General features: G+C 38.6%; 1 protein-coding gene across 1 annotated transcript; it reads right to left on the reverse strand.

The window, feature by feature from the left end:
* Window positions 1–13,899: 13,899 nt before the first annotated feature.
* PROS1 (protein S) lies at window positions 13,900–107,582 on the reverse strand. The gene is made up of 15 exons (XM_049857930.1): window positions 107,293–107,582; window positions 68,056–68,216; window positions 64,244–64,268; window positions 51,812–51,901; window positions 49,084–49,206; window positions 48,855–48,986; window positions 44,655–44,780; window positions 42,559–42,680; window positions 40,230–40,345; window positions 32,022–32,211; window positions 28,304–28,471; window positions 26,855–27,023; window positions 22,139–22,287; window positions 19,040–19,265; window positions 13,900–15,171 (listed from the first exon to the last, which is right to left on the reverse strand). Exons 1-15 carry the CDS (start codon window positions 107,366–107,368, stop codon window positions 15,011–15,013), a joined length of 2,034 nt encoding a protein of 677 aa, XP_049713887.1. The 5' UTR covers window positions 107,369–107,582; the 3' UTR covers window positions 13,900–15,010.
* Between the last annotated feature and the right edge of the window lie 14,314 nt (window positions 107,583–121,896).

A 121,896-nucleotide genomic window follows, 5' to 3' on the forward strand; every position in this document is an offset into this window, starting at 1 on the left:
TTCCCTTGCTTAATGTCTCCTTATTTTGAAGAGTCTGACCTAAGATGAGCCCTGGTGGTTCAGTGGTTAAAAGATCAGCTGCTAACCAAAAGGTTGGCAGTTGGAATCCACCAGCCAGTCCTTGGAAACCCTACGAGGCAGTTCTACTCTGTTTTATAGGGTCTCTATGAGTCCAAGTGGGTTTTGTTTTTGGCTGGACCTAATACAAAGTTTATCTCACAGATAATTGTATAACGTTCTCTTACATTGGGGAACCCAACCTAAGGCAAAGGGTATCTCCACGTATCCAAAGGGAAACATGAGTAGTAAAACCTCATTTAAAAACTGGAACCAGGTCATCCAGCTCTTTCTCTGGTTGTCTGAAACCTCACGAACTACTATCTCTGCTTCTCCCTGCATGTCTATTTTATTATTGTCTCTGCACAATTCAGTAAGGAGCCCTGGTGAAACAGTGCCTAAGAGCTCAGACTGCTAACCAAAAGGTTGACAGTTTGAATCTACCAGCTGCTCCTTGGAAACCCTATGGGGCAGTTCTACTTTGTCCTATAGGGTCACTATGAGTCAAAATCGACTTGACGGCAACACGTTTTGTTGCACAAATTCAATCTCTGCTTTGCAGACCTTACTTTAAACCTAACTTTTGGTCTTAATTTTTTGCTAATTCTATTATTTCCTTCCGTTTAATACAGTAACTTTCTACAATCTGTTCATGGGTTTTATAATACAGTATTTTTACACAAATAACGTACACCTTCTACATTTGTTTGCCAACTGCCCCCTCCTCCCGGGAGGTACTTTCATAAGTGCTGTTATGCCCTTTTTTTTTTTTAACATGTTGCTGTAAAAAAAATTAGCATAGTGCATTTACAAAAATACCTCGCAGGAGGTGGAGGGAGTGGTTGGCAAACAAACATGGAAGGTGCAAATTATTTGCATAAGTTATGGTAGTTTATATAAAAGAAGTTAATTGTAATAAACTTCAAAAGAGGGTCACGCCACAACTCTAGAGATTACAAAACTCTTTAACATGATAAACCAAATTAATTATTTCTTAGATGTTAATCACGTGTGGAATAAAAGAGGATCTGATTGACCCAGATTATATTGGAGGAAAGTGGTAAAAACATTGAGCAGAATCAGTAGGATTCGGTACACAGCATGACTGCCAACTCCCACCCCTTAAAGAAGGGTTTTCACTTTTAAGAAAAGAGGTCAATGGTATGGGCCGAAATAACATAAGTTTGTGATACAGGGGATATCTGGAGGAAGGCATAGGGAAACTTGTTCTTGGGCCTTGGGGAACAACTTGCAGGGAACCCAGATGAACAGGGAAGTATATCCTAGACCTACAATGTATTTTCTTTGAGTACAGACAGGCTTAAACTGAATGTGACATAAGGAAAGATCATTAATAATTTTATCATTTACTGAACAGCAATATCTTAATTTAGCCATAGGGATTTTTATTAGTTATAACAATTTATGAAAACTTTTGTGTTAATTATGATTAAACACATTATCATCATTATTTAAAAGTTAGCTATCATTTACTGATTATCTGTTATATTCCAGGCAGTGTATTTAAATCTCTACATTATTTCAATTTCTTGTCACATTGATCCTTTGATACATATGGTGTCCTCATTTTAAAGATTCCAAAACTGAGAATCAAAGCGTAGTAACTCACTCAAGGTCACACAGCTAGTAATCTGGATGAGGATTCCAAATATTTGCTACCAAACCCAAGTCATTCCCACCATGCCATGCCACTGGCTCAGCAACTCCCCAGTGTGTCAAACAATGACCCTATTTCTTAGCCATTGTTCATTCCGCCACATCAACTGTCTCAGCTTCAGTTCCCCGTCTCTCAAAGCCCAAGAGTCCATGGTGCTAATGGAGGAGACTCATGAAGAGTAAAGAACGTGTTACCTGTGCACATTGTTGCATCTCACACATTTTCTGTGAGGGTTATATGAAACTCATCCAGTTCCACATGAGAACTTCCAAGTAAGTTTAAGTGTTCCTGTCTCTGGAATGAATTAAACGCAATTTGACAGGAAACAACAAAACATATCCGATGACCTCTCTCTCCATTGTGGTTATTTAATCTAAAAAAAATTTTAACTGGATGTAACTTAAGCCACTGAATAAGGTTAGAGGTAGGAAACAGTTTTTTATTGTCCTTGGTGAAAACAGGAAAGTAAATACAACGTTGTTCTACTGAAGCTTTGTACTGGGGATTATTGCATGGTGTTGTTGTTAGGTGCCATCGAGTCTGTTCCAACTCACAGCAACCCTACGTACAAAAGAATGAAACACTGCCTGATCCTGCACCATCCTCATAATCATTCTTATGCTGGAGCTCATTGTTGCAGTCACTGTGTTAATCCAGCTCCTTAAGGATCTTTCTCTTTTTCACTGATCCTCTACTTTACCAAGCACAATGTCCTTCTCCATAGAGTGATCCCTCCTGATAGCATGTCCAAAGTATGTGAGACAAAGTCTCACGTTCCTTGCTTCCACGATGCATTTCTGACTGTACTTCTTCCAAGACAGATTTGGTATATGCCATATTCTTCGATTCTATGTTCTTCACCAACACTAAGGTATCAATTCTTCTTTGGTCTTCCTTATTCATTGTCCAGCTTTCACATGCATATGAGGCAATTGAAAATACCATGGTTTGGGTGAAGTGCACCTTAGTCCTCAAAGTGACGTCTTTGCTTTTTAACACTTTAAAGAGTTCTTTTGCAATAGATTTATTTGCCCAATGCGATACATTGTTTGATTTCTTGACTGCTGCTTCCATGGGTGTTGACTGTGGATCCAAGTAAAATGAAGCCTTTGACAACTTCAATGTTTTCTCTGTTTATCATGTTGTTTATAGGTTCAGTTGCGAGGATTTTTCTTTCTTTATGTTGAGTAGCAATCCATACAGAAAGCTGTAGTCTTTGATCTTTATCGGTAAGAGCTTCAAGCCTTCTTCACTTTCAGTGAGCAAGGTTGTGTCATCTGCATATCCTCTCACATACTTTGGACATGTTATCAGGAGGGATTATCTCCTGGAGAACATCATGCTTGGCACGGGACCTAGTAGTGTTTTGTTCTGTTGTACATGGGGTAGCTATGAGTCAGAACCAACTCAATGGCACCTAAAAACAACAAGGTCCTGAGAACAGACATTTAAGAAACTAAATAAAATCGACAGTGGCTTGAGAGCAGTGAATGGATGAATTAAAAATAGTGAGATAAGGCTGGTAATATAGGCCATACCATGTGGAGAGAAGGATGTCAAGAATGTTGATCTTCATCCCAAAAGCCATAGTCACTGAAGAAATTTTAACTAAAGGGTGGTGACTAGTTCACTCTGGCAGCAATGAGGGGAATGGGTGAAGAAGACCAAATGTGGATAAATGTCCATCAAATAGGAGTCTATTGTAGCAGTACAAGTGGAAGATGATGGTGGCTTTACCAGGAGGAGTGGTTTGGAAATGCATAACAATAGAACTCAAGAAATATTTATAAGCCCTTGTGGCACAGTGAGAAAGCACTTGGCTGCTAAGTGAAAAGTTGGTGAGCAGGAGAAAGACGTGGCAGTCTGCTTCTGCAAAGATTACAGCCTTGGGAACCCTATGGGGCAGTTCTACTCTAACCTATAGGGTCTCTATGAGTCGGAACTGATTCCACAGCAATTTTTTTTTTTTTTAATGTCAACAAAAGTATACAGGAGTATAAATAAATTTTGGCCACTGTCTTAGTTTCTTTGTGCTGCTATAACAGAAATACCACAAGTGGGTGGCTTTAAAGACAGAAATTTATTTTCTCACAGTTTAGGAGGCTAGAAGTCCTAATTCACGGGGCTGGCTCTAGAGGACGACTCTTTCTATCTGTTCTGGGGAAAAATTCTTGTCTCTTTCAGCTTCTCTTCCTCAATTCCTTGGTGATCTCTACATGACATTTGTCTTTCCCCATTTGTTCTTGCTTTCTTCTGTGCTTAATCTGCTCTTTTATAACTCAGAAGTGATTGGCTTAAGACTTACTGTTCACTGATATTGCCTCATTAACATAAAAAAGGAAACTATTCCCAAATGAATTAGGATTTACAACACATATTTTGGGGCATACAATTCAATCAATAACAGACACAATACAGATGAAATGATTTTTCTTCCCAGAGTAAAAGAGAAAAGCTTCACAGAAATAGCATTTAATATGGACTTTATTTTTTTTTTTTAACAATGAATTGGTGACATGAAGGAATGACAGTTTATGCAGAGAAAACAGCATGACCAAGCCAGTGGAGGCATAAAAGTGTAGCTCCTTGAGGGCCAAAACTATCTTTGGTGCATTTTTCCCCCTATACTAAGCACTTATGATAGTGTTTGACATATAATAGCTGCCCAGTAAATGAATGTGTTCAAAATGTGTCATCCAGCATAGCTGTACTATAGAATAAAAAACAAAAAAACAAACCCAGGGCCGTCGGGGCGATTCCGACTCATAGCAACCCTATAGGACAGAGTAGAACCGCCCCATAGAGTTTCCGAGGAGCACATAGAGGAAAATGGATGTAGAGAATAAGAAGGGAAACACAAGCAAAAATAAGTTTGAACTTCCTCCCCTAGGCAGTGGGCATCAAAGAAAGTCTTAAGACACAAAATTAACTTGAGGGATCTTTGTTTTCTAAACAGCAGCAAACAAGAAGCTGAATGCAAGGAAATTAGATTTTGGCACAAATACATTTAAGAAGCAAATGCAACAGCCCAGGCACTGCAGTGGTAACTTAGAAGGTAACAGATTGCAAAAATATTTCATTGGTAGAATTGACATGACAAGAGGTGGCAATGTTGAAGAAAATGCCCCTCACCCCCATTTAAACTTAATTCTTACCCCTTCCCAGAAACTAAAAGCCCACGTGATAAAGATGGTTCTGGGAAAAGTTTAAATAACTAGATAAGACATAATAGCCTATAGAACGCAGACATTCAAACTTAATAAACCAATCCAAGCCACCTCTTGATGACAACAAACACTTTATACACTACCCTAACAGTTTGTACTGCATATAAAAGCTCATCAAAATTGCAATGTGAAGCACTCATCTCTTCAGAGGGGTACTCCCTGTTCAAGAAGAGTTTTATTATTATTACTATTTTTTCTGCCCAATAAAACCTTTTAACCCTAATTGACTTATTGATCAGATTTTTCTTTGGACAGCGACCAAAAAAATGTATATGAAGGAAGCAAGGTGAGAAATAAGTGTGAGGTCAGGGATGAATGAGCTGTTTAGAGGAAGTGCCCAAGTGGGCGGTGATTCTTTTATTTAAGATAAAGAACACAACAGGAAAAAAAAAAAAAAGGCTTATAGGAATTAATAATAAATGCAATTTTGGGCTCTGTTAATTTTGAAATGCCAGGAATGCATTAGAGATATTCTAGATACACAGATGAAAAGCTCAACAGAAGACACGGCCAGCGATAAATCTTCAGAAGTCATCTCCAAAGACTTCGAGCAATCAAACTGGAATACGCATAAACAACTCTCATACTGCAATATGCATAATTCAAAACCAGTGAGTCAGTTTCGTTGAGTCAGTTTCGACTCATAGGGACCCTGTAGGATAGAGTAGAACTACCCTATAGAGTTTCCAAGGCTACTTTCAGAAGCAGACTGCCACATCTTTCTTCCACAGAGCAGTTGGTGGATTTGAACCACCAACCTTTCAGTTAGCAGCCAAGTGCTTAATCACTGTGCCACCAGAGCTCCTTGAAATATGCGTAATGTGAGAAAACTCAGCAGTGCACCAAGTTCACGCTAAGTCACAGGAGATACAAGATGTGTTCTCTCGAAGCTTCCATTTTAGTCTATGGCAAGAAATTTCAAGTATTTGCAATTGAAAATAAAATTAAAAACTAAACTCACAGTAGCTACTAGGTGCTGAAAGAATTCTCTTTCCCATAGAAGGTTAAGGGAATGATTCTCAGAAAATGGAGACACAGAAAACATTTGGGGAGAGAGGAAGCTGAGCTAAAAGGAAAACAATCATATGATGGTTATTTGAGAAATTTTATGAACAGGAATAGCTGATATGAATTTGGGGTTTCTGTTTTGTATGAGGAAACCCTGGTGGTGTAGTGGTTAAGTGCTATGGCTGCTAACCAAGAGGTCGGCAGTTCAAATCTGCCAGGTGCTCCTTGGAAACTCTACGGGGCAGTTCTTCTCTGTTCTATAGGGTCAGTATGAGTTGGAATCAACTCGACGGCAGTGTGTTTGGTTTGGTTTTTTTGGTTTTGTGTGATACCATCAGTTGCCATCTACTACATCAAAACTTTAGAAGGTCTGCTACACGATAAAGTTATGCTCAGGGGAAACTTGGAAAAAAGAGCTCCTCTTCCACATCTGGGGTGACATTTTTCTGAACAGGTATGGATGGTACTGAAAGGATAGTGAAATAATATGCAAAGCAGACTACATCAGGAGAAGCAGGAACTCAAAGCCAAAGGTGAATAGGGAAAGCTCTCACCCTTCCCCGCAAAACAAAACCCCAGTTCCCGGAGAGATGGGGAAGGACCCATAGTGTACTGAATGAGGCTTAAGCAAAACGAAAATAAACCAAAAACCACAAAAGACAGACTACCTCATCTGACATCTTAGATTTCAGTTTACACATACTTTTAAAAAAATTAAACAATGATGAATATATTGAATATAAAAACTACTGGAATTAAGATAAAACCCAGAACCTCAAAGTAATTTTGTGCTTAGGGTAAACAACTTCAGGTTATTCTCCCAGAACCCCCCAAAACATAAGTTCACTCCTCTGTGCTGTCGAAGCAGCATTTTCAATTTGAAAAGCAACTGAAAAAGGAGACAAGAGATGTGATGAGAAGTTGTGAAATCAATCATGAAATTCTGTAATGTGAATAGAAAGTCAAAGAGGAAATCCAGCAAATTTCACATTTAAAGGATAACTTTCCAGAGGTGCCTAAACGAAATAAAATATTCACAGAATGCTGAGAGAGACATGATACAAAACCTAAGACTTGAGAGAATATTTCAGATAGGAGGCCCTGGTCAACAGTGTCAAATTTGCTGAAAAGGTCAAGAAAATGATAAATATAGCCTTTAGTTTGGCAAATGGAGTTCAATAGCGATTTTTACATGAACAATTTCAGTGGAATAGCTGAATTGTTTGGTAGATTAATTTGTAAATAAAAGATTTGTTTATTTTTTTGAATGAGGCAGAGAATATAAATTATTCTTTTGGAGGTTTAGTAGAGATGAAGAGAAGAAAAAAGTAGGTAACAACTGAGAGAGAAACAAGATTGAATAAAGAGCTCTTTTTGAGAATGGAGAAATCTTGGATGTATTTGAGGAACAGGGAAAAACTGGGAGAAGAAGGAATTGATTAAGAATTCAAGGAATAGAAGGTATTTGATGGCACAGGATACAAACAAAATGGTGGGCACAGAACAGGCACACAAGTGAAGGGTTGTCATGGACAGGAGAAGCACTGCTTTTGTTCTACATTAGTAAAGTGGGGTGAGGGAAGGCGGAAAGCTAGGTAGACACAGAGAGACTGTGAAGCCTCTGTCTTCTCTGGGAATCCTGAGGTTAGGCTATCTGCTGAGAGCTGGAGGCACAGGGTTGGGCTTATGTATAAAGAAGTAATAAAAGTTTAAAAAATTTTATGGGAAAAGGGATCAATTAGAGAGAAGTAAAAGAATCAGTGAGCACAACATGAATGTACTAAATGCCACTGAATTGTACACTTTAAAATGTATTTTACCTTGATAAAAATAATAATAATATTAGTGATCAAAGTGAGAGAATGGAAAGCATGTAATCAAGGTTAAAACAAAAACCAAACCCACTGTCGAGTTCATTCCGACTCATAGAGACCCTATAGGACACAGTAGAACTGCTCCATAGAGTTTCCAAGGAGCACCTGGTGGATTTGAACTGCCGACCTTTTGGTTAGAAGCCATAGCACTTAACCACTATGCCACCAGGGTTTCCTAATCAAGGTTAGTGGGAGGCAATAGAAAAATAAAACCAAAAAAAACCCAAACGTGTTGCCGTCAAGTCTATTCCAACACCTTATAGGACAGGGTAGAACTACCTCATAAAGTTTCCAAGGACCACCTGGTTGATTTGAACTGCCGATCTTTTGGTTAGCAGCCACAGCTCTTAACCACTATGCCACCAGGGTTTCCTCAATCAAAAAATAGGAAAGAAAAAGTAGAATGTTCAAAGGCCATGACCTGTTCTGCCAAATGTGTTGTGGCTCTGTTTTAACTTTACTGGCCTGAAACAAAATGAAGACCAAAATGTGAGTTTATCTTCAAAGGCAGATGGAGAGAAAAAGCAGCATTGCAGGCAAAATTATAAAATGTGCAAGAAGGAAAACATACAGTTGGGTATTATGCTTTAATCAGAGGAGGAAAAGACAGGTCCGTTAAATGAAAATAATTAGTTTTGTTCCTTTGAGAATGAGAAGAATCCATTTGACTTATTCCCAGTGTGTCAAAATAATGATGAAACACTCCTTTTGTATGATTATTTGAAAAATAATGACATGTCCAGGTTGATAGAAAAGTGGGGGATTTCCTCTGAGACAGCTCTGGCAAGATTTGTGGATGTGGGATATTCCACAGTAATATGAGTCATCTGTTTTGCCTGGGACATGAAATTCCAAGAATGAGGAGGAAAATAGGATGCATCTTTGCATGTCAGTATCTTCCTTACATGGTAATATCATTTAAGGGTGAGCTAACTTTTATCTTAAATCAGCCTGTTGTGGTCTTGAATAGAGACAGCCCATTCTTGCTTCCTTATAGACAGAATAGAAAGAAGTCTTCAAAGCTTCCCTTGCTCTCTGGCTAATGCTCTGCTATAAACACTCAGCTCTGAAATTGTTCATTGTTCAGAGTCTCTGTTCTAGAGGAGATAATAAACCCAAACTAAATCAAGCCCTTTGCCCTAAAGTCGATTCCGACTCATAGTGACCTTACAGGACAGAGTAGAACTGCCCCATAGAGTTTCCAAGGAGCAGCTGGTAGGCACAAACTGCTGGCCTTTTGGTTAGCAGCTGAGCTCTTAACCACTACACCACCAACGCTCCTCAGAGGAGGTGATAGTGAAGTATATTATAGTTCATCTTAGCATGCAAAAAAAAAAAAAAAATTATTTATTGAAGCTCAAATGTCTCCTTTTTTATACTTTATTCCTTGTTCTCCCTTGGACCTTCTCTCATGCCTCTTGATTTTAGGGAAACCAAGATTTTTCGAGTACCCATGAAGTCACTGATATTGTAGAAAACAAAGGGGTTGTCCAGAGCAGCTGTAGATTCATAAAGAGTAATAGGTTTTTTCCCTCTCCTTAAATGTTTGCAACCCAGTTGGAGAGGAAATAAAGCAAGTTTAATATTTGAATTATCTATTATTTCCCTTTCTGTATACCCCAATAAGTCTTGTATCTATTTTTAATAAAAGAAATTACTTTTTTTTTTTTTTTTTAAGAAAGCGTGAAATAACTGCCTGTAATTGATTAGGTTATAGAGTAGAATTTTCTTTTTCTTTTTTTTTTTTGATTGACTCCATGATATACAGATGAAGGCCAAGCTGATATGAACTTCTAGAATCTTTTTTCTATTTTCTAAACTACACAATCAGCTATCTGGAAATTATATAAAAGATCACAATATATCAGTGCTTTACAGTAATTCCTTTCAGGAAGCAACAATGACATTTTAATGCTTTCAAAGGAAATACATGTAAATGAATTATGCTAGTTAGCTGTTTCCTAGGTTTTTCACCTTCCTCTTTACATAATTTACAAGACAGCTAGAATTTATGTCTTTTGTTAAATGAACACTAATATGAGTGTTTAATAGGTTAGCATTTCTGTTCTTGCACCGTAATGGGTCTGAATGTATCTTTTGAGTCTCTTGGTGAAAATTGTGATGATGAAAACCTATAGCATAAATCCATATTCGAAACTTTTCCAATATTACTCATTTTCTCCAAGTCTGGCACTGATAATCAAAGGGACAGATTTGAGACACTTTTGATCAAATCGTATGTATTGTCTCTTTACTTAAGCATAAAAATGGAATCAAGTAAACAAAGCAGGTTCTTGCCATTTCCAAGGCAAGCGTGAGAAAAAAATTGGGAACTACCAATGAAGGTACCTGGACGGAAAGGCCTGGGATCTACTTCAGAAAAATCAGCCATTGAAAACTGTATGGAGCACAGTTCTACTTTGACACAGATGGGGTTGCTATGAACCTTAATGTCAACTCAATATAACCCAATAAGGTAGGCACTATTATTATCCCATATTTCAGATGAAAAAAGTGGAGGAACAGAGACATTAAAACTTGCCCAAGTTGACAAGCTAGTTAGTTGATGGAACCAGCATTTAAACCAAGCCATCTGGCTCCAGAATCCCTACTCATTATGACATCATATTCTTCTCACTCCTTAATCTTTTCTCTCAACTTTTAACATCCATCTAATATGTAATATGAAATTGAGACATGTAGTAAATATGGGTGGCGTAGTGGTTAAGTGCTACAGCTGCTAACCAAAAGGTCGGCAGTTCGAATCCGCCAGGCGCTCCTTGGAAACTCTATGGGGCAATTCTACTCTGTCCTATAGGGTCACTATGAGTCAGAATCAACTCGGTGGCACTGGGTTTTTGTTTCTTAGTAAATATGGTGGGTTGAATGGTGGCCTCCAGAAACCTATGCTAAAGCTCTATTTCCCCGCACCTATAAATGTGACCTTATTTAGAAATTGGGTCTTTGTAGACGTAATTAATTAAGGATCTCAAGATGAAATCACTCTGGACTTAGGGTAGGCCCTAAATCCAATAACTAGTGTCCTTATAAGAAGAGGAAAGGACACACACAGCAGAAAAGGCCTTGTGAAGATGAAGGCAGAGACTGAGTTACGCAGCTACAAGCTAAAAAATGCCTGGGCCCATGAAAAGCTAGAGCCTTCAGAAGTAGCATAGCTGGGCTAACACCTGGGTTTTGGACTTTTAGCCTCCAGAACTGTGAGAGAATAAATTTTAGTTGTTTTAAGTCATTCACTTTATGAGATTTTGCTTCAGCAGCCCCAAGAAACTACAACACTAGGTTTCTAACCCGAGGGAATTGGTGAGTTCTGAACTATTATGCTGTCTACTTTACGAGTCATTTGGCTGAGGCTCAGGGATCTGTTTGTCTGAAATCATAGGAATTGTAAGATACGCAAAAATTCAAGCTATCGTGTTATAATGCTATATGGTACAGGATGTACCCATACATTGTATTTGCCATAAAAAATTGGAAAGACAAGTACAGAGGTTTGGATTTTTTCCCTCAATTTTAAAGCACTAATGTTTAGTAAGATTAAATAAAACTATTTCTCAACAACCGCAGGTTTGTCGATAGCAGATTTGAGGTACTCGTTCATATCTGCATAAGAAAAATCTTTAAAATCTGATTGTTCTTACTTCTTTTTTAAATCACAACTTCAACAATTGTCCATCTAGAAATCCAAGTAGGTATGGAGAAACATACAGAGACAGAGTGCTTCTTTATACTCCAAAGTTCTAATATGCTAAATCAAATAATAAATTCAGAGAGCATATGATAATTTATAAAAAGAAATGATCATGTAAACAAATTTGCCAAGAATTTCTAAACCGATCCAAAGACAAACTCAATAGAAAAAAATTGATACATCTCAAGCCAGCAAGGGGTTCTTAAAACATTTTTAAAGAGCCATAATAGACACAGTATAAAACTTGTACAAGAATTTGTCTCAGCAGATCCCAGTGCCAAGCAATGTTTCCTAAACAATGGAAAAAGAAGACTCAGAAAAAGCTTTACTTGGCAGAATAACTCTTAACCACTGTGCCACCAGGTCTCCTTAGAAACAACAGAAAGTTTTAATTCAAAGTTGGCATCTGTGTGCAGTTGCCAGCCCGTCTTCTTTGGAGTTGCTCCCATCCCAAACCCATTCATCTACGCGGGTTTATGGGAGATGCATGTTTATTAGAATCACCTGTCGAGTGAAAACTGCCAATGCTCAGGCTGCACACCAAGCCAATTAAATTAGAACCCTGGAGGGAAGAGGTGGATCAGTATTTTTAAAGCTCTACACTAGCTTTATTGCCAGTCTAGTTTGAGAACTACAGGTCCAATGTTAGTCACATCATTGTTGACTGGTTCAATATTGAACACCCGACCCAAGTAGTGCCAATCAGGTCTCTCCTTTGGAATTGGACTGAAAGATAAAAATGATCATTACTCTGCTATGTCTGGCCTATAAGTGTCATGAATGTGTAAGTTCAGGGTTGATTGGCAGCCATGTTCTACAATGTGAACAAGAACTGAGGAAACCAGTCTGTATGAAGAGTGTAAAATATAGTTGCATAGAAACAGGTATGAGAACCACAGGCAGGGAGTTTTCTTAGTTCACTGCAGAAATCTCCAGAAATATTCTTTCAGCCCTTGAATTTCAAAAGTGAGCCAAACATTCTTTCCAAAAATTATGCCTTTCCCTTAGCTACTTCCAAATGAGTTTCTGCTATTTGCAACCAATGGAGTCTTAGCTCATTTGTGTTTGCTGTCAGTAGCAGCATTCAGTGTGAGTAAAGAAGCTTTTTTTTGGCTTATTATAAAAAAGAGCTTTCTAATAGAGCCGAGTTTGGTAGGTAGAGAAGTGTACTGCTCAGGTCTCTTTCAAGAAAACCTGCTCCAAGGAGCATAGCTGACTGAGAGCCCAGTGGTTACCCCTCTGGATTCACCTGGGCTGCCTCCCAAACAATGACCGAGCACCCGAAAACCAAATCCGTTGCCATCGAGTAGATTCTAACTCATAGAAACCCTATAGGACAGAGTAGAACTGCCCCATAGTTTCCAAGGAGCACCTGGTGGATTCGAACTGCTGACCTTTTGGTTAGCAGCTGTAGCACTTAACCACTATGCCATCAGGGTTTCCTGACCAAGTGCAGTGGGGTACTAATGCCAGTGGCCCTCTTCTCATATTTAGCTGCTGTTTTTACAGAGCCATTACCTATCTCTGCAAATAGTAAGTTCTAGGGGATTCTGTAATGACCCTGTCACTTGGACCTTTTCCATTACATAAAGCTAAGGGTAAAGCTAAATAGCACTAAATATCCCACTTGCTCTTCATAAAACTACTGCTCTCTACCAATTCTTTAAAAGTAGGAATCTATATTTCTTGGGAAAGATTAAAACTCTAAGATCAAATCTAAGATTGTGAGTTGAGGTCTGGACCTCTCCCCCTCTAGGCCGTATGTGAGCATATCTCAAAGGCAGTTAGATGAAATTTATCAATGGGTCTCTGGAGCGTCTAGGAACATCGCTTCCTGCTTGTAGATTTCTGCTTCCAATGGGAAATGTGGAATCAATCCACAGAGCTGTCCTTGTATCTGAGCATAATTAGGTGAGAATCAGTTTTCCTCTCCAGAGGAAATTCACTGTTCCTTTTCTCCCCCCCGCCTTTTTTTTTACTTTTCTTATACTTTCAGTTTTTCTCCTTCCTTGCCCTTTTACACCAACATAATTACCAGTAGTTGTTCAGTGAAAGCCATCACTCATAGCCATGGTAATAATTGGGAGACAAATCACATTCAGAAAGATGATTGAGCACGATTTCTGGCATGCGTCAAGCACTCAATACATGTTACTTTTGCTTTCTTTCCTACCTGAGCTCCAGTCTACAACTCAGCCACAAGTATCCACCAAATGTTTGAGCTTTATCAGTCTTTCAACTGAAGAGCTATTGTGCTGCTTGAAGGATTACATGTATTTTATGTTCTGTTCAAAGAGTTGATAGAATAAAGATATTATCTGAATACATTTTTAGAATATATACCAATTTATTAAATTTTACATGATACAAAATATCTATACTGAAAAAAAAAGTTTATTTTCTAAAACTGTCAGTGAAACACCTGATGTGAACGGTAGGTTTGACAGTGATAACTATTACTTAAAATGTCTTACCAACAAGTATGTGACCATCTTACCTCCTTACTTCTTTGATCACAAAGACCCACTATTAACTCTGTCGTTCTGTGATCAGCCTTTTATTAAAATCAGTTTTAGTTTTCATAGTTCTTTTTGTCCCACCACAGCCACATTATGGTATCCCACTCTGACAATCGAGGTTGGGTGTAAGGAGAACTATGAATTTTGTCTTCCACGTTGTTCATTTTCCTTTCCATTGGTAAATTCTACCTTTGCTAATCCATAGCTCACACAGCCAAGTTTAAGGGATGTATCCATTCCAGCTTTGCACACCCATTCCAACACAATCCATTTCTCATCACCATAGAATCAAATTGTGCTGCTGTCAAAAAACCGTCCCACTTATTTCCTAATCCAGTAAAAATATTGTTTCAACTTTGAAATCAGGTAAGAAGAGGACGAAACCAAAGCTAATCTCCCTGAGGAACTGTTTTAGAATAAAGCTTTAAGACCTTCTATTCAATTTAGACTTAATAGGCTCTTCTGCCTCCACTGGGGAAAACAAAACAAACAAACAAAAATACTATCTGCTACGATCAATAATATTTAGTCACATGCACTTTTGTTTGGGCTTACATCCTTGCCTTCTGAGAAAAATTGGTATTTAAACACTAGCTCATGATTGCAAAATTAAATTTTCTTTCACAAATAGAAAAATGAAGCAATATCATTTGTAGGAAAACATTTAAGCTTAAAAGTTTTATGTGTTTCATTATTTAATTTCTAGATAGCAACAAGGTAAGACTTTTCAAACATGATTTGTATCACAGCATACATATATATATATATACATATTTGTTTTGTTTTTGAAAAAGGACCTTTTTAAAATTCCAAGAAGGTCAAAATACTGCAAAATAATCAAGGTCCGCACATCACAGGTAAAATCCTTCAGCTGTTATTGAAACATAAGTATAATTACACACAGAAAAAAGATAATATCAAAAGAGAGAAAAGATGCCTTAAGAACTGTTTGTGTTTTTCAAAACTGTCGGACATGAGTGAGCTCTAATATCATTGTGTTTAGAATTGGCTTCATCCAGATCCAGTTGAACACCATTAATATTCACTTCCAAACAGCCATTATAAAAGGCATTCACAGGTGTCGCATTGAAGGGAATATCTGTAGAAACAGAATATTAGATTATTAACCCAAGACTTTTGGCAGCTTATTCGTTTACAGTTAGGAGAATCATTCAGACTTCCCATTTCCAACCAAATTTTAATCCTAAAGGAAAAGTTAATAATGCAATTCTATACAGTAAATGTATATTAAATGACCCCTACATATAAAATTGCCACCTCGTTGATTCCAACTCATGACGACCCCTTGTGTGTCAAAATAGAACTGTGCTCCATAGGGTTTTCCATGGTTGATTTTTCGGAAGTAGATCATCAGGCCTTTCTTCTCAGGCACGTCTAAGTGGACTACAACTTCCAACCTTAGAGTTTATAGCACAGCGCGTTAATTGAATGGAGGCAATGGTGGTTTGGTAGTAGAATCCTCATCTTCCTTATGGAGGTTAGGGTTTGATCCCCAGGCAGTACACCTCATATATAGCTGCCATCACTGTGTCAGTGGACGTTTGCATGTTGCTATGAGGCTGACACGTTCCAGGAGAGCTTCTGGACTAAGAAGGACTAGAAGAAGGCCTGAGGATCCACCTCCAAAAATCAGCCAATGGAAGCCCTACGGATCACAACAGTCTGATCCACAGGCGATCAAGCGACTGGGCAGCGTTTTGTTGAGTTGTGCATGGGGTTTCCATGAGAGGGAGCCAACTCAACTGAAGTTAACAACAATGTATAAAATATTGTGCTTGGCACTGAATTCAGCCTATTATGAGTTCCTCTGTGTCTTAGCTATCCAGTGCTGCTGTAACAGAAATACCACGGGTGGTTGGCTTTAATGAGCAAAAAATTATTTTCTCACAGTTTATAGGGTCACTGTGAGTCAGAATCAACTTGATGCCAACAGGTACAGGTAGGTTAGGAGGCTAGAAGTTTGAATTCAGGGGATTGGCTCTAGCGGCTAACGGAAAGCTGTCTGCTCTGGGGGAAAGTCCTTGGCAATTCTGTGGCGTGTATCTTCCCCTCTGTGCTTGCTTGCTTGCTTGCTGATTTAACTGCTCTTTTACATATCAAAAGAGACTTTTAAGACACACCCTACACTAACAGGATCTCATTAACATACAAAGAAAACCTATTCCCAAAAGGGATTTTAGTTTTTTTTTTAATAGGTTAGCATTTACAACGCATATTTTTGGAGAACCCAATTCAATCCATAACACTCTGATTTCATAAACACAACAATTTCTATTCAAAGTTAAGATACATGAACATACTTGAATAGAAGACAGCCTATTCTTATTTGTGATATTCTATTATTTCCTCTTTATATTTGAGCAATAGTTTAATCATTGTTAAGTCATTTTACCAACTCCAAATTAGAGTTACTTGATTATCTTTTTTAAATGCCATAGTAAATATATATCTTTTATTATTCCTGGAATAAAAACTGATTACTATACTTTCCAAAGAAATATTTTCTTCTTGAGCACACAATGGCAGTTCATGATAGGGAATTCACTTTTATGTAATATTTGGTACTCTAAAAAAGAGTAACTTCAGTCACTCCTCAGTGAATAGTTTAGGGTCATTTTAGGGCCTTTTGGCTTTTCTATACATTTACTCTTTTTACAAACTATTAATATATAAGTGATGCCCTTGGATTCCTAAGGACTATGGTTCAACTTAAAAACATCTGTGTCTCTAATTGCTGATTCTTTTTTTGACATCTCCTTTCCATGTATTTTAATGCACAATTGATATCCTTCAGTCCTTATTCTTCTTTCTCGGTACCTTACGCAAAAATTTATGATGCAAATTTTTCACCTCTAACTTACCAATACAATAAATAAAGTTCATACTGTTGTATGGGCTCACTTAACATTTTTTAAGAAACGCTTTCAATGTCCGGCTGACCATCATAGAATTTGCCCCTATTATAGAAATCCTCAGAACCATCAATTTCCCCTGTTAATTCTCACCGGGCAATTTTGTATGCCTACTTTTTGTATCAATTAATATCTAATAGTTTACACCCTAAATATCTCACTTTTCAGTTCTTTTCAATTTTTCCTCACTGTTTCTAAACACATCTTGTCTGAAATTAGTCTTCAGTGCTGTTGCCACTAGAATTTTGATATTTTTACTTCTTTTGAACTCTTTTATTCTTTGATTGATATCCTAAAATTACATTCAACTAATTTATAAATGAGGTAGTATAGGTGCTCAATAGAGAATTCATTCATTTGAACTGTAATTATACTTCCTAATATATATATATATAGTATATTGCCATCAGTTTAGTCTAGCCACCTCAGTTTTCTCATCTGTAAAATGTGGGTAATAATAGTACCTATCTCACAGAATTACTCTGAAAATTAATGAGCCGAACAATGCTAAGACAGTTTTGTAATTGCTGTCACTGCTGGTATTATCACCGCTTCTTCATGTGGACTACCTTAATAGCCTCCACGTTCATCTCAGTTGCATTCAGTTTCACCTCCCACTGATCCAACTCCACCCAGTATGCAGAATTGATTTTTTTAAGTTGCAATATTGATGCATCACATTCTTGTCTTAAATAATTCAATGACTCTCATGGCTCTTGTACTAAAACTGAGGGCCCTGACCTAATCCACACAATCCCTACCCACCTAGCTTACATTCTCATCCTACACTACCATCCCCCTTGCTCCAGTGTGTCAACCCCTTCCCACTTTGTTCACACATGGACCATTTTACCAGCATACTGTGATCATTAAGGTTGTGTCTCAACTTTGCTGGGCTATCATTCTCGGTGTTTGGCAGTGAAGATGTAGTTTGGCAGTCATGTAACTATGTGATCACTTCCATGATGAGATTTGATATACTGTGATCCCCTCCATGATGGGATCTGCTATAAGTAGCCAATCAGTCAAAAGGGAGTTTCCTTGGGGATGTGGCCTGCATCCAATATAGGTGGACTTTCTGGCAAGGCTTGTGGGCTTTGCTCACACTGGACCCTGCAACTGGCTCCTCTTCATCTGACCTCTGGTTCTTAGGACTTGAGCTAGCAGCTTATCTGCTGTCTTGCCTGCCAAATCTTGGGATTCAACAATCTTCACAGCCTGGGAGTGAAAGCCCTACTGTCTGGCTTGTCAATATTAGGTTCACCAGCCCCTGTGGCTATGTGAATCAGGAGAAGCCTCCAGCCTGACCCACGTTCCAGCCTTTACAACCATGTGAGCTATTTACTTAATATAAATTTCTCTCTCTGTATGCATATATATTTATATGCTTTACTGGTTTTGCTTCTCTAGAGAACCCAGCCTAAGACACATACTAATTCCAATCACTACTCCCATTACCTGGCTAGTTCTTCAGATATCAGAATTATATCTTACTTATTTCTTCTTCAGAGTCTTTCCTGAACCTTAACAAGCAGGTCAAGTCCCCATTTTCAGGCTCTCAAAGCAACTCACAGTTCTTCATAGCAGTGATCACAATTTTAATAATTTGGATTTTTTTAATCAGTTGTTTAATGTCTGCCTCTCCTACTGGATTGCAAGGGCCTTAACATCAGGGACAATATCTGTTTATTACTGTGTCCAGGGTGCCTGGCACATAGGTTCTTAAGAAATATTGGGCAAATGACGAAGAATTAATATTGGACTCACAAGGCTATTGTGAAGGTGAAATAAAATAATAAGTCTTTTCTGGATAGACTAGCCAAATGCAGCAAAATTTGGTGAGTTTAAGTTCACGCTTTAAAAAAAAAAAAATTAATAGAAATGTACCAATAAAATGTTGATACAAGCTCTCAGAAAAATGTATGCTGAAATTTTGTCTTTCTGGATGATGATGTTTTAGTAAAATTACACAATGTAAATACTATAAATCAGATTACATATACATTTGAGAACTGAAGAAAAAGTAAACAGTACCTGGAATGCCACCCAGATAAGTGACCACTGTTCCCTTCATTGCTTTGTCCAAGATGGCAAGTTGACTCTGAAAGTCTTCAGAGTAGATGGTATCTTTTTCAAATGGATTCCACAGATGCAGATTGTTTCTGCTGACTTGGAATTGCAGATGAGATTGTTGACTGGAACACAAATTTAGGGCCTTTATCCGAGATATTACGGTATTTTCAATAGACACCACGAAATCCTGAAGAGCAGAGCAAAGAGCCAATACATGCAAGTACTAATAGTAATAACACTTAAGATTGACTTTAGACGGGGGTTAAAACACTGAATTTCAATAAGAAAAAAAAAAGTATGCTAGAGCCTCTAATTTTAAATAGAAATTTAGTAATTATTAAAGTAACCACCATTTTAAATTATAGATTAGTTTTACAAATCCATGTTTAGCTAAGATGTAAATGTATATACTGGCTTCTGAAAAACCAATAAACCAGCAGGGCTGTTTGACCAACACAGATACAAGGTCGCATCTTAAGGAAGATTTTTCTGTTTGTGAACCTTTTAAACTTTATACTCATAATCCTTCCTAACTTCGTGACTGGTGAAAAATGAAGAAGTTGAATCGTCCTGTGTCGGGGAAAAGGCTCAGAAAATTTAAAGTCCTTTAGGAAGCATACATCAGAAATGACTGAAAGGTTTATTTGTGCCATGGAGGCAATCCTGTAGACTTGGGATAAACTCAGTGAAAAAGCCTTCAGCAAAAAAAAATTACAGATTTCCAGCAGTAAGTTACAAAGTATTTACCAGAAGTTTCTCAAGAAAAGAAAATCTGTTCATTTCGCTTTACCTTTCAAACTGCTGATACAGCTAAGTTACTCAACTTGTTGAAGATGACCTATACAAATAACTTATATTTGCAGAAAATGAAAAAAGGAAGGGAGAGAAGCAAAATTGAAACTAGGGAGACCGGCTGCAGTGCAATGAATTACTTAATGTGGCCTTTCTCACCATGGTCTTGTAACTCCCACCCAGGTGACTGAGTGGGACTGTGCAGATAGGGTAATTGTAGCCACCAAAGGAATTGGTCAGTTTTGTCATCCCACTGGGCTTGGAATAAGCCATCCTAGAGATGGGCAAGAAAAGAACCCACCACTACCATGGAAGAACAACCAGGAACCAGCAAGTTTTTGGACCTGGGATCCCTGCTCTGAGAAGCTCCTGGAAGCAGGAGACCTAGAGAGAGTAAGCTGTAACCCTGAAGACAGTGAGAAGCAGTGGCAGGAGAGACCCAGCAGGAGAAACCCACAGGAGACAGCGTGTTGGGCTTCCCAGCCCTTAGAGGGAGAAAGATGAGTGCTTTTGGGCAGAGTATGAGGTCCAGGGAGAGGCGTGCCAGTGAGCACCGCTGGGAAGAGGCTGTCCTGATGGGAGAAGTGTATTCTGAGTGCTCCTGAGCCTAAATTGTAACTGTTACTTCCCTAATAAACCCCTCAAACCAAAAACCCACTGCCGTCGAGTCGATTCGGACTCATAGTGACCCTATAGGACAGAGCAGAACTGCCCCATAGAGTTTCCAAGGAGCGCCTGGTGGATGTGAACTGCTGACCTTTTGGTTAGCAGCCATAGCACTTAACCATTACACCACCAGGGTTTCCTAATAAACCCCATAATCATGAATACAGTCTGTGAGTTCTATGTGGTCATTGCAATGAATTATCAAACCCAATAGAGAGTGTTGTGGGAGGAACAGGTGGTGGCACAGCTAGTAAAGATGGCAGAGAGAGGAGGCTTGTCTGACCACCTCACAGGAGTTAGCCTTGCACTGCTGGATCTCCTTCTGCCCCATGGAGCTGGAGGAGGTCAGACATCACCCTCACAGCATTTTTACACCAGCTTCGCTAGCTCCCTCCTTGTGGTGCTTCCTAGATGGTAGGAGGATTATCTGAAGTACTTATTTAGGAATCCAGTATACCAGTGTTCACTAAAAAGTCTGTATTTCACAAACACAGGTTTATTTGAGGAAACCTGTTACCGTTATACATGTCCATATCCTTGAGGTCATTAAAAGTCTGCAAATATGTTCAGCTGAGACAATGTCAATGTGTGTGGATTAATGTCATAAAACATTATACACAGATCTTGACATATTAAAAAAAAAAGTCACAGAGACAAACACAGAAACGTTAAATATCAAAAACATAGCATGTGCTAGCCTCCTCCACTGCAAAAAGACAATGTTAAAGATAGGAATTCCGTATTGTTAAAAAAAAAAACAGCCGAATCCAAAGGTAGTGGTAGATTGGAGATAAAAACCTCAGCAGGATCTTCGTACATTGCTTATGGTTAACCACCAGAAACTCCCTCAATTATCTTTTAAGCTGCAAACAACTCCCCTTTATTATTACTACAGGCATTATTCAATTACATGCCTCTTTCTGAAAACTGTGGAGAGCATCCAAGCCAACACTGGCGCAAGCACAAGCTTCTTGCTGTAACTTGCTGGAATTCACCGTGGATGACACACGGACAGAACTATTAGGCCCTAATAGGGGTCTGAATAAAACAGAACCTCTAATAATGCTCATACTTCCTCTTATCCAAGAGCTTCACCCGTTTGTCCTCCTAATTCAAATCAGAGTTGCCAGCGAGAAGCTCATGTTTCCTCATCTACTCATGGGAAAAAAGACTAAGAGTGCAAAAAAGCACAAAACATTTTAATTAGACATTGAATATATGAGTTACTATAAACATATTCATTTCTATTTTGCTAAAATTTTGCTAGTACGGATTAATTCCCATGATGCTTCAAGAAGTCCAGATAAGGGTGGATCTCTATGTACTCTTTCCCAGGAGTCTGTGTGTGAGTCTGCCTAATCTTAGCCGCATGCAACAGATACAATTCTCCCCTCCCCTTACTTCTCAGTTCAGGCCTTGGAAATAAATTTATAATCCTGAACATGATTATGTTTGCTTCATGATACATTAGAGATTGTGCCAAATACTTTATATGAGCTATCTCATTTAATCTTTAAAATAGCTCTTTGAGTATACACTGCTATTATATACATTTTGAAGATGAAAAAAAAATTTTTTTTAAAGGCTTAGAGTAAAAGTTACCTGAAATTTTCCAGAGATGGAGTCTACCAAGGACAAGGCAAAAGGTACTGTTTGACCAGAAACCAAGGCAAATAAAACACCAGTGCCTGTGGATGCACGGATATTCAAGGACCCATTTATATGCCAGCCTTCAACACTGGATATGGTATCTGTTCAAAGCAATGAAAACAGGAGCAGATCAACATACTCCCAAGGTGCACCAGAAGAAATTTTTGCAATCTGATTGATACTCAAAGCCATCTTTGTATAATGCTAAAGATTTTAGTTCTCCTTTCTCAGTGATCTATATAACCTGGGCAAAACAAAACAAAAAGTTTCTTAAAATATAGACAAGAAACATACAAATGGAGTCCCATGCTTCTGTCGTTCATCCTAGAATAGAATTGTTTATGAGCTTTTCCTGTTTGCTCTTTAACAGCTTTTCCTCGGGCTTGAGTACTCGCCAATGTTCAAATCTCAAAGTGGTCACATTTTAAAGTACCCAATTAGAAGGAACTTGCTCAGCATGTTTATTGTAATATGCTGAGGTAAAATTTGGGTACATATACCACCACTACTTATACTGCACAAAGGGATCAGCTTGAACAATGGGAAGTACAATGATAATATATATATATATACATACATATATATATATCCCCCCCCCCAAAAAAAAACCAAACCTATTACCGTCAAGTCAATTCCAACTCATAGCAACCCTATAGGACAGAGTAGAACTTCCCCAAAGGGTTTCCAAGGAGCGCCTGGTGGATTCGAACTGCTGACCTTTTGGTTAGCAGCCGAACTCTTAACCACTACACCACCAAGGTTTCCATACATATATCTCTCAGGAAGTTGGATAGTTTGATACTAGAGAAATACTCTGAAGCCAGCAGCTAACCTTGTAATTAGAATTTTGTTCCATGATTCTCTTAATAATCAATATTCTTCATCTCAATTACTAGGTTAATGTCTGCCCTAATAGAGTGCAAGCTCTGGGAGGTACATGTCTCTCTCATTACTTTGTTTTCCACAGTAGTCACTCAATAAATATTTGTTGAATTAATGTCTTTCCAAAGTAGTTGGAGTCCTAAAAATATTAGTTCACCATCTTAATGAAGTATTCCTTGTTTAATATGAAGAAACGTAACAGTAGCCCAAAGACCACTTGGGGCCACTGAAAGGGTGAATGTGAATGGTGAAAATAATTTTCCTTTGACAAGATGTTTTTCCACTTAGCTACATGTAATACTATTTCATTTTTCACTATAATCTTTTAACTTCTACCCAGAAAAAAAAATCATTTTGAAATAAGTAAATTTAATATAAGGTATTAACAAACTCAAACTAAAATGAACATGCAAATGTACGGAAATAATCTAACATCAAAACATTATAAAGCAGTTTACTTTCAAGTTATTCATGAAATAACTAATTTCTTATGGAAGTCTTTTTTTGAGGTACAAGAAACTCTTAGATTCTTTCCTTTTTTTAGGAACTTTTTTCCTTTGAATAAATCATGATGAGTTTAAAATTTTTTTCCCTGCATTTACTCAAACCCATTTAAGACTTTTTTTTTTTAAAAAGTCCCTCCTATGTAGAACAGAGCTAAAGTTAAAGGCACTGAATTAATTATGTCAGGAAAACAAATCATCAGTGTAGTACTCTTCCTGAAAACTGTACTTAAATACATTTTTTGGGCTACAAATAAACATATCCAAATATAATTTTATTTTAAAAAATAGGTTTCCAAATTAACAGTACATTTTATTTTTAATGCAAAAGGTTAGTAGCTCAAATAGTCAATTCCTAAAACAGAAAAAGACAAAGAACCCAATAAAATAATTAAGATGTACAAATAGCTAATAAACATATAAAAAGATATTCAACATCAATAGAAATTAGGAAAATAATATTTAAAAATACAATATTTTATTTTTAACTAACAGATTAGAAACAAATTTCAAGCATAAACTCCCTCACTCGATTGGTACAAATATAAATTGATTAAACATCTTCAGAAGAGAATCTGATCAAACCTATACGAATTATATATTCGCATAACCTTTGAAGGAGATAATGTCATTCTAAGATTGTATTCTACAGAATTAATCATATCAGGGTACAAGGATGTATATCAAAGGATGGTCACTGAAGTAGTATTTATACAGGTAAAAACCTGAGGTCAGTCTGGCAAGACTTCCTTCTCTGTTTAGAAAACTAGAAGGAGCACTATTCCCCCCCTTATGACAACAACAAAAGTGAAATTATCTACATAATCACAACTTCCCTTGAACTATCAAAGAGCTGGAGTTCCAGAACAACCAACTAAAGAAAATCTGAAGAAAGACAGGCACTTCCAAGGAGTGCTAGGATGGGAGAACTTGCTTACCTGGGGCAAACACAAGGCAGCAGACATTCTGGTAAAAAGAATTTAGGTAAAAATTGTAACAAATTGCTACAATTTGAGTGTGGCCTGAAGTGAAAGTGTAGAGCCCCTGGGAACTGCAGACACAAGAGAAATTGACTCCCATTCACAAGCTCTTCTCCACAGACCTCACTGAGTGCACAAGACAAAAACTGGGGGCAGGGAAAGAAACAGAGAAAGCCTCTCTCCTAGCACAAGCCTAGGAGAGAGGAGTAGAACCAGTTCCAGGAAAGGCACAGAGCCCCACCCAGATCCTCTCTATCTCCTTTACAGAACAAAAGCCTAAGGCACTGGGAAAAAAGCAGCAAACACTGTTGCCATTAGGTTACTTTGAAAAGCCACTGAATCTACAGGATAGGAGAAGAAAACAGGGGAGGGGGACCTCTACCTTGTAGGAGGAACAGAAAAACATCCTAAATTCTGACCATTAAAAATCTTTCTTCCCTGGCTTCTGAGACAGATGCTTCCCTGGAGTGTGCATCATAGTTTACAGTGTTATATTAACACATATGTATTAACACTTATGCATTTATGGTATTTTCAATCGCATCATATGCATGTGAAAGCTGGACAATGAATAGGGAAGACCGAAGAAGAATTGACACCTTTGAATTGTGGCGTTGGCGAAGAATATTGAATATACCATGGACTGCCAAAAGAACGAACAAATCTGTCTTAGAAGAAGTACAACCAGAATGCTCTTTAAAGCAAGGATGGTGAGACTGTGTCTTACATACTTTGGACATGTTGTCAGGAGGGATCAGTCCCTGGAGAAGGACATCGTGCTTGGCAGAGTACAGGATCAGTGGAAAAGAGGAAGACCCTCAACGAGGTGGATTGACACAGTGGCTGCAACAATGAGCTAAAGCATAACGATTGTAAGGATGGCTCAGGACCAGGCAGTGTTTCGTTCTGTTGTGCATAGTGTCACTATGAGTCAGAACTGACTCGATGGAACCTAACAACAATAACAACATGTTGTGCGAGTTACCCTTTCATCCTATTTGATGATAGCAAGATAAATGCTTTGATAATGAAAAAAAAAAAAATCTTTCTTACTCCTAGGGGTTGGAGAGGGGAAGAAGGAACACCAAAGAGTCCAAAACCCCTGAGACCCATGGATACAACATCTAAGACTGAATCTGGACCGGAACAGACCAGAATAGGAAGAATGCTTCCCCAATCCCAAACCCCCTCTGTCAGGCTAACAAATGTCAAGTAACAAATAACAGCACTTAGGTGGGGGAGAGTGAAGGCAAGAGGATGGAAAGTCACCTTCTTAAGGCATAGTCAGAAAGGGAATACCTAAAGCTGAGGATGAAACGGCTGTTAAGAAAAACTTTCTGGCACACCAGCACCTACCCTAAGCACAAACCAAAAAAAAAAAAAAAAAAAATTCATTGCCGTTAAATCAATTTTGACTCATAGCAACCCTAAAGAACAGAGTAGAACTGCTGCACAGAGTTTCTAAGGAGCGCCTGGTGGATTGGAACTGCCGGCCTTTTGGTTAGCAGCCATAGCTCTTAACCACTATGCCACCAGGGTTTCCTCCCTAAGCATAAGGCAATGTTAAAGTTCTGATACCCATGATGCATTGATGGTAATCACGGCAACAACAAAACCCAAGCAGCTCACACTAATTTAAATTCCCACAATAAATGTCTAGCAAAAGAAGAGGTGTCTTCATTTTCAGACATAAATATTTATTTCAGTCCTCTTCTGTCCTACATAAACCAAAAATTATAAGATACACAAAGAAGTAAGAAAAACAGAAGTACAAACACAGTCAAGAGACATAATAATCAACAGGATTGACTCAGATATGACATGGATGTTGGTATTATGAGACAGGGAATTAAAATAATTATGATTAATATATTGAAGGTTCTGGTGGAAAAGGTAGACAAGGTTGATGAACAGGCAGAGAATTTAAGCAGAGAAGTGGAAACTAAGAAAGGATCAAATGAAAATGCTAGAAATTAAGATGAATATCTTTGACGGACTTATCAATAGACTCCATACAGCAGAGAAATCTGTGAACTTTAAAACAGGTCAATGGAAATTACTCCAAATTAGTCAGGTTATGTTTCAGTAAACTTTAAATAATAACATAACATAAGTATATTCAACTGCCCTTATATATTTTTTTCAATTTCCCGAGAAATTTTTAGGGAAAGTATATAACAGTAAGGACAAGCCTGGCAAACAGAAAGTACTCACTAATGTTTACTGATGGAATCACTGCTATCTGCCAATGAAAAACTTTTGTCATTAATGAGAAAAAAGAAATAAAATGGGAAATCACTTACGGTAATTTATGCTAAATTCAGCAACTCCAGAACCCGGATAGTAGGAACCCTTTTCCACAGAGACGAGGCAATGCTTATTTTGTTTTTCTTGAATAATTTCCTTTACTCCTGAAGCTCCTTGATTCATCAAGTTCCAGCCTCGTATACATCCATCTAGACGAGGGTTAATCTAACAAGTTAAAGTATAGGTCGAGGAGTGCATTTTAAACTTAAACAAATCAGACTGATAGTTGGCTTAATTGATTATAGGCATAGGTTTTCAGTTTAGAGGGAATGTCTCTTCTTTGAAGACGTTAAAAAATATTTTATACAATATAAATTTTTTTTGGAGATATCCTTCAGATGGACAGTCTTTTTCAGTAAAAGTATATTTATGCCAACACAGTTTTCCACTGGAATCCATCTGCCTCTCCTATGCCATCCAATGGCAACTTTTCTGCATTCAAGCTCTATAAATTCTTCCAGCTGTGGCCCTGGCTACTAAACTGATTTTGGCTTTTCCTTACCGCATTTACAGCATAGCTTTTGCTTTGCCAATCAGACACTAAACCTCTTCAGGAACGAAAAAGTGTTCGCATTCTTTAGCCTCAACCAAAGTTTCCAGCCAGACTCAAGACAAGTAGTTGATTTTTTTTTTTTTTTGATTAATTTAATATACCTTTTAAGTGTCTTGATTTATCAATTTCAAAGAACAGGTACATTCACTTTGACATGGGTTGACTAATGCAGGTTTTATATCATATCACAAAAATCTTTTTTAAAGTTAAAGCAACTGTGAATACCCATGAGTGAAAGATGGATATATAACTGTAAATATTTAAGTTAAATCAGCAAGTATATTCAGCAGGCCTGTGACTTCAAATACAATTTTCAAAACTTTCAAAAGACAGTGATTTGTCTCTTTCAGGACACCTATTCCACAGTTATTAGACAAACATCATATTCAGAAAATCATCCATTATATGTAACCTCAATTTATTACAGGCTTTTTTTTTTTTTTATGGTTATACCCTCAGTTAAGATTTAAAAAAAAAAAATTTTTCCACCTTATATGCAATCTTCCACCTCCCAAACTTAGGTCTGCAAATAAACCTCTCAAAGTTCTTTGATTGGCTTCTATAAAATAATATTTTTTTGGACTCAAATATGTGCATTTATATGTTTAATGGCTGAGTGTGGACTACCACGATGTTGACACTGAAATGACATCTGAGAAATCCACTTCTCCCTAAGTAATGCTGGGTAAAGATTTAAATAGGTTCAGTAACACTACATTCATTTTCTTATTTCCTTAAAATAATTTCAAAGGTCAGTCATGTTGTTTTTCCATGTTCAAGTTGTCACACTTGGCATGTTTAATAAAATAACTTCTATTAGCTCTTAGAAAAACACATCTTCAAACCTATTACAGATAAGAGGATTTCCATCCATGATGAATGATATCATTACCGGTCTAATGAGTGCATTTTCCACGTTCCGAGGTAATCCTGCAAAGTATACTTTGGTGTCCAGAAATCCATTTGTAGGCTTAAAAAGGCTTCCAGGTTTATTTATATTCATCACCGCTTCTTTAGCTATCTTAACATTAATACTATGTTCTAATTCTTCCACAGAGATCTACAATTAAAAACATAAACATTACCAAACAACAACCAAATACCATATCTGCCATTTGAAACACTGAAATTAAAAAAATCCTGTTATTATTCCAATAAATAATTTTCCAAATGAATCATTTTAATGTAATTTTTAATTTTTCCCAACCTATCTAAAATGTCAAATTTTTATAAAAGAGATAAAAATTTCTTTAAGGTGACAGTTCTTGATCAAAAATTAAATGCTCACCACATTTTAAGGTTAAAAAAGTAAATATTACTCTGTTAGATTTAAATATTCAATTATATATATCTTTCAACCCCAGTATGCCAAAAAATTAACAATTAAAAAAAAAAAATGAGCCACTTGACTAGTATCTCAGGAAGCTTAAGTTTTCTTATTTTGCAATTGTCTGGTACTAAATATATGGAATCATACTTTCAATGTTTTCTAAATATACGCAAGTCCTTATGACAATTTGTTTTAAAAATCAGTACCTCCAGTATTCTGTTCATTTTCACAAATTATATTTTATTTCAAAATCCAGGAATGACTGAGGTCAAAAGAAGGCACAATACATAAAATTAAAATTGTTTTCTGATTTTGAAGGTAGTTTCCATTAAAAAAAAAAGGTTGGAAGCGATGGTAAACAATAATAAAAAATGCTTGTCTTCAGCTCATTTGGGGGAAAAGCTCCATGCCCTAAATATTCTAGATAGAGCTCTCAATCTGGAAACCAAACTACTCTAATGAAAGCATCGGGAGAAGCCAGAGAATTTCAGTGACTTCTAGGAAGAGTTTCACATGATCCCGTGAAGACATTTTTCTTTCAGAGTGAAGAGCCTAGCATATATGGCTGACAAAGAACAGAGAGCCCCCTTTTTGGTGCACTGCATCCGTGCCCAATTACACTTTGTTTATACTTCGGCCTTAACGTATTTCGTGTTACATTGCATTAGTTCATTAGGATGTATCAGGTACTAAATTGTGGGGTACTTAACTCAAGAGCAACGAAAACTTCTTGCTATAGTTAGTGTCTCGAACTCAGGAACTTAGCATTTTAAAGCATCAGCTTATTGAAGAGATGAATGCATGAGTGTGTAAATGAAGAAATGAAATAAATTAGTGATGACTTCACATAGCTTCTCAAAGACTTTCAGCAGCTTCTGCAGGCCTAAAAAACGTCTCTTTTGAGCACCAAAGAGCAGTAGCTTCACATTGTAAGGTGCAGCTGATCTTCTCTCAGCAATCCCCTGCTGAAAGTATCAGTGAATCTACTGACAAAAAGACTTCTCACTATACTAAAACCAAAAAACCCATTGCCAACAAGTTGTTTTCAACTTATTGCGACCAGGTAGGACAGAGTGGAACTGCCCCATAGACTTTCAAAGGGTGTAATTTTGACGCAAGCAGGCTGCCACCCAGAAGCAGACTAGCAGTAAATACAGCGTGCACCGGCTGCATTTAGCAAGGTACCCACCCAGTGAACCCAGTGCCCGTGAGTAGATTCGGACTCACAGCAACCCGTATGCTGGGGCTTAATTGTATTTACTTGCTAATCTGCGGTGACCAATTTCACATGGGTTTTACCACATTTTTGATGTGATGGGGACAGGTGAAATTGTGCATTGCAGGTTGGTGAGAAGGCACAATTGGGCCCATGGGTACCTTGCTTATTGGGAAATCTGGCCCTGCTGCAACGTTTGGAGGAGGCTGGTGGGTTCAAACTGCTGACCTTTCCACTAGCAGCGAGCATTTAAGTGCTGCGCTACCAGGGCTCCTTCTCCTCACTATGAACTAGCAATAATCCCTTCTCCAAGAAAAGTTTCATTTTCATCCAGTTAACTAAAGTGTTGTTTCTGATCATTAAAACAAAGGTTTATTATGGGCGTTATCTAAAAATGCTAGTCTCTAATACATACCTGTTAGTGGTTAGTGAGTTGGGACCCACTGGATGGCACCTAACAACTACAACAAGTGGTTAAGAGCTCAGGCTGCTAATCAAAAGTCTGCAGTTCAAATCCACCAGCCACTCCTTGGAAACCCTATGGGGTAGTTCTACTCTGTCTTATAGGGTTTCTATAAACCGAAATCAAGTTGGCAGCAATGGTTTAGGTTTGGTTTTAGTGTTCAGCAGGAACCCTGATGGCATAGTGGTTAAGAGTTTGGCTATTAACCAAGAGGTTGGCAGTTCAAATCTACCAGCTGCTCCTTGGAAAACCTATTGGGTAGTTCTACTCTATCCCAGGAAACCCTGATGGTATAGTGGTCAAGAACTATGGCTGCTAACCAAAAGGGTCAGCATTTCGAATCCACCATGCACTCCTTGGAAACCCTATGGGGCAGTTCTACTCTATCCTATAGGATCACTAAGAGTCAGAATTGATTGGACGGCAGCAGATTTTCAGGTTTTACTCTATCCTCTAGGGTCACTATGAGTTGGAACTGACTCAACAGCAATGGGTGTAGTGTTCAATGGTGAGAAGCCCTGGTGATATAATGGTTAAATGCTAGGCTGCAAACCAAAAAGTCTACGGTTCTAACTCACCAGCCACTCCGAGGGAGAAAGATATGGCAGCCTGCTGCCGTAAAGATTACACTTTGGAAACGCTATGGGGGAGTTCCACTCTATTGTATAGGGTCACTATGAGTTGGAATCAAATTGACAGTAATGGGTTTGAGGGTTTTTTTTAGTGTGCTGTGCTTATGCAAAATTATTTACCTTTAAATAACTTAAAGTTAAATAAATTAACACTTCAGTTTTGTTACTATGTATATTTCTCTTTCATTTTATAAATACTGGTGGCTATCCAGTGTAATTTTCCTTGGTCAATGCTGTCTTTGCATAAACTATTATGCCTGCTAATAATAATCCCTGACCTATAGAAGAGATACCACTGTTCAACCAATAGCAGCCACTAAAAAAGGGGATGACTAAGTAGTTGAAGCAAATAACTGAAAACAACTTCAGATACTTATGGGAAACCCCAAATATATTCAATGAGGGTATCATCTCTCTGGCTTTTTTCAGGGATATACAGTGTATATATTTCATAGAACATCAGATAAAACCAAACCCACTTTGGTTTCGGTATCACTATAAAAACAAACTTTAATGATTTTGTACAAATTGCAATAAAGTGGGAAGGTTCTTTATGAAACCTGGTCTGCCAGAAGAATGAACAAATCCATCTTGGAAGAAGTACATTCAGAATGCTCCTTGGAATCAAGGATGGAGAGATTATGTCTTATGTATTTTGGACATGTAATCAGCAGGGATCAGTCCCTGAAGAAGGACATCATGCTTGGTAAATTATAGGATCAGTGAAAAAAAGGAAGACCCTCAACGAGTTGGATTGGACACAGTGGCTGCAGCAATGGGCTGAAGCGTAACGATTGTGAGGATGGAGCAGGACGGGGCAGTCTTTTGGTCTGTTGTACCTAGGGTCACTGTGAGTTGGAACCAACTCGACAACACCTAACAGCAACAACACCATAAAAATAAATTTTAATGATTTTATACAAATTACAACAAGGTGGGAAGATTCTTTATGAAACCTGGATAACATACCATATTCCATAGACCATCATTAATAATTTTGCCTCCAGTGGTGATTTTGGTTGTTTCCTCATTTTTAAATTGAATTTCAATTCTTCCATCACGAAGTGCAAGCAGTAACCAAGCTGAGTGATCAAGAGATTCTGCATACAGTATGATGCCTTCTGAATCATATGTTCGGAAATCAAATTCAGCTGAAAATCTAAACAATGAACAGTCATCCTTAATACTGAGAAATATAGAACATTCAATGTATTATTGCTTTTTTTCTTGTACTGGCAAGCCATATATGTTGAGTCAATTATTTATATTGTTCCCTGGAATTAATAAAAGAGAAGGGTAGAGTCAAACTGTTGATGTATTTATCTCTCACTCCATGTGTGTTTAAAATCAAATTGTTATATATGTTTCCTTATCCTTGGAGTCTTTTCTCCCAGTAAACAGATGGCTTGGCAATTTTTCATCTTTTTTGGCATACATTTTGAAGGTATTCTTTCATATGCTGGAATCAATAAATATGTACAAATCATAGGCATACTATATCCTTCCTGGAGCCTTTTATGCACAATCCAGTCTGACATTAAGATTTTTTTTTTTTTGCTCTATTCATAGGTGATTAGTAAAAGATGTTACAACTTCATGATTGGTTTATTCACCGAAAAGCATATTTTCCCTATGATTTCACGTATGGCAGGAAGGAATCATTCACAGAGATCTACAAAAGAGCCTCTGGGTGATAGCAAACGTAATTAAGCCTTCATATGTGGTGAGGAAGGAACAAGTCAAAAACTTTAAAATGTATTTGCTAGCTTGATTTCAAAATCTCCCCCAAAACTCTAACTGCATAATCACTGTAGTAGAACACATAGGAGAAGAGCTTAAGGGATACAGTCTAGCCCTGTGTTGGAGGGTATCCGAGCTCTGGCAATGCCTATTGCTGTTAAGATTCTGGACATATGTGTAGCTATTATAGAGGAAAAATCTTAGGAATGCTGGATTAAAGGTAACACGTGTTGATTCACTGCCCTTAGGACACATTAATGAGAATCAGCATTGGTGTTTCCAAGGGACCAGGAAATCAAAATGGTTCAAAAAAGACAAACAGGGAAAAAGAAAAGTAGTTGTATAACTACTAGTCATCTGGATTAAGTTAAAATAAAGGTAATTTAAGTTAAAGCTTCAAAACTTAAGATAATTGCTAAATAAAGCAAGAAGGAGTCCCACATCCTTATCCCCACAGATATACCACTATACTGTGTATTACTATAGAAAGAAATCATCAAAATACTATTCTATCATCTCAGACTTCTTACTCTTAAGTTCATCACTGTGTTTTTAAACATCCTAAAGTAAATATTCTCTAGGATTCAGTAGACTTGTCCTTTATCAAAATTACTGCAAGAGCCTCAGGGTAAAAACAAAGACATGTTTCACAGAAGATGCTTAAGTAAAAAACAAAAAAGAAGAAGTTTGGTTTTTAAACAACAATGGGGCTGGGAAAGTATTCTAAACTTCAAATCAAATGAGAGAAATACAGCAGGATATGATTTTCTGGTCAGCATAACCAAAGAATAGATTCCTATCAGATTACACTGGCAAATTAAATATTACAGAAAACATAAAGATGAGCAGTTGTCAAAAAGAAAATAGCCATTGTTGTACCCTCTGATGCAGCCTGCCTAACTCAAAAAACAAGGCAAAACAAAAGCCCCTTTATCAGGGTTGTGGTTGATGGAGGAGTTATGCCAAACCTTAACTTTTAATGGCAGCCCTGGAAGACTTCCGAATATGAGCAGTAGAGCCCATAATAAGAAGTTTGCCCCAGCAGTTTAGGATTTCCCCAAACTTAAGAGGGAGAATCTCCAGAAAACACAACATACACATCCTAGAAGACTGGGCAGACAGTGAGTATGAGCTTTCTATTTCTATGTAACCAATTACCACAAACTTACTGGCTTAAAATAACACCACTTATCACCTTACGGTTCCATGATTGGAAGTCTGAGCATGACACAACAGGATTCTCTGGTCAGGGTCTCAAAAGTCTGAAATCATGGGATCAGCCACCTGAATCTAGGAAGCCTCTCTGAGACTCACTGTTCTGGGGGACACAATTCAATTCCTTGCAGTTGTAGGACTGAGGTACCTGTTTTCTTGCTAGCTGTTGCCTGGGGACTGCTCTCAGCAACCAGAGCCTTCTTTCAGGTTCTTGCCACATGACCTCTTCCACTGGTAGTTCACAGCATGGCTGTTCTTCAGAAGAATCTATCTCACTTTAAATCTCCCTCTAGGACAGTCCAGTCCCACTTTTAATAGCTTTTCAGATCCATCCAGATAATATCCCTTTTAATTACCTCAAAATCAACTAATTTGGGACCTTAATTGGTGGTGTTAGCCGTGGTGTGCAATCCATTCGATTCTGACTCATAGTGACCTCATGTGACAGAGCTGAACTGCCCCATAGGGTTTCCTAGGCTGTATGTAATCTTTCGGTGGGCAGATATATAGGTCTTTTCTCCTGCGGAGCTGCTGGTGGGTTTGAACTACTGAACTTTCAGTTAGCAGGTGAGTGCTTAACCATTGTGCTACCAAGGCTCCTTGGGACCTTAATTATGACTGCAAAATCCCTTCTGCCATGTTTATTGTTGTTAGGTGCCATTCAGTCAGTTCCAAATCATAGCGACCCTATATACCAAAAGAACGAAACCCTGCCCAGTCCGCTATCCTCATGATCGTTGTTATGCTTGACCCCTTTGTTGCAGTTACCGTGTCAGTCCACCTCATTGAGGGTCTTCCTCTTTCGCGCTTGCTCTCTGCTTTCCAAGCGTGTTGTCCTTCTCCAGGTACTGGTCCCTCCTGACAACAGGTCCAAGGCATGTGAGATGAAGTCTCCTCATCCTTTCTTCTAAGGAACGTTCTGGCAGTACTTCCTCCAAAACAGATTTGTTTGTTCTTTTGACAGTCCATGGTATATTCCACATTCTTCACCAACACCATAACTCAAAGGAGTCAATTTTTCGGTCTTCTTTATTCATCATCCAGCTTTCACATACTTATGAGGCAACTGAAAACACCCTGGCTTGGGTAGGGTGCACCTTACTCCTTAAAGTGACATCTTTGATTTTTAACACTTTAAAGAGGTATTTTGCAGCAGATTTGCCCAATGCAATGCATCTTTTGATTTCTTGACTGCTGTTTCCATGGTTGTTGATTGTGGATCCAAGTAAAATGAAATCCTTGACAACATCAATCTTTTCTCCATTTATCATGATGCTGCTCATTGGTCCAGTTGTGAGGATCTTTGTTGTATGCTGAGGTGTAATCCACACTGAAGGCTGTAGTCTTTGATCTTCATCAGTAAGTGCTTCAAGTCCTCTTCACTTTCAGCAAGCCACACTGCATCATCTGCATATCTCAGGTTGTTCATGAATCATCCTCTAATCCTCATGCCCCCATTCTTCTTCATATAGTCCAGGTTCTTGGATTATTTGCTCTGCATAGAGATTGAGTATGGTGAAAGGATACAACCCTGATGCACACTTTTCCTGACTTTAAACCACACAGGCTCTCCTTGTTCTGTTCGAACGACCGTCTCTTGGTCTATGTACAAGTTCCTCATGAGCACAATTAAGTGCTCCGGAATTCCCATTCTTCCCAATATTATCCATATTTTGTTATGATCTACATAGTTGAATGCCTTTGCATAATCAATAAAACACAAGTAAACATCTTTTTGGTATTCTCTGCTTCAGCAGGATCCATCTGACATCAGCAATGATACCCCCAGTTCCAAGTCGTCTTCTGAATCCAGCTTGAATTTCTGGCAGCTTCCTGTCGATGTACTGCTGCAACTGCTTCTGAACGATCTTCAGCAAAATTTTACTTGCATGTGATATTAATGATATTGTTGGATAATTTCCACATTTGGTTGTATCACCTCATATGTTCTGTCATATAATCACAGGACTGATAGATCATTACCATCTCAAATCTTAATCGACTCAAGAAGAAGGGATTAAACAGGATGTGTACAACACGGGGCAAGAATCTTGGTATCTGTCTTAGAATTCTGCCTACCTTTCTAGGCCCTCTCTAGGAGCTCTGGTGATGTGGTGGTTAAGCACTTGGCTTCAAACTGAAAGACTGGTGGTTTGACCTGACCAGCACTCCATGGGAGAAAGATGTGGCAGTCTGCTTCCATAAAGACTTACAGCCTTGGAAACCCTAGGGGTTCTACTGTCCTGTAGGGTTGCTATGAATTGGAATCTACTCAACCACAACAGGTTTTTCGTTTTTCACTAGCGCTTTCATGAAAGAATTATTTTTTGTTGGTAAGTTTTTGATGATACGTTTTTTTCAGTAATAGAATGCATGCTAAATCATTGAGTGTTTTTAAAGTTTTATTAGGTAAGATGGACTTTGAGAAAAATTATGTGGGACACATAAGTCCCACTGGACTCTGCTGGTAGGATAGGTGGACAAGGCATGAAAAAAAATTGTGTTATCTTCAGAATTTTATTTTATTGCATGAAACTTTCAAAAGCACGGTGTAACACATAAAGGCACCCTGCAATGGCTGCACATAACTGTGGTTAGAGTCTCCTTCTTAGTGCTGCATCGTCTATCTTGCCTTCTAGATCTCTTAACAGGTAAATCCTTTCCAACCTATCGGAGCCATATGGCATGTGGCACCCTGCTACTCCTGGCTTGTTCTTCACAAGAAAGGAGGGTCTTCCTCTTCTTTAGATTTCCAAGTTCAATGCGAGCAAACCTGAAGGAAGGTTGGTGGCATCTGCCCCTGTTGTTATAGTTCCACATTGTAAAACTATTTACAGTGTCAAGGTCAACAAGGAAATACAGCAATGGATGCCACCACTTGAGACAGCACCTTCTGAATGCATACCTTTCATGTTTCTGGTCAAAGCCTTGCACTCCACCCATAATTGGGTTGTATTCTCCAACTGCTCTTGGGCACAAAATTACTGAGAAGGAACAGTCTCTGTTCTTTTTGTTGACACTAGTAATGTCCTTTGGATTGTGGAACATGGACAAAACTGTCACAGGTTTGTTGTCCTGCCACTTTACTGCCAACACACATCCTTTAGTATGAAACAAAAATTCCTCCTGCTGTAATTTATCTTTCCTCTTCACCATTGGTAGCCCCATTCTATTTGCTCACACTGTGCCTACAGTATACAGTCCTCTTTCATTCATGCTTTTCATCAAGCGATAGAAGGAAAAGAAATTGTCAAAAGCATGAGAATGGTTGCAAAGTCAGTTTGTGAGTCAGACAAGCACCGAACGGTGCCCGCACTTGATGGGCTTCACTGGCATGCACTGTTTTACTGCAGAACAGCCATTCAACAGCACCATGCTTTCGTCAACCACCATAACACCTGGTGGCACATACACTACTTTTTTTAGTGGCTCTTGAGAGCATGGATAATTGGGTGCAATTTGTGAAGCCGGTCACAGCCAGGTTCTCCTCTGTGCATAGCTTTTGAATTGTCATTGCAGTGTATGTGCTATACAAATGTTTTTACCACAGCAACAGGTCAAAAAACATCTGGCATAGCGGTGCTTACAAAAATACCTTGTGGGGACAGGATGCAATTGCCAAACAAACGTAGAAGGCATGCATTCTTTCTGTAAAAATACGGTATGTCGTATTGTGGCTGAAAATAGGTTACTCACTTGAAAGTTATATCATTGCAAAAACCGCAACTTGGAAATAACACACAGAAAACTATAAATACACTTAAAAGGCTTCTCTCTCTGTACAAAAGCCAAAGGATACAAAAGTCTTACACAATCATACCTCCAGGATACACCACCTCATACAATAACCTACACACAGTGATCTGGTGTCAACTAAAGTTTCTTCAGTTTCAAAAGCAGTTACACATATCCCCGCCAGACGGCTGCACATACTGTAAGTGGGACACCTGCACCCCAAGAAACCAGAAAGGCAAAACATGTAACTGGAACTTATATGTCCCAGGGTTCGCACAAGGGCTATGGTATAAGGTCCCTAGTGGTACAAAAAAAAAAAAAAAAAAAGTGGTACAAGTAGTTAGCAATTGGAATCTATCTATGGCTCTGTGGAAGAAAGCCTGGCAAACTTCTTCCGTAAAGATTATAGCCAAGAGAACCCGATGGAGCAGTTTCACTCTGTAACACATGGGGTCCCCACGAGACGGAACTGACTCCACCACAGCAGGCTTGTTTCCCACCCCACCCCAGCCCCATTAGGGTACGCCACAGAACATGTCTCCCATAATTTGAGGCAGGGGGTAAAGCATGATGACATTTGTTATGCAGAACAGCTCCCCCTCAACTGTGACAAAGAAAAGGGTACAGAATAAAATGTTTATCTTTAGGATTCCAAGGAAATATTCTAAAAAGGGTAAAATGTTGGACGGATAACAGTATAGTAGCAATTTACAGAACTCAGGTTCTATTAAAAAAAGAACTGGTTTGCTTAAAAGACTTCAATTCTCTTTCATAAGCATCTGAGCATTTTGCTATCTGAAGCATGCATTATCTTGCCAAAACCCAAATCTGTGTATGCTCAGGGTCTTCCAGAAGTTGATCCTATTATGGAGATCATTTCCTTCTCTTTGGAAATTCATACTAAACCAATAATTCAAAGAGCTGTGTTCTGCATATTGTCTTTCTGGAACACATTAACATACTGATTCATTACACTGGGGAACAGTTAATCATTTTTTTAAAGTCTTGTAGAACGAGAGAGTGAATTTGTTAACTTTTGGGTAGGGGGAGGTGAAGTAATTTGCAAAAAAAAAGAAAAAAGCACTAGCTGTTCTTTGTGCCCGTTACATGGGTGGCGATTTATAAAAATTTACCATTGAGTACACTGATGATATGCAGCATTTCTGTATATATATTTCAATAAAAGCTGAAGCTAAGTAGATAATAAAAATAAATACCAGAAAAAATAACTATTTGGCCAACTGTGATCCAAAGTTAGGGGTCAAGCTATTATGAAGTGTCAGTGAGAATGAATATCCCTGAAAGTGCCTGAAGGTATAACAGAACTAATTTTTTCTCTCTCATTCTCACTATTCTCATGGCAAGGAAGAGTTGTGTGCACTCTACGGCACTAAATGTACTAAAAGGAAAAACCAGATCTTGGGGGAAAAGGGAGTGTTGAAGGAGCACAATTACATCTGTGAACCTCGGAATAAATGTCAGTGTTCCTTAACGATAAGGCTTTCATGAATTTAGGTGAATTATTTAATGAATAATTCATATATCTGGTGAATTAAGTTCTAAATATGCATGCTTGTTTAATTAAAATATTTTAAAATTCGTGACTCCATAATCAGTTTCCAACATGTTTCCTTTCCTTCATTCCATCCATGTTACAATTTCTTTCTTCAGGATCTGGCAACGTACAGCTCTGAGGAAATTTGATAATTAAAGTATAATCATGTCTCAAAAATGTAAGCTGCTATTCCCTTCTTAAAGTCAACCTACCTATAAGAATAAATGACATCTTATATAAACTATCTAAAAAACTGATATTTTAATAAAATTTTTATTTTTATAAAAGTAAAAAATAGATAAAATAAAATATATAATTTTTTTATTATTGGAAATATATATTACCTATATACAAATACAAAAATATTTTTTAATTTAAAAGAAGACCTATTTTATTTTCATAAAAATAAAATATCTTTAGAAACATACTTTAATTAAAAAAAATAAAGTACTCAGATGGTCAACCACAATTACGTGAGGTCTCTCTTTAAAATGTGATTTAATCAATCCTATGAATCTTCCTTCATAATTTTGAATATAACTACGTTCTAAAAATAATACTTTGAGTATTTCCCATTTATTTAGTTTTCATAGCATGTATAAAAAGTATGAAAATTTCACGAATACATTAAATCTGTTTTTCCAGCTTCTTAATAAATGTATACTCATTAGAAAAGAAAGATGGGTGGAATTAAGTAAAATGATCATTGAGGAAGGCCAGGCCAGAATGACTCAAACAAGATTCTAGCATAAAAATTAAATGTACCAAGGAGAGAATTAACTTTACAGTTCCCTACATCATCTGATTGATAATACACCTACCTTGTCTGAGTGACAATACAAGTACATACATTTCAAACTTTTTCAGTCATTTCTTTTTTCTGCCTTTACCTGCTTAACCTCTAGAAAGTATTATTGACGTTGGTTCCTCACCTGGTGATTTCTGGCAAGCGAAATCTTAAATATAAAACGACCCCTATAAACTGCTCTGCCAAATAAAGTAATTCATAATTTTTGTCAACGTTCAAGGGAAGGCACACTGGAACAGCCTAGAAAGAAGAAAACAAAACAAAAGGTTATTGCCGATGTTTGTGTCAGGTTACAGGTCCTTTCTCTGGTTCCTAGTGTTCTTGCCAAATGTGTCCTCTGTGGTACGCTAAAATTAAAATTTATTCTAATTCTTAAAATAAACTAAGAATACCCTCAGTAGTAATGTAGCAATATTTTTCATTTAGTTGTATATTCCATCAGTATAGCCTCCAAGAATATGTGTGTATTTAAGGTACTGTTCAATGTTTGTGGCTTTAGATTTGTGTCTTAAATATTTCTTTTGCAAATATCAGTTCTAAACGCTTCTTCCTTCTAGAAACAACATAAATGTATCCCCTTAATTAATTGCCACGTCTGGTGCCTTCTATGAATTGTATCTAAAAATTGCTTTTATTTGGACTCAGAAATAGGTGGAAGAATTAATGTACCAATAAATAGCACCTCACTCACTCACTCCTTCATTTATTCAGAAAAATATTCTGATTAATGACGCTATCTAGATAATATTAGAAAACATGGAGGGAATAAAGAAATGTTTAGATATCATCTTAGTTTCTAAGGAACTTACAAGAAGGTGATTTAGAGTCATTAATTCTCGTATCAAGTTTTGTTTTGTTTTGTTTTTTTCCTAACAGCAAAATTTAAGTAAAAGAAAACAAATTTTAAAATGGAAAGCCTTCCAGGAATAAGTTCTTGGGCACATGTGAGGACATTTGGGGGGAATTGTATACATAGTACATATTTATATCTGGCTCTGTAAATAACATCTCATTTCCTCTTAGACCTTCCATAAAATCTATTCAAAGGCACCTATGGGGATGTGTAACCACAACAAATACTGAAGTAATAAGGGATTAAATTGCACAATGGACATTCACGCTGCATGGCATTTCAATAGTTGTACCAAAGTTACTACATATGCCAATTAGCTTATCTAATTTTCCTTTATCAAGTAGATAGTATAATATCAAATATTACATTTTGGGGAACATATATAGCTTTGTCTTGGTAAAATTTAGAGGTATGGGTACTTGCATAGTTAAATCACTGTTCAGAAATTTTTACCTTTATTGCCTGCCTTATTATTATATAAAATTTCACTTTGACTTGTAAAAATAACAAAATGCAAGGACTAGACTCAGGATCACAAACACGTGATCCTTACTTATGAAAAAAAAGCAAAAAGAGCTTCTGATGTTGACCTGTTTATTTCCGTGAATGAAAAACTAGGACGTAAACCCAACATTGAATTCCTGGGTCAGTTATGTATTGAATCTGAGAAACTAAAAGCAAGTTTCAGAAACACAGACTAATATAATCGACCTCTCTGAATTTTGGTATACTTAAACCCTAAAAAAAATTTTTAAACCCTGTAGTGACAAAGTTGTTTCCACCTGAATTTTTCTGAGCCTTCTTTTACAAGTACTGACCTGTGTATGGCATGATCAAACTTGTCAAAATAGGATTAAGGAGGCACTGGAAAATATGTTCACTAATGTTTCTACGGCAAGATAGTTTTTCTCACAAACAGAAGTAGTATAAACCTCAGCTTTTCTTAGTTTCTTAAATAAACTCATATTTGCATTTTGTAAATGTACATATTATACAGATGAGTGTGTCCTAAACTGTGACCCTGCAGTCTTTCTTTTTTTTAAACCAAGTCATGAATTATCTCCAATGTTTTCGCCTTATATGACCAACCAAAAACAAACCCGTTGCCCATCGAATCTGACTCATAGCAACCCTGTAGGACAGAGTAGAACAGCCCCATAGGGTTTCCCAGGAGCAGCTGGTGGATTCGAACGGATGACCTTTATTTAGCAGCTGTAGCTCTCAACTACAGCCAGGGCTTCCTTATGTGGCTATAATTAGTACACAGATGAGGACTTATAGCCTCCTTAAAAGCATAGCAATTAGCGCAGAATATCCACATTTTCTTGATTTATCTCAGCTATTTGGAAACCCTGGTGGCATAGTGGTTAAGAGCTGCAGCTTCTAACCAAAAGGTTGGTAGTTCAAATCCACCAGGCGCTCCTTGGAAACTCCATGGGGCAGTTCTACTCTGTCCTTTTTTAGGGTCACTATTTTTTTTTTTTATGAGTCAGAATCAACTCGATGGAAACTTTTTTTTTTTTCTTTTTATGTGGAGATAAGTACCTGAATCTGTCCTTTTAGGAAAAAGACGAGAACCTTAGCATTGTAAGATGTTTACCTCACAACTCTTCTGATCTTGGGCAAGTTTAAATCCTTTCTTCCCATCACAGTAACATGAGTAACCGCCTGGGTAATTGACACAAAGTTGGGTACACATGTTCTCAGAACATTCATCCACATCTGGGATAAAAGAGAACATAAACTTTGATACCTCCTAAGGGTTCAACCCAAAAGAAGAGGGAGTATTCTGATTTCAGTATGAGATAAGCCAATGATAATAGGTCCTTAGTGAAACAAATCCCCATAACAGCAAATCACATCTAAAGACTTGACATAGAAATGTAAATGATTTACAAATTTAATTTCTATGTATTTACACAGCTGAAACACTAATTTAATTTGTAAGTTTGGTAATTAATTAAAGTATAATGATTACTCTAATACTCTGGTTTTGAATTTGAAGAAAATTTTTAAAAAGACTGAGTGTTAAGGTAACTTTCATTTCTGGTTACCTGAATTCCATTGAAGCGATCTTCTAATTCTTTGCTTTGAAGATAATAAAAGATAAAACCAAAAAATCCTTTGCCAATTCCAACTCACATTAACCTTTAGTTAAAAGAGGTATTTTCTTTTCCTCCTTCCCTATCTTTCTCATGAAAGACAGAAAGATAGAAAAGATAGGGAAGGAGGAAAAGAAAATACCTCTTTTAACTAAAGGTTAATGTGATTGGAGATTAAATGACAATAACAAGAACGTTTGGTTTCTCAAAGGCAATGATTAATGGTGGAGATAAATATAAGGACATATCTTTATTACTTATCTTTTTAAAAAATCTCACTGTGATATTACCTATGTGAAATCTTCTATGTGATCACTGTCCCCTTTATGTATTTTAAGGAAATCATTCTAGAAAGTTTGTGATAATATGCTTAAGCTAAAGTCCTCTTCCTTGATATTTTCAATGGACGCAATGCACACTGTGGTCTTTGAGAATTCCCAAATTCATAAATGCCATTACAGCATATAATTTCCCTAATATACTGCCTTAAAATAGAACTCCCAAATGAATGATCCTTCAAAATTACTAAGAATTGCAGGGCACATAAATTCATATAAGTACATAAATACATATAACATCATACATAAGTATTTAAATAAAAATTATTGTCACTCATTAAAGAAAACTACAATATAGGTGATGAAATTGGATAATGATAAATCTGCAAATGCTTAAGGTTTACCACAGTAATTTCTGTGAGAAATGGGGTATGAAAACGGTGTGTGTGGTGGGGGGAGAGCATTTTTGGTGAGAGCAGATGAGGGTAAGAGATCAAAATCTCAACAGGAGCATATATGGCTGGGAAAAAAAGATTCTGAAATTATTTTTGATTCAATTAGTTTTAGTCATGCAACTACATTTATTTTTAAATTTGGAAAAGTTTAAAGGAGGGTGTGAGATAATTTGTCTATATTTGATGAATCCCACTAATATGTTTAAGCAACCTGGGGGCACCACTGCAGGCCAAATGAAGTGATAACAAACTCCAAGGGGCTATTTATCCCAAATCCACTGGGGTACTGACATTATTTATCAATATTTCTCAAGTTTCTAGAGCTCAGGAGTCATTTGGTTATGTTGAGTTTTTCTTGTATAGGTAATGATAACAGAACTATACCATTTCCCATTTTAGACTAAATGATTTACTTATGTATACACAGAAGATCTTTGAAAACCTTAAGAATCAAATCTAAGGTTTCTAACCATGCTTTTTCCACCCTACCCACACAATTTTTAAACTTGCGTCTTTCTTTCGCCTGTGTTTTTCCTTTTAGACTGAAATTCTCTTTACTTTTGAATATTATTTAAATGATGTCAAAACGTGTATAGCTTGCTTTCATCATACATGGAGGACTGACAGGCAGCTTAGAGAGTCAATCAGAGTATATAACACTGAATCAAAAGACCATATGTCTTACACATTTTTACTCTGGAAAGAAGTCAATGATTACTCATATCACCAAGCTATATCATAGATTTTACCATATTAGAAAATCTGATTATCGATTCTTAATAAAACCAATGCTTTTAAATCTCAACTCAGGGCTCAAGCCCACCACCTCCACCATCAGCAATGATACCACCGCAACCCTACCTTCGCAAGACTTTAAATTGGGACTGTATTTGTAGCCTATAGGACATTCGCATTCAAAGTCTCCGGGGATGTTCTTGCACACAGCTGTGCCACAAATATTTGGTTTTATAGAGCATTCATCCACATCTATAAATGAAACCAAAATGTTAAAAAAAAAAAAAAAAGAAAACAAAACCTTTTTTTCTATAACAAAGCAATGCTAATAAAGAACCCTTGATTTGTGTTTTCTGGATCTAGTTTAATGTACGTAATGAGACACTAGGGTGGCCTGGCAATAACAAAATATTAAACCTATCATTATATTTTAGTTCATTAAATGTAATACATTGATACAAAGGCATACAGATTTTGATTAATGTTTACCATATTCCTTTGTATTTATGTAAAAGAAGGGCAAGGCTTTAATTATTTTCTTATCTACTATATAATAGTATGAAATGACATGGGAGAAGTGATTCAACCATATTTTTAAAATTTTAATCTGTGTTCCTAAATAGATATTTCTGGAATATCTATATATTTACATCTATATATTTCTGGAATATCTTCAAAGTAAATTTACTCCATATTATCACAAACACCAAAAACAAAAAACAGTGAAGACAGCTCATCTCTCTTACATTGTTCCTTTGGAAATGGACAACTAACTGATCTGCACACTATTATTACTGTCTAAAGTATTCAAGGGGAGCCCTGGTGGCATAGTGGTTAAGAGTTCAGCTGCTAACCAAAGAGTCAGCAGTTCAAATTCACTAGCTGCTCTTTGGAAACCCTATGGGGCAATTCTACACTGTCCTATGGGGTCGCTATGAGTTGGAACCAACTCCATGGCACATAACAACAACAAAGTATTCAAGAGTAATTCAAATGTAAAATAGTACCGAATAAGAGTTTCAGAGAATCTATAAAGCTGCAGTTAATCCAATACCAATTTTAGTGCTAAATTCATATTCCAGAAACCTCAAATGTATTCATTATGTTGTACAGTGGAGTAAGAGACAAAGTATTAGTTGTAACTAGTTATTAGATAAATACCTGTGAGAAAAGCAAATGAGAAAGAGTTAAATGGACAAAGTCAGAATGAAAAACATCTTTTCTATTCTAAATAGGTTGTTTAATTTTTCCCACAGGTGAACAGACAGGCAAAATTTCATACATTACTCTATTTAAAATAACACACACAAAATAATGGAATCAACCTAAATATTTTGTTTTCTTACACTTATCTGAAGATGATCTGATGGTAATTCCAAGTTACGGGAACCAGTAAATTAAAAAAGAGCAATCACACCTTACTACATTTTTGTATTGACAGTAGCCAAAAACTAGAAACAACCTAGATGTCCTTCAATCGGTTAATGTTTGAACCCACACTGGTACATCCATTCCAGGGAATACTACTAACCCAGATGTCCTTTAATCGGTTAATGTTTGAACCCACACTGGTACATCCATTCCAGGGAATACTACTCAGCAATAAAAAAGGAACATCTTCATACACACACAGTTTGGATGAATCTCTAGGCATTTATGCTGAGTGAAATAAAAGCCAATCCCAAAAGGTTACATACTGTATCATCCCATTTATACAATGTTCTTAAAATGATAAAATTATAGAAATGGAAAACAGATTGAAGGTTATCAGGGTTGAGGGACGGAAGCTAGCAGAACGGAGGGGAATAGCTATAAAAGGGCAACAGAAGGGATCCTTGTAGTAATGTCATTGTTCCGTATCTTGACTATATCAATGTCAATATTCTGGGTGTAATATTGTATATGATTCAGTTTTTCAAAATGTCATCAGGGGAAACTGGGTAAAAGGTACATGGGATCTCTCTACTATTTCTTACAACTGCATGTGAATCTAAATTAACTCAAAATAAATTTTTTAAGTTTTTAAAAAGAGCTATAAATTCATACGTTTCAAATAAAGTAAAAACACATGACTAAAGTTATTTGGTTTGAGGCCTATTGCAAGGAATCATTTAGATCACATGAGTTCAAGTTATAGACATTGATTTCACGGCTCTATAGTGACATCTAATGTCTAGTGAAAAGTTTTATTCTTTCATTTTTAGACATTTACTGGCAACCCAATCCTAAGTGTATCTGCATTGTGGCTAAGGTCCCACTGTGATACTTTCATATATATTTTTCTGACAGTTCTGTACTCTATCCTTTAGATATCATGGATAAAACTCAAAACCAAATCCACTGCAGTCGAGTCGATTCCAACTCATAGCAACCCTTATAGGACAGAGTAGAACTGCCTGCCCCACAGGGTTTCCAAGACTGTAATCTTTATGGAAACAGACTTCCACCTCTTTGTCCTGTGGAGTGGCTGGTGGGTTCAAACCACTGACCTTTTGATTAGCAGCCAACTAACCACTGAGGCACCTGGGCTCCTTATCATGGATAAAGGAGTATGTAAAGGAAGTACCTAAGAACATGAGTTCTGGTCATTACAAGAGGACTTTTTGTAATCGTTTATATACATGCATATTAACTCAATGAATAAGGATTAGATACTTTTTACTTTAAAAACAAGTCACAGATTCTTTAGAGGACAGACTATTTGAGTATTTAAATGTAGCCTATAAATGGTTATTATTTATTATATGCATACAATATCCAGAATTATGTTGGTTTTTTATACCTCGTGTTCCAACAATACTACTATTCTAAATTTGTAACCTCAAGCAGATCTTCAAATAGGCAGAGAAGAAACACATACGGTCACAAATTGCACAATAATAAAAGGGATTGTTAGTTAAGGCAATTCATTTTAGAGTCATTTAACAGCACACTAAATAATGTGGAAACCCTGGTGTCATAGTGGTTAAGAGTTATGGTTGCTAACCAAAAGGTCAGCAGTTCGAATCCACCAGGCACTTCCTAGAAATAGAAACTCTATGGGGCAGTCCTACTCTGTCCTATAGGGTCACTATGAGTTGGAATCAACTTGACAGCAACGGGTTTCAACAGGTTCTAAATAATACAGTAAATTATACCATACTAAACACACAGCAATGCAATGAGGGACAACCCATTCCTTGACTATGAATCCAATGTGGAGATTTACCTAAAGAGAAATGAATAAAGAGCTACCAAGAAAATGTAAAAATTTTTACTTACTACATTTTTTACTTCTTAATAAGTAAAAGGAGCCCTGGAGGTGCAGTGGTTGAGTGATATGGCTGCTAACCAAAAGGTTGGCAGTTCAAATCTACCAGCTGCCCCTTGGAAACCCTACAGGGCAGTTCTACTCTGTCCTTTTGGGTTGTTATGGGTTAGAATCGACTTGACAGCAATGAGTTTAGTAAGTTAAAATATTAAGCTTTCTCTCTCTCTCTTTTTTTTTTTTTTTTTTCACTTACTATACATTTCGACCACCTCAAAACAGAAAAGAAAAACTTTGTTTGTTGCTCCCAATTTCTAAAGGCAAAGTTTAAAACCAGGCTGGGAATTTTCTTTTTTAAGCATCCACACACGAAGCATGATTTGAAGCACTCAAATGAAAAGGGCATTATGCAGAGAGAAAAGAAGTCAAAATCTTGGAGAGAGGGAAGCATAAAGAAACACAAAAGAAATACAGTAGTAAAAATGACTTTTGAAGTGCTAAGTTGAAAGGCATTATTTAGGTCTGGAGAAGAAAAAGAGAGAGAGTTATGATCAGTGATGTGGTCTTAAATATATACAGAGAAAGAAAACCAGATCTTCTTCATCTTTCCCAAAACCACCACAGGAAATGAGGTGCAAGATTCAGGGTTTATACTAGAAATTAAAAAAAGGTGCTTCTGACAAAGACAGAAAAAATACAACGGAAGAGGTTATGAAGGATTGTGCTGGGTTTTTTTGTGAAGGAAATAATACTACAGTGTCTGAAAAAAAAGATACATTTAATGATTTTGCAAAGCTCTGTAGCATGCAAGGACTTGCAACTAAAATCAGCATATAATGAAAATCTTTATTAAAACACACACACAATAAGAAAACGGCGACAACAAATACTCTTGTTACCAGTATTGTAAACTAAAAGCCAGTACCATAGTATCACCAAGACTTGAAGGTCCATAATGTTTGTTTGCTGTGGTCACTTACAACCAAAGAGTTTTCCAAGAAATTCCTTGAGAAATTTCTCTAGCTGAATTTTTAAACTCACACAGCAAATACCTCTTGATTCTATGGTCTTGTCCTCACCTTTACAGTCCTTTTTATTTGAAAGCAAAACAAAACCATTTTTGCAGGAACAGTGGTAACTTCCAGGTGTATTATCACAAATCTGGCTGCACCCTCCATTATTATTTGTAGGATCTTTGCATTCATTTATATCTAAAAAGAGGAAAATAATTATTTTAAAGTAATATAAGCTTAGAGAACTTTTCAGAAAGCCAGTCCCAGTGAACCACGTGGGTTTTATTATACGTACCAAATTCACACTTCTCTCCATGCCAACCTGATTGACAAACGCAAGTGAATGTAGCTTGGCCATCACTGCAACTCATGTATCCTTCTTCATTGCATGGTAAAGGATCACACTGATCTGAAATGGCTGAAGGAAACAAACTTTTACTTAATTTTTACAATATGACACAATAAAATAAAATTAAGTTCTCTTTAATAGAATGTCTGTTCATGAAATTATAACTTCTTTCATGAAATAATACTTTTTCATCACAAAATGAGTCCATTAGGCCAATCTTTAAAAAAATTGTTTTCCAAAATGAAAATACTTTTATATTTGCAAATATATACAGTGTTTTATAACTGCAGCTTACCTATTTTTCCACATAAATTATTTGATCCCTAAGACAATTCCATGAGAATTCAGACTTTCTGGAGCCATGGTAGCTGGAAGAACCTCTGAAACTATTGCTCTGAGATAATCTTTAAATCTTAAACCAAAAATATCACCTGAAGTCTTCTTAAAACCAAACACTACCTGTTGCCAATAAGTCGGTCCCGACTCATAAGAGTCTCCAAGGAGCACCTGGTAGATTCAAACTGCCAACCTTTTGTTTAGCAGACATAGCTCTTAACCACTAGGCGGCCAGGGAGCTTAGCTTAACTAGTAAAGAATGTCTGCCTTGGGCATTGTGCTCTTTTAAGATCTATCTGTATGGGATCAAATTGACAACAGCAGCTTGAAAGATCACATAGGAAATTTGGGGGCAGTGAGTTTATGTTAATGGGGGAAGAACAACTCAGAAAAGGAGGGTGAGAATGGGTACACAACTTGAAGAATGTAGTCAATGTCACTGAACTGTACATGTAGAAAATTTTGAATTGGAATATGTTCTGCTATGTACACTCTCAACAACAGCAAAAATTAAAGAATTTTTTTAAAAATCCATCAGGTAGGCACGACAAATAATACTATTTTCAGTATTAGTGGAAATAAGAAATTGAAACTTCCAGTTTGGACTAACATGGAGTGACAGCCTTAAATAAATAGAACTCTGGTCAAATATACAAACCAATTTTTAGACATTGGACAAGAGGCAGCAGAGTACTATGATCCCTAAGGGAAAGGAAATAAGCAAGGTGAGCCCATCTTGCTACCTGGAGACAGTTTCCATTCCACAGTGCAGAGAACCCAAACACAGCCCAGTAGTCTCCCAGGGGTGAGAAGAAAGTTGGAGTTTGGTAAGGTCAAACTAGAATTTTGCAGGTCATAGCGCTGTAGAGGAGAGCACTTAACAGAGAGAAAGAGATACTCATAGATCTGTAGGGAAAGGTCCTCTCGAGTCTTAGTATAAGACAAAAGGAATATTACCAGTGGAAAAAAGGGAATAAAACAAATAAATAAAGCTCAATTTGTTTAAAAAAAAAAAAAAAACACACACACACACAGTTGCCACCAAGTTGATTCTAACTCATGGTGACCTCATTGTGTGTCAGAGTAAAACTGTACTCCACAGGGCTTTCAATGGCTAAATTTTCAGAAGTAGATTACCAGGTCTTTCTTCTAAGGTGCCTCTGGAAGGACTAGAATTTCTAATCTTAGCAGCCGAGTTCTTAACTATTTGTGCCACCCAGGGACTCCTAAAGCTCAGTTATAATACCCTTTGTATTTTCTTCGTAAAACAACACAACACTTTATCACTACCTGAAATATGTCCATTTCTTTCTGTGTGATCTTTCTACCCTCACTAGATACTGCAATGGTACCTTGGTTCCTGCACATTCCCTCACCTGCTTCACAGGCCTTCCTAGTCAACTTTGCAAATTTCTTCCACCCTTCCATTACGTTCCCCTTTGTGTAAGGTACACACAGGAAACTTCTCTTGTTTGCAAAAAAAAAAGAAACCATAGCTGATACCCAATTAATTCCATAAATTTTCATAACATGTCCTCATAAAATCATCAAGCTTTTTGGAAAATGATAGTATAGTAGGTATTAGTAAGAATGATAAAACAGGATAATGGGGAAATTATTAATTTTTTTTCTGTCTTTAGGCAAATAAATAAAGTATGAATTAAATATACTTACTCAGGAAAATTACTTTTACTTGGGTAATTACAGAAAACTCAAAATTAGAGGAAGTTAGATAAATAAGTATCTATGTAATGCCAGTGTCACATGTTTAAAACATCCCCTGGACAGACATCCCCATTTATATATTGCAATATCACCTTTTTTTCTCTTTGGCTATCAGTTAAGAAAATGGCAAAATAGAGGATGTAAATAGTCTACCAGAATTATCACTAGGCCCTAGGTGAACTTCTGAGGCTGATTTGATATCACATAACATTTTTCACATCTATATTGTTGATGCCAAAAAGTCAGAGGGATAAACACGGTCCAACTTTGACCTATCCATCAGCTGTAACATTTAGTCATGCTACATGATCATGCAACAACAGCCAGAAGAAAGCTGTTGGGAATAAAAATTCTGAATTCAATGACCTTAGTAAAGAAAGGACACTTTAGCTTACACGTTAGGGGGAAACGCCTTTTGAGTAAAGCCACAGCATTACGGAACTGAAAAACATCCTTCCAAATGCATTCTGAGGAAACTTCCCTGCTGGGCATACAACCCTGCAAGGGTTCGTTTGTTGATTTATAGGTATTAGTTTAGTTACATTAACATTGGTGTGCTTTACTTGCAGGCTGTTTTTGTTTTGTTTTTAAAACTGATGGTAGAGGTGCTTACCTTTGACACAGCTCCTTAGGTCAGGATAAGCATTGGTTGACTGACGTGAAGAAACAGTGAATAACCCAGCTCGGAAAGAGCCGAGACAACCTGCAAACAGCAACAAATGGAACCTTCTCAGAACACACTTACTGGATCTGAAATCATGGTAAAGATTATCCCAAGGGGTAGGACATTTATTTCCCGTGGAACCTCCCAGCATTGAAAATATCAACTAAATATTTCCATCCACCTTTTTTAAAAAATTAAAAATCTAAAAGCAAGATTGCAGTAAACATAGAATGATAGCAAATAGGCTTATGACAATTTGTTCTCTCTGGGGAAGAACCTTAATGCCAGAAGTGAAAAAGACCTTGGATTAGGAGGGAAATTTATTGTCACATAAATCTATTGTTCTTAATTCTGTAGCAGAGACCTAAAGTTACCCTCAAATCTGTAGACCAGAGCCTGGCTTAGAAGGTGTGTAAAATTAAGTCAACAGAACGAGTTAGCATTTCTTGTTGGTGTGGGCAAGTTCCAACTCTTCTAATGTTGCGTAGAGACTGATATAATAACATTTATTTAATGCTGCGATATTTACGGAACGGGTTTACTTCATTTATATAGTTCCTCATCACACCTGGTAAGACAGATAAGAAAACTATCAGATGTTGCTAGTAAACTGAAAAATTACAGCTGAAGCAATAGAGGTAACAGATTTAGGGCTTTCAAGTAACAGGAGGTCACTTAGTGCCAAAATATAACTCTTCTTCATCCTGGAGGAGACAATATTATGTGCATCAGTTCATTGCACAGATACTCAACAACTTACTAAAATGATGGTATTTCAGTTATTTTTTGGTGAATAACAAGTGACTCCAAAACATAATGGCTAAAATAGCCATTCTATTTTGCTTGCTATTGGTGTACCAAATATTTGGAAAGAACAGGGCTGGGCCATTTGTCTCTGCTGTTTGTGGAGTCAGCCTGGGTGACTGGGGCTGAAAAATACACTTTCTAAGACAGCCTTTCACCCAACAGCCATAATTCATGCTCCTTGGCAAACTTCTCTCCATTCAGCATCTCATCTTTCACGGCCTCTCCATGTGGTTGAGCTTCTCTTAGCATGTTGGTCTCAAAGTGGTACCTCTTCCACGGTGGCTAACTTCCAAGACAGAGAAAGCACAGGTTGCTAGCCCAATTAAGAAGCACTGGCACAGTGGTTAAGAGCTATAGTGAGCTACAACTGCTAACCAAAAGGTTGGCAGTTCGAAACCACCAGCTACTCCTTGGAAACCTTATGGGGCAGTTCCATCCTGACCCATAGGGTCAGAATCGACTCAACGGCAACAGCTTTGGTTTGGTTTTTTGCTGTCACTTTCAAGACTCCCTGGGTAGTACAAATGGTTAAGCACTAGGCTATTAACCAAAAGGCTGGTGGTTTGAATCCACCCATAGGCACCCTCGGAAGAAAGCTGTCATAATCTACTTCCAAAAGATCACAGCCACGGAAAACCCTATGAGCAATTCTACTCTGGGAAATACAGGGTCGCCATGAGTTGGAATCAACTTGAGAGCAACTAGTTTTTTTTTTTTTTCTTTTTTTGGGGGGGGGTGGCGGTGCAGGGGGAGGACATCACTTTCACCAAAGTGTATTGATCAAAGCAGTTCCAGGATCCACCCAGATTCAGGTGAGGGGAGGCTGGAACAGATTCCACCATTTAATGGGGCATGTCAAGACAGTATTGCAGAAGGTTAAGCGGTAGAGGAGAGACTTTTTCAAACATCTTTGGAAAAAGCAGTTCATGTAGATGGATTTGAAACCCCATTTGAAAGCAGCAGCAGTTGTGTTAGTTTCCAGTGAACATGAAGATGGTGTACGACCAGACGACATTCTGCTCTGTTAAACATCAAGTCACCATGAGATGGAGTCGATTTGAACAAATGACACTAATATTAGTTTCCTATAATTTTTTTTTATTGCTACTGTAAAAAGTTATCACAAATTTAGTGACTTAAAACAAAACAAATTTACTGTCTTACAGTTCTCAAGATCAGAAGTCTAAAATCAAGCGGTAGGTGTCATCAGGGCTGCACCTCTAGAAGCTTCAAAGGAGAATCCACTTCCTTGCCCTTTCAGCTTCTAGAGACTGCCTGCATTCCTCTCGGCTCATGACCTCTTCCTTGCATCACTCCAATCTCTTGCTTCGCCATCACATTTTACTGCTGACTCTCATATCCTGCTTCCCTCTTATAAGGGCCCTTGTGATTATATCAGGTCCTTGAGACACAGCAGGACAATCCCCCCATCTCAAGATCCTTAATGTAATCACATTTGCAAAGTCCCTCCTGCATTATAAGGTAACATTCACGTGTCCTGAGGATTAGGATGTGGACATCTTGGGGCAGGAAACCAAAAAACCCACTCCCATGGAGCTGATTCCAACTCATAGCAGTCCTACAGGACAGAGTAGAACCGCCCCATTGGGTTTCCTAGGCTGTTTTTTAATCTTTACAGAAGCAGACTGCCAGTTCTTTCTACCTTGGAGTGGCTGCTGGGTTCAAAGCACTGACCTTTTGGTTACTTGAGGGATAGAAGCAGGGTATTATTCAGCATACCACAATGGGTTAGATATATTTTTCCATCGACACAACATATTGCATCATGATAGTCTTTCTGGAGCCTGAATGAGATCTAAGCATTTAGGTCCTGAGTTTTCTTACCCTTGGTTCATTCATCCTTTCACCTGAACAACCCACTGCCAGACTTGGCCTGTCCTGGTGTAGAGATTTCATCAGGATCAACATTGAGAAAGCATCGTTTTGCCCCTGTGGACAAATTCTGACAGTGAACAAGAGCCAAAAACAGAAAGCCCTTAGGCTGGGGGCCCAGACAAAATGTTTCACACAGCAATGAGGTCGCATACCAGACTACCAAGTGGATTTTAACCCATAATGCACCTGAAATACACATCTATACTAATATGTGTAAAAGTATGTTTTAATGGAAAAGTACATTTTCCAGTTACAGTATGGGGAGCCAGGGACATGGTTACATCAAATCAGCGCAATTTAGAATTTTTCTTTTCTTCAAGAAACTTCTTTATCCTGCTCTGACTTTAAGTCACAAAAGAAGTCATCACATAAAAGTGTGATTGTCTGTTTGTTTTGACTTCTGGAGCAGAAGACTGAGTAATTCCCCCAGTTATTGTACTTTATTATTATTAGTCTTTAAAAAGCCTATAGCTTTTTCTTTTTTGTAAAATACGTATTCCTTTTTGTCCCCACTCCACTCCCCATCACCCTGTCACCCTTTTTATATATCAAAATATATTTTTATATGTATTTATAATTTTGTATCCATGCATTTTTGTATTTCCATAAATGGCTTTCTGTTATATACCACAGCCTAAATTTTTTCTTTCATTCAACTTTATTTTTATGATCCATCCATTCTGCTACACATAATTTGTTGTTTGTAACAAATAAACACTACTCCAAGGCATGCAACCAACATTTTTACAAAGCTGTCTACATGATAATCAAATTGCCAACCACTTCCCACCTCTACAAGTAGTACTGCAATGGATATTGCAGGGTCATCAAATATGAATGTACCTAATGACACTCCAAAGGTGCATTCCCACCTGTAGACCACAAGGATTTCTATGTTTTCTAACTTTTGCCAGACTAAAAAGTGATAAATATCTAATGTTATAATTCTGACTTCTAATGAGATGTACATATCTTCATGTCATTTAAAAATTTTGGGGGTTTCCTCCTCTGAAATTTTTCCTTAATCATCTTTTTAACTGTTTTTTCTATTACCATTTGTTGTTGTGGTTAGATGCCAGTGAGTTGATTCCAACTCATACCGACCCTATGTACAACAGAACAAAGCACTGCCCTGTCCTGCGCCATCCTGAAAATGGCTGTTTCAGCCCATCGTTGCAGATGCTGTGTCAATCCGTCTTCTTGAGGGTCTTCCTCTTTTTCCCTGACCCTCTAATTTACCAAGTATGATGTCCTTCTCCAGGGACTGATCCCTCCTGATAATATGTCCAAAGTATGTGAAACAAAGTCTCGCCATTCTTGCTTCTAAGGAGCATTCTGGCTGTATTTCTTCCAAGACAGATTTGTTCCTTCTTCTGGCAGTCCATGGTATATTAAATATTCTTCACCAACACCATAACTCAAAGGCATCAATTCTTCTTCAGTCGTCCTTATACATTGTCCAGCTCTCGCATGCATATGAGGCAATTGAAAACACCATGGCTTGGGTCAGGTGCACCTTAGTCCTTAAAGTGTTACCTCACTTTAAAGAGATATTTTGTAGCAGATTTGCTCAATGCAACGCTGCTTCCATGGGTGTTGATTGTGGATCCAAGTAAAATGTAATCCTTGACAACCTCCATCTTTTCCCCGTTTATCATGATGTGGCTTTTTGGTCCACTTGTGAAGACTTTTGTTTTATGCTGAGGTGTAATCCATACTAAAGGCTCTGGTCTTTAATCTTCACCAATAAGTCCTTTAAGTCCTCTTCACTTTCAGCAAGCAACGTTGTATCATCTGCATTACACAGGTTGTTAATGAGTCTTTCTCCAATCCACATGCCCCGTTCTTCTTCATATAGTCCAGCTTCTCGGAATTATACTCAGCATACAGATTGAATAGGTATGGTGAAAGGATGCAACCCTGCCGCACACGTTTCCTGACTTTAAACCAGTTGTTCTGTCCAAACAACTGCCTCTTGATCTATGTACAGGTTCTCATGAGCACAATTAAGCATTCTGGAATTCCCATTCTTCGAAATTTTCTCCATAATTTGTTATGATCCACAGTCGAATGGCTTTGCATAGTCAATAAAACACAGGTAAACATCTGTCTGGTATTCTCTGCTTTCAGCCAGGATCCATCTGACATCAGCAATGATATCCCTTGTTTCATTTCCTCTTCTGAGTCCGGCTTGAATTTCTGTCAGTTCCCTGTTGATGTACTGCTGCAACCAGTTTTGAATGATCTTCAGCAAAATTTTACTTGTGTGTGGCATTAATGATATTGTTCGATGGTTTCCACATTCAGTTGGACCTCCTTTCTTTTGAATGGATACAAATATGGATCTCTTCCAGTTGGTTGGCCAGGGAGCTGTCTTCCAAATTTTTTGGCATAGACAAGTGAGTGCTTCCAGCACTGCATCCATTTGTTCAAACATCTCAATTGGTATGCCATCAATTCCTAGAGCCTTATTTTTTGCCAGTGCCTCAGTGGACCTCTTCCTTCAGTACCATTAGTTCTTGATCATATACTACTTCCTGAAATGTTTGAACATCTACCAGTTCTGTCTGGTACAGTGACTGTGTACTCCTGCCATCTTCGTTTGATGCTTCCTGTGTCGTTCAACATTTTCCCGGTAGAATCCCTCAACATTGCAACACAAGGCTTGAATTTTTTCTTCATTTCTTTCAACCTGAGAAATGCTAAGCATGTTTGTTTTTTGGTTTTCAATCTCCAGGTCCTTGCACATTTTATTACAATACTTTACTCTGTCTTCTTGAAATCCTCTGTTCAGCTCTTTTAGTTCATCATTTCTTCCTTTCACTTTAGCTACTCAACATTAAGCAGCAACTTTCAGAGTCTCTGCTGACATCCACTTTGGTCTTTTCCTTCTTTCCTGTCTTTTTAATGACCTCTTGTCATTCCACAACTCGTCTGGTCTTCAGTCATTAGTGTTCAATGGGTCAAATTTATTCTTGAGATGGTCTCTAAATTCAGCTGCAATATACTCAAGGTCATACTTTGGCTCTCATGGACTTGTTCTAATTTTTTTCAACTTCAACTTGAACTTACATATGAGTAATTGATGATCTGTTCCACAATCAGCCCCTGGCCTTGTTCTGACTGATAATTTTGAGCTTTTCCATAGTCTCGTTCCACAGATATAGTTGATTTCATTCCTGTGTATGCCATCTGGCAAGGTCTTCATGTATAGTTGCCATTTATGTTGTTGAAAAAAGGTATTTGAAATGAAGAAGTTGTTGGTCTTGCAAAATTTTGTCATGTGATCTCCACTGTTGTTTCTATCACCAAAGCCATGTTTGCCAACTACCAATCCTTCTTCTTTGTTTCCAACGCTTGCATTCCAATTGCCAGTAATTATCAATGCATCTCGACTGCATGTTTGATCAATTTCTGACTGCGCAAGTTGGTAAAAATCTTCAATTTTCATCTTTGGCCTTAGTAGTTGGTGCATAAGTTTGAATAACAGTCGTATTAACTGGTTTTCCTTGTAGGCGTTGGATATTATCCTATAATTGATAGCATTGTACTTAAGGATAGATATTTAAGCATTCTTTTTGACGATGAAGGTGACACCATACCTCTTTTCAATTTGTCATTCCCAGCATAGTAGGCCATATGATTGTCTGATTCAAAATGGCCAATACCAGTCCAGTTTAGCTCACTAATGCCTAGGATATCGATCTTTATGCGTTCTGTTTCATTTTTGATGACTTCCAATTTTCCTAGATTCATACTTTGTACATTCCACATTCCAGTTATTAATGGGTATTTGCAGCTGTTTCTTCTCATTTTGAGTCATGCCACATCAGCAAATTAAGGTCCTGAAAGCTCTACTCCACCCATGTCATTAAGGTCAACTCTACTTTGAAGAAGCAGCTTTTCCCCAGTTGTATTTTGAGTGCCTTCCAGCGTGAGTGGCTTATCTTCCAGCACTATATCAGACAATGTTCCACTGCTATTCATAAGGTTTTCACTAGCCAGTTTTTCAGAAGTAGACTACCAAATTCTTCTTCCTAGTCTGTTTTAGTCTAGAAGTTCGGCTGAAACCTTTCCACCAAGGGTGACCCTGCTGGTGGCAAAGCTTAGAGTATCACAGCAACACACAAGCCACCACAGTATGACAAACTGACAGACATACTGTGGTTGCAGAAGTTTACACATTTATAAATGTCATGGCTCCTGTTAACCCTATCTGTGGCATCTGTCCTCTGTTTAAGAGAAATTGGTAACTTTTATATAATTAAATTTTTTCCCATTTTTTATATTGTAATCAAAATGATCCATTATTTTGCTCTATGGTTTGTGCATTTAAAGCTTTCTCTATAGCATTAATCATATTCTCTCATATTTTCCTTTAATTTTATAGTTTTACCTTGGCATTTCTGTCTTTACACTACATAGAATCCACCTTTACATTTGGTGGTAATTAGTAAGCCAGATTTATTTTTCTACTTATGGTTAGCCAATTTCCCCACACCATCTTCTAAATAATCCACAGTGATTTGTGGTGTCATCTTTATCAAATATATGCCATATGTACATAGGTCTGCCTCTGAGCTCTCTCACTGTTAAGTTGCATCAGTTTATGTGCTCTTCTGCCAAGGCCAGATGATTTGATTTCTATAGCTTTGTTATTAATATTTTAGGAGGTATGGTTTTCTTTCTACAGCTTTGTATTATTAATATTTAATGACGTATTTCCCCCTTTTGCACTTTAAGGTTGATTTAGTCACATGTGGAATTTTATCTTTCGAATTAAATTTTAAAGTGAATTTACTGAATTCGTACTCAAAAAAAATCTACCTGGAATTTTAATTGGGATTGTTTCAAGTATATAAATTTGGGACAGAGTTGGCCTGTTCATAACATCCACTCAATTGAGATCATGACACACCTTTCCAGATTTCAGTTCGCCTTGTACACCCTTAATTTGAGTTTTAAAATGTTCTTCCTATAAGTTTTATCTATTCTTAAGCTATTTCTATATATTTTATGTGTTGCTATTGTGAATGGTATCTTCCTTTCGTTGTCTACTGAGTTACCGCTTGTACAGAGAACTACTGTACTACAAATTTTTACAGTGTAGCTTTAGACTAAAATGTCTTATGAGTTCTTGTTCCTCAGAGTTTGCTCTACTGTAGTTTATTTTCTTGAGTTGACTGCTTTGGATATTTTTTTTAAACCCTCCATTCTGTCCTCTTACTGCTGCCTCAGCAGTCAGCACCCCAGTTCCCACGCACACATATCAGATCAAGCCAGCCTTCAGTCTACCCAGGGGTTTCTCAGGCTTCCTGTTGTTTTTGTTCTGTCTGTTATTATTAGTGTCTGGAATCCTATTGTTTCTCCAGAGATGGTTTGAATGGAGAAAGCCAGCAGCCTGGGATAATTCACCAACTTGGCAAGAACTGGAAAGGAAAAATGTATTTCTAAGATTTGTGCTTAGGCTCAAAGTTTAGAATTCTTCAGAGAATACTTTTCTCCCATTAATAGAATCATCCACCCAATCAAGTGATATTTTCAAAGATCTATGTAGATAGTAGAGCTGTTTATCCTGTTTTCTAAGGAAGACAATAACAATTTAATAATTCATGTTTGTATGATAAAATCCAGTGGGTCATTTCTACTCCAAAATATGTATTTTCAATGCAGTACAAAGGATATGTGGATAGGCTGAAGTACTTTCTGAACCCTTAAAACTAAATCTAAACACTGCCCAAAAAGTAGGGGCTACAGTGGCCTAATTTCTTGGGTGACCGTATCTAATTAATTATAAGCAGCTCCCTGCATAAATGTAGTAGGATTCTAGTTTTTATATTTTTCTAATTGAAGACTGACTCGATGGCAAGGGATAAAGTATAGACATCAAGAAAAATTTAACTTAGGTAGGGCATTTTTTTTTTCCTCTGTTTCAACAGTAGAATTCATCTCATATGCCTGTGTACAAATAAAAACCTAAATGCAAAATTTAGATAAGAAAATAAGTCACAACAAAGAGCAAATATTTGTTTCATGCTATGGGTCAATCAAGTAAACTTAACAATTGAAGAAAATTTGATATAATAATTTTTAAAAATCTATCTACATAAAACACACATTGTATACTTATTTGAGTACTTCAAGCAGCAACGAAGTTAGAAAACACATAGTGTACATTTGAAAATACAGAACCTAAAAGTTACATAACTTCCTTAACCTGACACAGATAGAAATTTTTAGACCTGGGACAAGAGCCCTTCACATCTTGTGACTTTTTTAGCACTTTGGTTTTCTACATGCTGCCAAATAAGATAGGCAAAAAGAAGGGAAAGTGGGTGAGCCAGGAAAGGAGGAAGTTGAGAGGGATAAAGGAGAAAAATGAAAATATTTTATCTAAGAAGCTTTCCCAAAGCATGCAATTCTGTATTAAAATGCTAAATATTTTTACCTAATATTTACCTGTACCCTATAATCAAAAGTATATACCTTTTAGAATGCTGATACTGGTAGAAAAACAGCCTCATTACATGGCCCTGAGAAGCAAGGATTAATACTATGATTTTTTTTTTCATGCAAACATATTTCAATAGCCAAATATTATTTATATTTATTATAAGATGTTTAATTTTTACTTAACATTGAGAAGCTGAAACACTCCTGACTGTTTCCACTTTAACAGTTCAAACCCTTATTTTCTGTTTTAGAAAGTGAGGAGTCATATGGAATTTTACAACGAAAAACAACTTTTTAATGTATGTATATCTATATCCCATTGCCCTTTTAGGATATGGCAGCTAATTGCTGCTGTGAGGTGCCTTCGAGTCAGTTCCAACTCAGAGTGACCCTATATAAAACAGAACAAAACAATGCCCAGTCCTGTGCCATTCTCACAATTGTTGCTATGCTTGAGCCCATTGCTGCAGACACTGTGTCAATCCATCTCGTTGAGGGTCTTCCTCTTTTTCACTGACCCTCTACTTTACCAAGCGTGATGTCCTTCTCCAGAGACTGGTCCCTCCTGATAATACATCCAAAGTACATGACAGGAAGTCTCACCATCCTTGCTTCTAAGGAACATTCTGGCTATACTTCTTCCAAGACAGATTTGTTCATTCTTCTGGCAGCCCATGGTATATTCTATATTCTCTGCCAACACCATAATTCAAATGCATCAATTCTTCTTTGATGTTCCTTACTCATTGTCCAGCTCTTGCGTGCATGTGAGGAACCGAAAATACCATGGGTTTGGTCCGGTGAACCTAAGTTCTCAAAGTGGCATCTTTCCTTTCTAACACTTAAAGCAATCTTTTGCAGCAGAGTTGCCCAATGCAATGGGTTTGATTTCTTGACCCTGCTATGGCAGCTAAAGGGTTTAGAAAATCTTGTTGCATTTTCATGTCCAGAGACATAAATAATATCACTTCTCAATTAATTGTTAAAATATTCCCTTTCCAATTTTGAAAGAAATTTCTTAAGTCTGATATTAGTAGCTAGAGAAGGGAAGGGAAGGAAAGAAAACAGAATGGGGAAGAAGAGAAGTCAGGGAAGAAAAATGAAGAGGACTAGCATGACAAATATTTTACTAAGTGCTTTGAAAAGACCATCTCATTTTATTTCTCACTACAAACTTATTGGGTAAATTGTTACTATTTGACAAGTGAGAAAAGTATGGCTATAAAGGTTAAATAATTTTAACATCTTGCAAAAGGGATTGGTGATTATAAAAAGAAATCGTAATAAACCAACCAGAAAACACCCAGCATCTCGCAGAACAGAAATGAATCATGGCATGGAATTCTAAGGGAAGATATCATTGAACTGATGTCCTGATTTTGGTGAAAAGGTGAACCAAGAGGCAGAATATTAAAGCTAAATCTTCTTGGTTCAGGATGTACCACACAAGTAAGATTCTGAACACTTTAGAAAACAGAAGAATAGCCACTCCAGGAGCTATGAAAAAAGGCACCTGGATCTAAAAGGTCTTCTATCCAGTGGTCATGGACTTTTATCCTGTTAATTGCCCTGAAGGATGAATTAAGTACATAGCATCGTTTCAACGTAAGCCTCCCTAGGTAAAGGGGAAAAGTATGTACAGAAATTCCACCAAGCAGTTTCCAGATGGTCCTGGGAACCTCTGCATGCATATTCAGAAACAAAACAACATAAAAATTAACAAAAAACCATATCAAATTTCTAGGGTGAGATAGGATCTAGAACTATCAGAGCCTAAGGAAGAGCTACTTTTCATTTCCCTGGGACCTGGAGCCTCAATCTGGCTGAGATGAGAGTGGTGGGGTGGAGAAATGTGTAGATGGAGAATATTCTGAGCCTAATAAGAGTGAATCCATCAGAGAGAGGTACATATTAAACTTCACCTTTATGGCTTGGAAATCTTGACAACGTTCCCAGGTAATATTAACATAAAATTATTTCTATGCAGTTGATTCTTGGTACTCATGGTTGTCATGTTCTATAAAGCATTGTGAACACTGAATTAATGAATACTGAACTACTTGGTCTATGGGAAATAAAGGGTTAGGTTCCTGCAAGCCTCTGGTCACAACATTTTCATCAACTGATCAATACATAACCTTGTTTTATATGTGTTTCTGTTCAAAGAAACTTTCTTTAATACATACTGTTAATTCATTAACATTAAACTCATGGCCGACAACATTGTAACTCATGCCTGAACAGAGCTTATCTAACACACACATTTTCTCTGAAAGGCACATCACAGTCTTCTTGAGTTTAGGAAGACTAAACAGCACTTCAGTACTACACTTGGGGGCCAATTTAATCAGCAAAATCACCAAAAAAAAAAGTGTGAAAAATGTGGCACTAACTAAAAAGTGAAAATGGCAGTTTTTACAGGGTGGGAGCTGAAACAAGAAAGCAAAGCGTCGCTTTGTTAAATCTCAGTTGGGAATGTGTGCATCAAATGATACAAATTTTTTACCCATCTGCACATGTCTACAAATAACCATCAAAGCACCATGAGTATTGATTTCATGGTCACTAATAAATTTTAGGAGGTAAATGAATTCACAGATATGGAATCTGCAAATAATAAGGATCGACTGTATTTGCTTAAAGCAAACTGAAGCATTGTGACCTTTAGTATTGAAATCATCTAATCTGTTTGGATCTGGTAATGCTACCTCACTCCTTGAGAACTTAGAATAGTATCTAAAACCAGAACCTGGGTGGAATACTGTAGAAGATGATGAAATGGTGTGCCAAAAAGAGAAGCTTATTAATGAGTTTTATAAACACTTAACTGATAATTGTTTACGTCTAAGCTATAAAAGCTATGTAGAGGTGAGAAATGCACAACTTTCCTTTCATTAAGAGTTAACCCATGAAAACTCATAGACTTCTAGAGAATGTACTGGTACAAAGACCTAAATATAACTGTGCATTAGTCTAGTGGCTCTTGAAAAAACCATGAGAAGGAAAAAGATTAAAAGTCAAAATGCTACATGGAATTAAAGAAACATTCAAATTTGCATGCATATCTTTAAAGAAAAAGACAACAAAATTCAATACAGAATGAGATCTCACTTCCACGGCTAATGAAAATATACTGGATGGAATGTAGGGGTGGAGGTTGGACTCAATGATCTCTGAGGCCCCTTCTATTTCTAAGATTATACAATTGAGATCCTTCGAACTTACCTAAGTATTTTGGATAAAAATATGTCTAGAAAGAAAGAAAAGAAAAAAACATATTTTAGCAAACTTAAATTTCACTGTAAATTTGAAACTTAATTTTATAATGTGTCTTTATATTAAAATGCTTTAAATTGTATATAACTGTAATTTCTACATTATAATGTAACTTTTTTCTATAAAACACACTAGGAGTGGATGAACAATAACAGTGAACCAATAAGATGCTTAGGCTTGAAATAATACTGATCAATGCAGTCATGTTTCAAGAGCTCCTAATCTGAAAACAGATTCTATATAAGATGAATGTAATAATATATGCCGCCCACTTTTCAAAAATTCTTTAATTCTGCCACAGTTAATGATTAGCAACCTGCTTTAGATACGTTTTATATCATGATGACTGGTGGCACAGAGATTAAGTGCTTGGCTTAACCCAATGGAAAATGGCAGTCTGCTTCTGTAAAGATTTACAGCCTTGGAAATCCTATGTGAAAGTTCTACTCTGTCCAATAGGGTCACTAAGAGTCAGAATCAACTCAATGGCAATGGGTTTGGTTTGGTTGGTTTTTTTTAAAAAACATATATTTTATATCATGATGATTACATAAATAAAATTCAGTGTTGAATAATAATGACATAATTTGAAGTAAATAAAAGTGGGGACTTTTTTTTTTTTTAGCATTTTATGTACATGTAATACCTTACTTATAAATCGGTTCTGTACCAAAAGTTTGTCTGTAAATAAGTAATTTGGAATGAGGAATGTGCTATACTGAAGGGAGAAAAATGTAAAAATTTGCCGACAGTAAGTTTCCCAGGCTGATTTCACAAAAGCCTTCTTAAGCCATAATATATCAAATGTGTAGCATTAAAGTCATAAGAACACCTCATGAGAAACAGTGTTTCTGTGGAAAAATGTACTCAACATTGCAACTTAGCAAATAGAGAACATATCTTTATCCAGGACAAAGCCAAAGTCCCACTCTTTCCTCTTCTCACATATAAACCTACATAGCAATGATCTTTTGGTTTGTAAAGATGAGATCTACCACCAAGTACCTCAGACAGTAGTGTTGTCTTTTATAGAATGAAAGCCAGAGGGTAAGCAAAAACTAATGAGCTATAAAGGTGATGACGTGATGATGGAAAGGAATATATTAGGGACAGTGGAGAGGTAAGCAAAGGGTGGGGGTTTTGAGAGGTCATGATGATTGGGGATATGGACAAAGATAGTAGGAATGTGGATGGGGGTAGTTGCAGTAAGGTAGAAAATCAGCAGCAGTAACAAATGTTTTTCCTTTCCTTTCATTTCTCCCGTTTCTTCCTTACTCTCTGTGATGGTTAAGGTTAGGTGTCACCTAGGCTAGGCCATGATTATCAGTGGTTTGGCATCCTTCATTTTGTTATCTGATGTGAACAGCAAATCAGTTGAAAGCTAATCAGTTTCCTTGGGTGTGTGACCTGCATCCAATATATATGGGTGCTCTGGCAAAGTGCTCTCTGGATCCTGCATCTGACTGGTCATCCTCTGACCTCCAGATCTTGGGAAGTGAGTCAGCAGCCTACTGGATGACCTGCTGATTTTGGGTTAGTCAACTCCTGCAACCACGTGTGGCCTCAAGCCTGATGCCTGACTCATTGATTTGGGATTTGCCAGCTTCCACAACTGTATAAGCCATTTCTTTTAGATAAATCTCTCTAATTCTATTTCTATATATACATTTCACTGCTTTTGCTCCTCTAGAGAACACAGCCTAAGACACTCTCTGCCATCTCTTTCTCTTCTGTCAGTCAGAGTAGTATTAGAATTTGGGGGTGGGGTGGTGGGGAGGGAAACCCATAAATGAGTCTTCTTTCTCCACAGTCTTTTATCTTCTCCATTTTGGCCTTCTACTTCACTCCTCTGTTGATACTTAGAGGAAAAGCCCTAAGAATGTATGTGTGGTGTTAGAAACACATAACAAAACAAAACAATCAAACACATTGCCATCAAGTCAATTCTGACTCATAGCAACCCTATAGAAATACATGAAGTATTTATGAGTGCTGTAATAAAGGACAGCAACTGGAAGCCCCCAGCCACTCCAGAGAAGAAAGATGTGGCAGTTTGTGTCTGTAAAGATTTACAGCCTTAGAAACTCTACAGAGCAGTTCTACTCCATCCTATAGGGTCACTGTGAGTAGGAATCGACTCAACTGCAATGGGTTTGCTTTGGTAATATAATATCTGCAACATACAGTTTTGCCTTAAAATAGACCAGCAAGAACAAACAAACAACAAAAAAAAAAAAAATTGGAATGGGTGAGGTAGAGAATAGACAAAACAAGAATGGCAGTTTGTTAGGCTGTGGCTATTGTGGGTATATTGGAGTCTATTGTATTGTTTTCTCTACTTTGTATACGTCCTAAATCTCCGTAATAAGAAGAAATATGCATGTGTATTCATGTATGTGTGTGTATATATTCATATACATACATACACATTTCTACACAATAGATAGATATAGGTAGATGTACATCTATGGAGATAGATGATTAATATATAGACATACACATATATTTCTATGCTATATATATTTTCCTATACAGTCAGAATACTGTGCTATACTGTATCAAATAAAATATTTTTGCCTTCTCAATTACTTACCCATAAAAGCAACAGAACTGAGAAAGAAACATTTTTGATTCAATTCTAGAGACTATTAAGAATAAATCTTCAGGAAACTTGAGGGAAATTGCCTCCTAACCTTTTAGAATAAGGAAGCAATAAAAAGGATTAAAGAACAGTCCCATAGAACTCAAATTGTTACTGTCTCAGACAAGTTCTCTGATTATGGAAAAATGATTCCTAATTCTTATCTCCTGTCTATTCTCTTGTTTCAGGAGCTGGGGCAGAAGTATAGGAGGGGCTTTGTTTATTTCTACCCCCCATCTCCACTTGGTAATATAGTCCATCTCAGGAAAAATATTTGAAGTAACCCTGAATGTTGTCAGGTTTGATGAATTCTCAAGGTCACCACACCTAAATTCTTAGAGGTACTTTATATACTCCTTCAAATCATAGGCCACACTACAGAATATCCTCCTCTAATAATTACTGTATATTTAGCCTTTATGATTAAATTTTTCTAGACTAAATTGGAAAGTTTTGTTCTAGCATTCCACGGTCCCAAAGGTTCTAGCATTAGGGATTACTGATGATAAGAATTGGACTCAAGAATCTTCCCAAGGGCTTATATATACCTGTTGCTGTCGAGTCAATTCTGACTCAGGATATTTTAAAATATACTCAGGCTACACAATACTTTATTGACTTCTTCACTAAGCATTCACTGAATACTATGAACCAAGCTTGGGATTAAAGAGCTGTGTTCTCTAAAGCTTAATTAAAAATAACAATAGAAAAATTTAATAAATCATAGTGAAAACCATACAATCTCTCTCTCTCTCTCACATGCACACACTCACTCACTCATTCACTCACATAAATACATATGCATTATATCTGAGTTGGAGATATGCCCCAATACTACCAAATTCATGTGGGAGAAAGTATTTCCAAATTATGAAGTCAATACTAGCTGCTGACAACGAGGCAATGTGGAACGTTAGTTTGTCAGAGCATATTGCCGTTGGCCCGCTTTCCTTTGAGGGCATTTTCCCCTGTAATGCCGCAGTGGTTACGTATGCGATGTGACACAAAAAATTATTAACTTAAAAAGAGAAAACAAAGGAACACAGACTCAAGCTAGAAACGTCCTCTCTGTAATCATATGTCTAGGTGTGCGAATTTGATCATTTTTATTAGTTCTTACCGTTTCAGGATCATTTTCAAAGATCTCCCTGGCTTCTTCTTTATTGCACAGCTCTTCAATGCATTCCCTTTCGAGATTACCCTCAAGTCTTTCTTCCCATACATAATAATTTGCACGTCGTCTCCTAATCAGGACTTGTGAAGCATATTCCTTTGACAAAACTGAATGAAGAAAAAAAAATGTTAATATGCATAAATATTTTATTTTCCCGACTAAAAGATATTTTATGAAACAATGAGAGTGAAAAGCATTTCCTGCCTATGACTTGTATAACTTTTAAAACCGGCATGGCTGAAGGAAGAACAACGCAGATACATCACTGCTTTAGTTACAACTCACTCAGAGAGCAAGCTTGGTGTGCAGCTAAAGCACTTCTACAATGATCTACACAAAATATTAAGGTTCACGCTTGCGGCCAGACTTTCCAAATGCTATTCAATGCTCACCTCCATTTTGACTACACTGGAAAAAGCATCCTGCTAAAATGACTATGTCAAAATCATCCTTATACTATTTCTAAAGCTGGAGTAATAAACTTTCCCAATTTTAGTAGGAAGCTCGTGTATTTCTATGAAGACTGAAAAAAGCAGGCATACAGTTCAGTGGGGGCCCTGGTGGTGCAGTGGTTAAAGACCTCAGTGGTTAACAAAAAGGTCGGCAGTTAGCATCCACCAGTCGCTCCTTGGAAACCCCGTGGGGCAGTTCTACTGTCCTATAGAAAAAAACAAAAGAGTCGCTATGAATCTGAGTTGACTAGACAGCAATTTTTTTTGGGGGGGGTGGAGGTTGTTTACAGTTCAATCAGCTATTTGAGAGATACTTAATGGGGTAGAACAATCATTCGTATAAACAGAAAAATTAAAATGCATTAAAAAAGATAGATCTTACATAAGGCAAACAATTCAGAAGGCAAAGAAAAATATAGATAACTTTGACTACCTAAAAATTTTAAACAGTTGAACGAACAAAACTAATGCAAAAACTTCAACATCAAGCAATAGATTGAAAAAGTATATTTGCATCATATAGAATAAAAAAATAATAAAAACCTACAGCCAGAATTTACGAGTGACTTTTGCAAATGAAGAGAAAAAACAACAAAACAATAAACGAAGAATACAGGAACTCCATGCTATGGCTGCTTAGTATAACAAAACCTGCTCCTAAATGGGATTATAACCACAGGCGTAGGGGTTAGGATTTATAATACACATTTTGGGGGGACACAATTCAATCCATAACATTCCAGCCTTTAGACCCCCAAAATTCATGTCCTTCCCACATGCAAAACTCATTCACCCCATCATGTCATCCCAAAAGTTTAAATCAACTCCAAATCCCAAATCTCATCTTCTGAATTATCTAAATCAAATATGGGTGAGACTTTAGGTGTATTCCATCCTGGGCAAAATTTCTCTGCATCTATGAACCCAGGAAATCTAGAATACAAATTACCTACTTCCAAAGTACAATGGTGGAACAGGCATGAGGTGGACATTTCCACGAAAAATAGGAGAAACTGGAGGGAAAAAAGGGATAATGGGCACCAAGCAAGTCCAAAACCCAGCAGAACAATTTACTTTAGCTCTCAAGGCTTGAAAATAATCCTCTGTTCTTTGGAACCATCTGGGCAATGACCCTGCCCTCCAGACTCTGAGTGTTCGCCACACTCTCTGGATTCTGGGTGTAGGCCCTTCTACCCTGGCTTCAGCCCCACTTACAGGCACACTGGGATGGCAACTCTGCTCCTTCAGTTTTGGGAGGCCCCATTCTCCTAGTCCATCTGAGTGATAACCCTACCCCCTCAGACCTGGTAGGCTCCATTCTCTTGCCCCCTGGTCATGGCAGCCCCCACCTCTTAGCTTTGGGTAGCAGCTCCATACTCTTGGCCTTTGAGTATGGCAGCCCCACACTCCAGAACCAAGTAGGTTCTGACTCTTTGAAACCTAGGAGGCTGTGACTCCTCCCTTTGAAACCTAAGATGCCATGGCGCCACACTTTGAAGCCCAGGAAGCCGTGGCTCCACCCTTTGAGACCCAGGCAGGCCTGCTTCCTGTGCTCCTTCCAAAAGTTCTGCTGATCTCCAAGCTACTTCAGGGATAATCTTTTTTGTTTCTTGGGAGACAACAGAGGTAGCTCCTCTGGTCTGTTTCTTGCCTATAGAATTCGAAGAAGCAGACAGCTTTCCTTTCTTTTGCCCTGTCTGTGTCTCCTTCAGTCTAAGCTGATGGGTTTTCTGCTGCAGTAGTAGGATAGATCCATCAATCAGAGCAGAGGCTTAGTCTCTTTAACAAAAGACTGTGTAGCCATGTCCTTGGTGAAAATTCTTGAACACGTGTCCTGAGTTTGTACAAATGAATTTTCCCAATCTTTAAGTTTCACTTTCATTTCATATAGTTTATTTCTAAGTCCATCTCTTCCCTCTTACATTTTAGTATAAGCAGCAAAGAGAAGCCATGCAGCCCCTTTAAGACCTTGCTTAGGACAAAGCAGAATTCTTCCATAGAGCTTCCGAGGAGCGGCTGGCAGATTTGAACTGCTGACCTTTGGTTAGCAGCCAAATACTTAACCACTAGGCAACTTAAACTCTTCAAGCTTCCACCCACTACCCAATTCCAAAAGCATTTCCACATTTTAGGTGTTTGTTAGAGCAGCAACCCACACTTCAGTACCGTATTCTGTCTTAGTTATACCGTGTTGCTATAACAGTTGGGTGTCTTTAAAAAACAGAAATTTGTTTTCTCACAGTTTAGGAGGCCAGAAGCTTGAATTCTAAGTGCCAGCTCTAGGGAAGGCTATCTTTCTCTGTCAGCTCTGATGAAGGTCCTTGTTCTGTGGTTCCTTGGTGATCCTTCATGTGGTGTGACATCTATCTTCACCCATCTCTGCTTGATTCTCTATCTCTGATCTGCTCTTTTGGTATCTCAAATGTGATTGGCTTAAAATACGCCCTATATTGATATGGTTTCCTAACAAAGTAAATCCATTCCCAAATAGGATTATAACTATAGGTATAGTGGTTAGGATTTACAACACATATTTCTGGGGGACACAATTCAGTCCATAACAATGTGCTTTTACCTGATGGCTCAAAGTCCATCTGCCCAAAACCAAGCCCTCTGCTGGCCTTCAAGAATGTTTGAAAGTTTATTATTTAATCATAATAATAACCATGGTACCTTAAGTACATAAATGCTATTTTTGCATTATTTCTCTTAATCCTGCACAGTTGTTCTATGCAGATCCTAATTTTCCCATTTTATACATGAATAAAGTACAACTCAGGGAAGTTGAACTAACTTTACCAAGTTCACGCAGCTGAGAATAGAGCCAAGGCAGCCTCCAAAGACTGTTCTCCTTTTGTGTTACCATGTTCTCACTAATTATTTGTCTCACTTCTTTGGATTAAGGAGTATCTCAAGAAAATCCTTGTTAGTTTCCCTTCTTGGATTAAGGAGTAGCTCAAGAAAGTCCTTGTTAAAACTCAACTATGTTGCTTAAAAAGTGTGCCATTCAGAATTAAAATTTTAGGTTACAATGTTTAGTTATGACCCTTTTCAGATTAGAAGTATGGCTGAGTCCGCTTGATTTTTAACTTATTATCTGAGTCATTCCTTCTTCCAAACAGTGACTTCAGCAGGCTGTATAATTACGTCAACAACGTTGTCACTCTTCAAACATTAACTGGAATCTTCTTTTGAAATTGCCTTCATGGCCTGGAGTATATTCCCTTTAATATCCTCTGTGACGGTAAATACTTATTACTTGAGGATAAATTTGAATATCTTATGTCAAAACAAGTAGTTAACATTTAAGTCCTGGGAATAAGGTGGCTGACCTATGTTAGAAATAAGGTTTTTAGTAAAGAAAGCAATGCTACTCTGAGATGTTTTATGCCTCTTAAAAATACCTCTGAGAAGGCAATAAATGACTAATCAAACATAACTTTCTTGGTATAAAAATGCCATAAATGCCAAGAGAAACTGAATTCCAGAGAAATGAAATAATTCTCCCAGAGCCAGTGAGTTACTGGAGAAGTAAATGGTAAATTAACAATTGTTTATTAATAGTTCTGCAGCTAGTTGACTTTGTAATCTTGAGTACTGTCTTGCCTCTCAGATTTAACTGAAACAAACACTTTAAACTTTCTTTAGGAGAAACTAAGAGATAAATATACATAAAAGTATGCCTTATTGTGTTCTATGTTCAATTGTTTTTAATCAGCTTTATTAGGTAAAATTTACAAACATTGCATACTTAAGATTCACCCATTAAGTATACAGTTTGATGAGTTTTGATAAATGTATACAGTATATAGCCACCACCACAATTATGCTTTATAGAACATTTCCATCACTCCCAAGAGTTCCCTCATGCCCGTTTGCTATCCAGTTGCTATAGGGTAAAGAGAAATATCCTATTCTACTTAGTAGAATCTCTTCTCCTAGGTATATCAAACAAATTTATATGAAAAATACTGAATTGTGTACACAAGATGAAAGTTCAGCATTTTATTCTATAAAAAAAAAAATAAATTTTTTTCTTTTCTTTTTTTTTTTATTCTATAGGTACCTCATAAAAGTATCTAAAATAAGGATGATTGGGTTAGCATTGCCTCTACTCACAGGAAATTCCCACACCGTTCAATTCAGTTCAAAAGATTAGGATAAAGTTCTTTCCTCAAGCCTCACGCCCAGTCGGGAGATCCTAGCTTGCTCTGCTCTGTTAGGGCTTGGGGGGCAGGCCAGGGGAACTGCAGTCAGCTGGTGAGTCAGCTGAGGGTGCGGTGGCAGATGACAGAGGGTCCAAGCTCTAGGACAGCTCATCCTCTGAACCTCTTCCAATTTATTGCTGGTCCTTTACAAAGATGATTCTTACATTCCTCCCTCCAAGGGCTCCCCTCTTTTTTAGTTCTGCTTTCTGTCTCTCCTTTCTCAGGCCCTTATCTGGCATCCCAAGAATGAAAAACTGTGCCCATAAGAATGTGTTTGAGAAGACAGTCTTCCACTAGCATTTGGGTAGGCAGTGTTTGAATCTTTGTTTCTGCTTCAGTGTGGGATGGAGTAAGGGAAAATAGTTCTTAGCCTGTAACTAAGAGAGGACAGGGCAGGGTGGGGAGGAATACACAGAGAAAAACCAGATTAATACTTTCAGAGATAAAATCATGCCTCACGTCTCACCTGTCGATGTGTCAGATTTGTCTTAACAGAATTCCATGTAATATAGAAAAACCTATCATTAATAATGGTAGGAAAATGTATGGCCCCAGATATTTAAAATAATCATATATCGATTAACTGAAAACTCTTATTTTTTTAAATAAAGATTTCTTCAGAAGATTTCCAATTGAAAGGTGAGTGTTAAAAAATGTGAAGGTTCCAAGTAGGCATTCATCAGCCTATGTAATTATTATGACTTTCAAGAAAACTCGTGTTAGCTTTCGGGAAGAACTGCTATAGCTGTATTTTGGTTATGCTTCAATTAAAAAAAAAAAAGTCTATTAAAAAAACAGAAAGAACTACTATACTAGCCTTATTTTAAATTTGACATTACGTTCCATATTGAGAATTATGCTGCTGAGCAGCTTTTCCTTCCCATATTATTATATTAAGGGTTAGAAAGGGGTTAGAAAGGTATTCTATAGATGAAATATGCTTCTGTCCTTCAAGAGGGCTGAGCAATAGACTAATGGGAGATACTTTAAGAGAGTCAAAAATCTAAAGAGATAGGTCTGAATAAGGATTTAAACCCAGGAGAGAAAGGAAGTATGAAACGGAGAAATAATTTGTGAATTTCATTTAGCATATATAAAAAGTGGATTCTGAAACATTTATTTTGGAAGGGGTGAGGGCTAGCATTTATTGAAAAGTTTGAAAGCTACTGGTAACATTTAAGAAAATGTGACCAATGACTCTCATTCTGGGATGGATCAGTAAATGAGCAGGGTAGCAATGTCTGGGCTGGGTAGCCATACAGAAGGGAAAGGGGATGCTTCTTACACCAAAAATTAACTATATTTTCATTTATACCCCAACCTGGAAAAAAAAAAATAATAAAACTTCTCCAATTCTCTCCATAAGATTAAAACTTTTAATTTTACAGAAAGCAGTACATTTTATTTACTGCCTCCAAAATTACAAAGACTTCTACTAAAAGACGAACCATAAGTCCCGGTGGTACAGTGGTTATGTGCTTGGCTGTTAACTGAAATGTTCAGATCCACCAGCTGCTCAACATAAGACCTGGTGATCTGCTCTGGTAAAGATTACAGCCTAAAAAACTGTACGCGGCAGTTCTACTCTGTCCTGTAGGGTTGCTGTGAGTCAGGATCAACTGGCCGGCATTCAGTAACAAAAGACTGGACAGGCAGCTTATTACCAAGGACAAAATTACATTGATGATTTCTTTTATTTGGCTTGTTTGCTCTTGGTGAATGATAAATGAAGGTCCCTGAGGGCTCATAGTTCAGGTTTTGGCAAATTATGAAGAAGGTATTTTCCACAGCCCTCTCCTGTCTTCCCTTGACTACTAAACTGGCTACACTTCTTGATGCTACAATGGGAGATCTCTTTCACGACGTGCTACAAGAAATTTATGCAGTCAGTTTTCCTTGTCTTTTTTATCTCCTACCCACTAGGACACCAAAACACCATCTGATTTTGACGTCATGTACCAAGAGGAGATGTTTTGTTCTAGTTCTATTTGACCTATTTTTTTAGGATGGCATCAATTAATATTATTAGTTCACTGACCTGTGTCTGTATTTCTGTTGGGAAAAGCATCAGCCAAACAGTTCCTGGAGATTTTGAAAGGCAACAGTGAAAGAGTTGGCCTAATTCTGTACTATCTCACTTTCCCCAGATCACCCGAATAAGCAAGTCTGAAGTGTGTTGAAAGGCTTAGAAGGACTCCAGATCTCAATGGCTTCCTTTTTGACTCTTAAGATACTATTCATTTTTTTTAAAGTGCATATGTGGAAGTGAGATGGTTTGGAATACTGGTGTATCATCAAGTAGATTTTTATAATTCAAAACAGTCTTTGTCAATCTCTCAGAATGCCCTGTTGACTTCCCAAAAAGCTTTAAGACACAGAATAAATAACAGTGGAAGAAAATCATAACTCATTAAAGACCTGAGGAAAAATGACTGGGATAAGGAGTGGAGGAAAAGAATAAAAATAAAATAAGCAACAAGGAAAGGTTCATGTAACATATAGACACTCAGACCTATTAAAAAAAAAAAAAAAAAAGATCATAGACAAAGGGAAAAGGCTTCCTAGTAATCAAATAATAAAATAAACACGCATGTGCTCCTTGACAAGGCAAAGAGGTTAGTGACTGTTACCATCTGCTTTTTAAAAAGACATGGCAAATGGTGTTTATGGTTCTTGATGGCAAAGAGCATTTATCTGTTCTCACTCCAAGATGACATTGAAATTATAGTAAGAGAAAAAAATAAAAAAGGAATAATCCACAGGAGCTTGAGAATGAGAAGGGTTATTGTTAGATAAGTGATGAAACCTGTTAGATAAGCTGATGAAAACCTGTTGATGAATAAAACAAGGACAGGAAGCCTTGATTCAAAACACACACAGAGGGATAACAGTGGAAGGAAGAACCATTTGCCTATTAAGCCTCAGAAACTCTCCAATGTAGCATCAGCGGGACAGTGGGAGAGAGAAAGGCACTAGAAAGAAAAAAAAAAGAGGGAGATTAATTTGAAAGTCCATCAACAACTGGTTTCCCCATCCCAATGGCCATGAAGCTGAATACTCAAAGTGGACCTAATAAACATTAATTGAATAAACAAATCAAGTAATGAATATACACAGAGCAACCTGTTAATTTCCCATTAAGAAGAAAAACTAGCAGGGAACCAGGCAGATATAAATAACAGTAGAGAAAGCCAACACACCAGTCGCCTAAAAGCAACCCATTACGGTTGTTTAAGTATGAAGAGGACAACCAAGAAACATCAGAAATGTGGGGGGAAAAAATTAACAGCTACTAGCAGCATCCAAGTAAAATTTTACTGAAGATAATTTCAAAAAAAGTTGCAGCAGTACATCCACAGGAAAGTGCCAGAAATTCAAACCAGATTCAGAAGAGGACGTGGAATGAGGGATATCATTGCTGATATCAGATGGATTCTGGCTGAAAGCAGAGAATACCAGAGAGATCTTTTCCTCTGTTCTATTGACTATGGAAAGGCATTCGATTACAGATCATACCAAATTATGGGTAACATTGCAAATAATGGGAATTCCAGAACACTTAATTGTGCTCATGGGGAACCTGTACATAGAACAAGAGGTAGTCCTACCTCTTGCAGTCCTACTGCAAGGTTTAAAATCAGGAAACATGTGTGCCAGGGTTGTATCCTCTCACCATATTTATCCAATTTGTATGCTGAGCAACTAATCTGAGAAACTAGACTATATGAAGAAGAATATGGCATCAGGATTGGAGGAAGGCTCATTAACAACCTGTGATATGCAGATGACACAACCTTGCTTTTGAAAAGTGAAGAGGATTTGAAGCACTTACTGATGAAGATCAAAGACTACAGCCTTCAGAATGGATTACACCTCAACAAAAAGAAAACAGAAATTCTCATAACTGGACCAATATGCAACATAATGATAAATAGAGAAAAGACTGAAGTTGTGAAGGATTTCATTTTACTTGCATCCACAATCAATGCCCACACAAGCAGCAGTCAAGAAATCAAATGATACATTGCATTGGGAAAACCTGCTGCAAGACCTCTCTAAAGTGTTAAAAAAAAAACAACGATGTCACTTTGAAGAATAAGGTGTTCTTGACCTATGCCATATTTTCAATCGCTTCATACACATGTGAAAGCTGGACAATAAATAAGGAAGACTGAAGAATTGATGCATTTGAATTATGGTGTTGGCAAAGAATATTGAATATACCATGACTGCCAAAAGAACCAACAAATATGTCTTGGAAGAAGTACAGCCAGAGTGCTCCTTGGAAGCCTGAATGGTGAGACTTCATACCACGTACTTTGGACATGTTACCAGGAGGAACCATTCCCTGGAGAAGGACATCATGCTTGGTAAGGTAAAGGGTTAGTGAAAGAGAGGAAGACCCTCAATGAGACGAGTTGGCACAGTGTCTGCAACAATGGGCTCAAGCACAGCAATGATTGTGAGAATGGTGCAGGACTGATCAGTATCTCATTCTGTTGTACATAGGGTTGCTATGTGTCAGAAATGACTCGATGGCACCTAACATTACAACACTACCAACAGCACAAAAAGACTAACAACAACTGAAATGATAGAAAACGGGTCATTTAGAGAAGAGAACCTTAAAACGCTTTAAAAAATACAATGAATACCGTCATAGTGACTTAAGGAGATAATGCATTCACGAAACAAGAAGAGGTGAAAGTAAAAATCAAAGAACCAAAAATACGCCCCAAGAAATTTAATTTTTTTTACATATTCTTAGCAAAGGCAAAAAGACAAAAACATGAAGACAGATTTGACTCATAAATAGGAAAAACGTCTTTTCATCCAAAGCACCATTAACACCAGTAAAAATCAGAGCAAAGTAGAAAAAAAAAAATACAACTTACATATGTAAGCAGGTTAATACTTTTATATGAAGAACTTACAGATCCATAAGAAAAAAAAATCTCTACTAGAAAAATGGATTAAACGCATCAATAGCTAATAAAATGACTAATAAGTATATGCAAAAAAGTTGAAAGAAATACAAACGTTATTGGAATTCCTTCAGGCCTCGCCAGACTGGAGACACATAAGGTTACGCTAACGTCTGTGGCTACATTTCTGGCTGTATTTCACTGTCCCCGACCCCCACTTTATGACTCAGGAATTCCAGTCTTTAGCCAAGCTTTACGTAAGCATTTTGAGCAGTCCCCTCTCTAGCTAAGATCCCTCCCCACAAAAAGAAGTCACTCTCTTCATTTCTACCGCACTGACAAAGTTTTTAAAAGAATTTAATGTCCAATGTCAACAAAGATCATAGGAACTAGACACTTTTATAATCTACTTTTAAAAGCATATTTCCAGGGAGAAACCTAGCAACGTGTATCCAAAAGCTGCAAAACAGGGGCACTATTGAGCCATGCAATTAACAGTTAACAATTGTATTTCTAGGAAATTAACCTGAAGAAATCAACATGACGTATGCAAAGAAATACATATGAATATGTTCATAACAACAGTACGGTTATAAGCAAGACACTGCAGATAATCTAAACGTCCAGAAATACGGTTTCGGTTAAATATACTATGATGAACACGTGCAATATAAAATTATGAGCCTATTTAAAAGTTTGGTGAAGATTTTATTTTATTGATGTGAAACTCATATTTTTAGATGAAATATCAGGTTACAAATGGGTATGGAGCACAATTCCATTCTTGTATTTCACTTTTATTAAAATTTGTATTGTCCTAATGAATGTATATATGAAGAAAAGAAGCTTACAAGAAATATAGAGCAAAGTGTTACATCAGTCTCTAGCTAGAACGACTATGCATGCATTTTTTTAGTGCATTTTTTTAATGCATATCTGTATTTTCAAATTAGATTGCATTAACCATGGATTACATCAGTAGCTTAAAAATGTCAGGGAGTCAGTAGAATATACAAAGTAGTTTAAACTGGGGGGAAAGTGTCCAATGAGGCTAGAAGGTCAAAATGGAAACACAGGAAACTCACATTTAAAGGAGAACAAAGATCATCAAAACAATAGGACATATTAGTAACATACATGTGGAGAAAGTAAGAAAATTCTGAAGATAATGCTTGTAGACGTAAAGGGAGGGGAATGTCAAAAAGATAAGAAAATTTCAATAGTGTCGAATGTTGAAAAGTAGTTATGAATAATAACTGGTATACGGTGGCGTGGCGGTTAGGAGTTTGCTGGGGGAGGACCGGGGAGCTCAAAGGCCAGTACACCTAATTAACTAGTACTCCCTCAGACTATCAGCCCTTGGCCCAGTCACCTCTCTTATTACTTCACTCACTTCCTTAAAGTTGTTTTTCAGACCCTCTGGAAAGCCCCAGCCAAAGCCAGCTCAAACCATCCCAAAGCGGTTAAGCACTCATAAAACAGATCAAAGGGACCTGCAAGTTATCCAAGGAAATCCCCAGCCACTGCGCATGCCCAGTGGGAAAAATCCAGCGGAACCGTCAAAGCTCCACACAAATCTTCCGGTTTCACGGACCTCTAGTCCTCAAGCGCTTCCGTTGTGCTTGCTTAGTATAATAAAAATTGCCTGGACCTTTAATTCAAGCATCAGCCAATCAGCAACAACTTATCCGCCCTTATATGAATATGTAAAGCTCTGCAAGATCGAGAAACCCATAAAATGTAAATATTCTTTCAAATCGGGAACTCAATGTGAGTTTCATACCTGTGAGTTCCCACTTGCTAGCATGGGAAATAAACTTTCTTCCTCTCAAAATGGTGCCTGAGAGTTTGCCTTCTTGCGTGCCTGGCAGAGACCCATAGGTCCCATTTCATTTGGCTACTAACCAAAAGGTCACCAGTTCAAACCCACCAGGTGCTCACTGAAAACCATATGGCGCAGTTCTACTCTGTCCAATAGGGTTGCTATGAGTCAGAATCGACATGATGGCAATGTGTTTGGTTGTTTGGTTTTATTATGTATGGCAAGGGTTAAAGTGTATACAATTGCTTTACAAATAAGACAGGCATTGACAGCCTCAGTCACCAATACCAGCGGGGGGGGGGGTAAGAAGGGAGGAAACTGAGGTCCCCAGAATAAACCCTTTTTCAAGAAGTTCAAATGATCCCTATCTCACACCATACACAAAAACTAATTCAAAATGGATCAAAGACCTAAATATAAAACCAAAAACTATAAAGATTATAAAAGAAAAAACAGGATAAATGCTAGAGTCCCTAATACAGAGCATAAATAGGATACGATCCGTAACTAACAACACACGTACACTAGAAGATAAGCTAGATAACTGGGATCTTCTAAAAATTAAACAATTATGCTCATCAAAAGACTTCACCAAAGAGTAAAAAGAGAACCTACAGATTTGGAAAAAAAATTTTGGCTATGACTTATCCATATCTGACAAAGGTCTAATCTCTAAAACCTATAGGAAAATCCAACACCTCTACAACAAAAAAACAAATAATTCAATTAAAATATGGGCAAAGGATATGAACAGACACTTCATCAAAGAAAACATTCCAGACACTTGACCAAAGAAGACATTCAGGTGACTAACAGACACAAGAGGAAATGCTCACGATTATGAGCCATTAGAGAAATGCAAATCAAAACTACAATGAGATACCATCTCATCCCAAAATTACTGGCACGAATAAAAAAAAAAAAACAGAAAATAACAAATGTTGGAGAGGCTGCAGGGAGACTGGAACACTTGGGCACTGCTGGTGGGAATGCAAAATGGGGCAAACATTTTGGAAAACGATATGGAACTTCCCTTAAAAGCTAGAAATAAAAATACCGTATGATTCAGCAATCCCACTCCTAGGAAAATATCCTAGAGAAATAAGAACCATCACACAAACGGACATATACACACCCATGTTCACTGCAGCATTATTCACAATAGCAAAAAGATGGAAATGACATTAATGCCCATAAACAGATAAATGGGAAAACCAATTTATGGTACTGTCTTAGGCTAGGTTCTCTAGAGAAGCAAAGCCAGTAAATCGTATAAATATATAGAGAGAGAGAGAGACAGACGTTTTTATCAAGGAAACGGCTCACACGGTTGCAGATGCTGTCCCAGGTTCATGGGTCAGGAAAGAGGCTTCTCCTGATTCATGTAGCCGCAGGGGCTGGCAAGCCCAAGATAGGCAGGCTGGAGAGCACGGCTGTTGCTCACAAAGTGTAAAGGTTGGCAAATTCCAAAATCGGCTGGCAAGACCGCAGGTAAGCTGATAGCTCAAGTCCCAAGAACCGGGGGTTCTGCAAGATCCAGAACAAGCAAAAGCTCCCGAGCCCTAGGTGAACATCTGCCCACACTAAATGCAGGCCACACACCCAAGGAAACCCCCTTTCGACTGGCTGGCTATTCACAGCAGATCCCATCATGAGGGTGATCACCTATCAAATCTCAACAGGGAAGTGATCACACCATCATATGACTGCCGAAACAATGAAAATCATGGCCCAGCCAAGTTGACGCACAATCTTAACCATCACAGGTACATATACACAATGGAATATTACATAATAACAAGGAACAATGATGAATCTGCAAAACATCTCACAACATGGATGAATCTGGAGGGCAATATGCTGAGTGAAATAAATCAACTGCAAAGGGACAAATACTGTATGAGACCATTACTATAAAAACTCATGAAAAGGTTTACACACAGAGAGAAACAATCTTTGATGGTTACCAGGGAAGGAAGGGGTGGGAAGGGAAAAGTACTAACTATACAATAGATAAGTGGTAACTTTGGGGAAAGGTAAGAGAATACACAATACTGTGGAAGATGACACAACTTGACCAAGGCAAAGTCATATAAGCTTCATAGACACATCCAAACTCCCTGAGGAACTGACTTACTGGGCTGAGGGCTGGGGACCACAGCCCCAGGGGACGTCTAGCTCAGGTGGCATAAAATACCTTATAAAGACCCCCACACATCTGCCAGTTTGTCATGCTATGAGGGCTAGCACTCTGCTGTGATGCTTGATCATAAGAAATTATGGATAACATTGTGAAGAACGGGAATTCCAGAACACTTAATTGTGCTCATGAAGAGCCTGTACGTAGATCAAGAGGCAGTCATTCGAACAGTTTAAAGTGGTTTAAAGTCAGGAAGGTCCATGTGTATAGCCACGGTTTATGTTGGTGAAAAAAGGTATTTGCAATGAAGAAGTCGTTGGTCTTGCAAAATTCTATCATGCAATCTCTGGCATTGTTTCTATCACCAAGGCCATATTTTCCAACTACCGATCCTTCTTTGTTTCCAGTTTTCACAATCCAATCACAAGTAATTATCAATGCATCCTGATTGCTTATTCGATCAATTTCAGACTGGAGAAATTTTTTCACCAACATAAATGGCAGCTATATTTTTTTTTATACACATGGACCTCACCAAATGGAATACACAGGAATCAAATCAACTACATCTGTGGAAAGAGACAATGGAAAAGCTCAATATCATCAGTCAGAACAAGGCCAGGGGCCGACTGTGGAATAGATATTCAATTGCTTATATGCAAGTTCAAGTTGAAACTGAAGAAAATTAGAACAAGTCCATGAGAGCCAAAGTACGACCTTGAGTATATCCCACCTGAATTTAGAGACCATCCGAAGAATAGATTTGATGTGTTGAACACTAATGACTGAAGACCAGATGAGTTGTGGAATGACATCAAGGACATCGTACGTGTGTCTTGGAAGAAGTACAACCAGAATGCTCCTTAGAAGCAAGGATGGAGAGATTGCATCTTACATACTTTGGACATGTTTTCAGGAAGGATCAGTTCTTGGAGAAGGACATCATGTTTGGTAAAGTACAGGGTCAGTGGAAAAGAGCAAGACCTTCAATGAGATGGACTGATACAGTGGCTGCAACAATGGGCTCAAGCATAACAACGATTGTGAGCACAGTGCAGGACGGGGCAGTGTTTCATTCTGTGGTACATAGGGGTGCTATGAGTCGGAACTGACTCAAAGCCACCTAACAACAACAACAACAAAGTCAGGAAAGATGTGCATCAGGGTTGTATCTTTTTACCATATTTATTCAATCTGTACTCTGAGCAAATAATTTGAGAAACTGGTCTATATGAAGAACAATGTGGCATCAGTGTTGGAGGAAGACTCATTAACAACCTGCATTTTGCAGATGACACAGCCTTGCTTGCTGAAAGTGAAGAGGACTTAAAGCACTTACTGATGAAAATCAAAGACCACAGTCTTCAGTATGGATTACACCTCAACATAAAGAAAACAAAAATCCTCACAACTGGACCAATAAGCAACATCATGATAAACAGAGAAAAGATTGCAGTCATCAAGGATTCATTTTACTTGGATCTACAATCAACTCCCATGGAAACAGCAGTCAAGAAATCAAAAGATGGAACTAGATGGTGCCCAGCTACTACCAATGACTGCCCTGACAGGGAACACAACAGAGAATGCCCAATGACGCAGGAGAGAAGTGGGACGCAGACTTCAAATTCTAGTAAAAAGACCAGACTTAATGGTCTGACTGAGACTGGAGGCACCCCAGAGATCATGGTCCCCTGACTTTCTGTTCGCACAAAACTAAAACCATTCCTGAAGCCAACTCTTCAGACAAAGATCAGACTATAAGACATAAAACGATACTGGTAAGGAGTGTGCTTTTTAGCTCACGTAGACACATGAGAGTATGTGGGCAGCTCTGGAGGTGAGATGAGAAGGCAGAGGGGGATGGGAGCAGGTTGAATGGTCACGGGAAATACAGAGTGGAGAAAAGGAGTGTGCTATCATGTTGTAGGGAGAGCAACTAGGGTCATATAACAATGTGTGTAAAAGTTTTTGTATGAGAGATTGACTTGAATTGTAAACTTTCACTTAAGGCACAATAAAAAAAAATCAAAAGATGCATTGCATTGGGCAAATCTGCTGTAAAAGGCCTCTTTGAAGTTTTAAAAAGCAAGATGTTACTTTGAGGAGTAAGGTATGCCTGACCGAAGCCATGGTGTTTTCAATCACCTCACATGCACACGGAATCTGGAAAATGAATAAGGAAGACCAAAGAAGGATTGACGCCTTTGAGTTGTGGTGCTGATGAGCAATACTGAATATACCATGGACTGCCAAAAGAACTAATAAATCTGTCTTGAAGGAAGTACAGCCAGAAAGTGCCTTAGAAACGAGGATGATGAGACTTCGTCTCACATACTTTGAACATGTTATCAGGAGGGACCAGTCCCTGAAGAAGGACATCATGCTTGGTAAAGTGGAGGGTCAGCAAAAAAAGAAGACCCTCAATAAGATGGATTGACATAGTGGCTGCAACAATGGGCTCAAGCATAACATGGATCATGAGGATGGAGCAGGACCAGGCAGTGTTTTGTTCTATTGTACATATATGGTCATTTTAAGCTGGAACTGGCTCGACAGCACCTAATGACAACAGTTTATAAAGAAAATTTTCTACATCCTACTTTCATGAGTAGCATCTGGGGTCTTAAAAGCTTGTGAGCGGTCCCATCCAATCCAAAGCAAGGGAGAATGAAGAAAACCAAAGGCACAAGGGAAAGATTAGTCCAAAGGACTAATGGACCACAACTAGCTCATCCTCCACCAGTCTGAGTCCAGCATAACTATATGCTGCCCAGCTACCATCGCCAACTGCTCTGACAGGGATCACAACAGAGAGTCCCAGACAGAGCTGGAGAAAAATGCTGAAGAAAATTCACACTCACAAAAAAAGACCAGACAATGGAGAAACCCCAAGAGTATGCCCCTGGAACACCGTTTTAACTCAGTATTTAGGTCACTCCTGAGGTTCACCCTTCAGCCAAAGACTAGAGGGCCCATAAAACAAACAATAATACACATAGTTCAACCATGTATATGAGACAAAATGGGCACACCAGCCCAGGAGCAAGGACGAGAAGGCAGGAGGGGGCAGAAAAGCTGGATGACAGGAAATGGGGGACTTGGCATCAAGAAGGGGAGAGTATTGACACCTTGTGGGGTTGGCGACTGTCACGGATTGAATTGTGTCCCCCCAAAAACATGTATCAACTTGGTTAGGCCATGATTCCCAGTATTCTGTGGTTGTCCTCCATGTTGTGATTGTAATTTTATGTTAAAAGGATTAGGGCAGGATTGTAAAACCACCCACCGTTACCCAGGTCACCTCCCTGATCCAAGGTAAGGGGAGTTTCCCTGGGGTGTGGCCTGAACCATCTTTTATCTCTCAAGAGATGAAAGACAAAGGAAGCAAGCTGAGAGCTGAGGACCTCATACCACCCAGAAAGCAGCACCAGGAGCAGACCTTTGGACCCGGGGTCCCTGCGTCTGAGAAGCTTCTTGACCATGAGAAGACTGAGGACAAGGACCTTCTTCCAGAGCTGACAGAGAAAGAAAGCCTTCCCCTGGAGCTGATGCCTTGAATTTGGACTTTTAGCCTACTTTACTGTGAGGAAATACATTTCACTTTGTTAAAGCCACACACTTGTGTATTTCTTTTATGACCCAAACCCCACCGCCGTCAAGTCGATTCCGACTCATAGCAACCCTATAGGACAGAGTAGAACTGCCCCATAGAGTTTCCAAGGAGCACCTGGCAGATTTGAACTGCCAACCTCTTGGTTAACAGTCGCAGCATTTAACCACTACGCCACCAGGGTTTCCTCTTTTATGACAGCACTAGATAACTAAGACAGCAACTGATGTCACGCAACGATATATGTGTTAATTGTTTAATAAGAAACTAGTCTGCTCTGTAAAGCTTCATCTAAGGCACAGTAAAAAAACACATACATTTTAATCTGCATTTTTTAAAAAATTTTTTTAAAAGCTCAAATGAGAATGAGAAGAGAAAGAGGGGTTGATAACTTCAGGCAGAGGCAGGGTAAAGGTCATATTCACTTAACGTTTGAAAAGTGAATCACAGATAGCTGTGAATCTTCATTGAGAAAATGGCAACTGTCCCATTTTGAAAGATGGAAAATATCACATAATTACAAGAAGTTACAATTTTGCCACTTTTATAAAGCTTTGAAAGCCACTGGTCTTAAATGGCTTTTAAACACAGAAACACCCAGAACCTTGAATGTGTCTTTTTAATGTCCTTTCCAAAAAGTCGGGCAAGAAAACTAAGTAGAAGAATTATACTGATGGCCTAGAACCAGAGACAGGTAGTTTCTATGCCATCACACTCAGGATCTTTTTAGATAAATATCCTTCTTTCACCACCCCTCAAGCCTGGAGAATCAAATCTCTACATTTAGGACATTATAATATAAATAAACCTTTTAAATAAGGCTTTTCCCCCCATCATAAAGTTAACAATCCTTAATTTATTAAATTTGGAAAAAAAGGATGCTGGATGCACAGGTGTGCTATATTCTAATTGCCCTCTCAGTGTCTCCATAGCTGCTAGTGGACATAATACCTAAGCTACTAATAGCCATAAAGTACATGATTTTGGGGGAGATGATTTCCCTCTCAAGAAACCAAGGAGTCTGTTAAGCTATCTTAGTTGGATAAAGGAGGAAGGGATGTTCTCCGGTGCCAACAAGTCTAACCCACTCTGAACAGGGGCAATAAATGATACCCATTGTATGCAGGGGGCTTACCACTTTTATTATCACCTTTTACCTTTTATTAGCCACCCCCCCACCCCCTTTTACTGTTACTTTCCCTGGCTATCTGGCACAAAGACATGGCTATCCCATTAGTATTTAATCCCAGGAGAGGAACTGAGGTGTTCTCCTCCCAAGATGTGAACTGGGGTATGCTTGGATGCAATCTAAACATGTGCGCAGGGGCCTAACTTTGGGGAACCTAGGCTGATTATGATGTGTGCTGCTCTATTCATCACTGTCCTGTTTACTCGGTAAGTAATAAGTGCCTGTCATCACACCATTAGAGGTGTCTGGTCTGTGCTCTGCTCCAAATGGTCCCTCACTAAGAACTTGTGAAAGCACTGACATTGCAAGGGATGAGACCATTACAGTCCTACTTTCCAAAGACACCCACTTTTTAAATGTCATACGTTTCCTGCCAATCTTTTTATTGTTCTTGTTATGCTGAGTATTTTTTGTTTAAGTGTGCTGAATTCTTACCCAAGCCTCCCCAAAATTATTATAATTGTTTACTTAGACATTTTCTTGGTTATCTAGCACTGCTATAACAGAAATAGCAATGGGTGTGTCTTGGTCATCCAGTGCTGCTACAACAGAAATACTGCAAGTGGATGGCTTTAACAATGAGAAATTTATTCTCTCACTGTCTAGTAGACTACGAGTCCAAAATCAGGGCGTCACCTCCAGAAGAAGTCTTTCTCTCTGTCGGCTCTGGAGAAAGGTCCTTGTCTTCAGTCTTTCCTTGGTCTGGGAGCATCTCAACATACGAACCTCAGGTCCAAAGGATGCGCTCTGCTCCAGGCACAGCTTTCTTGGTGGTATGAGGTTCCCCTGTCTTTCTGATCACTTCTCTCTTTTATATCTCAAAAGAGATTGGCTTAAGACATTATCTAATCTTGTAGATCTCATCAATATAATTTACACTAATTCATCTTATTACATCATATTGATAGGATTTACAACATACTTAAATCACATCATCATATGATAAAATGGTAGACAATCATACAAGGGAATCATAAAACTTGACCTAGCCAAGTTGACAGATATTTTGGAAGGAAACATTTCAATCCATGACGAGGCAGCCTTAACAAACAGAAACTTATTTTCTCACAGTTTGGGAGGCTAGAAGTCTGAATTCAGGGTGCCAGCTCCAGGGGAAAGCTTTCTTTGTCTGTCAGCTCTGGGCAAAAGTCTTCATCTTTTTCCAGCTTCCATTCCTACGTTCCTTCACAATCATGTAAAATGTATCTTCCCCTCCATTTGTCTTTGCTTGTTTAATCTGCTCTTTTATATCTCAAAAGAGATTGATGTAAGACAGACCCTACACTAATACTGCCTATTAATATAACAAAGAAAACCGATATCCAAATAGGTTTGTAACCACAGTGTGAAAATAGCATGGTGGGGGCATCTGACCTCCTCTAATTTCATAAGAGGGAAAATCACCTTCATCATCAGCCCAAGGCTGATTTCAATGAGGTGGAGGTCAGACATGCCTTTCTCCAGTTTTTCCTTCAATTCTAACCTCAGCAGGCCCTCCCACGGCACTCTCTGTTTCTCTGCTGAGTTCAATAATTCATTGCAATGGCCACACACAGCTCAAAGACAATACTCACTATTATGTGGCTTATTAGGGAAGTAACAGGTTACAATTCAGGATCGGGAACAACTCAGGATACAGTTCTTTGGTCAGGACAGCTTTTCCACAGTGCTCAAAGGCAGGCCTCTCCCTTGGTCTCTGGGCCCTTAGGCCTGGCCTTTGCACTGTTAGGTCAAGTGTTAGAAAACTCTTTACCTCTGCTGATGAGTGCTCAGAGGCACCCACTCCTCCAGGAAGCCTCCTGTCCAAAGGCATTCATCTCTCTGATTCCATGAGTTGGCATGCCCACTGTAACCTCCTTGCTCTGTGGGCCAGGAAGCACACCACACCATCTAGAGCCAATCTCCTGGTTCTGCTGCCACCATTTCCCTGCTTCTTGCCATCTCCAATGTTACAGCTGTCTATGTCTCCTGGCTCTAGGAGATTCCCATTGCAGGGACCCCAGGTCCAAAGGATGTGCTCTACTCTTGACTCTTCTCTCTTGGTGGTAGTGAGGTATTCTCTCTGCTCTGCGATTGGCTTTCTCTTTAAGCTGAGCTGGATGGCAAAACTGACCTATCCCTTCATTAGGGTTCCATACACCTTATTTGTACAGTCCCACCCCAAAAGGGGTTCCATGAACTTTACTTGCTTTCTCTATAGGCCATCCAATCTCCTTGGTGGGCCACGAACATAGTCCCACCCAAACACTGTGGGAGTTACAAGACCATGCATGGCTAAATGAGCCATTTTAAGTAATTCACTGCACCACACACAGGTTAGGGGTTAGGATTTACAACACATATTTTCAGGGAACACAATTCAATTCATAACAGACATTATTTGGCTTTAAATTACACATACTTTCAAGGAATGTGTAAATTGAAACCTAATACAACAGGGATATTTAGGTAAAAAGATTTGTATCGCCTGATGATGCAGTGGTTAAGAGCTTGGCTGCCAATCAAAATGCTGGCAGTTGGAATCCACCAGCTACTCCTTGGAAACTCTATGGATCAGTTCTATTCTGTCCTGTAGAGTCACTGTGAGTCAGAAATGACTGACAGCAACAAGTTTTTTTTTTTTGGAATAGTACAACAAGAGTCAAGGCAGATCATTTTTTTTTTAACACCAAGGTGAATTTTTTTTTTTTTTTTTTTTTAGCTTTAACAGAAGGTTACCCTCAAACAAAGCTGAACAATTTGAGTTTTGTTAATGTCATGGTCAATCTGCCCTTTTTGATTCACTGATATTAGCCCCCAGTTCTACATCTGGTGTCATCGTTGCATTCTTTTGGGGGTTAGGTTTCTATGGTCACTATTGGTTTTGTAAAGGAGACCCAGTGGCAGAGTGGTTAAATGCTTGGCTGCTAACCAAAAGGTCTGTGGTTCAAACCCAATGAGCCGCTCCGCAGGACAAAGATGTAGCAATCTGCTTCTGTAAACATTTACAGCCTTGGAAACACTATGTGGCAATTCTACCCTCTCCTATAGGGTCACTATGAGCCAGAATCGACTCAACAGCAACAGGTTTTTTGTTTTTTGGTTTTTTTTGGTTTATTGGCTTTGTATAGCTCTACTGAAAACTTGATCACATTTGCATCTTACTCAACTCTTCTTCTCTTTGTTCTTAACTAATCTAGGTGTTATCAGGAAGGACTAGTCCCTGGAGAAGGACGTCATGCTTGGTAAAGTAGAGGGTCATATCGGAAAAAAATGAAGACCTTCAACAAGATAGACTGACACAGTGGCTACAACAATGGGCTCAAGTATAACAACAATTGTGAGGATGACACAGGACCAAACAGTGTTTCGTTCTGTTGTACACAGGGTTATTATGTGTTGGAACTGACTTGAAGGCATCTAACAACAACAATCAAATGTGGAAATCAACCCCTTCTTTCTAATGTTTTCCAAAACCACTGCCATAAGTGTATGTCTTTCAGGTTTACTGTCAGTTTGAAGAAGCATTGGGGAAGGCGGGGGCTGGAGACTGAAGTTTACATCAAAACAGTGAATCTTAGAAAGGCCAGCTCCTAAGTCCTTCACCCTCCTCACCTCAAAGAATTTCTCACTGGAGAACTTCTCTACAGGCTTCACTCTCCTGCCATGCTACTCAGCCTCCTTTCTTCCTTCTCTGACATCCCCTCCTCTTTCTCTCTCCCCATTTGTCTCTGCAAATTAATGTTTGGTTCTTATACAGAACAATTTATCTTTCTTTCCTTCTCCTTTCTTATAGACCAGAAAGTCTGCAACTTCGAATCTGAATAGGTATTACCTGGAGATTCTGTTAAAATGATTATTATGGTTCAGTAGGTCTGGAGTGAGATCTGAGATCCTCCATTTCTAATAAGCTTCCAAGTGATACTGACGTTGCTGGTCCATGAATCACATTTTGAGTAGCCAAGTTATAGACCATGTTTTCAGGATTTCACTCTCCAAACCTAAAGCAGTTTTTCAAGGTATTTTTCTGAAAAAATGACAGTTCTCATCATAGGGATGACTTCAATACAAGCTGTTACGATATCTTCTTCACACTGCTCTCTTAGGAGCCAAGTCAGTGTAATAATACAGTCTCAAAATAGTCTGCTAATAAGCATAGTTAATCATGCCCTCTCTCTATCACAGATTTTATTCAGATAGTTTAAACAATCAATAAACCCAAACCAAACCCAGTGCTGTCGAGTTGATTCCAGCTCATAGAGACCCTATAGGATAGAGTTTCCAAGGAGCACCTGGAGGATTCGAACTGCCGACCCTTTGGTTAGCAGCCGTAGCACTTAAATACTACACCACCAGGGTTTCCAAACAATCAATAGGCAATAGTTATTTAGAGAAAGAAATGTTAATTTTAACCTTAGAGGAAAAAAATTTGTAGCAGAAACCATGTTCACCAAATATTTCATGTGCTTCCTTGGGTTGGAGCCGTTTGAACCATGAGCAGAAGTGAGTTTAGTCACTTCCACGCTAAAAAGGTCAAGATCAAGTATGCCTCCTCCATATCCCTCCCTTTTCTTGTAGGGGCATTGGAGGACATGTGCACAACAGGGCATAATTAAAAATGGAAGAGAGGTATGTAAACCATCTTGGACTTTACATAATCGAGAAATGAAATCTTCCTATGCTAAAGCATTATGATTTGGAGATTTAGGAATTAATGCGTTATCACTCCATAATTTATTTTATCCTAATTAACATAAGATTAGGAATAATTGAAACTAATTCCTACTGTACAGGGCATTCAATAATGTGCTAATCTATTTCTTTCTTAACTGTAAAAATCCAAGGGCTCCAATGAAAGCAAAAACCCACATTAAAAAAATATATGTATTTCTTGTTTATCCCTTGAATAAAAAAAAATAAAGCAAAAGGCTAAAAGCAAAAAAAAAAAAAAAAAAAGAGACACCCCAAATGGACTTAAAATATTAGAAAATTGCGATAAAGAATATAAGTTAATTTACTGAACTATCTTTTAATATAAATGGGTAAATACAGACACTAGAAAGCTTTATTACACTTCAATCCATGACTCTAAAAAGGGGAACAAATCTTATGAAGTATACTAAGTTTGAGTAGACTTTGGTCAGATTAACTGAGATGACCGGGGAAGACAATAAAGAGGAAGAGTGTTCCAAACAGAGGATTAAACAACAACAAAAAATCAAACTCATTGCTGTTGAGTCCATTCTGCCTCATAGTGACCCTACAGGACAAAGTAGAACTGCCCCATAAGGTTTCCAAGGCTGTAATCTTTTTTTTTTTTTTAATTTTTATTGTGCTTTCAGTGAAAGTTTACTAAATCAAGTCAGTCTCTCACACAAAAACTTATATACACATTGCTACCCATAAAAAAAAAAACCCATTGCCCTCGAGTTGATAGGGTCACTATGAGTCGGAACACATTGCTACATACTCCCAATTGCTCTCCCCTTAATGAGGCAGCCCGCTCCCTCCCTCCACGCTCTCTTTTTGTGTCCATTTCTCCAACTTCTAACCCTCTCATCTCCCCTCCAGGTAGGAGATGTCAACAAAGTCTCAAGTGTCCACCTGATTCAAGAAGCTCACTCCTCACCAGCATCCCTCTCCAATCCATTGTCCAGTCCAATCCATGTCTGAAGAGTTGGCTTCGGGAATGGTTCCTGTCCTGGGCCAACAGAAGGTCTGGGGGCCATGACCACTAGGGTCCTTCCAGTCTCAGTCAGATCATTAAGTCTGGTCTTATGAGAATTTGGGGTCTGCATCCCACTGCTCTCCTGGCTCCCTCAGGGGTTCTCTGTTGTGTTCCCTGTCAGTGCAGTTATCAGTTGTAGCCGGGCACCATCTAGCTCTTCTGGTCTCACACTGATGTAGTCTCTGGTTTATGTGGCCCTTCCTGTCTCTTGGGCTCATGATTACCTTGTGCCCTTGGTGTTCTTCATTCTTCTTTGGTCCAGGTGGGTTGAGACCAATTGATGCATCTTAGATGGCTGCTTGCTAGTGTTTAAGACCCCAGACGCCACTCTCCAAAGTGGGATGCAGAATGTTTTCTTAATAGATTTTATTATGCCAATTGACTTAGATATTCCCTGAAACCATGGTCCCCAAACCCCTGCCACGCTGGCCTTCAAAGCATTCGGTTTATTCAGGAAACTTCTTTGCTTTTGGTTTTGTCCAGTTGTGGTGACCTCTCCTGTATTGTGTGTTGTCTTTCCCATCACCTAAAGTAGTTCTTATCTACTATCTAATTAGTGAATACCCCTCTCCCACCCTCCCTCCCTCCCTCCCTTGTAACCATCAAGGAATATTTCCTTCTCTGTTTAAACTACTTCTCAAGTTCTTCTAATAGTGGTCTTATACAATATTTGTCCTTTTGCAACTGACTAATTTCACTCAGCATAATGCCTTCCAGATTCCCCCATGTTATGAAGTGTTTCACAGATTCATCACTGTTCTTTATCAATGCGTAGTATTCCACTGTGTGAATATACCTTAATTTATTTATCCATTCATCCATTGATGGGCACCTTGGTTGCTTCCATCTTTTTGCTATTGTAAACAGTGCTGCAGTGAACATGGGTGTGCACATATCTGTTCGTGTAAAGGCTCTTATTTTTCTAGGATATATTCCAAGGAGTGGGATTGCTGAATCGTATGGTAGTTCTATTTCTAGCTTTTTAAGGAAGCACCAAATCAATTTCCAAAGTGGTTGTACCATTTGACATTCCCACCAGCAGTGTATAAGTGTTCCAATCTCTCCACAACCTCTCCAACATTTATTATTTTGTGTTTTTTGGATTAATGCCAGCCTTGCTGGAGTGAGGAAACCCTAGCGACATAGTGGTTAAGTGCTACACCTCCTAACCAAGAGGTTAGCAGTTCAAATCCACCAGGCGCTCCTTGGAAACTATGTGGCAGTTCTACTCTGTCCTATAGGGTCACTATGAGTCAGAATCGACTCAAGTGCAGTGGGTGTTTTTGGGTTTGTTGGAGTGAGATGGAATCTCATTGTAGTTTTGATTTGCATTTCTCTAATGGCTAATGATCGTGAGCATTTCCTCATGTATCTGTTATTCACCTGAATGTCTTCTTTAGTGAAGTGTCTGTTCATATGTTTTGCCCATTTTTTAATTGGGTTATTTGTCTTTCTGTAGCTGAGTTTTTGCAGTATCATGTACATTTTAGAGATCATGCGCTGATCAGAAATGTCATAACTAAAAACTTTTTCCCAGTCTGTAGGTAATCTTTTTACTCTTTTGGTGAAGTCTTTGGATAAGCACAGGTGTTTGATTTTAAGGAGTTCCCAGTTATCTAGTTTTTCTTCTGCATTGTTAGTAATGTTTCGTATACTGTTTATGCCATGTATAGGGCTCTTAACATTGTCCCTACTTTTTCTTCCATGATGTTTACCATTTTAGATTTTATATTTAGGTCTTTGATCCATTTTGAGCTCATTTTTGAGCATGGTGTGATGTATGGGTCTTTTTTCATTTTTTTGCAGATGAATATCCAGTTATGCCAAGGTTGTAATCTTTACGGAAGCAGACTGCCACATCTTTCTCCCACAGAATGGCTGGTGGGTTCAAACTGCTGACCTTATGCATAACAGCCAAGCGCTTAACTACTGCACCAGCAAGGATACTTCAAAAACAGAGGACTAGCATGTAAAAAGATCACAGGGGACAGTGGCCAGAAAAAAAACTTGTTTTGAGAAGACAGACAGGGAAAGATCAGTTGCAGGAAGAGTCAAGGCTGGAAGCCTCTGGATCACATGCCTTGTGGCTGGAAGCCTCCAGATCACATGCCCTGTGCACCAGACTCTGGAGTCTAAACTTTATTTTGAGGGCAATATGAAGCAATAGAGAAATTTAAAAGTGAAAAATGATACGACTAAATGCGCATTTTAGAAGATTTAACTTGGTGCAAAGTGAAAAATTGATGGGAAGACGGAAGGTAGAAAAGTGCCTAGCCTGTTGGTAATTCAGATAATAATAATAGCAAATATTTACCAATCATTTACTATGATCCATATACTATCCTATGTTCTTTGTGTTGATTAACTCCTTTATTCCTCAGAACAAACTTAGTATTATTTTCTACATTTTGACTCGTAAGGTAACTGAGGTACTCCATTACATTGGCTTTAAAATAAGAGAGGATGGGACTCTTAATTAGAGAAGTAACAATTAAGATATTTAGAAGTAAATAATGTAAGGCATATTTGGGAAACACAGTTAGCAGGACTCAAATTCATTGGATTTGAGGCAAAGGAGGGAGATGGGGGTAAAGGGAATATGCAAATTTCTAGCTTGAAAAAATAACTGGCCAGAGAGTGATGCCATTCACAGAGAAGAAAAACAAGAGAAGGAGCATTTTCAGAGGGTTGACATGGGGAAGATGAAGAATATAGTTTAGGTCAAAATAAAATTTAGTTGTATGTGAGCCATGCTAGCACAGATGCCCCTAAGATAGCTGTATAAGCAGACCTAGCCATCAGAGAGGGATCAGGCTAGAGACTTGGATTTGGGTATCACCAACGTTAAAATGATGACTTATCATAAGTGTAGACAAGATTACTAAGGCTAGAGTATAGAATGAAAAGAGGAACTAAAATATTAAAACAACAGGTAAAGGAAATAGAGGAGGAAAACCTAGTTAGTGGTTACATCACAAAACGCAAGTAAAAAATATCTTAAAAGGACAAAATTATCAACAGCATCAAATACTGCAGAGAGGACATAAATGATTAGGCTGGAAGCACAAGATGATTTCAAGAACTTATTCAAAGAACCAAGCCCCACTGGATTTAGGAGCCTGGGATGGATCAGCAAGCCAGAGAGCAGGACTGTTGCTCACAGGCTGTGAAGATAGACGAATCACAAGATCGGCAGACAAGACTGCAGGTAAGGTTCTAGCTCAAGTCCCAAGAACCGGAGGTCAGACGAACAGGAGCCAGCTGCAGGATCCAGAAAAAGTGAAAGCCCTCGAGCCCTGCCTGAACATCTGCCCACACTCGACGCAGGCCCCATGCCCAAGGAAACTTCCCTTCGACTGATTGGCTACTCACAGCAAATCCCATCAAGGGGATGATCAGGTGCCAAATCTCAACAGGAAGTGATCACAACATTATACAACTACCAAAACACTGAGAATCATGGCCCAGCCAAGTAGACATACAATCTTAACCATCACAATGCCCACATGGGTTGCTCATGTCAATGGTACATTTTAATGAACACTTAGTTCTAAGCACACATTATTCAAAAAAAATCATTGCAAAAAATAAAATATTTACTCATCACTTTCAATGTGACCATTCACTAAGTTTCTACTTATAAAATTAAAATATATTTATTTCCAGGCATGACAGAATAGAAGAATTCTAGATCAAACCAATTAAAGAAATATGTTGAGTACAAAATCAATGATAATTTTCTAAACCTTAAGTTTATGGTTTTGGATTATAAACTAAGCTTTCTTTGCCAATATAAAATTACCATTGTAGTAAGTCTATATAATAAAAAAGTAGGTTTGATTTTGTATTTTGGAGGACATCTTTTGTTTTTGTCTTCTTATCTACCCTTCCTTTGAGAAACAGCTCTTACTACCCATCCTGAAACTCTGATGGCTCTTCAGCATGAGACTCCATCTCCCTGACCACTGGAGTGGGCAGGTAATCCAAGTTAAATCAATTAGACTTCTCTTTCTGGGATATTGATCTTTAAGCATCAGGACAGAAGGAATTAGAACAGAGTCAGCTGATGTCAGCACCTTAAAGGACTATCAGGGCTCCTCCTAAAGAGCTAGATCGTGTAAATTTTTGCTACTAAGATCTACTGAATCTCACATAGTTTCTTCCTTTCCCAAAGCCTGATTGTTCAGTAGTTCCTTAGATTCTATGAGCTACTCTGTGTGTGTGTGACAGTATGTGTGTGTGTGTGCATGTATGTGTTAGTGAGTTAACGAGTTTGTTTCTTTGTTTGCTCCAAGGAACCATAACAGATGCAAAAAAAAAAAAAAAAAAAAAACTGTATCTGCGAGCCAGTTGCAGAAAATAGGCCCTCAGGGAAATGTTAAGCATTTGGAGTTGATAGAGCAGCAAGATGCAAAGCACAGAGGTGGCTACTCGTTCTGGGAATGTGAAATATACAAATGGCATGTAGTGACAAAACAGTTTACAGATTTACCACCTGAGATCACCTGTAACAAGGTGCCTGATTTGGATGAAACTCTAAGAAACTGAACAGCTTCTGTCATTGTTCAGATTAAAGGGTATAAGAATAGGAAAAGCAATTATTTCTGACTGTATTCCTTAACATAAAAAAAAAGGACAAGATCAAATACCAAAATTCTCATGTCATGATAGAAATTATTCTGTTTATAAACATAAAGCAGAGGTCACCAAAAACTAAACCCAGCTACTGATTCTATACATTTTCTATCAGCTGAATTCACAAGTCTCATCTGCTGTGTTATTTAAAGTTAACTGATTGATTAATAATGATTAAGAATCCAACTACTGAAACTGATATATCTGGAAGGATTTAGAAGACGTGAAGAACCTCTGTTATGGTTAAGGTTATATGTCAACTGGGCTGGGCCATAATTCTCAGTGGTTTGGCAGTTATATAATGATATAGTTGGACGGTTATGTAATGACATAATTTGGCAGTTATGTAATGATGGAGTTATCCTCCATGATGTGATTTTATGTGATCAACAAGTTGTAAGGGGAGTTTCCTTCACAGGTGCAGCCTCCATCCAATATGTATATGGACATCCTGAGCGAGCTCTCTTGCTTGCTCTGAATCCTGCCTCCATCTCGTCATCATCTGACCTCCGGTTCTTGGGACTTGAGCCAGTTGCCTGCCATATTGCCTGCCAATCCTGGGATTCATCAGCCTCTGCAGGCTGTGAGCCATCAGCCTGCTGTCTTATCTGTCGATCTTGGATTCATCAGCCTCCGCAGTCTGTGAGCAAGCGGCCTGCTGCCTGACCTATCAATCTTGGGTCCATCAGCCCCTGCAGCTATGTGAGTCAGGAAAAGCCTCCAGCCTGACACCTGACCCACAGACTTGGGGTTTGACGGCTTCTATAACCACATGAGCCATTTCCTTGAAATGAATCTCTCTCTCTGTATATATACACTTCACTGGTTTTGCTTCTCTAGAGAATCCGGCCTAAAACATTTGGTGCCAAGACTGGTCTAGAGAAACATGGTCATAAGAATGAGTTTTTTAAATTAGTTCCAAGTCTGATTAGTCTTAAAGGTGCTGATGACTCTGCTTCCAGTAGTAAAGAGGGTGATGCTAATCCATAGCATGAGGTGGCAATATTAATATGAGGTTCTGGGTGATCATGTGTTTGATATTGTTCTACAATTTTCACAGAATAAGAAGTATAGGAAAGCTGGTTGGTTGGTCCTATTTTCACTAAAAAAGTGGTGAAAGAAAGAGATAAGCTCAGGGCTTCAAATTCACAGCTCAAGGGCCACATAAAAGACCTCAAAGTTGCCACTTATACCCTGAAAGAAAGTCTTATTTCTTGTAGTAAGAGAACTGATATTGCCAAAACCAAACCAGAGTCTTATCGGAACAGTGGCTGAATTACAATGCCAGCTGAATTCACAACCTTGAGTGTTGTCTGAAGTTAAAATGAGGGCGTTGATTGGAAAGAAAAAGGATACTGAAACTTGGGATGGGGGCATATGAGCAGATGATCAGGAAGCTGGGGACACTGACCATCTTAATAATGTTGAATAACTCCTGCCAACAGAACCAGCCCTCTTCGCTCCCATCAAAAGAAATTACTCCATCTTTGTCTGCTAAGCCACCCTCCCCAGTAAAGCCATTATCCCCTCTCCTCCACTCGTATCTTATGAAATTAACACAGCTGTGTCCGAACAGCCTTTGTATGAGATATCACCTGGGGCAGCATCTGAGTGATTGCCTGGGGCATCGCCTAGGGCAGACGTGTTTTAAGACATGGATTCACATCCATAGGACCCACCCTCACCAACCGTTTTTGCTTCCAACCCTATCACTAGGCTGAAATCCCAGCGAGCCCCAAAAGGTGAAGGACAAAGTATGATCCAGAAAGAGGTACACTACACTCCAAAAGAACTGCTTGACTTTTCTAATATGTACAAACTGAAACCTGGGGAATATGTGTGGGAATGGCTATTAAGGGTGTGGGATAATGGTGCAAGGAATATAAAGTTAGATCAGTCTGAGTTTATTGATATGAGCCCCCTAAGACAGATTCTGCATTCAATATTTCAGCTTGAGAGGTCAGGAAAGGATCTAATAGTTTATTTGGTTGGTTCACTGAAGTATGGATTACACAGTGGCCTACATGAAATCAAGCTGGAGGACCAGGTCTGCCTCGGTATACTGCAGAAGAAAGTACCCACAGGCTTAGGGAAATTGGTATGTTAGAATGGATTTATCGGGTTAGACCCACAGGCCAACACATGGAGTGCCCAGAGGACAGACTTTTTGCCACAACTCTGAAGAAAAAATTTGTGAAGGGAGCCCCAGAATTCTTGAAGACTGCTGTAATTGCTATTTTATGTAAGTCAGACTTTAAAATGGAAACTGCTCTAACTAAATTAAGACACCTAAATACAATGGGCCTGACCGGACCCCACAGTGATAGGGGCCGAGTGGCAGCAATCAGTTGACAAAGACAAGTTGGGCATAGTCACTGTAATGGATAGTGGAGTCAAAGCTGTAATCAGAATAGTCTGACTCGTACGGACTTATGGCATTGGCTACTTAGTTATGGTGTCCCTAGGAGTGAAATAGATGGGAAATTTACTAAATATTTACTTGATCTGTAGAAGCGGAAGAATTCTAGGTCAACAGCAGTCTAACTCGAATCACCAGAATAGAGAGTCAGAGTCCTTCAACCAATTCCCAGACTTGAGCAGGTTTACGCACTCACAGTTCCTTGAATGAAGGGGAGGCCAGGTGCCCTTAAGGAAGGACCTCACTACACTGCCCAAATTTTATACTGTTAATCTTTCTCCCAGACTTCCCCAAAGGGATCGACAACCTTTCACGAGTGGCTATTCATTTGGGAAAAGGAAATACTCAGACTTTTAAGGGATTATAGGATACTGGTTATGAACTGACATTAATTCCAGGAAACCCAAAATATAACTGTGGCCCACTGCTCAGAGTGAGGGCATATGAAGGTCAGGTTATTAACGGAGTCTTAGCTCAGGTTCATCTCATCTCACAGTGGGTCCAGTGGGCCCTTGATTCCATTCTGCAGTGATTTCCCAGTTCCAGAATGCATTATTGGAATAGATATACTCAGCAAATAGCAGAACCCCCACACTGGATCTCTGACAAGTGTAGTAAGGGCTATTATGGTAGGAAAAGCCAAGTGGAAGCTATTAGAACTGCCCTTACCTAGGAAGATAGTAAACCAAAAGCAATCCTGCATTTCTGGAGGGATTGTAAAGACTACTGCCACCATCAAGGACTTGAAGGATGCAGAGGGGGTGATTCCCACCATGTCCCCATTCAACTCGCCTATCTGGCCTGTGCAAAAAACAGATGGATCTTGGAGAATGACAGTAGATTATCAAAAACTAAACTGGGTAGTGAATCTGACTGAAGCTGCTGTTCCAGATGTGGTTTCATTGCTTGAGCAAATTAATACACCTCCTAGTATATGCAGCTATTGATCTGGCCAATGCCTTTTTCTCAGTTCTGGTTTTGAAGGAACACCAGAAGCAATCTGCCTTCAGCTGGCAAGGCCACCAACATAACTTCACTATCCTACCTCAAGGGTATATCAACTCTCCAGCCATATGTCATAACTTTAACCCACAGGGACCTTGATCATCTTTCCCTTCCACAAGACATCTGGTCCATTACGTTGATGACATAACGCTGATTGGACCTAGTAAGGAAGAAGTGTCAATGACTTTGAACTTATTGATAAAACATTTGTGCTCTAGAGGGTGGGAAATTAACCCCATAAAAATTCAGGCACCTCCCACCTCAGTGAAATTTTTAGGAGTCCAGTGGTGTGGGACCTGTCAACATATTCCTTCTAAAGTGAAGGTTGTTATATCTGGTCCCTTCTATAACTAAAAAGGAGGCACAACATCTTGTGTGCCTCTTTGGATTTTGGAGGCAACATATTCCTCATTTGGGTGTTCTGCTCCTGCTTTGGCTGCTAACCAAGAGGTCAGCAGTTCAAATCCACCAGATGCTCCTTGGAAACTCTATGGGGCAGTTCTACTCTGTTCTATAGGGTCGCTATGAGTTGGAATCGACTCGATGGCAGTAGGTAGGTACTCCTGCTTATTTATCAAATGACTCAAAAAGCTGCTGGTTTTGAGTGGGGCCCAGAACAATAGAAGGCTCTACAACAGGTCCAGGCTGCCATGCAAGACTTTCTGCCACTTGGTCATACGATCTGACTGATTCAATGGTTCTTGAAGTGTCAGTGGCAGAGAGATGCTGTTTGGAGTATTTGGCAGGACTCTACTGGTGAATTACAGCACAGACCCTTAGGATTTTGGAGCAAATCCCTGACATCTTCTGTAGATAACTACTCTCCTTTTGAGAAACAGGTTTGGCTTGTTACTGGGCCTTAGTAGAGACTGAACCATGGGCCACCAAGCCACCATGCAGCCTGAGCTGAGTGTTGTCTGATCCACAGAGTCATAAAGTCAGATGTGCAAAGCAGCACTCCATCATTAAATGGAAGTGGTATATATGAGATTGAACTCAAGCAGGACTTGAAGGCACAAGCAAGCTGCATGAGGAAGTGACCCAAATGCCCATGGTCTCCACTCCTGTAACATTACCTGCCCTCTCCCAGTCTGCACCTTATGAGGAGTTCCTAATGATCAGCTGACTGAGGAAGAGCAAACTCGAGCCTGGTTTACAGATAGTTCTTGGCAATATGCAGGCACTACTTGACAGTGGACAGCAGCAGCACTACAGCCCCTTTCTGGGACCTAACTGAGGGACAATAGTGAAAGAAAATCCTCCCAATGGGAAAAACTTCGAGCAGCACACTTGGTTGTTCACTTTGCTTGAAAGGAGAAATGGCCAGATGTGCAACTGCATACTGATTCACGGGCTGGGACCAGTGATTTGGCTGGATAGTCAGGCCTTGAAAGGATGATGCTTGGAAAATTGGTGACAAGAATGTATGGGGAAGAGGTATGTGGACAGACCTCCCTGAATGAGTCAAAGGAGTGAAGATATTATGTCTCATGTGAATGCTCACCAAAGGGTGACCTTAACAGAGGAAGATTTTAACAATCAAGTGAATAAGATGATGCGTTCTATGGAAGCCAGTCATCCTCTTTCCCCAGCCATTCCCATCATTGCCCAGCGAGCTCATGAACAAAGTGGCCGTGGTGACAGGGATGGAGACTATGCATGGGCTCAGCAATGTGGGCTTCTATTCACCATGGCTGACTTGGCTATAGCCACTGCTGAATGTCCAATTTGCCAGCAGCAGAGACCAAGACTGAGTCCCCCATATGATACCATTCCTCAAGGCGATCAACCAACAACTCAGTGGCAAGCTGATTACAGTGGACCACTTCCATCATGGAAAGGCCAACACTTCATTCTTACTGGGGTAGACACTTGCTCTGGATTCAGGTTTCCTTACCTGCATGCAATGCCTCTGACAAAACTACCAGCCACAGGGTCACAGAATGCCTTATCTACCATCATGGTATCCCACAAAGGATTGCCTGGGATCAAGGTACTCACTTCACAGAAAATGAGGTGCAGCAATGTGCCCATGCTCATGGAATTCACTGGTATTACCATGTTCTTCATCATCCTGAGGCAGCTGGCTTGACAGAACAAAGGAATGGCCTTCCAAAGACACAATTACGGTGCCAGCTAGGTGGCAACACTTTGCAGAGTTGGGGAAAAGTTTTCCAGGAGGCTGTATATGCTCAAAACCAGTGTACAATATATGGTGCTGTTTCTCCGTTAGCCAGGATTCATGGGACTCACAGTTTCAGGAATCAAGAGGTGGAAATGGGATTGGCACTACTCACTATTGCCCCTAGGTAATTTGCAAAATTTTTGCTTTCTGTCCCATGGCGCTAGGCTCTGTGGGTCTAGAGGTCTTAGTTTCAAAGGTAGGAATGCTCCTACCTGGAGACACAACAGGATTCCATTGAACTGGAAGTTAAGAATGCCACCTAGTCACTTGGGCTTCTCATGCCTCTGGATCAACAGGCAAAGAAGGGAGTTACCATATTAGCTGGTGCGATTGACCCTGATACCAAGGAGAAATTGGATTGATATTTCATAACGGAGGTTAAAAAGAGTATGTCTGGAATGCAGGAGATCCCTTAGGGCATCTTTCAATGCTACCATGACCTGTGATTAAAGTCAATGGAAAACTACAGCAGCCCAATGCTGACATGACTACTAATGGCCCATACCCTTTAGGAAAGAAAGCCTGCATCACCTCACCATGCAAAGAACTATGACTAGCCTATGTGCTTGCTGAGGGTAAAAGGAATACGGAATGGATGGCTCAAGAAGGTAGCTCTAAATACCAGTTACAACCATGTGACCAGTTGCAGAAATGAGGACTGTAATTGAATATATGTATATACCAATTGGAAACCCTGGTAGCATAGTGGTTAAGTGCTATGGCTTCTAACCAAAGGGATGGCAGTTCAAATCCACCCGGCTCTCCTTGGAAACTCTATGGGGCAGTCCTACTCTGTCCTATAGGGTCACTATGAGTTGGAATCGACTCGATGGCACTGGGTTTAGTTTTTGGTTTGGATATACCAATTATTTTTGTTTTCTTCCCTTATCCCATCACTTATAAAATATAAAATGTGAACAGGGCCAGTGCATTTTTGGCTGTAGCATTATCACAAGAAGTAGATTATTGAGGAAATCATTGGAATTTAAGAAAGCATATTACTGCATGTTCTCCCTAAACTGGAAATGGTGGTTGGTAAAACTGCAGTGGAAGTGGGCTCCCAGATCTCAAGTGGAATGGGAGGAACCTTGAGTAGCTGAGCTTAGTTAGCAGTTCTTACTCATCTGAACAAAAGTCAGGGTAACTGTAGTTATTCGATCTTGGAGCAAGTTTTAATAAGAAGAGATCTCCCTAGAATGAAATAAACAAGCAACTCACAACATTCTTAATTGAAATTTTTAAAACCAAAACTCCCTGGGTTAGCAATTAGGGGCTATACTTAAGCCACAATACTAGAAAATCATTGCCTCTCATCTAATTACCAATCTTGAGTCAGCTTACTGATCCAAAGCCTGCTGAACGGAGGAGGGGGAGATATCCCTGAAGAAGCAATTTCTACACCGTGAACCTTTCTATTAGTTTTCCACAAAGCAAAACAAACTCTCTTACCTGGGTGACTGTGGTAAGGAGAGGGATTCCAAACACTTTTAGTAATAATTAGATACTAGCCTTTGGGGAAGTAAAACACATCTATGGTATACTGATTTTATGGTATACTGGTTAGGCTTACCGGGGTTAGTTGACAAGCAGAATTCTGTTCCAAAATTATCTAAGTACAGGCCCAAACAGACTTGAACTCCTAAATGCAATTTCCTCCCCAGTTCCTAAGTGTAGACTATTTTCAGCAACAATCTAGGTCATGTTGAGATATTTCTGCTCAAGTAAGAGACAAGGTGTTATATACGCATGGGTTTACTTGTGTTTACTTACTAATTTGTAGCACACAATTTCACAAAGGGTTTCACCACATCTTTCATAAGTAAGCTTGTGCTTATCTTGATTATTGGGTAATTCATCCCTGGAAATCCCCAGTGTTTACTCAGCAGGCTGTTCAGATTGATGAGCTATCCAATAGCTTTCCAATAAGGCCACTCTGCTTTTTCTTTTTTTGGCTTTAGCAAGAGTTGATTACTGTTGATTGCAGGGAAAGAATTCTAGCTGATTCATTATTGGGCTTCACATATTTTGAAAGTTTAAATATTTATATAGAACACTAAACTATAAAGAGGATACGAAAGTAAATGAACAGAAAGGGTCTGTCATGAAAAATATCACTGTGTTGCCTAACATGGGATTAATGATGAGAACATGGCATATGGTTTCTTATCATTGTTGTATAATGGAAATTGTCTCTAACTCTTCCAGGACTGACCCCAGTTCTAACCCAACCTTGATAAAACCTATCAGTACAGTATTTTAGACTTTGAAGTAAACAGAATTTAAGAACCATAGATACATAGTGAATGGAATAGTTAGAGAAGACAAGGGTATAAAAATAGAAGGAAAATATGAGTCAGTAATGTCAAGGGTAGACTACACCCACCCAGAAGTGAAAGTCTGGATAGGGCCAAATGAGCACAGCCAAAAGGGGACATCCTCTTTCTATGCTCTTTCTCCTCCCCGAGCCCAAATCTTTGTGAGAAAGGATATAAAAATATGTATAAAGAATATATACATATATGTTTGTTGTTGTTGTTGTTGTGTGCCTTTGAGTCGATTCCGACTCATAAATACCCTATAGGACAGAGTAGAACTGTCCTGTAGAGTTTCCTAGGTGCAGATCACCAGGTCTTTTCTCCCAAGAAGCAGCTTATGGGTTTGAATCTCAGACCTTTTGGTTAGCAGGTGAAAGCTTAACCATTGTGCCACCAAGGCTCCTCTGTGTGTGTGTGTATACATATATATATAAAATATATACACATACATACATATATATCTATTAATAATACACTCAACAAGTAAAATGGAGTACAAATTTCTTTTAAATATGTAAATTTGTCAAATAACTTTGCAAAGTCAGTTAACATCTCTGAACAGCTTCTTTATTATTAAATGAAGTTGAACTAGATGATTTCTAACATCTCCCTCGAAACTGTAAGTCTATGATTTGTAAACTTTTCCTTTGTATGGAAACTGTGCCTCTGTGGACTAAATAATGGATTACTAATCCAGTATTTGGAGCCCTGGTGGTATAGTGGTTAAGAGCTATGGCTGCTAACCAAAAGGTCAGCAGTTCAAACCCACCAGCTGGTCCTTGGAAACCCTATGGATCAGTTCTACTCTGCGTCCCATAGTGGCACTATAAGTTGGAATCCAGTCAATGGCAATGGGTTTGGTTTCTTTTTTGGTTTTTTAATCAAATGTTTGGAGTTCTATCTCAAACTTCAAATCTTAGAGAGTTAAAAAAAAATTGGCATCTCAGTTTCATCATCAGTAAACTGGAGCTGATTTTTAATTCTGTTAAGCTACCATACTTTTCTAAACAAAGACATTATAAGGTCAAGTGTTCTTCCTGTCATATACTTGTAAAATTACTTTCTTTATCAATGTCTATTTATATAAAGTATAATTCTCCATATATAGGGTTTAAATACTTGTGCAGAATACACACACACAATTCTTAACTCTGTCTAGAGTCAGTAGAAATGTAAGAATCTCTACAAAAAGAAAGGACTTGGCAAATTCCCGTGATGACAAGCATTAAGTGTGGCAAGCCACTTTTTTTTTTTTTTTCTCTTTCTCCTCTTCAAAACACTGGTTACCAGGCAAGTATTTGACTGTCCTAATGAATTATATAGCTAATGTGTTAGTGCATATAGTCCACATAAAGATGGGGACTTGAATAACGAAGTATAATATAACAATATAAAAATTAAAAATGATGGTTAAATGGACCCACACAGTGGGTGCAACAATCAGGTCAAGCATAACAACGGTTGTGAGGATGGTGCATGACCGGGCAGTGCTGCACTGTGTTGCACCTAGGGTAGCTATTAGTCGGGAATGACTTGAAGGCACCTAACAACAATAGTCTTTAAATTGGAATTTCAAGCTATCTCATTCATTTTGATCGCTAATTAGTAAAACAAAGTAAAATGTTAGTAAATTCTTATTTAACTCCCCCGGAATCTTTGCAAAGTTTACTTTGGCACCTAGGAAGCCTAAATGTTCTTTGTAATTCAGAGTTGACCTTTCCCATGTCAACTCCTGAAAATAAAACAGCACAAGTAAGCATTTTAAATCAATGAAGCTGCTTGAACTTCTTATAAAGTTTTATAAACTGACAAATGAAAGGCACTAAGTGCCTTGTTATTCCTCATATTTTTCAGAAAAGCTCAATATCCTGCCATGAATTCAGGAATGGGAACATAAAGAACTGAAAATACAAAGATAAAGTACAAAGAATTCATGCCACAACTTCAGATCAGTGGCACTCGGTGTCAAAAATCCTCAGTACAAAATGGCCTGAGAAATACAATATTTAACAGTCTTTTTTATTTCAACGTTAGAAAATGACATTTGCCTACTGTTATTAAAAAAAAAAAAAAACACCCTCCATCATCCTAAAACATTTGTCAATGCGATAGAAACAAATTAAGCTCAAAGTCCAGAAATTGCAAAAGGGAAGTTGCGGGAGGGGGTGTTGTTTGAGGGCAGGCGCTTGTACAAAGGGGAGACACACTGGGATGCCATTCACTCCTTACTGGAATGTGCCTGTCCTTGTCCTGACTGGGAACTTCAGCTGTTGACGGGAAATAGGTAGATTTTCTAATTCCTTTACTGATGCTTAGTGTCACCCAGTTTGTTGCATCTGTCCGGTAGGCAACACATGATTCCCAGAGCAGGGTAAATATTGACTCTGCCCCACCATTACGCTGTCCCCTAGATCTACGGCTGCTTCCAACGGCCGTCTGGCTGTAGGGACTTACGGGAAACTCCGTAGGAAGCTGCAGTCCTAGAAAAGAAAATCCGACCCACCAGGGCACGTAGTTCAGTTGGCATTACTGGGGCAAGGAGAAGAAAAGGCGTTGTTGATTACTCACAGTTTGCCTCTGAGAGAGAAAGCACTAAGGCAAGGCATGCCAGCAGCGCTACGCAGCGCCTACTGGGGACCCTCATTGCAAAGCGGGCGGAGGCGCGCACTGGGACGGTGGCGTGGCGCGGCGGGACTTGAGCGCTCGGCGCGCGGCGGAGCTGCAGGTCCGGGTGCCACTCGCCGTGGACTGCGGCGCGGCGGCGCCTGAGCGAGCTCCAGGGAGCAGCCCGAGCTGGGGGCGGAGGGGACCGCCCGCTCCCAGCCCCCAGCCCGGGAGGGGAGTGATAACAAGGACATTTCCTGGAAGCTTCTCGGAGCTGGGTGGAGGGGGAGGGCGAGTGTTGGAGGCCTAGTAAACACTGTGGAGACAGTGTTCCTTGCTGGTGCCTGAGTTGCATAGTTGCGGTTCTCTGAATGTGAAGTTTTTGAAGCTCAAGGGAACAGGGGAACGCAGTAAAAACAAAAAGCGAACTGGAAGACTGGGGTAGGAAGCTAGGTGGCCAAGAGAACTTCGAAGATTCAGAGGACTGCAGGGTCTCTTTGTTCAGAAGGAGAATTTCCGAGACATGGACATTGAGTATGAGGCTATTCAACCAGAAACTGGAAGCTGATGAAGACTTAAGGAGGCTAGGGGAGCAAAAGGGGTGGTTTTGATCATCAGCATTTTTATTTTGTTCTTGCATTTATGGGCTAAAAAATCATACGTAGTAAATAATGTTTGGGGAGGTTGACAGAATGTTTCAAATTCTATTATCTTTAAACAGGTTTTTTTTTTTTTTTTTTTTTTTTGCATACTCTAGCTTTTCCTTAACCAAAACCCAGTACTGTCGAGTCGATCCCGATTCACAGCGACCATATAGGACAGAGTAGAACTGCCCCATAGAGTTTCCACGGAGCGCCTGGGTGGATTCAAACTGCCGACTCTTTGGTTAGCAGCCATAGCACTTAATCACTAGCCACCAGGGTTTCCCTTTTGTCCTTAGGCATAAAAAAAAAAAAAACCTTTGAAATATGTTACTTAGTGTCTAAAGTTGCCTTTGGAGCTAAACTGCTTGGGCTTAAGTCTTAGTATGCTGCCTTGTACTAGCTGGGTAACCTGAACCAAACCTTTTAACCTTTCTAAGCCTCAGTGTGTCATCTGTAAAATGGGGATAATAATAGTAGGACTTATAGTGTTGCTGTCAGGATTTAAGAGGTAACATGTAAAGCATGTTACTGGCTATGTAAAGCAATGAGTGTGTGTGTTAAATAGTAATTACTCAATGCATGTTTACTACTATTACTTCTATTATTCTTGCCTGAATGAAAATATCAACGGAGTTCCTATGTGTAAGTGAAATTCAACGGGCAGATAATAGTTCATAGAAAGTTGTAACTTTCTATGGTTTTGTGATCCAGCTGGATGGAAGCTGATTTGAGTCACTTTTTTTTTTTCCCCTGATAAGTATAGGGACTGGAGGATTTTTATTCACTTACTCAAAAAACCAAACTCACTGTAGGGTGGCTATGAGTTGGAATCCACTTGATGGCCATGAGTTTGTTTTTTGTTTTTTTTTTTTTGTTTCATTCAAAAAAAAGAGTTACCAAGTATATTTATGACCCATCCCATCTTTAAATTATTTTCTTTCTTGGTTTGTGTGACTCTGGCCTCCACCATGTCATTCTTTTCACGGCTTCATCCCCAGTCTTAAGTAAATTAAATATAAGTACAATTCATATCTCTGTAGAATTGTTTGGTGTGCTAGCATAAACCCCAAAAAACCAAACCCGTTGCCATCAAGTCAATTCCCACTGCTAGCATACTTAACATTAAACAAAATAACTTTTAAGTACTATGTTTAATTATTAAATATTTAAATTCATTTAGGCTACAGGTAGTCTAGGACTTACGGCGTCTTCAAGTTACTGACAATCCGTGCTTACCACCATCTTTTTTTTTTTTTTGCTTAATCTTATTATTAGTGATACGTGCTACATACAATGTTAAAATGTATTTGAAAGTTTATATGTAATGTTTGCAACTATCAAAGACAAATAAAGATCATGTTTATAAAGATACTGATAATAAAAGGTAATAATAGTGAAACCTAAAAAAGAAGAAAAAAAGGCGTTTGACTTAGGTCAGAACAGACTTGTGTCAGAGTCGATGGAACAGAACCCAAAAGTAAGTCAGGGACTACCTGTAGTAGTCTTTCAAGTAGAAGTCCCCTCGGAGAATCTCCTCATCTTTTGAGGAAGAATTAAGAGTATTTTGGGACCTCAAAATTTCACAAGGTGGGAAAACCTACAAAATCAATTAAGATCCAGAACAAAATCGTCTCCAATATAGGCATAAAAAAGAAGTACAAAAAAAAAAAGAAATGTTAGGGGAACACAGAGTAAGACAGGGAGCAAAGGCCCTGAGATTGGGAGGGTGCCTGTTTGTGGAATAGCAAAGAGAGTGGTTTGGTTAGGAGAGAAGCAAGTAAAAGAGAAATAGACTATACTATCGGGGAGGTAATAGGGGGTTGAGTGTGGAACCTAGAGACCTATTAAGACAAGGAACAGAGGGGCCCCCCAAATCTGCAAACAAAGTAACAAGAAATGGGCCAGGGCGCAGAAACAAAGCCATTCCCCAGAACAGTGGGGCAGGGTATCTAAAAATAGCCTGCAAACTTCTTTAAAGTTGCCTTTCAGAAGCAGCTGGAGAAGACCAGGCCCAGGGACATGCGCAGAACATCCACCTGTGACCCGTGACCGCTGTGTGACTTTCCACCAGGGGCAGTGAGGGGCTACAGCCCCCGCCAGAGAATCGAACCCTGGGAGTGAGAGACTGCACAGGTGTGACACCCCATAATAAGTCCTGCTACGAATCCCAGAGGCCTCCGGGACAGGAGCCATCTTGGAAAGCTGCTGGGCACGCACCTTAGTTAATATATCCCCACCTGTGTCTATGAATAAACGTGAATCTTTTCCCGCCCAAGAATAACTTTTAAAAACTCAGGCTTGTCTTTCCTTCTGTGAGACAGGGGTATGCTTTGCTCTAGGCCCTCCTCGTCTCCGCTTGCAAACCTCTTCGATAAAGCTTTGCTGTTGTGGATAAACCACATGCCTGTGCCTTACCTGCTCATTCTTGACCAGTGAGAGGCAAGAACCTTATTGCAATAACAAAGTGTCTAAAAAATAATCTTCGTTTTCCAAAAATTTTAGTTAAAAGTGAGTATCTTTGTCACACCACAACTGTGCATCACAGTGCCAGCAATGTTTGTCAATGGTAAAAAATTGTGTGTCCTACACTGTAATGTCAAACTTTAAAAAATTATCTACTGAAATGTTCGACAATAAAATTAAATATGTCTGTGGTTAAAAATTTAGGTTTTAAATTGTATCTCAGAAGTCACTCTGTGATGGGTGATATCTGACTTTAGCTAAATGTTGATTAACACTTGGTCAATTGTATTCAGCAAAATTTCAGTTCGATTCTAAATATATAGCTAAAATACGTTTGAAATTTAACTCCTACTCCCAAAACTTGCTCCATCAAGTCTTTCCAGTCTCAAATAATACCATCCCCGCTCTTCAAATCACTTATGATAAAAAACTTGGAGTCATCCCGTTACCGCTGTGGGTATGGAGGACCTCTGGACTTAATGGGTCCTTGTCTTTCTCTTGTAAGAATACATAGAGGAGACAATTTTGTGTTCAACTCTAACAGGTTTATTTTGCTTGTGACAAGTAAAATAAGTCAGTGAGGGCTCATGCCTCTCCAAAAGATTGACTCGAAAAGGGAAGCAAGGGAGACAATACAGTAATGAATATTTAGTGGGTTTCTTTCAAGGGGTGGACACTTCTAAGAATGGCGGTGCATAATAATTAGGTTGCATGCACATCTGGAATCCAAGATGGAGCCCACTGATATTCAAGATGGAGCCCTCTCGGCAGCTCTTGGTATCACTAATTATGGAATATAGCGTAGGCACACTGATCTTCAGCATTATGTCACCATCTTAGCATAGGCACACTGATCTTCAGCACTGTGTCACCGTCTTAGCGTAGGCACACTGATCTTCAGCACTACATCGCCATCTTAGCGTAGGCACACTGATCTTCAGCACTGTGTTGCCGTCTTAGCGTAGGCACACTGATCTTCAGCACTACGTCGCCATCTTAGTGTAGGCACACTGATCTTCAGCACTGTGTCGCCGTCTTAGCGTAGGCACACTGATCTTCAGCACTGTGTTGCCGTCTTAGCGTAGGCACACTGATCTTCAGCACTACATCGCCATCTTAGTGTAGGCACACTGATCTTCAGCACTGTGTCGCCGTCTTAGCGTAGGCACACTGATCTTCAGCACTGCGTCGCCGTCTTAGCATAGGCACACTGATCTTCAGCACTGCGTCGCCGTCTTAGCGTAGGCACACTGATCTTCAGCAATACGTCGCCGTCTTAGCGTAGGCACACTGATCTTCAGCAATACATCGCCGTCTTAGCGTAGGCACACTGATCTTCAGCAATACTTCGCCGTCTTAGCGTAGGCACACTGATCTTCAGCACTATGTCTCCCTCTTCGGCGGGCTAAGGAAGGTTAAACAGTGGTCACACTTTGTTCTTCTGCACTTTTGGAGCCTGTAAAGGGGGGAAAAATAACACTAAGAAGGAGATAGTAATTCAAGGGATATTTCAACCTTATTTCATGTTTACAGGATGTGATTCCTGTTTTCCCAACTTCTAGATGGTAACATTTTAACAGCTGTTTTTGTTCTGCAAGCACAGTTAATCCTACCTGTCTCAAACCCCCGTGAGAGATTTATACTCTTTATTCTTAAAGAGAATTCGGTTGGAGGTCTCTTCTTCTGTAGCTTCTTCAAGCTGTCAAGGGACGCTGGCCTGCCTAACCGAGTAAAAATCTCATTCTGCCTGCCCTAAAGACCTGTGAGGGCTGGCAGTCTCACTATCGGGAATGGGTTGGAGCTGGAACTTTTGAATCACTTGAAATGACTCTACCCTTCAGGGAGAAGGCACCAACTCATTGAGGCATACACCAAGACACATAAGCTTGAATAGAAAGAAGAACACTGCAAGTAAATGTTAAAATAAAAAATTATTGAAAGGGCTAGAGCAAAAACGGTTCTTAACACCTCTACAGCACTTATTTTTATGATGCTCGTGTACCTGTCTTTGTTTTGTCTCTTGAATAGCCACTTAAATCTTTTAGCTGGTTCATGTATCCAAAACGGCAAAAGTGAGAAGTGGACAAGCATGTTTGTAGAGCCATGTCTGTCCAAGTCTAAGGAATACTATAGAATAAGCAAGAATGGGAAAATGGACAAGCATGCTGCCACAAAGAGCCAGGTCTGCCCAAGTCCAAAGAAAGTTGCAGAGTCACTTTACAAAAAGCACAAAATCATTGAAATCTTTACTTTTTCACAGATTGGTTAGAAATTGTGATCTTACATTTTGAATTGCCTTTCTTTTTTTTTTTTTAAATAATTTTTATTGTGCTTTAAGTGAAAGTTTACAAATCAAGTCAGTCTGTCACATATAAGCTTATATACACCTTACTCCATACTTCCACTTACTCTCCCCCTAATGAGTCTCCTGCTCCCTCCTTCCAGTCTCTCCTTTCCTGATGGTTTTGCCAGTTTCTAACCCTCTCTACCCTCCCATCTCCCCTCCAAACAGGAGATGCCAACACAGTCTCAAGTGTCCACCTGATACAAGTAGCTCACTCTTCATCAGCATCTCTCTCCTACCCATTGTCCAGTCCCTTCCATGTCTGATGAGTTGTCTTCGGGAATGGTTCCCGTCCTGGGCCAACAGAAGGTTTGGGGACCATGACTGCCGGGATTCTTCTAGTCTCAGTCAGACTATTAAGTCTGGTCTTTTTATGAGAATTTTGGGTCTGCATCCCACTGATCTTCTGCTCCCTCAGGGGTTCTCTTTTGTGCTTCCTGTCAGGGCAGTCATCGTTTGTGGCCAGGCACCGTCTAGTTCTTCTGGTCTCAGGATGATGTAAGTCTCTGGTTCATGTGGCTCTTTATGTCTCTTGGGCTCATAGTTATTGGGTGACCTTGGTGTTCTTTATTCTCCTTTGACCCAGGTGGGTTGAGACCAATTGATGCATCTTAGATGGCCGCTTGTTAGCATTTGAGACCCCAGACGCCACACTTCAAAGTGGAATGCAGAATGTTTTCATAATAGAATTATTTTGCCAGTTGACTTAGAAGTCCCCTTAAGCCATAGTTCCCAAACCCCCTGCCCCTGCTCCGCTGACCTTCAAAGCCTTCAGATTATCCCGGAAATTACTTTGCTTTTGGTCCAGTCCAGTTGAGCTGACCTTCCATGTATTGAGTATTGTCCTTCCCTTCACCTAAAGTAGTTCTTATCTACTAACTAATCAGTAAATAACCCTCTCCCACCCTCCCTCCCTTCCACCCTCATAACCACAAAAGTATGTGTTCTTCTCAGTTTATACTATTTCTCAAGATCTTATACTAGTGGTCTTATGCAATATTTGTCCTTTTGCCTCTGACTGATTTCGCTCAGCATAATACCTTCCAGGTTCCTCCAAGTTATGAAATGTTTCACAGATTTGTCACTGTTCTTTAGCTATGCATAGTATTCCATTGTGTGAATATACCATAATTTATTTAACCATACATCTGTTGATGTACACCTTGGTTGCTTCCAGCTTTTTGCTATTGTAAACAGTGCTGCAATAAACATGGGTGTGCATATATCTGTTTGTGTGAAGGCTCTTATTTCTCTAGGGTATATTCCAAGGAGTGGGATTTCTGGGTTGTATGCTAGTTGTATTTCTAACTTTTTAAGAAAACGCCAGATAGATTTCCAACGTGGTTGCACCATTTTACATTCCCACCAGCAGTGTTTAAGAGTTCCAATCTCTCCGCAGCCTCTCCAACATTTATTATTTTGTGTTTTTTGGATTAATGCCAGCCTTGTTGGAGTGAGATGGGATCTCATCGTAGTTTTAATCTGCATTTCTCTAATGGCTAATGATCGAGAGCATTTTCTCATGTATCTGTTAGCTGCCTGAATATCTTCTTTAGTGAAGTGCGTGTTCATATCCTTTGCCCACTTCTTGATTGGGTTGTTTGTCTTTTTATGGTTGAGTTTTAACAAAATCATATAGATTTTAGAGATCAGGCGCTGGTCAGAGATGTCATAGCTGAAAATTCTTTCCCAGTGTGTAGGTGGTCTTTTTCCTCATTTGGTGAAGTCTTTAGATGAGCATAGGTGTTTGATTTTTAGGAGCTCCCAGTTATCTGGTTTCTCTTCGTCATTTTTGGTAATGTTTTGTATTCTGTTTATGCCTTGTGTTAGGGCTTCTAACGTTGTCCCTATTTTTTCTTCCATGATCTTTATCATTTTAGTCTTTATGTTTAGGTCTTTGTTCCACTTGGAGTTAGTTTTTGTGCATGGTGTGAGGTATGGGTCCTGCTTCATTTTCTTGCAAATGGATATCCAGTTATGCTAGCACCATTTGTTAAAAAGACTGTTTTGTCCCCAATTAACTGACACTGGGCCTTTGTCAAATATCAGCTGCTCATACGTGGATGGATTTATATCTGGGTTCTCAATTCTGTTCCATTGGTCTATGTGCCTGTTGTTGTACCAGGACCAGGCTGTTTTGACTACTGTGGCTGTATAATATGTTCTAAAATCAGGTAGAGTGAGGCCTTCCACTTTCTTCTTCTTTTTCAGTAATGCTTTACTTATCCAAGGCTTCTTTCCCTTCCATATGAAGTTGGTGATTTGTTTCTCCATCACATTAAAAAAATGTCATTGTAATTTGGATCAGAAGTGCATTGTATGTATAGATGGCTTTTGGTAGAATAGACATTTTTACTATGTTAAGTCTTCCTATCCATGAGCAAGGTATGTTTTTCCACTTATGTAGGTCCTTTTTAGTTTCTTGCACTAGAACTTTGTAGCTTTCTTTGTATAGGTCTTTTACATCTTTGGTAAGATTTATTCCTAAGTATTTTATCTTCTTGGGGGCTACTGTGAATGGTATTGATTTGGTTATTTCTCTTCGATGTTCTTTTTGCTGATGTAGAGGAATCCAAGTGATTTTTGGATGTTTATCTTATAACCTGAGACTCTGCCAAACTCTTCTATTAGTTTCAGTAGTTTTCTGGAGGATTCCTTAGGGTTTTCTGGGTATAAGATCATGTCATCTGCAAATAGAGATAATTTTACTTCCTCCTTGCCAATCCGGATGCCCTTTATTTCTTTGTCTAGCCTAATTACTCTGGCTAGGACCTCTAGCACAATGTTGAATAAGTGCAGTGATAAAGGGCGTTTTTTTCCGGTTCCCATTCTCAAGGGAAATGCTTTCAGGCTCTGTCCATTTAGAGTGATGTTGGTTGGCTGTTGGCTTTGTATAGATGCCCTTCATTATGTTGAGGAATTTTCCTTCAATTCCTATTTCGCTGAGAGTTTTTATCATAAATGGGTGTTGGACTTTGTCAAATGACTTTCCTGCATCAACTGATAAGATTATGAGGTTTTTATCTTTTGTTTTATTTATATGGTGGATTACATTAATGGTTTTTCTAATATTAAACCAGCATCACATACCTGGTATAAATCCCACTTGGTCATGGTGGATTATTTTTTTGATATGTTGTTGAATTCTATGGGCTAGAATTTTGTTGAGGATTTTTGCATCTATGTTCGTGAGGGATATAGGTCTGTAATTTTCTTTTTCTGTGGTATCTTTACCTGGTTTTGGTATCAGGGATATGGTGGCTTCATAGAATGAGTTAGGTAGTATTCCGTCATTTTCTGTGCTTTGAAATACCTTTAGTAGTAGTGGTGTTAACTCTTCTCTGAAAGTTTGGTAGAACTCTGCAGTGAAGCCGTCTGGGCCACGGCTTTTTTTCGTTGTGAGTTTTTTGATTACCTTTTCAATCTCTTTTTTTGTTATGGGTCTATTTAGTTGTTCTACTTCTGATTGTGTTAGTTTAGGTAGGTAGTGTTTTTGTAGGAATTCATACATTTCTTCTAGGTTTGCAAATTTGTTAGAGTACAATTTTTCATAATAATCTGATATGATTCTTTTAATTTCAGTTGGGTCTGTTGTGATATGGCCCATCTCGTTTCTTATTCGGGTCATTTGTCTCCTTTCCTGTATTTCTTTAGTCATTCTGGCCAATGGTTTATCAATTTTGTTAATTTTTTCAAAGAACCAGCTTTTGGCTTTGTTAATTCTTTCAATTGTTTTTCTGTTCTCTAATTCATTTAGTTCAGCTCTAATTTTTATTATTTGTTTTCTTCTGGTGCCTGATGGGATCTTTTGTTGCTCGCTTTCTGTTTGTTCAAGTTGTAGGGACAGTTCTCTGCTTTTGGCTCTTTCTTCTTTATGTATGTGTGCATTTATTGATATAAATTGACCTCTGAGCACTGCTTTTGCTGTGTCCCAGAGGTTTTGATAGGAAGTGTTTTCATTCTCGTTGCATTCTATGAATTTCTTTATTCCCTCCTTAATGTCTTCTATAACCCAGTCTTTTTTCAGCAGGGTATTGTTCAGTTTCCAAGTATTCGATTTCTTTTCCCTAGTTTTTCTGTTATTGATTTCCACTTTTATGGCCTTGTGATCTCAGAAGATGCTTTGTAATATTTCGATGTTTTGGATTCTGCAAAGGTTTGTTTTATGACCTAATATGTGGTCTGTTGTAGAGAATGTTCCATGTACGCTAGAAAAAAAAGTATACTTTGCCACTGTTGGGTGGAGTGTTCTGTATAAGCCTGTGAGGTCAAGTTGGTTGATGGTAGCAATTAGGTCTTCCGTGTCTATATTGAGCTTCTTACCGGAAGTCCTGTCCTTCTCCGAACGTGGTGTGTTGAAGTCTCATACTATAATTGTGGAGGTGTCTATCTCACTTTTCAGCTCTGTTAAAGTTTGTTTTATGTATCTTGCAGCCCTGTCATCGGGTGCATAAATATTTAATATGGTTATATCTTCCTGGTCAACTGTCCCTTTAATCATTATGTAGTGTCCTTCTTTATCCTTTGTGGTGGATTTAACTTTAAAGTCTATTTTGTTAGAAATTAATATTGCTATACCTGCTCTTTTTTGCTTGTTGTTTGCTTGACATATTTTTTTCCATCCTTTGAGTTTTAGTTTGCCTGTGTCTCTAAGTCTAAGGTGTGTCTCTTGTAGGCAGCATATAGATGGATCATGGTTCTTTACCCAGTCTGAGACTCTGTCTATTGGTGCATTTAGTCCATTTACATTCAGTGTAATTATAGATAAGTATGTGTTTAGTGCTGTCATTTTGATGCCTTTTTGTGTGCGTTGTTGACAATTTCATTTTTCCACTTACTTTTTTGTGCTGAGATGTTTTTCTTTGCAAATTGTGTGTTCCTCATTTTCATAGTAGCTGAATTTATGTTTGCTGAGTCGTTATGTTTTTCTTGGTTTTTATTTTGAGTTGTGGAATTATTATACCTCTTTGTGGTTACCTTAATATTTACCCCTATTTTTCTAGGTAAAATGCTAACTTCTATTGTCGTATATCGCCTTGTATTCCTCTCCATATGGCAGTTCTATGCCTCCTGTATTTAGTCCCTCTTTTTGATTATTGCGATCTTTTACATATTGACTTCAGTGATTCCCTGTTTTGAGCATTTTTTTCTTTTTAAAATTAATCTTAATTTGTTTTTGTGATTTCTCTATTTGAGTTGACATCAGGATGTTCTGTTCTGTGACCTTGTGTTGTGCTGGTATCTGATAGTATTGATTTTCTGACCAAACAATTTCCTTTAGTATTTCTTGTAGCTTTGGTTTGGTTTTTGCAAATTCTCTAAGCTTGTGTTTATCTGTAAATGTCTTAATTTCACCTTCGTATTTGAGAGAGAGTTTTGCTCGATATATGATCCTTGGCTGGCAGTTTTTCTCCTTCAGTGCTCTATATATGTTATCCCATTGCCTTCTTGACTGCCTGGTTTCTGCTGAGTAGTCTGAACTCATTCTTATTGATTCTCCTTTGTAGGAGACCTTTTTTTTTTTTAATCCCTGGCTGCTTTTAAAATTTTCTCTTTATGTTTGGTTTTGGCAAGTTTGATGATAATATGTCTTGGTGATTTTCTTTTTGGATCAATCGTATATGGGGTTTGATGAGCATCTTGGATAGATATCGTTTCATCTTTCATGATGTCAGGGAAGTTTTCTGCCAACAGATCTTCAACTATTCTCTCTGTATTTTGTGTTATCCCTCCCTGTTCTGGATCTCCAATCACACGCAAGTTATTCTTCTTGATAGAGTCCCACATGATTCTTAGGGTTTCTTCATTTTTTTAATTCTTTTATCTGATTTTTCTTCAACTATATTGGTGTCAATTGCCTTATCCTCCACCTCCCCCACTCTGCATTCCAATTGCTCGATTCTGCTCCTCTGACTTCCTACTGAGTTGTCTAATTCTGTAATTTTACTGTTAATCTTTTGGATTTCTGAATGCTGTCTCTCTATGGATTCTTGCAGCTTATCAATTTTTCCACTATGTTCTTGAATAATCTTTTTGATTTCTTCAACTGCTTTATCAGTGTGTTCCTTGGCTTTTTCTGTAGATTGCCTTATTTCATTTCTGAGGTCATCCCTGATGTCTTGAAGCATTCTGTAAATTAGTTTTTTATATTCTGCATCTGGCAATTCCAGGATTGTATCTTCATTTGGGAAAGATTTTGATTCTTTAATTTGGGGAGTTGTAGAAGCAATCATGGTCTGCTTCTTCATGTGGTTTGATATCAACTGCTGTCTCCGAGCCATCTATAAGATGTTGTAATGATTTATTTTATATTTGCTCACTGAGTCTTATCTTGTTTTGTTTTCTTTCAATATACATAGATGGGCTACTAGATTGCACTGTCTTGATTGTTGTAGCCCTTGAATCACTTGTGTCCTATTATCAGCTGGTTTGGGCTGTTACCAGTTATATAAGCCCAAGAGTCCATTCACTATTCTTGAGTAGAATCTGATTTTGGGTCACCAAGTGTGTGGTGCAGACTGTCACCTATCCACCTAGAGGAGTAGTGGTGATAGTTGTGTGCACCGGATACTAGTAGCAGCAGAGGGTCACACTCCGGGGGGGCAGGATGCTGACAGGCTTCCCCCAAGTGCCAGTGAGGTAGGTGTGTCTCTATTCCTAAAGCACTTTGGTGGGTGGGCTCTGCACTGTACCTTAGGCACCCAATGCATGTTCCTCTACAGATTGGTAGGTGTCACCATCCTCAGACCCCTAAGGCAGGAGGCTAGGTGGTCTGGGGGGAGCTTCAGCCCTCAGTTCCCTATTGTGGGTCAGTGGGGGCTCTGTTTAATATGCAGAGATATCAGACCTAGGAAACTTGTCTTTCCAGTAATCTGCTGAAACAATTACAGTCAGATCCCTATCAGAATTGCCTTTGCATTATAATAGCCACTTTGTTCCCTGTAGGGATGAAAGCCCAAGACTGTGGATCTCATATGCTTGGCTGGAGCTGGTTCTGTATTTTTAGTCCAATTTCGGGAAGTCAGGGAAGGATTTTTGGTCCCTGGGTTTTTTGTAGCTGCTTGTTCTCTCAGGCCAGGAGAATGAGTTAGGAAACAACAAAAACAACAAAAAAAACCGCAAAGCACTTCACTCTCTGGCTCAGGAAATTCCAATGTTAATGAATCCGCCTAGGAAGGGGAGGGGAGTTATCAGATAGATAGGAGAGAGTAGCACCCCTGGAATATAGACAAAGTTACTTATCTTGCTTGGTGATGACTGTTGTATCTGAAATTCCCGAGGGGTGTGTAGCCTGTGTGTGTTGGCTGGGTCAGAATTGCCCCCGAGGGTCAGGCCTGTGCTTGTGCTCTCTCAGAAGCCGTGGTCAATTCCTCTGTTCCCAGTCTAAACCCCAGCACCAAGGTTCCCCGGCTGGGATGCTGCACTCCAAGCTCTAAAACCCGTCGCTGCCTCCCGGTAACTTCTCCTCCTGTCAGCCGTGTTGCTGTGCTGCCTGCGTGCACTGGCTGGGCTTCCCACGAGGTCACTTCTGGGTGCTAGGGCTGCCTCCCATGTTTGTGCTGTCTCAGGATGCCCTGCTCAGCTCCCCTGTGCCCAGTCCAAAGCCTGGCGCCAAGGTTTTCTGACTGGGACGCTGGCTCCAGGCTCCGAAAACAGTCATTGCTTCCCCGTGGTTGCTCGTTCTTTGTCTCTGTCACTCATGTCAACTCTTTAGATCTGTGTTTGATGGTCAGGGTTCATAGATTGTCATGTATTTGATCGATTCACTTGTTTTTCCGAGTCTTTCTTGCAAGAGGGATCTGAGGTAGCTTCTACCTAGCCAACCATCTTTGTCCTGCCTCCTTGAATTGCCTTTCTTAACAATCATTGCTACAGGTTTCAGTAATCGACAGTCAGGAGGGTCTTTATTGGTCCAACAAATTTTCTATTCACTAAATGTTAATAGAAAAAGATGAGTCTTTTGTGTTCTGGTTTATGTGAAATGTTCCTTAAAAAATATTTTCTATGACTACCTTAGCTATCGTCTTTATACTGCAGGGTGTAGTTGATGTGTCCTTGTGAGTCCTTGTGAGCCCAGATCCAGCTGGGTAACATTTTCTATGCTCAAGGACAGTGAATAATGACTTTAATTTTTAAAAATCGTTCTCTCTTTTTGATTGGAGATTGGAGATAACACATCAATGATCAATCCCTGGACTTAGTCAAGCTCCTAGATGACATCCATTGCAGGCTCTTTAAACTCATGGTGCTGGTTTTCCACTGAATACCATCTGGTTCTTCACCAGGATCTTAAATAAGAGCAAAGTTCTCATCAATTGCAGACTCAATGTACATCAACATTTTAGCCCAAAATTTTCTTTTGTCTTTTATGCAGACTAAGAATATTACTGTTCCTTGCCATGGTTTAGCCTACGTACTTATTCTTGATGGTAACCAACCAAATAAATCTACAAGCTACACTTTCTTGGGCTAATAAAAAAAATCTCATCTATTTTGTTATTTCACGTCACCTCGGCTTAATGAAGTCAAAGATCGCTGTTGTGTTTCTATCCCTCTAGCAGTTTTGTCTGTTATTTGTTCTATGATAATTGATAAATTTCTTAAAATATTTTGATATTCTATAAGTAGGAATTAAGCCTACCAACCATATCCTGAGTGTTGGACCAATGAGATTTCTTCTGACTCTCGTTTTATAATGGGTAACAAATTAACATTTATCTTTCTAGTATTTACTAGCATCATTACTATGAATATCTAAAGATAATCTTAAGACTCTCAGAGTGCATTGCCCATGTATTTGCCAGGACTCTGAACAAGAGATTGCCCACATAAATTCACTATCAGTTGGAAAGGGATCATCTAAACCATATAGGTTGACATATCACATAAAATATATCTAGAAGGAGCACACAAAGTTTGTCTAGAGAAAACAGAAGGTATAGAGCAATTTACATGTGACAAACAAATTTCTATCAAAGAATACATGATTAGCAAGATAATACAGGATGGACTTCTCCTGTTGGAGGTCTCCAGTTAATCTGTCTAAAACATACTAGGGCAAGCTGCTCCTCCTTGATTTACGTATTAACAGTCATGGGCCACTTTCTCAGAAACAGA

The sequence above is a fragment of the Elephas maximus genome, chromosome 18 (genome assembly GCF_024166365.1).
Source record: "Elephas maximus indicus isolate mEleMax1 chromosome 18, mEleMax1 primary haplotype, whole genome shotgun sequence".
Lineage (NCBI taxonomy): Eukaryota > Metazoa > Chordata > Mammalia > Proboscidea > Elephantidae > Elephas > Elephas maximus.

Bases quoted from the DNA above. Each gene is read 5' to 3' on its own strand.
- PROS1 (XM_049857930.1), bottom strand. From the start codon at position 107,368: ATGAGGGTCCCCAGTAGGCGCTGCGTAGCGCTGCTGGCATGCCTTGCC. The intron at 64,269-68,055 runs GTAAGAACTAAT...CTTTCTTTCTAG, and splicing joins TTGAAAATGATCCTGAAACG to ACATATTTTTATCCAAAATA. The intron at 48,987-49,083 runs GTACGTATAATA...TCCTCTTTTTAG, and splicing joins TGGAGAGAAGTGTGAATTTG to ATATAAATGAATGCAAAGAT.